This window comes from Setaria viridis, chromosome 5 (genome assembly GCF_005286985.2).
Source record: "Setaria viridis chromosome 5, Setaria_viridis_v4.0, whole genome shotgun sequence".
Lineage (NCBI taxonomy): Eukaryota > Viridiplantae > Streptophyta > Magnoliopsida > Poales > Poaceae > Setaria > Setaria viridis.
In genome coordinates this window covers 27,109,462-27,219,837 of record NC_048267.2, presented here as the reverse complement: position 1 = coordinate 27,219,837, position 110,376 = coordinate 27,109,462, and the positions used below count along the sequence as shown (strand labels likewise).

Sequence of the window (110,376 nt, the reverse complement as noted above, 5' to 3'; positions counted from 1 at the left end):
TATTCTTTTAACAAGGTGAAGAGACCAACAAGTCAGCATTAAGTTAGAATATCCTTAAGTTAGCATGTTGAATGTGCGGCTACTAACACAAGGTTTGGTATGCTTGTTATGCTGCTATTCTGAATTAATTTCATATTATAGAGTTCCTTGGGACAGCGTGCAGGGCATGAGGACTATCTGTTGTATATCAAATGAGAATTACAATGTCTATAGTGTGTACATTGGAAGCTCCAGATTTCCATAGTGGAAGCGTTGAGAAAAAGGTTTCTAACTTGTTTCATGTAATCTATACCAGGTTTGAGTTTGGGGGTAAAAACCATCTCTGAATGTTGGTGACTGAATGCCTGTTGGTGTGTTCTCACACCCAGATGTATTATCTCCTGTTGGTGTGTTCTGCATTTGTTTTTGCCATTTGACGTGTTCTATGCTGTTATGCAATTTCCCATGTCTCCCTCTCCACCAGGTGACATGTAAGATCTTCCATCCAAAAATATAGTTTTTTAGTTACTTAATCGTATCTAGCAGATAGAAAAACAAACTTAATTCTCTGCATTACAGGAACAGGTATTGAATTTCTTTTAATGGTAAAGATGTTCTAACTTAGCATGTTGTGGGGTGTATGTTTCTTTTAAAGGACAAGAAGAAGCATCACTTGGCTAGGGGAGTGGGAGGTCGCAGCAACCATTGAGATTAATAGGTGAGCTATGTTTCTTTTCTACATTTCCTTTCTTCTTTTCTTCTCTCTGCGATGTGTTGGTTGATGAGCTCATGAGCATATGTAAAAAGACATTGCTTGATGTGTTAGAGTAAGGTTGCAGATTTCAATAATACAGCTGTGGATGACGCTGTGTATTTTAAAACTTGCCAGAAACAGATCAACACATACCACGAACTCGCCACCCAGAAGATGTACTCTTTCAACTCCGAGCTTGGTGATCTAATCCTCTAGGTTGGTGTGCTTCTATTGCACCGTGCTTAGGTACATCTGCACTTTCTACCATTCCTGCTAGCAAATACTGTTGACCTTACTACTTGTTCTATTGCCAACAAGCAATTTGTTTCAGAAAGTGATTGAGGATGCTAGGTATTTGTTACCCCTCCTGACCTTACTACTTTCTCTTGCCAATGTGCTTTTGCCTGAATATTCTTTTCATAACAGTTCGCTTATCCTTTCAACATGAAAATTCAATATGAAGACTCCTAAACTGGAGGTATGCAGTAGAAGTGGGATATGTACTATTTTTTCTAATTGATATTTTCAACACGAAAAGGCACGATAGATCCTTCTGGCTGCTATGGAAGACTCCAACCTCTACCAAGGCCTTCCTCTCTCATGTGATCTGATTAGTCTGCAGGCAAGAGTTTGCAATCAAACAACTGGAAGCAAACAAATTTTAATCCTTTTCTATATGTTTCTTTTCTTTTAATTTGTATGATATGATGAAAAGTTTAATTCACAATTATTCTCTGAACCATGGAACATGTCACATGTGGTTGTATAGTCTATGTTCTAATTAGTCATGAGTTAAAATAGTTGCCTTTTAAAATTTTAATATACGCTAAAATAGATGCTCTCAAGAGACATACATGCAGGTTTTTGACTAATAAAAGGGCATTTATCGTTACAATGAATTCCTAATCTGATTGGAAAGCACATCAGCTCAGAATGCTTAGACCAGGTTTTGGGGTGTGTGAGTGTGTGTTTGGATCTCTGTATGACTCTATCTTCTCCTATTAATATAATGATATGCAGCTTTCCTGCGTGTTTGAAAAAAAAAGAATGCTTAGACCAACTGTGATAGTGTCATGAGACATACGTCACAAAAGCAAGGATTCACAGTGGTGTAACTGATGTCTCTTGCATTTGCTTCTCAGTTTTGCAATAAAAAACCATCATTACATTAAACATGGTGTATGCTCTACCGGGTAAATAATTCCCTTTTCCTTGCAGGTGAAGGTATAAAATTTTATGGTAGATGTCAGGTCCATCGACAGCCTTGATACATGTCCAAGTCATGAGCTTTCTCAAGACAATGATCTTAATGAAGCTTCACAAGCGCGACAGGATTTGGCAGAAGGTAGTCATTGTCTTTCAAAAGGAAGTTCTCACCAGTGGATGAAATGAGAAGCCATTGTTAGTCTTGTTGCTTGTGAGGTATGCCAGCCCTTCTGGATGTCGCAATTCATATTGTATTTAGGCTACGAAAGAATCTAAAGCTGTTTGATGGTGTAGTTGTTTTTCCTTTTCAAAATCTCACGTTGTGTCAATTCCTCTCCATTTTCAGTGCATTATTTTTCATTGCTTCTTATATGTGGTACTCATTTGCAGTTAGACAATTTGTACGTAGGAACACCAATAGAGCTTGTTGACTGGAAGGATTTCTATTTTATCTCATGATATAATGTAAATGCAGTCAGGATTCCGATCAGATGCTAAATGGTAAGTGATCCTGATCCCCTTTCTGCAGTATTTTGTGGTGCTCTGAATGCCTCAGAAGCATTTTGTTCTTTAATAAGGTACATGTGTTATTTTGGGCCAAGTTAGACTCTTCAAATTCTGAGTACCATAACTGAATATCCATTACAAATTGGTCTTTCTATTAGCACAATCGTTATCCTGAACTATTCTGAACCTTCCAAGAAATTTGATAGCAAAACTGGATCTGTAATGGTAAGTTGTTAGTATGGTATAGAAAAAATATACTTCGGGGTCTCCATTCAGTGACACTCGCGCAATTAACCTTTCTGTTGCAGGCTGCATCTTCTCTTCTTGAAGATACATTTGAAGCTCGTCTAACACATTATAATCGCTACAACAAATGGGAACAAAATACATTTGAATTATGAAATATAAACGTGCAAAGGGATACATGCATTTGTAGTTTCAGCTGACATCAGTTTCATGTGTTTATGGTAAATCGAAACGTTTATTGGTGTGGCATGAAGTTATTTATTCTTGGATAGGTGTGCTAATGTATGATTTTTTTCTCACAAGTAGCTAATTAGCTTCTTCTATTGTAAATGAAATGTCTAAAAATATGTTTGGTTGTTTTCGCACTATTATTGTCTTGCTGGATGTTTCGCATATTTGTAATATAAATATTTTGTAGCACGTAGCAACGCACAGGCATGATTCTAGTGTATTCCTATTTTCTTCACGCCGTATTGGCTTGCTGCTGGCCCCACCATCGCTCCCTGCCCCTCCCCCCCGCGTTCTATTCCCCCCTACTTTGTGAGCAGTACATACAACTAACTTGAAGGGGTATATACCTCTCACAAACGTATGTATTTCAGTAAAGAAAATGTATATATTAAAATTATACACATATTTCTAGATTATTCTAATATCTCCATAGAATTTCCACATCGATCAGTATGCCAAAATTATAAGATACCTTTATTAGCTAATGATTGCCCTTCAGATTGATTCACATGCATTAGCATTTATTTCTTGCACGCAAAATGTGCTTTGAAACAATTGTTGAACCATAAAAGTTTATGTCTCCTTTCAAACTAATTAGATTTTAAGTACATGTCAGTTATGAGATATATTGAATGACCAATGTTGTGCAAGCATTCAGACTACAATAAGCATATGCATGTTTGCATATAAATCCTATTACCATTTGCGAGCTACCTATTGTCATTTGTTACTCTAAATTTCTCATCCAAAAATGCATTATATTGTACGGAAACATTGCATATTTGTTTCAATAGTGGGCCTCATGCTATGCCTCAGGAGGACACACAATTTATGGGCCTGTATGGTATAGGCATATATCTATAACCCCCTTTTGTGGCTCACAAGGTAAACAATATGAACTGCCATTATATAACACAGCCATCACTTGATACAGATGGTCTAGTGACAGTGCAGATTGTGTTCTAGTTTGATTCATTCAAGAACAGATATCACTTGATACACTGTCCTAATATGTGAGTTCTAATGACAATGCAGATGGTGTTCTAGTTGGTCATTCCAGGATCCTCAAATACATTGGTAGTACTTGTTGTCCTTTTTTTTTAAGGGCAAACTGTAGGGGAGTTCCCAACAGCACTTCAGATTTCTATTGAAGTTAGAAAAGTCAGACGAGTTTCAGTTTGTTAGAGAGGCATACTTACAGAGGGGGAGTGAAAACTGATCGAAATCACTGCATGGAGAGGTGGGAGAGAACGGCGGTGGCGGCGAAGCTCGAGGAGAATATGGGAGGGAGGAGAGAACGGCGACGGCGGAGGAGCTCGAAGAGAAGATGGGAGGGAAAATAGAATTTGGTGGTGGCGGCGCAAGGAGAGCAGCGTCGGCGAGCGGTGAAGGGAGTGGTAGCGGCAAAGGGAGAGCAGCGTCGGCGAGCGGTGAAGGGAGCGGCAGCGGCGCAGGTCTGGGAGGCTAGAGGAGCAAGAAGCAAGGAGGGAGACGGGAGAGGCGAGCGAGCAGGGAGGAGAGACAGGGGGTAAAAGATAAGGCACGGGAAACAAGAATACGTATATGGAAAAGTATATGTGAAGCGTATGTGCGGAAACAAAAAAATCCAAGATTCCTTCCACTCTGACATATCTGGATCACCGTACGCCGACGGACGGTCTGGATAGTTACCGCTGAGAACGTGCAAACCAAAAAACTGGGTTAGGGGTGTTTGGATCCCCGGGCTAAATTTTAGCCCGTGTCACATCGAATGTTTGGACACTAATTAGGAGTATTAAATATAGGCTAATTACAAAACCAATTTCACAACCCCTATGCTAAATCGCGAGACAAATCTATTAAACCTAATTAGTCCATGATTTGATAATATGGTGCTACAGTAAACATTCGCTAATGATGGATTAATTAGGCTTAATGGATTCGTCTCGCGATTTAGCCTAGGGGTTCTGCAATTAATTTTGTAATTAGCTCATCTTTAGTCTTCCTAATTAGCATCCGAATATCCGAAATGACACGGACTAAAACTTTAGCTCCAGGATCCGAACACCGCTTTAGTGCCCAGGGTGCCCACTGAATCGCGACGTACAGGTAGCAGATCGAAGAGACGGTGCCCAAGCGACGATCACGCCGGAACCATGACATGAGCCGGCGCCCCTTCTCGTCACACGCCACCGGCGAAGCCTCGCATCACATCCGCGTTGTCTGCACCCCCGCCCCCGTCCCAGCGTCTCGCGCGCACTGCACCCAGGAATCCGTCCCGCGCCGCCGATGGCAATATAAATCCGACACCCAGCTGCCACGCTGGGACGAAATCGATCCGATCGGTGTCTGTCCGCGGCCGACGGGAGGTCTCCGTCACTCTCGTTCAGTGCTAGAGGAGAGCGAGCGCAAGCCAAGCAATGGGGATCGGCACAGGAACGGCCGCGCTCTTCGCCGCCGCCGTCGTGGTCGTGGTCGCCGTGCCGTCCTCGCCGGCGGCCGGATCGGCGGCGGCGGCGGAGGATCAGGGCGGGCGCCTGCCCTGCTTCCACGCGTGCTTCGACCAGTGCGTTCCGCGCGACGAGTTCTGGTTCTGCCAGTTCTCCTGCTACCACAGGTGCGCCGGCAGCTACGGGGCGGCGACGGTCCCGGGCCATCTAAGCTGCGAGCAGCCGTGCGCGCTCTCCCTGTGCGGCCAGCTCCGGCCGGGCAGCAAGATCATGGCCGCGTGCCGGGACACCTGCCGCAAGAGCTACGCGGTGGCGGCGTGCAGGAGCAGCGCGCGCGCCCGCGTGATGACCCCCCTTACCTGACACGAATAGATATCACATCGTGCATTGTACGCGAGGATATACGATCAGCAAGAGTAGAATGCACAGGACAAAGGGGCCGTATTTGTAATACTCTCAGTGGTGGAGGGCCTTTCCACATTCGAATTTTCTAACCACCGGATCGAATCTGAACGGCTCTGATGGAAACCCCCCTCTCCCATTCTTCTTCCCCCGACTCGTCGTCTCCAACCCCGGCAACCAGATCCTCGCCCCCACCGCCGCCTTCCACCTCCACCCCCGATTCCGACGTTGCTCCTCCTCTTGCATATTCTTTTACAAGTCCGGCCGAGCTCCCCCGCTGCCGCCGGCTCCCCGACTAGCTCCAGCGGCACGCCTCCGCCTCCGCCGCCGCCTACGGTCCCCACCGACGCTAACCCGTCGGATCCCTATGCCCCTGCCGCCTCCACTGCCCACCGGGGGTCTCCCACCGCCCAGCTCCGGCGACACCCTCGTCGCCTCCGCACCACCGCCATCTCTCCCGCCTCCACCGCCGGCCGGCGAGCCGCCCCGGAACTCCCTCTAGATCCGCATACACAGGTAACCCCCCCCCACCCCAAAACCCAGACCCTAAAGGTCGCCGGAGGAGCCCTCCGGTACTGAAGGAGAAGAAGAAGCAAATCAATGTGTCATTCTTCGATTGGTCAAAAAAATCGAGTGTGAGAGCTCCTCAAAAACACTCAAGTGTGATTTAGCTTTCCCTAGCACATATCATGTGAAAGTCGTCTCTCAGCTTTTATTCGGGCATTTCATATGATCGGAGATCACTTGGTTGATGATAGTAAATCCAGTGGCGACGGCATACTTTTATCAGCTTGCTACCATGATTTATTGGTTGGCACGCGCAACAACGCAAAGCAGGGGTGACGGGACATAGAGTTTTCATTACATGACATTTTCGCTTGAGAAGATGCCAACATTCATAGAAGTGGAGTAATTGATCGCGTCCGAGATCATCCATGCATAGACATCACCTTAACTCGCTCCAGCGTACCATGCATTTGCATGCATTTCTTTAAGTTCATTATAAAAAAATTAGAATCAATCTCGACGACATGGTCATGAGCAAATGGCATTATGGGGATTGAAAGATGCCAAGCTTGGTAGCGCATTCGCAGAGAGTGTACATTCGTGTTCCGTGATTTCGCAAATAGACTACTACTAGAACACGACAATTCCATACTATGAAATACTACGAAGAAGTCAGATGACTCTTGACTCATTGCTTAATGCAAAAGGTGGCAGCCGTTGTTCCACACGACATTACACACTACGAAGTAAGATGACTCTCAAGTCATTGGTCAATGCAAAAATAACCCTGCTATTCTCAAGTTTAGTAATGATGTGGCACTAGGAGGGAAATAACTGAATAAATCATTGTTCAAAATAGTTCATTATTTGATCCCGCTCTTCTTAAGCTAATTTAACATTGTGCTTTGAAAGATATGGATAGACTAAACATAGATCTAGTGGGGCATATGCCCCCATTTGATGGGATGATCAAAAGAGTCCTGCTAAATTAGCAAACTAGCCTTACCAATATTACCGGCGCGAATGTGTTACAACATGCCCACTTTCCGTTTGAAAAGCTCACCATCCATCCCTGGCTTCGAGTCTGGCGAGAACCGGGCTGGATGATCATTCGATCGTTTTTTTCTGAGTACTGAATGAAAGCTTCTGAAAATGATGGAGAAATCCACAATTCCACACCACACCTCACCGTACCTTACTTCTTCATCAGCGGAGAAACCAAACGCGCAGCGCATGCTAGCGGCGAAGCTGCCAGTGCCAATGAGCAAGAAGAGCATGAACCCGCGCCGATCTCACTCGCTCGATCGGCTCAGCTCACTCCGCTCGAGCCGATTCTGTCCCTGTTTCCGTGCACGTATCCAGCAGTCCAGCCGGCGAGCCGGGCGCCGCTGCCTCACGCGTCCGACGTGCACACAGACGCGTGCTTGTTTACAGCACCAGCGGCGGCGCTGTATATATAGAACCTGCAGGGACGCCATGCATCCCCGAGCTGCAGCATAGTTCAGCTCAGCTCACCTTAATTCGAAGGACAGGCAGAGGGACCAGGTAGATCGAGCGAGCGATCGATGGCGGCGGGCAAGGCGGTCGCCGTCGTCCTTGCCATGGCCGCGCTCCTCGCCGCCGCGGCGAGGGCGGCGGACGACGACGACGACCATCCGTGGAAGTGCTTCCGGTCGTGCACGAAGGCTTGCCACCACCACGACGCCGCTGCCGCCAACAAGGAATGCAACGTCTCCGCGGTCGTCTCCACCGTCTCCGGCGAGTGCAAGGGCGGGTGCCACGACGACGACTGCTTCGAGGACGTGCCGACCATGGGCTACCCGCAGTGCGTCTACACCGCCTGCCTCTCCTACCCGCGGCGTATGTGCACAACCAAGACCCATAAAAAAAAGACCTCCATCATGTCCTATGCCTTGCTCTGGAATCCTAATCGAGCGTCTAGCTCTGAATGAATCTCTGATCATGCGTTTGCTTCTTGTTACCATTCTACAGATAGAAGAGAGAAAAGGGCGTGCTTGAAGAAGTGCTGCGAGAAGTGCTTCCGCCACAGCCCGCCTGCGCCTGGTCCCTCTCCCATCCCGGAGCCGCCATCTCCGACTCCGCCTAGTCCCACCCCGGAGCCGCCATCTCCCACTCCGCCTGCGCCTGGTCCCACCCCGGAGCCGCCATCTCCGCCAAATTAAGCCGATAGCCGAAGCCACCTTGGATCATGCATGGGTGTGGCTTCCGGTCTATAGGCTCCAGGGTAGCAACTAGCAAAGGCTTGCCATATTTGGTGCAACGACGAAAGTTTATCATATATTCATATCTATTGCCCGGTTTCCCTGGTCCCTCTTTTTTTTAGCGACCGTGCCTTAGCACGTATTCGTTAAAAGGAAGAGAGAATTGTTACATCCTGGAGAATATAGTCATCGGAAGTGATGAGTCACTCGAGAAGTTTAAAAATCTAGGTTATTACACAACAACATGGTTGCGACCCGACAGAAGATCTAAAACTACGGCAATCGGTGCCATTAAGGAGAAGTGCGGTTGAGTCCAACCCGAGGCCTCCGCCATTATGTCTCTTACCAATGAATCAGCAGTCCTTTTGCACTAGTGGAAAAGTGAGCATTAGTTCCGGTTGGATAGCTTCACATATCTCGAATATCCAACTGGGACTAATTTTTTGAGACTAAAGATCCCCCTCTTTAGTCCCGGGTATTTCTCCCGGGACTAAAGGTGATCTTTAGTCCCGGTTGGTATTACCAACCGGGATAAAAGACTTCAAAAAAATAAAAAAACTAGGCCGCCCTTGTTGTGACTGCTCACGCCGCCTCAACCACCACCACCTCGAGCTCCAGCTCTACCACAAAGACAATCAAATCAAGAGCAAGAACCATCACACAGATTGAAGCAAAGAACATGCTCATCTCACATAACCATCACACAAGTAAAAACACACATCCAATCAATTTGCACAAGATTTGATTCAAAACACATGAGTTCAATCTGATTCACAACATGTGGATGATTCACCAACACAATCACAAATGAATCATTCACAAACAAAACATGCACTATTGTATCACTCACAAATGAAACATTCATTGGCTTCTTGTATCCACAAACGGGAGCTTCTCTCCCGCTGGCCATCGGCGCCATGCCAGGCCACGCGAGGTGGCAGCTCGCCAGCCATCTCTCCCACCCGCGCCACATCAGGCCATCTCGACCGCCTGCGCTGGGCCACGCAAGTTGGCGGCAACCGGCAGCTTGGGGCTGGGTCGGGGAGTTCCCGCGCGCCGATAGCGGCCGGCGGTCAGGCCCTGTGCGCCGGCGGCATCCAGTGGAGGGAAGAGAGAGGAGGAGGGGGAGGAGAGAGGAAGCGGTAGAGGGAGACTGGGAAAGAGAAGCCGGCTGATATGGTGGGGTGATAAGGATAAGGCCAAGAGTCCAGTGGGGGTGGGAAGATAAGGAATAACGGGTGCGGGGGAAATAAAAAAAGAGAGGATGTAGTCTCGGTTGGTGGTTTCAACCAGGATTAAAAGAGTTCCTTTAGTCTCGGATAGAGTCACCAACCGGGACTAAAGTAGATGTCACCCATTAGTCCCGGATGGTGGTTTCAACCGGGACTAGAAACTCCTCTTCTATCCCAATTGATGCCCCTAACCGGAACTAAAGACCCCTCCGGTGCTCCTAGTTGTTGTACCCGGCACTAATACCTCTTTAGTTCTAGGTTCAATTTCATCCGAGATTTTTGTGGAAGGATCCAAGGTCGTTTCTCGTTGGCACCAATTGAAAGTCTGAGCGTTATGTTCAAGCCATAAGGACCACGTCACCAGGACCACAAGTGAATCAAAGCTTTTTCTTGCTGTTTTGTCCAGCCTCTTCCTTTTCCTTGTCCACCAATTTCACCAATTTGCGAGTGAGTATTTTGAAGAGTTTGGTGTCACATGTTGCCAACCAATTTTTCCCCTACCCCCTCGTACTGGTAGTATTGCTCAGTTCTAGTATATGGTCACAAATGATGAGTATACACGTTAATTTTAACACCATTCTTTCCCATAGTTCACATGCAAAAAGAATCGACCGTATCTCATTGTGTGAGCGCGGACAAAATCTGTACCGGGCGCTCGAAATGTGTCTGAGGCAAGGCAACGAGGCTGGACATCTGTTTTTGCGAGGAAAGGTTGAGCTTCATCAATTTTCCACAGGGGTACAAACTGCTGCCACTACATGTGCAGTGACCTCCTGGCCAACGTCATTTGGGCCGAAAGGGATCGAGGCCCACGTTGGGCCTTTTCTAGCCTCTGAGGGCTAATTTGCTACAGGCTATTCACTCAGTTTGAGTGAAACCAACCAACAAAGAAAAACAACTAAGAAAAAAAAATGGCCTCAAATTCATATTTTCCCTTGGAACGGAAGAAAAGAAGGTAACAATGGCATTAATGTAACAAGTGTATTTCGAAATCAAGGAAGAAAAGGACAGACCCCTCTGGGCCGCCACCTGAGCCGGATTCAATGGATCAACAAACAAAACAACATGGAGAACATTCAGAGGAATCAGAACACATACTGCACAGAGAGAAAACAGAGTGAAGGCATAGCGGGAATCACAGTTCACAAAAGCACATCATCCGGTATACGTAATTTGACTGAGAAATTGAGAAGTGATAACGATGGAATAATTAGTGGGCTGACATAGAGAGTTAATTAATTAATGTATAAAACATGTGACGATGCTTTCGCATGTTCTTTTTCGCTTTTGTCCAGTGAACCGGCCCAAATAAACAAGCAATTAAAATTGTAAATTAGAACTCACGGAAATTCTAAAGCGTATTTAGCGGGTCCAAAGTTTTATCAATCCATGCGAAGTTTTAAAAATTGTGTTACGTTAGTTTGCGTGCCAGAACTCGAAGACATCTCCCCACTGGAAGTTTGGAACCCACATTTGAGAGGTTTGGAATTTTTCAATCCAGCTAGAGCTAGATATACAGACTCCCATTTGAAATTATAGGTCGTTTTAATTTTTCTAGATACGTAATTTTTTTATGCATCTAAATATATATTATATTTAGATACGTAGCAAAATCTATCTATATAGAAAAGCTAAAATATCCTACATTTTGGAACGGAGGGAGTGCACGGCGCATTTCAATGTTGAACCTTGATGGAAAGTTCGAACTAGCTACTGAAAACGACACGGAACTGAAGCAACTTCACACCTCACTTTTATTTGATGATGACTAGCTACTACGGTAAGCTAGTGATGATGAAACCATCCGAACGCACAAGGCATGCGAACCGCGAAGGTATAACCAGTGCCGCGAACAAGGAAAGCATGAACCCGCGCGGATCTCGCTGCGTCGAGCTCAGATCATCAGCTCATTCCGTTCGAACAGATTCGGTTCCTTGTTTCCGTGCACGCATCATCCCGCGAACCGAGCCGGCCGGGCGGCCACACGCTCTCAGCATGCGCGCACGGTGCGTCGCGCTGTCGCCGCTCTTACAGCACCAGCGGCAGTCTATATAGAAGCTGCAGGAACGCCATGCAATCCCATCGATCGATCGAGCTGCAGCAGCTAAGCTCATCTCACCCTTCGGACGACGACCAACCGAGAGACCAGAGCGAGCCAGCGATCGATGGCGGGGTACAGGGCGGTCGGCGTCCTCCTGGCCGCGGCCGCGCTCCTCGCCGCGGCGGCGTCGGGGGCGGCGGACGACGAGCACATGTACCACTTGAAGTGCTTCAAGTCGTGCACGAACAACTGCCACGGCGAGGAGGACGCCCTCGACGCCGGCGTCTCCGCCGGCAGGTGCAAGACCGGGTGCCTGCACGAGTGCTTCGAGGAGCTGCCGGCCCTCTGCTACCAGCAGTGCGTCGTCAAGACCTGCCTCTGCCTCCCACCCTGTACGTTGCATTGCACAGCCAAGGACCCAGCTTCAAACACGCTTACTGCAGTAAGCAGCAAATAAGAAATCTACTGCTCTGCTCACGTGCTGTTGCTTTTGCTACTCGTTATGCAGACAGCAAGGAGAAAGTGACGTGCATGAAGAAGTGCTGCGGGAAGTGCTTCCACCACGGTCCCAAGCCTGGACCTAGCCCGAAGCCGCCTGGTTCTAAGTCCAAGCCGTGCCCGTGCCCCCCGCCGGGCTCGAAACCGTGAACGCCAACAACTGATACGATGGATGCGCCAGCCAGAATAATAAAAAAAAAGCTCATGGAACCTGACGTCGAACGTACGCACGTGCTATCTATAAGTAGAGGTCCCATGGTATATGTGGTATGACTGTACGGATACGAATCAATTGCTGCCGCTAGTAAAGGATAAGAAATACTGCTACGTGTCTCCGATCCGTTGCTGTGAACTGGGCTCAATATGTTTCAAAAAAAACTGGGCTCAAATGCTTAATAGTATGGTTCTATAAACGAATGCACGATGTGCTCGAATTTGTCTTCCGATCCATATGGTGCACACACACACACAAATCAGGTATTCAAGTTTTACGCTCTTGGTCCCTGATGTACACAAATTGGTGCAAGTGCAAAAGGGCGTACTGCACACGGGAGCTCCTATATGGTTAATGGTTTCTGGTAGATGGTTAAGGGTAGTAATCGAAAATAAGATACAATGCTTAGGATTTGGTCCCCAGCAATCACGACGAGCCCTCCCATAGGGCAAAAGCCGGCCCACTCTAGGCAAATGATGATACAGTCAATCTATATATCTTTACCCCAAAGGTATCGTCGCAATATGTTCTTTTTTAAAGTTAAGGTTGGCTCTATTCATTCGCTTACAAATTCAGACTACACAATTTTCTAGATACAACTGGGATCAAAAATCTCTTCGAAGACATCCGATAAAATTGGAATAATACAGGGAAGACCGAATAAGCAAAGAAATCACCTGATTGAGCCAGCACATGAGCCACTTTGTTAGCACCGGATATTGAAGCGAAATTACATACCAGTAATTTAATATCAACTACCCCTCCATTTCAAATTATAAGTCATTCCAAGAATCTTGGAGAGTCAAAGTATCTCAAGTTTGATCAAAATTATAGAGAAAATTATAAAGATTTATGACATCAAATAGGTATACTATGAAAATATAATTGATGAAGAATCTAATGATACTTAGTTGACATCATAAATGTTATTATATTATCATATAAATTTGGTCAAACTTGAGATACTTTGACTCTCCCAGATTCTTGGAATGACTTATAATTTGGGATGGAGGGAGTACGATGGAACCCGTTGTAGTTCTATCTCTAGCAGGTACATATATATCTTTAGAATTAATGTCACACAATTAGATTGCAAGACCACACTATGGAACCTTCTTCGAGCGCAGGAACACTGCAAAATCTGGACACAGTTACGCATATGGTTCCAAAACAACACCTCAATGACCCAACTTGAAGAGGAGGCAAAAATCGCTGCATCGATGTTAATGCAAACCAAATCAGGTGGCCGTGGAGTACATTGCTTGACATGCTTTGGGGCTGCACACCTAGGTGGCTGACTCAGTTTCAGACAATATGCAGTAATCGTCTCCAAATAGGCAAGCACTTTCTTAAACGCTGCTGTCGAGTAACCTTTACCATCAGAATTCTTCACTTCATTCTTTAACCACTACTGCTTGTATCTCATTGCACCTGTTTATGAGATCAAAACAACCGTTTGTTTGTTGCTAGAATTTTTTTAATCTATGCATGGTGAGCTGAGCCGGGCGGCACGGCCTCACGCTTTCAGCATGCGCGCACGACGTGTCGCGCTGTCGCTCTTCACAGCACCGGCCGGCACGGCACCAGTATATATTGGACCCGCAGGAACCCCATGCAATCCCCACCCATCGATCAAGCTGCAGCACGCAGCTCAGCTTTAAACGACAGGCAGACCGAGAGACCAGATCGATGGCGGGCTACAGGGCGCTCGGCGTCCTCCTGGCCGCGGCCGCGCTCCTGGCCGCGGCAGCGAGGGCGGCGGACGACGACCACATGCACCAGTGGAGGTGCTTCAAGTCGTGCGCGAGGGACTGCCAGGAGGAGGACGCCGCCGAGGACGGCGCCCCCGGCGACGGCGGAGGCGTCTCCCGGCGGTGCAAGACCGGGTGCCTGCACGAGTGCTTCGAGGACCTGCCGGCCCTCTGCTACGAGCAGTGCGTCGTCAGCACCTGCCTCTGCCTCCCACCCTGTACGTGCACAACTAACAAGACCCACGCCATCCCCCCCAAACAATCTATCTGCTCATGTGTTGCTTTTGGCATCCGTTCTGCAGATAGCAAGGAGAAAGTGACGTGCATGAAGAACTGCTGCGACAAGTGCTTCCACCACGGCCCGCCTGCGCCCGGTCCCGGCCCGAAGCCGCCCAAGCCTGGGCCCCCGAACCCGCCAACTCCAGCACCACCGAAGCCGAGGCCGCCAACGCCACCAACGCCAACGCCGAAGCCACCCGCGCCCAAGGCGCCGCCGCCGCCGAAGAAGCCGCCGTGTCCCCCCGGCAGCGAAACCGTGAACGCCAACAACAACTACAACTGATAGGATGGATCCGCCACTGCCAGCAAGAATAACTCGCCGTGCTTGACGTATATACGTACATGCGTGCGATCAAGTAGAGGTCCCATGGTATACGTCGTCGTATAAATGTATACGCAGTGCGGAGTCCGAATTAATTGCTGCTGCTAGTAAGGATATAAGAAATGCTATACATGTGTCTCGTTGCTGGGCACAAACCATAACATCAAATGCCTAATAGTAGTTCTATAAATGGACGCATGATGTACTGAAATGTATCTTCTATGGTACACACAGCATATGTATACACATCAGCTAAGTTTTATGCTCTTGGTGTCTGTCTGTCTGACGTACACAAGTTGGTGCGACTGCAAAAGGACGTGTGTACACTGACACGCACGGCCGCTACGAGGTGCTCTCCACTTAAAATCTATTCGCAAATTTTCAAGGATAGCATGCGCTTAATGGATGTACTGGTTCTCCCTCGTCCATCTAAACAACTATGATATGAATCTAAGAATGTCAAAACGGCATATAATTTGGGACGGAGGAAGTATACGCCATCCATGCTAGTAATTTCAATTTGATCATCTAAACAAGGACCCATGGTGGTAAGGTTCTACTGTTTTAGGGTAAATACAGGGGATTGCCACGGGAGACAAGGAAGGAGGGTGTGGCAAGACTCAAGAAAGGTGAATAGTGACGGTTGCCTGAATCATGAAAGGAGACGAGGACAGGGTGGCGGCGTGACTACTCGCTATGTCAGGGCCAGGAAAGAAATTCGGGTGCTAGAGAGTGATGTCTAGAGGACTAGAGAACTTAGCATCCGTTTGTGCTCAAGTCCACATGGTTTAAGATGTTTTCAGTACAGAACAAATTCATGTCCCTCGTCGGTCTGCAATGACCCAATCTGGTGCTAAATGGTGCCTCTCTCCAGCTAGCATTTAAAATGTTGCGACGCGTATACCAACATACCATTATTTACTTCTTCTCACTAGCTAGATCAAATGTTTTTGTTCCTTCTGGAAGCGATGAACTCAAATGCTAAGAATTTCAGTTGGCCGGCTGGACTGCTGTCTCTGTCACGCAACCGCTTCACACAGTTCACACACTCCCGGACTCCCTGCAGGCCGCAACACTGCAGCCTCATGCATTCCGCACGCACGCAAATGGCGCTGCGTGTCCAACAGCACAAGAAAACTATACAGTTAGCTCTAGCTAGCTCATCAGGCCGGCGCAGTACATATGCGACCAGCAGCGCACCGACCCACGCACCCCATCTTTCCATCGAGCTTGACGTACGATCAGGGGCCAGCAATGGCGCGGTCCAAGAAGGCGGCCATGCTCGCCGGCCTCCTGGCCGTCGCCGCGCTCTGCTCCGCCGTGGGGTGGGAGGACCACGACCACCACATGTACCACAGGTGCTACAGGTCCTGCATGAGGAAGTGCGACGACGACTTTGACGACGACGACGATGACGCCTTCACGAATGGGATCCGCCCCCTCGCCGCCTCGTCCGTATCTGATGACGACCACGACGATCATCACGACGACGACGATGATCACCACGATCATGACCATGATGGCCACCACGATGATCACGGAGACAGCCACGACGACGATGACGACGACGACGGCGACTACGACGAGTGCAGCGTGGAGTGCACGCATGACTGCATCGACTACATTCCCGGCATCTGCTACCGCCACTGCGTCGCCCACTCCTGCTTCTACCTGCCACCGTGTACGTCCACCGCTTTGCCTACTTTTACCAGTCATGCACCCTGAATCAATCTTGACGAAGCCGTCGTTGGCTCTGTTAATGCATTCATTTCCCTGTGTGTTTCTATATCCATCTACACAGATAGCTACCGGAGAGCGTCTTGCCTCAGGGGATGTGGCTACAGATGCTACCGCCACGGCCACCACCATCATCACCACCACCACCATGACGACGACGACGACGACGACGACGATGACGACGACGACCACCACCACGATGGCCCGAAGCCGAGCCCTCCCAATCCCGGGCCGACGCCGAAACCGCCGATGCCAGGGCCAGCGCCGCCAAAGCCACCGGTGCAGGTGCTGAATCCGGGGATGCCACCCATGAATCATCCCCCCATGAAGGAGAAGCCGGCACCGCCCAATACACTGAATCTGGTACGGCCTAAGACGCCGAAGCCGGCACCGAGGACACCGAAGCCACGACCCATGCCACCGTCGCCGCCGCTCAAGCCACCAGCGCCCATGCCAGGACCGAGGACGCCGAAGCCACCAGCTAGGCCACCGTCGCCACCAGTGCCCATGCCAGCACCGGGGACGCCGAAGCCACCAGGGAATCCAGGACCGAGGGGATGAGAGCCGCCGCCGCGTACGATCGGGCCGCCCGACAGCCGCAATTGAAGGATAACTCACCCGTGATAGCATACGTACAAATGATTAAGTAGTGGTTTCAAATTAAATGCGATTACTGATGGATTGCTATGTTCGATAACAAGATGGGAGGATTATCCCGATTGGTAGACGTAGATTGGGCATAAATCTTACATAAGCCTAGTTCCGTGAGTCTTTGTCTGCAGGATGTACTGAAGATCATGTCATGTATCAGTGAACATTATTACATTGCATTGTTCACATTCAGCATAAGTTTGTGCCGGCAATATGGTGATGCACACTTTCTAGTGACTACTACTATCTTATTGATCTTTAATTTCACAAGTGGTGGAGATCAGAGTTCAGAGGTGCCAGAGTACATATATCATATCCTATTTGTGCAAGCAGCAGGGGTTTTGTAAAATGGGCAAAGATGCATTTAGGCGATTTTTCCTTTACAACTATACAAATGTATGAGTTTTTATCATGGTTTGGTCCATGTCTCGGTGTATCACTTGGCACTCGATGGTTTAGTTGCAAAAGATACAAGGAACAAAATGCGCAAGAATGATAAATTTTGTTCTAATTATCTTGCATTGCACCTCATTATTTTCTTTAAAAGAATATTTTGTTACACTTCATATTATATTGCAGAACCTATTTGAATTCTAAATCAGAGTTAAAATCAATTGTACAATGTTACTCCATCATAAGATTCAAATGTTTTAATCAATGGCTACTATATATTTGTTGCGCCTAGCTAGGCATCTAATCCAAGTGCAATTTCAGTTGGCATTTGGTGATGATCAGACATCACTAATGGCATGTTCAGTTGCATAGGGATTTACGGGGATTGGCGTGCAGAATATAGTTCAGTTCCTTGCCACTATCCTTCTCAAACTATATGATTATGTACATCAAACTGAACAAGCACTGAATTGAATTCTTTTCAATCGTTTGTTCTCCGGTACAATCGGCGCAGAAGTAAGATCAGCTGCGATAGCGAAACGATCTGTGTGACAAAACATCCCTAGAGCAATGAACACAAGAAAGTGCCACATGCTCAGAACGAATAAAGAGGCGCAACTAATAATTGATTAAAAAGCTTTCTTTGCAACATATTATTTTTTTTTTTAAAAAAGCCTCATACAAAAAGCAGTTCAAAATGAAAGCCACGGTCGAATATTAGAATATCGTCTACTCGATCACTCACCCCCTCCACAATGCAAAATAATTTTCAAAAAAACAGCAACCGGCAACGGGCATCCATCCAGACGCGCTCCTCTCATCGGCAGAAAAGAAAAACCCGTTGCACTGGATCGGGCGCCACCGCTCACACTTCCCACCCCTCCAACCGCTGCCGGCCCCGAACCAGGCAAAGGCGGCGGCAACGGGAGGCAACCGCACGCTACGCTAGCTGTTGGACAGACCAACACGCCACGCGCTGCTACTCCGGCCGTCCTGCGCGCGCACAAAACTCTAGCCCGCCGCCCCGCCCCCCCCCCCCCCCCCCCCCCCCCCCCCCCCCCCCCCCCCGCACGCGCCCGGCGTGACAGACGACGACAGAGCAGCGCCGGCCGGCCGGTGGCTTATAAGAGCGCGCTGCGCGCGAGCGTCTAGTTCCTCGGAGACGCAGAGCAGTTTGGACTTCGGAGCCAGTGAGAAGAACTGAGCGAGCGAGGCGCGCGGCGGCGGACAGGGATATGGCGGCTGCCCGGCTAGAGGTTGCTGCGGCGGCGGCGGTGCTGGTAGCGGCGGCGCTGCCACTGCTCGCGGCCGGCGCGTACGCGGACTGCTACGACTTCTGCTTCAAGGACTGCATCTCCAAGGACAAGTCCATGAGGGACTACTGCAGCTACGCCTGCGACAAGACCTGCGCGCCCGACGCCGCGCTCCGCCGCCGCCCCGTGGCCGCCGCCGACGTCGGCGGCCTCGCCATCGCGTGCCAGACCAACTGCGTCAGGGCGTCCTGCCACGGCGTCCGTGCAGGTACGGTAACAATCTAGCGCCTTGAGTTTTGAGCACGCGTTCACCGATCCGCTTGGGAGTTGAGTTCGAATTGGCGTGAGTTTTTCTGAGGTAACCGTGCCGTGCGTGTCTGTGGCATGGTGATCTGCAGAAGGCAAGGACATGGTGGACTGCTACGGGCAGTGCTACGACAGGTGCAACACCGGGAGCCTGCCGAGGCCTCTCCGCGCAGGCACAGGCGCTGTCCAGCCGGCGGCGATGCCCGACCAACCCTCCCACGAGAAGCAGGACGCCGTCGGGCCGGCGGCGTTGCCCGGCGCCCCCTTCCACGAGAAGCAGGACGGCGTCGGGCCGGCCGCGTTGCCCGACCAAGCCTTCCACGAGAAGCAGGACGGCGTCGGGCCGGCCGCGTTGCCCGACCACGCCTTCCACGAGAAGCAGGATGGCGTCGGGCCGGCAGCGTTGCCCGACCACCCCTTCCACGAGAAGCAGGACGGCGTCGGGCCGGCCGCGTTGCCCGACCACGCCTTCCACGAGAAGCAGGATGGCGTCGGGCCGGCAGCGTTGCCCGACCACCCCTTCCACGAGAAGCAGGACGGCGTCGGGCCGGCCGCGTTGCCCGACCACGCCTTCCACGAGAAGCAGGATGGCGTCGGGCCGGCAGCGTTGCCCGACCACCCCTTCCACGAGAAGCAGGACGCTGTCTGGCCCGCGGCGCTGCCTGATCACCCCTTCCACGAGAAGCAAGACGGCGTGGGGCCGGCGGCGCCCTTCCACGAGAAGCAGGAGGCCGTCCAGCCTACAGGGGAACCGGACCCGGACGACGCCAGCCATCAAGCATGGGGCAAAGTCCTCCCCTGATTGTCGTCGGCGAGCAACGCCGGCCGCTCCTCCGCCTACGCCGAATGCGGCACAAGTGTGCTCGTGCCGGCGCCGCCGTACGTTGATCTCAGTAGAGAAAATGTGATGTGCAATGCAGATGTATATGCCTGCTGAATAAAGTGGCGACTGATGAAGAGCTTGTTGATGTGAGTGTAAATTGATAAGTGATTGCCGTGTTCGAAAAACCGAGGAACGCAGAGCTGCGCTCTGCACGTGCTCAATATCTTGCAGAATGTGAATTTTTTTAATTCTTTGAAGAGCGATACGAGTGGTGATACGAATGGACACCAACTAACCCATCTCCTAGTTCACTTGTCTTCTAAATTCGAGCAAGAAAATGCAGAAAAATGATGTGTTATAAGTGACCACTTGCCTGCGAATATTGATTTTTCTCATATATATGTGACCACATGGTCTATCTGAGCCGTCCATCTTAAAATCAATGGTGAGATGAATCATGGGTAGGTGAGAGATTCATAGGTAGGTGAGAAATTCAACGGTTGGATGGATATCTTGTGAGAGAAATGAATGACTAAGATAACTTATGCGGCCACAAGTACATGTGGAATTTACTTTTCCCCTTGCTACGTGGTTTTGTTGTGTTGTACGAATCTGAAGAGCACACGGATCTGGAGATGCACGCGTAGTTTTCAGTAGTGAATGCAATACAAGATTGCCATATGTTTACAACTACAACCATCTCCCAGTACCAATCGGCGAAATCTACCTGACATCATTGACATCATTGAAACGTGTTTTAAGAAGCACATACTGCTAAAAAACGATTTTCAGGGACGGTTGAAATAGCATTTGCAGGGGCGGGCACGTCACCTGCTCCTAACTTTCGCAGCTACAAATAGTTGTTGCAGGAGCGGGGTAAAAGGTCCACCCCTGTAAAGCTATTTCTAGGGGCGAGGGAAGCCATCACCCGCTCCTGGTAACGGTGTCTTAAGGGGCGGGTGACGCCATCACCCGCTTCTGGAAATATCGTTCGCACTAAAAAATTTAACGATTGAAATTTGAATTTGTCGAAACTGTTTCATACCGGTTTATAAAACTTTTGGTTCCCGCTAATTTCACTCTAACAGTCTAGTGTGCGACTGAATTGAAGAAGCTATAGTGATCGACATAGAGTATATACATAAATTCAATTTAAGCGTACATAATAATAATAAGAAAATAAAACCATATATATATATAGATATATATTGCACATTGACAACATATTTTTCTGCCACTCATGGAGGCTAGCCTTAGCGGTACTCTTGATTCTCCCACTTACGGAGGTTAATGTATTTATCTTCTTGTGCTAATTCGTGTTTTGGGTGATAATAGGTACCCATCGGGTTTACCACTTCACGCAAAATGAAACGACATAAATCAGCATCTATATTTAGAAATTATTGCTCATGGAGACGCGAACTGTGTAGTCGAGGCCGCAATTAAAATCCATGAAAAAAAATTAAGCAAGTGTTAGATAGGCGGAAAAGAATGCAATGTATACACACACACATCCCTATATATATGAAAGGTTGCCCCTTACACGTTCGGGATCAGTTGTGTATCTCCTGAGCATCCTGATATGGTCGCACACGTAATACTCGCAGTGCACAGAACCAGATGGTTGCTTGTGGTACGGAAAGTTTGTGCGTACAACTATTTCTTTCGGTTTCTTGGGTTATGAATCCCTTCATTGGTAATGTAGTGCTGGTAAGCTTTGTTTTGAAAAAAACGAGAAGTTAGTTTATATGTAATCTTTGGAGGGTAGGGACAATTTGCACAATGTAAGTGTACATAATAAGAAATTCACTAACTTTTTTGTAGGATGAATATGAATTCTTTGTAGGTACTCTGGTCATAATCCAATGAGTCAAATACAGTCACAACTCCGTTCTTTTGCTTTATCTTAAACGTAATCCAGTGACCCCTAAAAAAATATTATATACGGTTTTTTCAGGCATGAAGGACCAAGTGTATATATTATAACAAATGGTAGAAATTTAGACTCACTGGAAGTTGTAGGGTGCCCATATGTAATGCCTATCTTACCACTTGAGCATCATATACACTATGTAGGCTGAAATCCTCCTCATAGCTTTTTTTAGGTTGTCGTACTCGTTTTGCCCTTTTGTCCTTCTTTGTCTTGTACTTAGCTAGCTTCTCATGGTTGTCTCCCTACTGGCTCGGGAAGTTGTGCCTAACTTCGCAAATAGCACAAGGATCAAGATATCCAGCCTTCTTGTTTACAACATACACGTCATTTTCTTGCATCCTGTACAATGTATCACAATTAATTAGTTATGCATAGTTTATGTGTAGTCCATAGCATATATACAAGATACTAGGATCGATGAAGCACTTACATGCACCACAATCTGACAAGCTGTAACTCTAGCTTTGAGAGGCGGAACACATCATGAATGTCTCGAAAATCGAAGAAGATTTTGTTGGAATCCTCATTGAATGGAGGTCCAAACACATCCTGTGAGTACTGTGCCCATATGGTTCTGAGCCCAAGTCTACATGCCCTCATGTACCAATTGTGCATCCTTTGCATTTCACCTGGAATCCTGACGATTGCCCAGTCGGATAGTAATGGTTTTCCATACTCAAATTTTCAAGGACAATCTGATAAATCTGGTATGTCATTGACTCCAACGACCAAGTTGTACTCTGTGTCAGTGCGGGCCTTCAAATATCCCGGTCGTCGGATGTCTTGCATCTTGTCTGTCATCTTGGCTGCCGTCTTGTCGGCCATCTTGGCTGCTTTGTTGCTCACGTGCCATCTTGCTACAATGTCTGATCCTTCCTTCTCGTAAGCTAGTATGACTCGAGGCACTAATTGCGGGTCCAGCTGTTGTTGTTGTGGCTCCTCTGGTGGGTCCACCTATTTTTGTTGTGGCTCCTCTAGCAGGTCCACATGTTATTGTTGTGGCTCCTCTGGCAGGTCCACCCATTGTTGTTGTGGTGATGCTTGAGCAGGTGGTGGATGGTCTTCCGGCCAGTCCACCGGCTCTGATGTTGCAGCCGGTGGTGTGGCTACCCGTTGTTCTTCTAATGCTCCAGCCATTGGTGTGACCACCTGTTGTTCTTCTAATGCTGCAACCGTTGGTGTGGCCACCCGTTGTTCTTCAAATGTTGCAGCCGGTGATGCTGGACCCGGTGGTGTTGAGTCCACTAGTGCATGCTCAGAAGGAATCGAAGATAGTATGATATCTTATTTATGCCACAGTATGGTATTGCTGACACTTTGTCTAAGGCAATGGACATCTTCCGCAATGGGAATGTCTATCTCATGATCATCATAGTTTGAATTAATTTTAAGTACTATTACGCATGCATAATAGCACGGGATAGGTTTTCCCTCAAACAAACCGCCAACTGGAATCGCAAGATCCTTGGCAACCCCCTTTATCCTGCCAGCTCTACCAACCGGAACGTGCAACAAGCAAAGAATACTGATGCATATAGAATCTATCGGATATGGTTGTGCTATCGTAGAGTCACCGCTGCTCGGAGCATAAACTGGTGTATTCGCTTGGCCCAATAGCGGATGTGACATCATGACCATCGACATCTGTATATTGGCCTCACCGTTTTGTTGCTGCTCCGCAAATGTTGCCCACAAAAAGTCCTTAAACCTAGTTTGTAGTGCTTTCTCTGCTGCCTCTCTTAGATCCTCCTTGTAACGGGAGTGACTCTACACTAGCCTTATCCCTCTCGAACCCATCCTTGATGCTCAACTTCGAGGAAACTCCTCTGACGTGGCCTCCATGCTCTTTCATCCCAAGGGCCAAACTGAGCACATCTTTATCCCTATTTGGTACAAACTCTCATTTCCTCTGACGCTCAAAAAGATCGTATATCTTTTCTGCCACCTGATTGGTTTTGGGTGTTGAAAACGTAGGTTTACCATCTACTATTGTAGGCTTCCTTGCTGCAAGCTACTGCTAGCCACGCTCATCCAAGCCTTCAAAAGGGTCAGGTTGCCCTGCGGCTATTGCTGCCTCCCTATTCTGCCACCACTTGTGGATCTTCCCTCGGTACCTACCCGGCCCAAGGTGAACTTTATGTATGTTGCTCAGTGCAAGTTCTCTATTACTTTGGCTTAGGGATAAAGCTTCCAGAGAGGTCTTTTGCCTTACGAACTCATCCCATTGGGCTGGTGTGATGCTCACATGTTCATTAAAGGGGGTTAGGCCCTTTTTGACATACTTGTCATTCAGTTCACCCCTCCATCGGTGAAAAACTTCACCAAGCTGCTTCCTGGCATAATGCTTTTACTTGCTTCCTGAGTTCTTCTGATCTAGGCAAAATAAATGTTTGTTTCAAAAGCTTCCACATCTCTTCTTTCCTCCCCTCAGGAACCAATAGCCAATCAGAGATCAAGGGATCCAAAATCTCCTTTGTTCTAATTATTGCTTCTATTGCGTTCCAAAACTTTGGATGCACCATCGGAGGATCTATGGGCTCTCCTGCTGGGCTGACAACATCGACTCTCCATTTGCCTTCAGGGTATTGGTTTCTTCTTCGCTCACCCCGTCTTTTTTTACTTTGACTTCAGAGGTTGTAGTTTTAGCTTCGGGAGCCGAGCTACCACTGTCTTCAAGTTCTTCTGGGGGGTGGGGGGTTGGCGGCAACGTTTACTTCTTCCGGTGGGAGCCATCTACACAAATCATAAGGTTAAGCAAATCAAAGTCATTGCACTTAGTACATGAAAATGTGCACTAAATATTGGGTGGCAATTATATTTGGCATTACCTCACTTGGATTGGATTGTAATCCAGATCAAAATCCACCGTTGAACGGCCTTCTCTCGGAGGCAAAGGGTGTGGATCTAGAGGATCTTGCCACACGCCCTCTACCCACGCCCCTGCTCCTATCTCCGTTCTGTCAATATCTTCGTCCCCAGATCCTACACCAATGTTTGCTTCACCCTCTCATGACGGCATCTAGGATGCAATTTGGTCCATTTCATTTTGGGAAGCATCACCTTCGTTCGATGCATCCATTTGGTGCATAAATGGTGAGGAATCCATTTACAAGTTCTACATATAAATTAAAAGATGATAAATATATAAAGAATTTCATATGGAGTTTGTATTTACTATTTCTCACGCAATATACAATTTACCATTTCAGAATTTGCCACACAATTCACATGCATGCATCCCTATTGAGAATTCAAATTTCAAAATTTAAAATTGAATTGACATTCACAATTTCACAATAAAAAAATTAAATTAAAAAATCACTATTTAACAATTTATCATTTTCACTAAGGGGCTGTTTGGATCCCCGGATTAAACTTTAGTCCATGTCACATCGAATGTTTAGATACTAATTAGGAGTATTAAATATAGACTATCTACAAAATCCATTGCACAGATGGAAGCTAAATGGCGAGAGGAATCTATTAAGCCTAATTAGTCCATGATTTGATAATGCACTGCTACAGTAACCATTTGCTAATGATGAATTAATTAGGCTTAATAGATTCGTCTCGCCATTTAGCCTCCATATGTGTAATTAGTTTTATAATTAACTCATATTTAGTCCTAATTAGCCTTCAAATATTCGATGTGACATGGACTAAACTTTAGTCCTAGTATCCAAACACCCTCTAAGTACAATTTCACAATGCACTAAGTTCAATTTCACAAATTCACTAAGTACAATTTCACAAATTCACTAAGTATAATTTCACAATTCACTAAGTGCAATTTCAAATTTTACCAATTTCATAATTTCACAATTCACAGGTCCACTAAGTACAAAATGAAAAAAAATAAAAAGAAAAGAAAATTAAAGAAAAGTGATTGTGTACTGGATGAAGTGTTGGAGTTGTTCCAAATTCACTCCAGGATATAGGCCGGGCTTCTGACGGCGCGGAGGCCCGTCGCCGGAGGCCCCTGTGCTTGGGGGGGGGCGGTGCGGGGGACTCCGGTACAGTATATACACCCTTGCTAGGGTTTCGTGGAGACTTGATTCTCTTGTAAGCCGCCATAGGCGTGTAACCCAAAACTCTTGAGATAGTGAGATTGTTGCTGGTTGGTGCCCGTGGTTTTTACCCTTCACATTGGAGGGATTTTCCACATTAAATCGTGTGTCTCCTCTGTGGCTTGATTCTTTACTTCATATTCCTATACGTCATTCGTAACATGAAGGCGGCGCACGCAGAGAAGAGGGCCCGACCGGCGGTGCGGAGAGGAGGGCCCGACCGGTGGCACGGAGAGAAGGGCCCGGCCGACGGTGGAGCGGTGCGAGGAGGGGAGGCACCGTGGGGAGCTAGGACGCCATGGTGGCAGTGCAGAGAGGAGGGCCCGGCCTCGGCCACGGTGATGGCCTGCGGAAGGGGACGGGAGGTGCTGCGCGGCCAGCGGAAGGGGACGCATCGCGATGGGAGGTGGCAGGCGCGGGGAAGAGAGGCCGCGGGGAGGGTGCCGCGGCGGTGCCCCGTGGAAGGGGACAGGAGGCGCTCGATGCGGGGAGGGGAGGCACCACGGCGGTGACTGGCGGAAGGGGACGCACCGTGATGGGAGGCTGCCGGCGCGGGGAGGAGAGGTTGCGGGGAGGGCGCGAAGGTGGCGGCCCGTGAAAGGAGGCACCGTGGGAGGAGGGGTGGAGGCGCGGCGTTGCAGCTCGGCGGTAGAGGCGCTGCAACGGCGGAGCGGGCAGGGGAGGGGAGGGGCGCCGGAGCGGGGAGGGAGGGCCAAGGAAATTTTGGCATCCTAACGGTGTCTCGCAGGCTTCTCCAAAAATTTAGCTAAGTCCCCGTGGGTGCCACCATACATGCTGCCATTTAGCAGGGGCGGGTGATGTCACCACCTGCCCTTGGAAACGATTTCCAGGTGCGGGTGACGCCATCACCCGCCCCTGGAAATATTTTCTCCATTTTTGTTTTCCTTCTAAAACGTATTTTGGAACTATTAAATGTATTAAATGCAAAAGTTGTCAACCGCAAAGTTTAATGTCTCGTTGAGCTCTACAATTTTGATATAAAGTTTGTATTAAAAAAATACTTCCACTACACACATTCACATGTACTCATACATTTAGTAGATGTATTTTTTTAATACAAACTTTTTCATTTCATCTCGGATGAGTACAAACTTTATCAAAATTGTAGAGCTCAACGAGACATTAAACTTTGCAGTTAACAACTTTTGCATTTGAGATCATTTAATAGCTCCAAAATACATTTTAGAACAAAAATAAAAAAGGAGAAATAATTTCTAGGTGTGGGTGATGGTGTCACCCGCCCCTGCTAACGCCACCCTTTATATGGTAGCATCCACGGGTACTTAGCCAAATTTTTGGAGAAGCCCGCGGGACGCCGTCCGGCTGCCAAAATTTCCCCGACGCCTCCCACCGCCTCTGCTCCAGCGCCGCTCCCCTCCCTCGCGAGCTCCGCCGCCGCAGCGCCTCCCTGCGATGCCTCCACCGCCATGCCGCAATGCCGCGCCTCCTCCCCTCCTCCCGCGGTGCCTCCTTCGCGCGGGCACGACGCCGCCACACCACCAAGCTTCCACCGCTGCCGCTGTAGCCACGCCGCCACAATTTCTGCCGCCGCAGAGGAGGACAAGGGAGGCAAGGCAAGCTGTTGACCTTCTCATCATCCTCTAGCTCCTTGACATCTATCGAGAACAAGCAAGTGAAGGTCATGTTGAGCTGCTGCCCATCGTCAATACCAAGCCGCAACCAGTTCGTGCCACTCCCCCTCGTTAACTGCCATAAGTGCGAAATCAGGGTGATTTGGTTCAAGAGCAATGGGGGCTACATCTTCTACAAGTGCCCCCAACAACATTAAAGTAAGATTGCAACCCTAACATCATGGAATCAACCGTGTTGGAACCATAGGGTTGACTTGCATTTGTGTTGTTGATGTAGGGAGATCCTAGAACATGTGACCAATACAGGTTTGAGCCTCAGTACTTGAACCATTTGAAGGAAAAAATTTCCCCATTTGGTGCCTCCAAACTATCAATTGGCGTGTACTGCTCCAGGAACAGCAGTAGCTCAGTCAAGTGCTGGATTTTAGCCTCCTCAGCTATCGGTAAGCAGCTCAGTCAAGTGCTGGATTTTAGCCTCCTCAGCTACCGGTAAGCACTGGTTTGTTGAATGAGATAAGTTAAATAAAGCTGGCAAATTATGATCTGAAGATGAAGATGTGTGAATTTAAGATCCAGTGTGGAGAAATGAAAGGGCATGTTAATGAACTGAAGTTGGAAGTGGGAGAGTTGAAGCATCTTCTAGGGAAGAAAAACAAGACTGTTGTGGCCAAGAAAAACAAAGCTGCTAGGGTGGATGCAATATGGCTGCCATTACTGCTATTGTAACCTTGGTTGTATATGTGTCATGCTTGGGATTTTTGCCTCAGGAGTAGCTCATGCTAAGTGAAGAAATGGATATAGTGTAGTAGTGCTATTTGTCAATGAATCTTGGTTCTATTTCTGTTGTGTGGAATTTGTTATTTGGTTATGTTGAGTTGTGATCTATGAACTTCATATGTAATGTGACATGTCTTATATGTTGTGTGGGATCTATCATTTGGTTGTGATTATATTGAGTTGTGACATGACTTATTTGTTGGTTTATATATGACAAGCTACGGTTTATATTTCTACCATAGTCACATTCATAGTCACATTCAGGAAGGCAGTAAAGCACTCTGCCAAGTGTTCTACTGAGGATGTCCATGGCGCATTCATGTATCAAGGATTGTACCTATTTTTAGGGGTGGGCCACGTCATTACCCACCCGTGGAAATAATTTTCGGGATCGGGTGATGCCGCCACCCGCCCCTGGAAATGGGGGCTATTTTCAGGGGCGGGTGATGGGATTACCCGCCCTTGCAAATCATGATTTCTAGGGGTGGGTCACCCCATCGTCCGCCCTTGAAAATCGCCCCCATTTTCAGGGGCGGGTCGTCCCGTGACCCGGCCTTACAAATGGTTCTCCGGCGGGTTGTATACTACAGTAACAACCCCGTTTTGTAGATGCGGGTGGCAATTTCACCCACCCCCTAGAAATCGTTTTTTACAGTGACATGGAGATCAACAGCAAAGTGAGAATAAATACTACTTGAAGATAGCTAGCATGACGTGGCCGTATGGCGTATCTAGCCCTTGTTTACTTCCCTCCAAACTCCCAACTTTGACACTATGCAAAAAGAAGATTCCCCATCACATCAAACTTGCGGTACATGCATGGAGTACTAAATGTAGACGAAATCAAAAACTAATTGCACAGTTTTGTTGTACTTTGCGAGACGAATCTTTTGAGCCTAATTAGTCAATATTTGGACAATAATTCACAAATACAAACGAAACGCTACAGTGTCGCATTTATGGCAAAATGTCAATTTTGCAACTTCCAACTTGGGAAGTAAACAAGGCCCTAGATCATTCATCTCGTTCACATGCTGTGTCATTCAACATTCCAACCATTCATTTTCTCAACCATCCATAAATCTCTTACCTACCCGACCGTTGATATGAAAATCTGTCACAAGGGCATGTGAGAAATCCGTGCCCAGCTTGTTCGAAGCACGGGCTAACTTTGTCAAACATATTTGAAATTCATGAACCATGTCTTAGTGTCCTAACATTAGAAACGGCAGTAGGTGGGAGCTCGCTCTATCAGGGTCAGTACATTACTGCTAGAGTTTTAAAATATGTACCTAGCTGCTCCCTCAGATTTGTGCACTGTCGTATTTGATGTGCTATAAACTATAAAGTGCTTCTTGCCTTGTATTTATAACTCTATATCAACCATGGTTTCGCATCAAATAAAACTAATTGGTTTACATCACTGGTTTGAACCACAATATAGGTATCGATGGCAGCAGGTGATACCTTCAGAGCAGTAGCTCGTAACCAGTATGAGTTTGGGCTGAGAGAACAGGTTCAGAGATTGTCATCGAAAATGATAAGAAGACAATGCCTCCAGCAGGTATGATTTTGTGGTTTGACAAGCATTATGAAAGTAATTTGTTGTCCCATAATGACTAAGGAGCTCCACTCTTATGTTTCATCTAATTTGAATTGTTTGATAGTTCTTTCGCAGGCAGTAAAATGAGAGAATCGTGAAGGATTTGATGTGGTTCTATATGTGATACCTAAGGAAGTACGGTCGTCGTTAGCGATTTCGAGTACCATATCTTTGGTTTTTTAATTGTTGGGGGCTGAAATTAACTATATTTCAGCATCAATTTTCAGGGCTTCATAAAGATTATGGTTTGATTGAAGAGTTGGTTTCTTGCAAAAAAAAAAACATAGCTAAAGCTCTTCCCGGTGCTCCTAATGTATGCTGCATTGCATTCAGTATGAAAAGTTTCCATTTGATAATGCATTATAAGGCCGTAGCAGTTTTATTGATGCACAGCTCTTAATCGCGCTCCCCCCGCCGCGGTCCCCACGACCAACCCTCACCGGCTTCCACTCCGGCACCGGTGACCACCGCACCGCAATCCCACAGCCCACGCTCATCCCCCTTTGTCCTCTCTCCTGATGATGCGCCCTTCTACCCCGGCGCTTCGGGAGGGAGAGGGAAGCAGGTAAGGTGGCTCGACGACTCCGACACCGAGTCCGCCTACGCCTCGCCGCCGCGGCCCTCCTACCTCGACATTCTGCTGCGGGCGCCCGCCTCGCCGGAACCGGTTCCCGCGTCACCCCCTGTGGCCGCGGCGCCGCGTCGTGCATCCGCGCCGGCACACGACCGTCTTGGACCGAGGAAAGGGGACCGCCATGGCCGCCGTCCATAGCGACGCCGCGGCCAGACGACCCTGGTCCACGGTCTACCGCTGCATCGGCCGGAGGACACCGCCGGGCGCGGACGGCTTCGCTCCGTGCTTGTCCAACCGGCCGCTACCCCGGCTGAGGACGGCTGGACAACGGCCGAGGGCAGGCGTACCCAGTCCAGGCGCCGCCGCCTGCAGCGACTTGCTCAACGACGGCTTGCAGCGGATGCGCGTCCTCCTTCACCACCCAAGCGCATCCCACAGGAGTTCGCGAGTCGCTGCCTGAACTGCTTGTCCTACAAGCACCTTGTCGCCAACTGTCGTCTGCCGACCAGATGTTTCCGCTGCCGCGGGTTCTGGCATCTAGCCAAGGACTGCAAGCGGCCGCGGAGTCCGATGAGCTCCGTCTCTTCCGGTGAGGGAGGTGGGCGCCGCTTGGTCCGCCCGCGCAACGTTTCTCCCCCGACCCCGCGTGGACACGAAGCCCACGGACGGACTCCGTCCCCGGTGACCTCTTCCGACGGTCACTCCGTTCGTGGCCGCTCCTCGACGCGCAGGGACGCACGCTTCCGTCAGGGAGCCGGCGCCCATTCTTCCGCAGGGTCGTGGTGTGCGGTGTGCCGCCGGCGCGACCGGATCGCAACCTGCCACGGCCGCCCTTAAGGGAGGGGCCGTCAGGTTCGCGGGACACCACCGCCCAGGACTCCCATGCATACTCCATCTTCTGCGACGACGACACGCCGCCCGGACACCCGGCGACTCGCCCTCTGCGTCCTTTCGCACGATGCGGAAATGGATGCGGCTGAAGGACGGCTTCGGCTATCCCTCCTAGCGGCGGTGCCGGGAGGCCAGCAGGAGGTTTCACTGGAAGGGTTACGCGCCGCCATCGTCGAGCTCCCAGATGCCGCGGATGACAACCTCACGATCCGCCATTTTCGACCAGAGAACTTCCTAGTGTCGTTCTCCTCGCAGCGCGCCAGAGATGCGGCGATGCGCGCCGGGAGTGTTCCGGTCGGCGATGTGCGGCTTTTCTTCCGGCCTTGGACTCGTCTCGTCAGAGCGGAGGCGCAAACACTACAGTTCAGAGTCACGCTGGAGTTAGAAGGCATTCCGGCGCATGCATGGAGCTTGCGCACGGCGAGGAAGCTGTTGTCGTCCTCCTGCTGGGTTGAACACATGGAGATGGCTGCGGAGGATGGTGCTGACATGTCCAAGATGAGAATCCAAGCATGGACGGACAATCCCAGTAGGATCCCCAGGAGGAAGAAGCTTGTCATTGCCGAGCACGAACAGCATGTCGTGTATGAGGATCCTGATATGCAGCGGATATTTGGGAACCTCCCTCCCTATCTCCGGCAGAAGAAAACGCTTGTTTACAACGTGCTCATCCATCTGCGCAGTGTAGCTGATTTCCGTTCGCGGTCGCCGTCGCCGGGACCGTCGCCGCCGTCCAGCGATGGCGACTCCGGCCACAACGGGAACCCGGACCGCGGTTATGGCGAGTCCAGGGGGGTGGGTCCTCGTCTCCACGGCTTCTTCACGCAGGAGGGGGTGGAGGACGGATGCAGCGGCGCGCCGGCCGCAGGTGCGTCCTCCGGTGTTCAGAGGACATGCCCAGCGCACCAGCAGTTGGGGCTTCTTCGCCGCCAACGACGTCGTCAGCTGCACCGGTGCACGCCCAACTCGTGCCTTCCTCTGCGGAGGGCACCGTGGCGTCGCCGGTGGCGGCGCAGCCGCGCCTATCCTCGCCGGCGCCTGCACCGACGTCCGTGCAAGAAATCGCGACGACGACCGGGTCAAAGTCTCCGGTTTCGAATTCGAAAACCGGGGCACCGTTCCAGCCCGTCAACCCCCTGACATGCCAGGTACAGGGCCATACCGCCGAAGACAGCGTGCCTGTCACCTCGGCCGAGCGGCGCACGCCACCGCTACAGCCTACGTCTGCAGGAGCGTGACGGGCGCGCCGCTTGCTACGACCGGAGCCTAAAGCTGCACCAGAGCTGTCCATCGGCGAGCAGTTGCCGGTTAGGTGCAGCCACGTCGACCGCGCGGTGGACCCGATGTGGGTAGAGTCAACGATTGCACCACGCCCGAGCCAGCCCCCCGCTCACCCGGGTGGCGCAAGTGCGCCATTGTAAGCTATCCGCACGTACCGACGCCGGCCAAGAACGCCAGCGAGCCGAACGTGAACGTGAACGCCACCGACAACGTTCAGCATCCTGCAGAGCTGTGGACACCAGTGCGCAGGCGCAGCCCGCCTGCGGTCGCGAGCACTGATGCACGACCCCGCTCCCGACGTGGCGCAAGCGAGGATGACGAACAGCCGCTGGCTACGGCGACATCACCTCCTTCGCCGGATGGCGCCAGCACCGCGGCGGCCAAGGCCAAGACGACGGCCTTTCTTAGCACCGTTCGCCTAGCCATTCAGGCGCCACTGGCGTCCATGCCACGACTGAACGATGCGCCATCCGAACCAGCTCAAGTGCCCAGGCGCAGCGGGAGGATTGCTAGCCAGCCACCCAGCGCGGTCCGGCCGTCCAAGAACGGGGAAATCCTTGCGATGAAGAAACTGGGGATTATATCCCGCGACGACGAAGCTCAACAGATCACGGCCCAACAATTTGACAAGTTCCTCACGTCTACGATGCAACCCTGTCACTTCGCGGCGCTCTGCGACATCTTTCCAGCCTCGAACGCGCTCTCGGATGCTGAGCTCTGGCTGATCACCAACCAGGCGGCCACCACGATGACAGTCTGCTGATGCGGGGCGACACCTTGTGATAGTTGTAAACTACCATGGACTCATGCAACTACAACATCCTAATCTGGAACGTGCGAGGGCTGAACGCGAGAAGCTGTAGGGATGCGTTGCGCACTGTGGTTAGCGACGTGTCCGTGTCCATTGTGTCCAAGAGACAAAACTCCATGTAGTTTCGCCGTTCCTGATAGGTGAAATGCTCGGGAGCATGTTCTCGAGCTTCGCCTACCTTCCGTCCACGGGCACGAGAGGGGGAATCGTAGTAGCTTGCAAAGGCCCGGACACTATCTGCACGCCGCGACGCACAGGACGGTTCTCTGTCACCGTCACCGTGGCCATGGGCGCCGGCGTCGAGCCATGGTGCTTAACGGTGGTCTATGGCCCACAACTGGACGCCGACAAGATGGAGTTCCTAGCAGAGCTCCGTGCGGTGCACGCATGTGTCCCGCCGGCATGGATGATCGCCGGCGACTTCAACCTCATCCTCGAGATGGCTGACAAGAACAACACCAATATAAACCGCAGGAACATGGGGCGATTCAGGAGGTTCGTTGATGAACTGCTCTTGAAGGACATCTACTTGCATGGCCGACGCTACACGTGGAGTAACGAGCGCTCGACTCCAACGATGGAGAAACTTGACCAGGTTCTAGTCACGGTTGATTGGGAGGAGAGGTTCCCTTTCTGTTTCCTCCAGCCGCTTTCATCAGGCATATCGGATCATTGTCCTTTGCTCTTGTCAACCAACGCGGCAACAAACGCTAAGCGCCGTTTTCACTTTGAAGCTTGGTGGCTAAAACTTCCTGGGTACATAGACGTGGTGTCGAGCGCCTGGACGTGCCCATCGACAATCTCAGATCCTTTCACCCAGCTAGATGTCAAACTCAAGAACACCGCGAGAGCGCTCCAGAGCTGGAGCCACCGCAATGTGGGGCAAATCAAGCACCAGCTCCTAGTGGCAGAGACCATCGTTCTCTGGCTGGACACTGCACAGGAGCACAGGCAGCTGTTGCAGGAAGAAGTGGCGCTTGGAAGGGAGTTGAAGTGCAAAGTGCTTGGACTTTCCTCCCTGGAACGCACGATAGCATAGCACGGCTCCGCTCGCGCATGATTTACCTGAAAGACGGCGATGCGAACACAAAGTTGTTCCATCTTCAATCCAGCCACCGCATGAAGAAGAAAATCATATCCAAGCTGGAATATGACGGGGGAATTGCTGTTACTCAGCAAGAGAAAGAACACGTCCTCTATAGTTACTTCAAAAGCATCATGGGAACGCCTCCCCTACGGTCTGAGGCAATTGATCTCTCAGCCTTGGATTTCCATCAAGCAGACCTAAAACATTTGGATGCACCTTTCTCGGAGGACGAAGTTTGGAGCACTATCAAATCTTTGCCGGGGGAAAAATCGCCGGGCGCTGACGGTTTCACTGCCGAGTTCTACAAATGAGTTCTACAAATCAGCGTGGCCGGTGATCAAGGAAGACGTCATGGCAGGGTTCAGCGCCTTCTAAAGGGGTTGCTGTGGACAATTACATCGCCTCAATGGTGCTCTAATCACACTGCTACCAAAAAGACCAGAAGCTTCAAAGCCGAGTGAGTACAGGCCTATCAGTTTAATCCACAGTTTTGCAAAACTGGTTGCCAAGCTTCTTGCCAACCGCCTAGCTCCACAACTGGACCTTCTGATTGCAGTAAACCAAAGTGCATTCATTAAGAAGCGATCTATTCATGATAATTTCAAATTTGTGGAGCAAGCGGCCAAAACTTTGCACAGAAAGAAGAAACCATCCTTGTTGCTAAAGCTGGACATATCTAAGGCATTTGATACTGTGGCTTGGCCCTTCTTGCTCAGCTGCTGCAGGTGATGGGCTTTGGTACTAAATGGCGTAATTGGATATCAGCTTTGGTGTCCACAGCTTCCACAAGAGTTTTACTTAATGGAACACCGGGAAAGCTGATTCAGAATGCAAGAGGTTTGAGGCAAGGGGATCCTCTCTCCCCTATGCTGTTCATCCTGCTCATGGAAGTGCTACACAGGCTATTCAGGGCTGCAGTCCAACAAGGAGTGCTAACTGCACCTGCTGATCAGGCCATGCAACACCAATGTTCACTGTATGCAGATGATGTGGTGTTATTTGCAGCCCCAAATGTGCAAGACATGGTGACCATAAGAGATACTCCACTTCTTTGGAAATGCTACTGGTTTGCACACAAACTTGCAGAAAAGTTTGATTGCCCCAATTGCCTGCTCTGAAGAACAGCTGCAGAGGGTCAGGCACATCCTGCCAGCTACTGTTTCTGAATTCCCAGTCTTGTACTTGGGACTACCATTAACTGTTGGCCACCTGAGGAAATCAGATTTCCAGCCCTTGGTTGACAAAGTCACTGCTGCCATTCCTACTTGGAGAGCTCCATTGATGAATCGTGCAGGAAGGCTCACCACTGTCAGAGTGACTTTAAGCTCTATCTGCACACACACCCTCATTTCCTTGAAGATCCCTGATTGGGTCCTAAAAGAAATTGACAAACGCAGGAAGGGATTTCTCTGGGAAGGTAAGCTGCAGGCAAAAGGGGGTAACTGTCTTGTAGCTTGGACCACAGCATGCAGGCCAACCATCTTTGGAGGGCTGGGTATTCCTGATCTTAGGCTTGCTTCCTTTGCTCTAAGGCTCAGGTGGTTATGGATGCAAAAGACAGATGCAAACCGGCCATGGAAACATATGCAATTGGATTTTGGAAAGGATCCAATACTTCAGCAAATGTTTCAAGCATCGATTGAGATACAATTGGGAGATGGGAACCTAGCCTTGTTCTGGAATGATAAATGGTATGGAGATTCCTCTCCTTGCATCATGGCACTTGATCTCTGCACCCTCATTAAGCCAGCCATCAGGAAGAAAAGAACCGTCGCCCAGGCTCTGTCTGAAAAACAGTGGATTGCTGATATTGCCGGATTTGCTACAGTACCAGCGCTAACCCAATATGTCAACCTGTGGCATGCACTCAGTGGCCTTCACTTAGCGACAGGAATTGAGGACAAGGTTTCTTGGAGATGGAATCCTTCTGGGGACTACACTGCCAGATCGGCTTACAAGGCATTCTTCCAAGGGGCAACCAAATTTGCTGCTTACAAAATCATTTGGAAAGCTTGGGCTCCACTGAAGATCAAATTCTTTATGTGGCTTGCCCTCAAAGACCGCCTGTGGACTTCAGAAAGGAGACACCGTCGAGGACTTCAAGATCATGATGCCTGTGCACTGTGCCAACAGGATTCAGAAACGTCGCAACACATTTTCACGCAGTGTCAGTTCACTCGGCAAGTCTGGCAAGCGGTCCTCTCTTCTCTGAACATTCAGAGCCAGCTTCCAGCGCCACAATTAGGCACCATCGACTGGTGGTTGCAGATGAGAAACGATCTGGATTCACTGAAGAAAAGAGGATTGGACTCGGCCTTCATGCTAATCTCTTGGAGCGTTTGGAAGGAGCATAATTCCAGAGTTTTCAACAGGGAGCCGGCTAAGTTGTATGGGCAGTTGGTCAAGGAGATTCATGAGCAGGCTCAATTGTGGTGCAATGCCGGCGCCAAGTACTTGGCCCTCCTTGGGTGGCTGGCTGTATGCCTGCAAGCTAGTTAATTCTGTTTCTTTTCTCTCCTTTCGGTTGGTGGTCGTGTGTTTATCCCAAAGTACAACCTTTACATAATTTCATCCGTGTGCGTGCAACCGGCAGGCCAGCGTTGTAACCGAACGTTCTATCATTCTTTCTTCTACTTAATACAAAGATACGCAGCTCTCATGCGTATTCTCGAAAAAAAGCTCTTATAAACATGCTGGCACTCTGAGCCTGATTGGTTCTCTACAAAAATTTGGGCATGCAAAAATTTGGCAAGCCAAAATTCGGGCAAAAAACTTGCCAATGTTTTGGTAACATACATGTGAGAGGTTGCCAAATTTTGGTAACAAACCAAATAGTGGCCAAAAAAATAGCTTGCCAAAACTTTGGCATGCCAAAATTTTGGCAGCCAACCAATCAGGCCCTCTATTCTTTTGTCATTTTATAGTTGGTGACTATCATGGTATCCATGTTGGCATGTTCTGCACTCTGCAGGAGATTTTGCTTGTTTTCGATGACACAACTGGCTTAAACATGTTGTAGCAAGTGAGAGGGTTTAATGATGTAATCACCATACCTGACAATTCAGTACTGAGATTTATAATCTTTATTTCAAGAGGATTAGTGGTGATGTTGTACTGCTTCCGCTCGTTACAGGATTCATCCTGACTAAGCTAGATGGCACTGGCACCGTGCGGGGTGGCTGCGTGATACACACATCTTTCTTGCAGTCTGCAACTTAAATAGGTGCATTAACTATCCGACCTGATTTTTTTTTTGCTTGATTGGGTGCAGGTTAGCATTGTACTCCCTCCGTCTCAAATTACTATTCGTTTTGGTTTTTCTAGATACATTAGTTTTGCTATGCACCTAGATATATACTATATCTAGATACGTAACAAAAGCTATGTACTTAGAAAAGCCAAAACGAATAGTAATTTGGGATGAAGGGAGTAGATGAACTTGGAATGCCGTGAAGTTTGATAGGGTTGGTATTGGGAGGAAGACCTTCAACCTTTTGACGCTGAGGCATTTGTAGAAGCCAGTTTCCCATGAAGTTAGATTCTGAAGAGAAAATTATGCCCATACTGAACAACATGGTTACAGTGAGATGATTTGCTGGGTGGGGTGGAGGTTTCAGATACTACTAATTCGGTAGCAAATAGTAATAAATAATTAACTAATGCGCCATGGCAACATAGGGTATCACTGGAACACATCTAAGCTTAAAGAAAAATGATCCAATATAAGTGTCGGTTGACATTCTACATACCAGAGGCCATTTTGACATCAGTACCCTTTTCCTTCTGGGTGTTAGCTTGAGTAAGTGCTCAGGGGTTTACAGCCTGCCACATACAGGAAACAGCATCATCAATTGGCAGAAAATTTCACATACATATGCACATACATCAGCAGTAGACTATAGTATCTCTAATCAGTAGCCAGTATTGTATAATTTTCCACAGCTGTCCCAGCTCCCAAACTAACTTAGCTTTTGACAGCTAGGAGAGAACACTTTTGGAAGGATATGCAAGATACATCACTGCATTTTTGTGACAGATGACAGATCAAGGCTGAGCTTGTTGTACTAGTATACACATCAAGGCTTTCAAGGAAAAAACACAACAAAAATGAGCCTAGCTTTAGCTGACAACAGAAGGGCCAGATAGCTTTAATGACTAGTCGACATAATACGATGATCCGGTACATCAAAGTCTAACATCGAATCATTCAATCTGAACGATGAGACACATCCATGGTACAATGTGGTGGCTCAGTCTGAGGCAAATTTCTAGACAACAATGTAATTATGTCAGACAAGGTAATCATACTTCACTCCCTGTTGGCTAACCCGCCAAGATCAGAAATTGCATCTTCAGAAATGTTGACCGCATCCTCAGTCTCATTGTCGTTAACATCATATTCACTACCAGAAGTATCTTCTTCATCGGATTCAGAAATATCACTGGTGTGAAGATCAGAAAAATGATTAGTTGCCAGATGGGGCAACAGGTCCTTCCCTTGATCCAATCCCCCCATTTTAAGCAATGAAGCTTCTCCATCATCACCACAAACAAGATCAGCTTTCTGGGATTGTGGGATTCCATAAAGTGCAACATGGCGATAATAAAGTTCAAGCTCCTTTTCAGATACTGCAATGAAACGCTGAACTGTCTCCAGCGACTGTTCATATTTTGATTTTTCAAGTGCCTGATGATTAAAACAAAAAAGGCAGATGTAAGGGCATCTAAAAGCTGTACGCAGATCTAGAATCAGCCTGACGGCACATTATCAAGACAAGAGGATTGCACAAAACATGAGCCGTGCATTAGATTACATGATCAGGGAACAGGGAGGTATGATGCTAACATAAATTTCAAATCAATAGTTTATTGTTATGTGCATATCTATTGTGTTATTAAACATAAAGGACACACAGAATTCTTGCATGTTGGTAGCATGCATAAGCATGCATCAATCTATCTAAAGAAACAACCAAACCTTTTAGTCCCAAGCAAGCTGGGTTTAGCAAGAGGGAAACGTAGCAAGAGTAAATAATAATTTGCCAGCTTCGAACGAGAGACCAATAGATAAGTATAAAAGGTAAAAGAAGTTTGCAGCAATATATCTTTAGAAACAAAATCATGGGGGTTTGCAGCATCCATAAACAAGATTCATTATTTCTATAGAAACAAAAGTAAACAAAAAAAACTATGCTAATTACCTTTTTCTTTGAAAGTGTATCAACTGGTGACATAACTTCTGGCTGAACATAGTTCTTCCCTCTGTAAAACACTATAGTGTCATCTCCAATGATGTTGACAGGGATACCACCACTAAGTCTAGCTATCTCATTTGCATATTCCTGGATTTGCCCTGGTTTGCAGGGCTTACATATAACCTTCACAGTTTCATGTTTCTTCCAGTGCAAATGCATGTTCAGGATTACGCCTCCAAAAACTCCTCGCCTTCCAACAGGGACATAATTTGACTTTCTCTGTGAAACCTTCTTCAAGTAAAACCTTTCCTCACAGCTAAGATCATCCAGTTTAGGCATTGGGCCTTGAGCTCTGGCAACCTCATACTTCTTTAGCTTTTCGATCAACATAGCTTCCTTTAATCTGGCCTGCAAGAGAAATAGCTCATTTCAATTTATTTTCTCTTACCATACCAAAGAAATAAAGGAAAAAAAAACCACATCGTGTCCACTAAACAATATAATTTCTTATTATGGTTCAAATGAATCAATTGAGCATTAAAGAATTTAATTATATCATAGAAACAGTAGCAGGTAAAACAACTGAACAGGCATCATTCTGTAAGAACTAAGAAAGTTGCTTTTAACAGTAAAACCAGAATGGCGATTCAGATGCTGCATAATAATTAGGAAGGTCATTTACTAATGTAACAAAATTGACTTCATCAAGTAATATGCGTGAAGAAATGGTTCAGCAAGACATGAGCCATGCAAACCAGGCAAAGCCACATAATATGGTACACTACCTTCTCAATCTTATATCTGAGCCTAGCTTCAGCAGTGGAGAATTTTTTTTTTATCTTCTTTCCCTTGGGCCTGATGCGTCGTGGATCATTTTTATTTGCCTCATTCCTTTTCTTCTTTACCCGCTTCCTCTGAACCTTCAAGCGTTTCTTTGTCAAATACCTTCTCTTTTTGGAAGGCTCCACCTCCTCAATCTGAAACTTAGGTCTGCCATCATCAGACAAAACTAGATTCACTGATCCATAGGTAGCCCATCTAACACCCCATGAATGCCCAAACAGGTAAAGGGGGCTGAAGCATTTGCTAGGGAAAAGAGCAGTAGATCTGTACCAAGCAGAAGGAAAATGTGAGTGGAACTAAACCAAATTGCCATGGATTAAAACGGGTGCTCAAAACCAGTATGATGCCCTTGCTAGACACTTAACATGTTAAGCATGCTTCGTATCTTGGATGAATAAACTTCAAATAGTAATTTGAGCGACTAGGTAGGTATGATTGATCAGTGAGATCCAGCGATACATAAGTTCCAAAACTCAGCAGAACAGACTTACTTGCTCCTTACAGAATAAACATAACAATAGCTTTGCGGTTTCATGTTGCAAAAATCAGTTGCACCCTCTACGTCTAAAAGGAAAAATAAGGTTGCGGCCTGTCTTTCCCAGGACAGTGGGAACAAACGATAAGGCATAATATGCTCATGTGGTGTTTCTCCTTCAGCAGATGCATATTGCATACAACTGAGGAATGAAAAGCAATAAGAATTGATAATAAAACGGTTTCATTACCTGAGAACTGGAGGGAAAGGTGAAATGTTTTGCCTCTGGGATATATTCTGGAGAGTAAACAACGCCAACTTTCTTAGATTTTGACGTGACAGGACACAGGTCGCCATAGCCTACAACTCCTTTGCCAAGAAATTTAGTTCTCCGGTGACATCTACTTCGTCCAATTAAGTTGACCTGCAAGACGAATGGCAACACTAATTCCTTTTATCCTCGATGTTAGAATCGAAGGGTCCAATTTTGCTTGAACAAAATTCAGAGATGCTCCAAGCCTTATGTTAGCTGCAGCATTTGGGAGGAAAGGAAACAGAAACTTCAATCATGACCTGAAGCAATTGGGATCCGGACATGACTGCAACATTGCATGTAATGATGCCCTGAACTAGCTTGCTAGGAAATGCAAAATTCTGCGCGTGCAATGAAAAAGAGCTCAGATGATTACAAAACAGCAGTGGCTCCATGAAACTAGTCAGGTACATTGGTACAAGACATCGCACCCTCTAACACAACTCACCGAGGAATTGCGTTTAACCGGAACCAAAACAATAGCAACCACAATGTGCTCAGTCTCTGACGATGAACTAGCCAGAGAAAGAATTTTGCGGTTGGGTGGTGCAAAGTTTTAAAATTGTGCGCTGATAATCAAGCAGGAATTTAGGGGAATTCATGAGCAACTGAAAGAACGGGTTAGAGGAGAACTTACATCAAGCGCACTGGGTCAAGCATTCCATCGAGCATGTGACAGGCCGCGCGCGCTCCGAGTCTGAGCCATGCCTGCACGCGGAGCTTGACCGGCTCGCACCGATCAGAGGGGAAGGTTCGCGCAGTAACAGACCAGTGCTGCGGCAGCGGACGACCGAGGTGACGGCGGCGCCGGACGATCGATGCTGGCGGCGGTGGGGCTGAGGGCAGATGAAAATAATGGAGCCGAACGAGCCGAGCCGCGGCCTCGCGCTGCACCTGGAATTGAGCGAGGGCCTGCAACGGGGAGCCGAGCGTAGCCCTCGTGACTCCTGAGACGCGCGTGGGAGCGTCGGATCCTGGACGCGTGGCGCGAATCCAAGACAGGGCTGCCACGGGACGCCGTTTTGCAGCCCTCCTGTACCAATTTTTTTTCTTTTCAAAATAGCGGTTTTGCTCTCCTAACTTCGTTCCATTTTTGTTCAAAATAGTGGTCTTTCTCTTCCAACTTTATCTTATTTTTTTTCAAAATACCGGTTTGCTCTCCTAACTTTTCTCTGATTCATCTCTCAACCTTCAAATTAGCCAATTTAGTTACTCGACTTTTATTCATGGGTCAAACTATATGTGACAATCCATGCTAGCACGAGACTAGCACGAAAATCATTTTTACCCTCGGTTTCTTCCCCTCAATTTCCGCTGACATCAACTCTGCTGAACTTGAAGGAATATTTCTTGCTGCGTCAACTCAACCGATGGTCTCTCCTTGGATATATACTCGTCTCTAGCGTAGGATAGCCTAAGTACGTATATATCTCAGCTAGCTCTAGCTGGTGTATATCACATAAATATATATGTGATCAAGGCTTCACGAAATTTTGTGGCCGTAGAAATCAACCATGGATGCGATCCATCCATCGGCCGTGACGTACGTGAATAAAACTTGGAATGAATTGAGGCGTTCACTTTTTTACTAGTACTCCTTTCTCCTTTGGAATGCTGCATGTATACGTGTTTAAGGTGAATCTTTTTTCTGCTGCTACAATGTACCCTAGCTACAAAGCTTACCCATTGAAAAATGAATATCCAGCAGCCAGAAAGTTGTGCGTGATGATACGAACAAGATTAAGAAGAACCCAACAGAACTATTCTTTTCTGACCCGATAGATCTTCGTAAGAGTGTTGATCATGAATTTTTGGAGACTGAGCGTCCAGATTAAAGTTTCGAAAAGTTGTGGCAAATCGTGACTTTGAAATTGAGAAGGGGAAAAGACAAGGGCAAACAAAACCTTTCATCTTAGCCTCGTGCTATCAGTACGAGGTCAAATTTGATCCAAAAGCGAAAGTTGACAGATTAGATTGGCTGATTTGAAATTGAGGATGAACTTATCCTCAAAGAAAAGTTGAGAGACCACGACCTCTATTTTACCTTTAGCGGCCGCTATCACTTTCCCCGGCCGAAAAATGGAAGGGCACGGCTCCAACGCGCGTGGGCAAAATACTGTCCGGCGTCTCCTCTCCCTTGCAAATGAGGCGGCGGCGGCGGGGATGGCTCTGTGGCTGCGCCCGGAGGGGAAGACGACCAAGTGACTAGTACGCTCTCTGTTCCCCACTCCTCTACCCTCCTCCAGCAGCTGCAGCCCCGCGGCAGCGGCCAGTGCAACCGGCGGCTGCGCCCGGAGGCGTCAGCGGCTACGACCGGCGGCTCCCCATTCGACTCCTTCTCTTCCCCAAGCCGCACCTCCAAGCTTCGATTCGGAAACACCATGTCACGGCCGGAGCAAGAGCAACAGACAGCAAGAGAGCAAGCTTCTCTTCTCTTGCTCCGACGGCTACTCACCTTTCTTCCTCACCAGATGCAAAGAATCATGCCTAGTGACTTCGCAATTAGTCCGTTTCTGTGCAGCTAAACAATCTGAGGACAAACGGAAATCTCAGGCTTATTCATCTTGAAGAATTTTAGAACCGTATCAATCCTGTTATGGCAGAGCTCTTTTATATTTGTGCCCAAGTGCAAAATCGCTAAACAGCTTAGGGCGTGCCCAAGAGCAACAGGCTTAGCCGGCTATTTTAAACACTGTGTTAGACTGTGTTGGTCAATTGCCCCGCTTATGTTAAAAATCTAACATACAATTTAAGGTTGACTATTAATTTCCTGTTTAGTATTGTTTTCAGGATGTAGCCAAGGTAGGTCTGTATCAGGTACAATATTGAATGTAGCCAAGGTAGGCTCCAGGATTTGACATTTAACACAAGGCTGCAAGGGCATGCGGACAAATCATCCGTGGCCTAGGAAAGATTGGCAAGGAAATATATTGAAGATGTCTCCGGGACAATGCACTGCTTTGGGTAGTGCTCCAAGTCCATTGTTGTCATCGACAGATGATTAGTGTGTTAACGCTATTACAATTTTATATGCCTTAAAGTGGCAATGACAATTTTTTAAAAGAATTTAGTATCTGTACAAACAAGACGGAGTCATGGGCTCATTCAGGAACAGCTCCGAGCTAGCTACCGATGTTACATATATGACCATTGAGAGAACAAAAAGAAGAAGAGAAATAGGCTAAGAGCTTTCGTTTGTGTGAAGGAGATGGACCGTATGATGGTGAGCGTCGCGGGGGGCGCCATGGGCTCACTCCTGCAAAAGGTGGGATCCTTGACGGCGGAGCAAGGCTCCCGGCTGATGGGCGTCCCAGCGGACATCGAGTGGCTGAAGCGTGAGCTGAGGAGCATGAAAGCCTTCCTAATGGGGCTTTCCGATATCGAGGATCCTGACGAGGTGGTGAAGTGCTGGAAGGAGGAGCTCAGGGAGCTGTCCTACGACATGGAGGACGCCATTGACATGTTCGTGCTCCGCGATGGACATGGGCGTGGGGCAGACCGGAGGTCATCTTCTTCCTCCTCCACCGTCGGCTTCATGGAGTTCTTCCAACGAGGAAAAGGTCTAGTAGGGTGCTTGAAGTCATATTACGCCATGGCCGGGAACATCCAGCAACTCCGAGGTCGCGTTTTGGAGGCAGAACAGCGGCGGAAGAGGTACCAGCTTAGTGAGCCAACCATGCACCATGCTGTTGATACGCGGGTAGTTGCTCTGTACAGGGAGGCGCTCAGCCTCGTCGGCGTTGATGGCCCCAGGGAAGCTATCATCAGTTGGCTCATGGGTGGTGACAACGTCTCGTCCCCTCCGCAAGATCGTAGGGTGGTCTCCATCGTGGGATTCGGAGGCATAGGCAAGACCACTCTCGCCAAGCAGATTTTTGACAAGATCAAAGGGCAGTTTGATTGTGCAGCCTTTGTGTCCGTCTCCCGGGAGCCTCGTATAAATTACATTTTCAAGCAAATACTTTTGCAGTTCCAGGCCCCCGATCGCTTAATCGTCGAGCTAGGACTGCTGGATCAACAAGGCGATCATCAACCATTCATTGACCTTCTCAGGCGGTACCTCCAAGGCAAAAGGTACATAATTATATTATGCCTCTTTTGCTATGCACACATCTTCTAATCAGTGGTGGAAAACATATATTTATGTAAACAGATTGTTCCAAAAAGTTACTACCTTCTAAGTTCTAACTGATAGGGAAAACATCGGGTCTCAACATAGCTGTTATCCTCACTTCACAGATCATCGACAATAACAAAACCCCAATCGACAAAATTGGGTTGTAAAGAGCATACCATTGCTTGGATCCAAATTACACAGAAACATTATCTTCAAATATGAGAAAAAATACGAAAGCAGTCTGATGCAACACGCACCACTGTTCCAACTTCGAGATTTAGCACCTACAAGTCGTCAGGATTAATGAAGACGAAAATTTACTAGCGATCCACGCAGACAGAGCATGCATAGTGGCAACCATTAATTTGGTCCAAACACAAATAGGGTTTTGCTCTGCACATAAAATAAGCATGACTAAGTCAGAAAACAAACTAATGACCATTCAAAATTTCATGTCGAAAGTATAGAATGCTAAATTTAGGAGAATGAGATAAGTGAAAATTACTAGGATGACATTTTTGCTAATAATCATGGTGTTTCCTTGTTTTTATTTTGCTCTTGTATAATTTAAATTTACACTTAGTGTCTTTAATTAGGAAATAGCTCTGTCATTTTAATTTTCTACTTGAATCAAATATTATTCAGTATAGTTTCACAAGTCCACCTTAACAGTTTTGTACAACGTCCATTTTTATCTCTAACTTATAATCAAATCTTATACGATCAGGTACATTGTTGTAGTAGACGACATATGGAAGAAACAAGCATGGGAAATTATTAATTGTGGGCTATTTAAGAATGGTTGTGGTGGCAGAATAATCACAACCACTCGTATATACAATGTAGCAAAATGGTGCACTTCTGGTGGTGGTTATGTTCATAGAATGGAACCTCTTCACTATGACGATTCCAGAAGGTTAATTCTTTTTTTTTCACAAAGGGTCTCGCCCGAATTTCATTACTATAACACCAATGAAATTATACAGTTTGGAACTTTTAATATCCGGAACTGGTAACCAGCGATAGATTCAGACAAAGCCATCAACAGAGAGGCGCACAGGACCTTCTGGCTGAGGCTTGCAGAAAGACTAGACCTTTACTAACAACCAAAGTAACATAAACCTAAACAGAAAATAAAGTCTTCTCATGTTCCACCAGTGGGCTGATTTGTTGAGCATTCTCGCTTCTACTGGAGCAGCACCACCCCATTATCGTCAGTCGGTGCTTCCTGCGCATGGAAGTGAAGCGTCGTTGTCTTCATTGCTTCCGCTCCAGCCTCCAGGTTCTGTTTGTCTTCTGGCTTCTAAAGATCTGCCCAAAATGAAATGAAAACAAATACTAAGCACACAATCTCGGTAGGATATTTTATATATTTTTTGTCAAAGCAAACTACATTTCTTGCTTTCCACAAGGCCAAACACATAGCTGAAAGGCCTACCATATGAATACTTTACTAGCCCATTCCCAGAATTGATCAAATGAATTTGGTCTACAGTAAACTCCTATGACCAAAGCAATCAAACTCCACACATATCTTGCTAGAGAACCATCAAAGAAGAGATGTTCCACAGTTTCATCCATATGGCAAAAACAACATTTTTTATCTCCCTGCCAATTTCTCTTCAGGAGGTTATCATTTGTTAATATGGCATTTTGCTGAATTAACCACATAAAGATCTTAATCTTTAGTAGTATTTTAGCTTCCCATAACTTTTTGTGAGGGGCCTCCACCTCATCACCGCATAGATGCGAGTACATCGACTTAACCGAGAATACTTCAGATTTTTCCCATTTCCATTTAGGGACATCTTTCCCACTCGAAAGGACACAAGATGTGAGCATATCTCTTAGTTGTCTAGTTGAATTTGAGTTCTTTCATCCAACCACCTTCTGAATGTTAATCTCCACCTTCTTACTGCCATATTGGCAACACTTTTTGCTTGTTCATTGCAAATGGCAAACAACTCTTGAAATTTGTCTTTAAGGAAGATTGGTCCACACCAAGGGTCCCTCCAAAAATCAGTGTCTAGCCCATTGCCAAATTTAACTATTCTTCCCTTCAAATATATATCTTTAACTTTTAATAAGGCATTCCATACAGGGGAATTAGTCGGTTTACTTTTTAATTGTGTTATCCCACCTTCAGTCATATACTTGTTCTTAACAATCTCTTGCCATAAGCCTTTCCCCATTTCAAGTTTCCACCACCATCTGCATAGGAGACTCGAGATCATTTTTCTTAGATCTTTTATACCCAGTCCACCTTTCCTTCCTGGTTTGGTGATCTTAGCCCATTTGACCAGATGATATTTTCTTTTCATCCCCCCCCCCCCGAAAAATCTTTTCCTAGTTTTATCCATTATTTTTAGTATTGTTTTTGGAAGGTACATGAACATGCAATAAATTGGAATACTGCTCAAGCAAGCATTTATCGGGATAACCCTCCCTCCAATGGACAATAAGTTGCCCTTCCATCCATCCAATCTTTCAACAATTTCTCATCTAGTGCAAGCCAATCAATTATGTGGGGTCTAGATCCAGAGGAACTCCCAAGTATTTAATTGGCCACGTGCCTGAGGCACAGTTAAGCATTTCAGCATATGCTAAAGTTTTTCGTTCATCCTGCGAGATCATTATAACTTCACTTTTATTGAAGTTAATTTTAAGACCTACCATCTTTTCATATATGTACAAAAGTAACTTCATATTTAGAATTATCTCTTCATTATCTTGCATACACAAAATCGTGTCATTTGCATATTGCAGGATTGTGATTCCATTATTAACATATTTTAGGACTAGACCTTTTATCAGCCCATTATCTTGTCCCTAATGAGTCATTTTGGCCAGTGTATCTGCTGCCAGGTTGAAGAGAAGGGGAGACAGAGGGTTCCCTTGTCTCACCCCTTTACCACTCTTAAAGTATCCCCAACTAAATCATTTGCTTTTACACTTAAGGTCCCGCTTGCTACAACCTCCTTGATCCATTTGCACTAGGTCTCACAGAAGAGCCTCTCTGTTTTAGGCAATCAAAAAGAAAATACCAGCTTATATTGTCATAAGCCTTTTCAAAGTCTTGTTTGAGAATTAATCCATCTTTTCTTTTGGTCTTTGTGTCATGCAAAATCTCATGTAGGCTCATAACCCCATCCATTATATTTCTTCCTTTTATAAAGGTTGTTTGGCATTTGTTAATGATCCTGCTTATGCAGTTCTCAAACCATAACATGAGGGTTTTGGTTATAATTTTGTAGCTTACGTTTAGTAAGCATATTGGTCTAAATTGTTGAATTCTGCTGGCCTCTTTTGTTTTCGAAATTAGGGTGATGACCCCTAGTTCAGCCTGCCAATGTCTAATTTGTGTTCCCCAAATTCTAGTAGCATATCTAACAAATCTTATTTTATGACTTCCCAGCCAAACTGATAGAATTCCACTAGCATGTCGTTAGGGCCAGGGGCTGTGTTTTTTTTATTCCATTGAGAAGACCATGCTCTTTAATTCCTCTTCAGTGAAAGGCCTAGTAAGAAATTCATTTTCTTCCACACTAGCTTTTTCATGTTGCCCCCATCATTCTGGGTTTAGTTTAAAGACTGGATTTTCGGAGGGTCCAAAGAGATCCTTATAGTAGTTAGTGGCGTGATTCAGTATTTCCTCGTCCCCTTCAATGTTTGAGCCATTATGTTCTAGATAGTAAACTGTATTTTTCCTCTTCTTGCGATTAACTACCTTATGGAAGAAATCCGTACTCTTGTCACCTTTTAGTAGCCAGTTCTCCTTCGATCTTTTATGCCAATACATTTCTTCTTCTTCTAGTAATCTGAGTAATTATGTCTGAGCAAACCTTCTTCTTCTTTCTTTTCTAGTTTTGTCAACTCACTTTGGAGGATGTGTTTATAGCGTCTGTTTTGCCCTTTCAGGTTTAAACCCCAGCCTTTTAGAAACTTTTTGACTCTGTTCAGTTTGATATACCATTTTTCAATAGCATTCTTAGCAGTCATTTTTTTTCCTGAAGGTTATTTCTGAGAAGGGTTTTTAACTCTGAAGTATGTCATCCTTGTATAGAACCAGTTTTTGGTAAGATCTTGAGAAAATGTGGTGGATCGCCACTAGCAATTCTCACGGTGTCTAGCATTTTGGTTGACAAGGGGGAACCAGATCAGTGGGAACAAGTCTGCAATTCAATTGGCATGGGAATTAGTCACGATGGTGATGTCAGTGCCATGAGGATGATACTGTCTCATAGCTATTTTGATCTTCCTCATCATCTGAGGGCTTGTCTTTTGTATTTGAGTATATTTCCTGAAGACCATGTCATTGAAAGGAAGTTGCTGGTATACAGATGGATCGCTGAAGGATTTGTTCACGCAGGTCTGGGTGAAAATATAACTAAAGTGGGAGAAAGTTATTTCCACGAGCTCATCAACAGAAACTTAATCAAACCGACAAACATAGAGTATGATGGTCGAGCAAGTGCATGTCAAGTTCATGACACCATTCTAGATTTTATTGTATCAAAATCTATTGAAGAGAATTATGTTACATTGCTCGGTCCTGAAGAACAGGGATTAGATAAGAAGATTCATCGCTTATCCATCCATAATTGTCAATTGGAGGAGGATATCATTAAACTGGAAGGACACAACCTGGCTCACGTGCGATCACTTAACATCTTTGACTATATGGAGCGAATTCCTTCCGGTTTGACAAATTTACGAGTGTTACACCTAGATGATTACTTTTATGATGCTAAGGATGATGAGGACATGGGGCAAGATTTAGATCAATTTATTGGAAATGTTACTGAGCATATTCATTTGAAGTATCTTGGCATCCGGAAATATTTCTACATACATAGGCTTCCAGAAGAATTTGGTAATCTGCGATACTTAGAGACACTAGACATAAGGTATGGACTCATTATTGAAGAATTGCCTGCTTCTATTAATAAGCTTCAATGTCTAGTTCGTCTATTCGTTCCATTTTTTACAACAATGCCATATGGTGGAATTGGTGAAATGAAGGCCCTGGAAGAACTGGAAACTATCAGTGTCACCGATCAGTCACTAGTATTCCTTAAAGAGCTTAGCCGGCTAACCAGGCTGAGGATACTGGGCCTGCACATTGTTACATCTCAGATGGATGATGATATGGCGCTTGCGTTGATGCCTTCTCTCAATAAACTAGGCAGATGGAGCCTTCGTTCTCTTTCTGTAGAAGCTTCCACAGAATTAAGGCATCGCGCAACAATCTCTTTGGAGCCTTGCTTATGGCAACGAGCACTACAAAATCTCCGGAAAATCAAGATCGACCGGGTTGCCGGGGTTCCAGCTTGGATGGGCTCACTAAACAACCTCGAGCAAATGAAGCTGGTAGTCTTAAAAGTGGACCAGCATCAACTGGACGTTCTTGGAGGCTTACGAAACTTGCTCCATCTAGATCTGAACATACATAAGTATCCTGATGAAATCCTTATCTTCAACGGCAGCAAAGGGTTCCAATCTTTGAGATATTTGCATATATATATGAACGTATCTATATGTAGTGAAGCTACAAGGAGGAGGGTCGTGATGTTTGAAGCTGGGTCCATGCCTCAGATCCAATATCTTAATCTTTTTTTGAATACATCGTGCAGAGATGGTCCTTGTTCGGAGAGGCACATAAGGATGTGCATGTTATCCGAATCTAAGTTTTCTAATTTTTATGATATGGGTATTGAGAACCTCTCCTCCCTTACCATAGTTGAAGTCGTGAATCACTGTTGTGTACCAATGGCAGCCGAGATTGGTGAGGCAACAATCAAGAAAGCTGTCAGCAAACTTCCAAGTTGCTCGAACGCTACATTAAGGGTGCGTACTTTGGTGCTGTTCGTTATTAGAGAAATCGATCAATTCTCATAATTAATTCTTCAATTCCGTAACTTATTGTTTCTTTGATATGCACCCAGTATGAGACTAGATTAACTTACTAAAACAGAAAAGCAAGTTTAGATCAATCAGATGAAGGGCTGCAACTTGAGGAGAAAGAAGAATGAAACACGAACAAGGGAAGGAACCTGTCAATACAGTTTGAAGTTCAAGTCCACCAGGTTCACTTTTCTTTTTTAGATAATGGATAAAATTATGGCTTCGGACATTCTCTTTCGAAGATATCAGACCATATTTATTACAAGAATGTAGCCTCATCTACAAACACCAGCACATGTAAGATACCAGAATGCACAAACACATCACTGAATGATGTATACAATAACTAGTTTTGTAAGATCGACTTCTAATGATTCTTTAACCAACCAGGGTAAGAGCAGAATGAGAGCTTAAGCCAATTCCAAAAATGAGAAGTTACTTCATCAGCTGGCTAATTGAAGCTATGCCTGTGAACTACTGGATAAACAAAATAACAATATCCACAACAAACACGGATTAGAAAAGATATGAGAACTTCCACGGAGACACCTTCAAGGAGGGCACGACACCGTCGCTGCTGACGTCGCCTGTCCCAAGTTTGGGCTCACACGGGACACGAGTGGTTCGCTAGCCGTGTGCGGCCGGTCGGAGTACGTGAGCGCTTGTTGTGAGGCACTGAGGCTAGCCTGCGCTGCCTCGGTGTAATTGCATCGACCTCCACTCGTAGCACCGCGTTGACAGCATCGTTCCCGACTCCCTGTCGAGGATACACGACACAGTCTCTGCATCCTCTCTTCATTTTCTGTTTCACATTGGTGTTGCCGTCCATGATGCTGCTGTTGGTTTGTGAGCTCCTGTGCTATCATGGCTGCTTATCAGAGTTCCTAACTTCCTTTGCCGAATCCCTAGCAGAAGGTCCGATCCTTTGGTGCACTACAAGGTATAGACAGACTCAACCTCTATATACTACTCCCTCCATCCTAAATTATAGGTGGTCAAAAGAATCTATAATTTGGAACGAAGGGAGCAGGTCCTATGCATAATTCTCATGCACTCATGCATATATCCTGTTAACTAACACTCCTGTGCAGGATGAACGTTCGGCATCGTAGTTGACGAACTGTAGGAATTCACTCCCACACAGTTTGGATTGGTGCAGCACTAACATTCAGGTTGGAATGGAACTCCAAAAACGCTGTGAAAATAGCATCATATTATCATTATGAGCGTCAATTTGGCACGTGCAGAACCCTCACATCAACAATACGACGCTTTTATGCACAAAAAGTGGAGATCAATCTCGACAAGCTTAGTGTGCTGATGTTGAACTATAAATTGGTTGAGCGATATACCACATTGACATTATCACAATATATAGAGACCATATTTTGGTTCGTTGTACAAGACAAGCTCTAGCAGGATTTATATTAGCCACACCTTTGGCAATAGCACATTGCTCAACTTCAGCGCTAGATCAGGATACTATATTCTTACGTTTAAAAGACCATGAGATGAGATTAGAGCAGAAAAAAGAACTCTATTGTAATGTTAAAAAAACGTAAGAGTTTTGCCGAATTTTTATTAGAAGAAAAGGAATAAAAACAAATTAAACCTGCTAATAACTGTGCGGAGCATGAGGTTTATGCATAAATAAACAAACCTGCTGAATGGCACATATATATTAGGCTGGGTAAATGTCAAATATTGAAGTACACCGACTATACTGCGAGAGTGAGTAGGATCATCGACAACCCAAAGAAGTACCATCGGCAGACAACTTAGAACAATAGTGTCAATGGGAGTGTTGCAGGTTTGCAAGAACTCGCACGGGCACGATCCGCTAACGTTAGCACAGGAAGAGACCACCACTTCCCACTCCTCCAACCGCCGCGCGCCGGCCGGCGCACGCCCAGAAGCCCCGAAACCAGGCAACGGCCGCCGGCAGCGCTTGTCATTGGACTAGACAGCACGCCTCCCCCTGCCGGCTGCCGCGCGCGCGCGCACAGAACGCGCCCGCTCGCTTGTGCGAGCACGCACGCGCTGCCTCCTCCCATGCGCCCGGCGTGACAGACGACACGGCTCGCTCAGCTCGCCGCCGGCTTATAAGAGCGCTCGCGCGCGCGTTGTAGAAGTAGAGCCTCGGACGCAAAGAAGTCTGGACTCTGGAGCCAGCAGTAGCAGTACGTGCAGATTGAGTGAGCGGGACGCGCGGCGGAAGACAGGGATAGATGGCTGCCCGGCTAGCAGTTGCTGCGGCCGCGGTGGCGGTGGCGGTGGCGGCGGCGGCGGCGCTGCCGCTGCTGGCGGCCGGCGCCGCGTCCGACGACTGCTTCGAGAACTGCTTCAAGCACTGCGTCGGCAACGACAAGTCCATGACCGATTACTGCAACTACGCCTGCGGCATGACGTGCGGCGGGCCCGACAACGGCGCGCTCCGCACCATAAACTGCCAGCTCGCCTGCGTCAGGGACTCCTGCCGCCGTCTCCGCGCAGGTAATCTAGATAGCGCCTGTGCACACACGTTTCAACGCAAGTTGGCATGAGTAGAGTAGTTACGCCATCGATCGGCAATAGTGGAGGTAACCGTAAGTTTCTGTGGCATGCATGGTTGTTCTGCAGATGGCAATAAGGGCATGGAGGCCTGCTACGGGCAGTGCTACGACGGCTGCGAGACCAAGGCCGGCCTGCCGAGGCCTCTCCGCGCCGGCGTCGGCGCTGTCGGGGCAGCGGTGCTGCCCTACCACCACTTCCACGAGATGCAGGACGCCGTCCAGCCAACGTCGGAGCCGGACCCTGACGACGCCAGCCGTCGAGCAAGGGGCCCCTTCCTCCCCTGATCGTTGTCATCGGAGGGCGGCGATGCCCCTCCACCTACGCCGAATGCCACAGTGACGACCACGATAACAAAAAAAATACCATTTTATCAGTATTTAGTTTGAGTTTGTCTGTAATTATTTTAAATTTATTTGGATTTTATCCAATGTATCCTATTTTGTGTTATAAATCTTGGTAATATTACCCATAAAGTTGGTCAAACCTACAGTTATTTGGCTTAAAACAAAACTAAAATTGCATTACATATCCGGCTTAGCACATTACCATTTATACTAATCACAATTTTCAAGTTGCCTTTGTTGGATATAATCCATGGGGGAGTTCGTCGACCTCTTTTCCCGTCCTTTCCAGAGAGCTACAGTACAGAGGGGCGGAAAGGAAGGCGAACCCGTTCCGGGGCCGATTCCGCCGCCTCCCCTCTTTCTCCGGCGACCGTTCGGGTGCCGGAGAAGAAGGGGAGCGGGGAATCGACCGCTGGTGTGCATACTAGCCTATGTAGGGTATAGATTTAGGTGTAGTTAGGTTTGCTCGCCGTCGTCGTGGACGGCGGAGCTAGGGTTCCGGGGGGGGCGGCGATGGAGAAGCTGCTCCGCCGGCGAATAAAGGTCTTCCCCGTCGTCGACGGCGGTTCAGGCGTCTTCCACGGGGAAGCTTTTGTGAGGTCAGTGCACCTCCCCTTTGGGTTTGCTGGGGATTTGATGTTGCTTCTTCCGTCCGATTTTGGTCAAGCGACTGAGGCGATGGCAAATCTTCCGCGGCTCTTGTTCCTTCTGCTGGCTGTCGCTGTCGGCGGCGTGGCGGAGTGGAGTTTCTGGGGCGTCCGAGTTCTCGGATGTTCTCTTTCTTCTCTGATCTTGGAGCTTGGATTGTTGTCTCCTTTCCTGCGTTTTTGGAGCTGCGCATGGGCGTTGCGGGGCAAGTGAAGGCGAGCGGAGATGCCAAATCGATGTGTGCGACAGCTGATCGCCTTTTACCGAGGATATCTTGCAGCTTACCAACGTTTGGAGTCCGACCTTCGTTTTGGATGGAAGAGGTGGGAGGTTCGTTGCTCCTGTGTGCGGCTCGGCGAGCGGATGGGAATCGACAGGTTGTTCCGAGGAAGAAGAAGTACAGTAGGGTCCTGTTTGTAATTTCCTGGTTACTCAGACTCCTTCGTGTAAAAGAAGGGTGTACTGTGCCGTTTCTTATCTAATGTATGTTACATCCTTTTCGCAAAAAGAAAAAAGGATATAATCCATGGGAACAAAGGGGGCGCATGGGTTTGCTACCACAAACGGACGATTTTTATTTATATTTTCAAAATCATTTTTTGGCAAAAACAAAGTCCTGATCTACGTTTTGCAAAAAAAAGCCCAAATCAACTCGCGAAACGTTCTGCAAAATTTTAAGTCAGCATTTATTTTTTGCAAATAAGAAAAAACCTCACAAATGGAAAGAGGTGGCCCAAACGACTTCCTTGGGCCGGAGTAAAACGGAAAGGAAACCAACAAAATATGGATTTAGGCCTATCGGGCTCCATGTCCATTTTCGGCCTAAGTTAGGCTATTGTGCAAGTTTAGAGATTCGTGTGCATCAAATACGGTGACACGTCAACATATGTCATGACATGGCAACGTAAATATAAAGTGAGAGAGGGAAGAGTTTCATCAGGATAAAACTGTGTATGCACTGTTTCAAAAAATATGAAACATGTTGAAACTTACATTGGGGGTTATAGAGTTTCATTTTCATCTAACTATATCCAATCACATGCCTCGCAATCAAATGGTATAGGCAGCCTATGAAAAAGGGTATTATTTCATTCATCAATTCAAACCTCTTTTGGTGACATGTCATTCTTGAAAACCGCGAGATGAAACTCCCTGCTGGGAATAGCCATATCGTACGAGAAAAAGATAGAGAAAAAGCCCATGGGCTTTAGAGCCTAACTACAAATGGCCCAGAAAAGAGCTCACAGGAAGTTTATAGGTAGTAAAAAGAGGGGATGCGATTATATGTCGCGACAGGCACACCAGGGGCGATGAATTTGCATTTGTCACCTTCTAGCTGGCGGCCCCCAACTAATTAGCGCACACAGGGATTAGTGGGCTGGCAGGTTTTTCAATGGGCCAGATCAAATAATTAGCGCGCCGTTGACTGTTTGCGCGCGTAGCACGCTCTCTTATTTTTTCGTTGACTGTTTCTCTTGTTGACCATTAAACTTATTTATTCGTTCACACATATATTGATACAGAATATTAAGATGCAAATAATCTGTTGTATTAATTTAAAAAACTACATAACTGGAAAACACTACAGCTTCTTTTGTGAGTCATTTGAAATACTCAGACAATAATATGGTAGATTAAAGTTCTGACATATTTGGAAACAATTGAACTGCAATTATATGTCCTTGTTCTCATGGTCTGAAGATGCAAACACTCAGATGTTCTCTTGTTCCTGTTGTAACAAGAAATAAAACTAATTCATGAGTTTGTCTTAAGATATAGTATTTACAAAAAATTTTAGATTCTAGAAACTTACATTATCCTTAAGGAATTTTCTGATAAACTCTAATTTTGTCTTGTTGAACTGGCTGGTACAAAGTTGATATAGAAATTTGGCACGCATTGCAATAACATCCTTCTATGTAACAGGAATAATATTTTGTAAATACAGTATGAATAGAACAATATCTATTCTATTTTGAACAAATTAACAGAGATGCAGAACAAATTAATGAAGATGCATAACAAATCTCTATGCTATTTCCAACAAACTAATAAAGTTGCTGATAAGTATGAAGTATATTAAATAAGTATATTGCACAAACAATTCTTGTTTTGCATAACATGAGCAACAATTTATAGATAGAAAAATGAATTTTTTTATATTAGAACAGATTGAGATTAAGTATCTATTCTATTTTGAACAAACTAACAGATATGCAGAACAAATTAATAAAGATGCAGAGCAAATTTCTATTATCTTTTGAATAAATTAATAAAGCTATAGACAAGTATGAAGTATATTGAAGAAACAATTCATGGTTCCTATTTTACAATTTAAAATAGAATCAATATAACAGTTTTTATTATACAATTAGATATTTCATATTATTGCAATACAATAGTTTAAAATGTTTGTATGAACATATCAGAGACACATTGCTCATTTCTTTAACAATCATAAATTAATTAGTCACAGGAAGCTTACATTTGAAAAGGATGTTATCCTATTACCATTGTAGGTTTGCATGAACTGTATCACAAAAAATCCTGAATCATATCTGTAAAATACAAGGAAACAAAATAATATTATTAGTTTGAAATAAAATTTCTATATGCTTGAATTAATATATTGTAACCAATGGTAATTGTGTAACCTAAACTTGTATTTTGAAACTGATATTTATTTTAGTTGAAATTCCATAACATTGTAACTCATGCAATTTGGGTAGTCAATGTTGAAAAATTTGCGAAAGTCATAAATAACAGAGTGGACAATTGGTTTGGCTATATCAGGATTGGGATTTGGGTCAAGAATATCAAAACTGTTATGCATGAAGTTGACAACAATTAGAAGCCACTGATTCTGGTTGAAACACGGAATGTGTACCTGGAATGGAAAATAAATTATGACCTCAAGGAAAATTTATACATTGTATGAATTATATTTAGTTCAGCAATTTGATTACCAGTCCAGCATTGTACAATGAAAACCTAATTGATTCAGGGAATCCACCTTGACGTGTTCAAAATTTAAAGATTTGGTCATAAGAATGTTCTGCAGCACAAACAATGAAAAATAGAATCAACAACAGTATATTTTAGTAAATAGTTTATTAATCATGTGACAAGAAAAAAGAACAATATTAGTATACTAACCACCGTGTTCTGCTCAAAATACTTCTGATAAATATGTCCCTCAAGATTAACTATCAGTTGTTGGTGGCATGAGAGCATTTTTGAGAAACAGTCCGTGACATGAAAATGGACCGAACCACCGGTCATCATTGAGAAAGACAACTTGTACTGATCTACCCAGTAATATCCATTCTGGAAAATCTTTTGGCTTCTACATAGAAAGAGATGAAATCAAAACATTGTATGATATAGTTATTGTGATATGTGAATAAAATGTTGCTGTAGAAGAAATCATCAGTTTGAATATCTTGTTTCCCTATTGATATTAGATCTTTAAATTGTTGAACACTTCAAGGTGGATTTCGAACATTATTTGGCCTACTTTGATCATTAGCTTCCTGACTAAGCATTTCAGCGCAATTATGGAAACCTTTTTGCAAACTGTCAAGTAGAGAATCATGTATTCCTTCTGCAGTGTCTTCCTGTTTGTCAGTTTCTTCAGAATCACCAAAGATATCAAAATTGGGAAAATCTGAGTATAGATTTGATAAGTCAACAGAAGGTGATGCTAAAAAACATTACACACGTTCATTCAGAGACAATCCATAGTACTTATTGTGCTTTGAATTTCTACATTCAGAAGGTCCAGTTCTATCTTGAGGATCTTTCAAAGGTAAAGCATCCTTAACCAATGATTCCTTGTTGGATAGTTTAAAAAGTTCTGAGAGTTTTGAATTGCTGCATTCAGAAGGGCTAATTGTATCTTGAGGATGTTTGAAGGGTAAAGTATCCTTAATCAATGATTCCTTCTTGCAAAATTTTGAAAGTTCTGATGCTTTGGAGTTGATTGAAATAACCAGCTCATTAAAGAAAGTTGTATCTTCACTTTTAAAGTTAGATTTTTCTTTTGACCCTAGTAAAGTGATGTTGACGCCAGATTTCGTCACGAGTGAAATCGGCGCCAGGAGAAGAGGAAATGGGAAAATACCATTGGAGATCGGTCGAATGGCGCTACAGTTCGAGATCGGTTGGTTGGCGCTACAGTCCAAGATCGGCCAATGCTACAGTACGGGATCGGCCGATGACTTCTGCCTCGCTTAACCCTTGGGGTTCGGATCGGACACGCCAGGTTCCCGATCGGTTACCTTTTGCCGATAAGCAATCGGCCGATTAGGAGGTTGGAATAATTGGGCCGGTATGGGCTTGGAAAGGAATAGAAGGATGAAGGGGAGATCAGCCCGTGAAGCGTATAATAACCAACCTAGTACGAATCGTACTTGTAAATATTCATTTTCTATTTTGAATTAGGGATAGAGTTCTAGTCAGTTAAGGAGTCATCTGTACGGGGCTATAAATAGCTACCTTTGTAAATCTGTAATCATGAACAACTCAATACAACAAACTACTTTTTCCTCGTACTTACTTTTCAAGCAGGCGACTTCGCCAATACTTTTCTCTTTTTCCACGAGTTCGTGCGGGTTGGCAGGGCTGCATCAACTTGATCTCCAGGCCAATTCTGTAAGTTCCTCTTATCGAGTAATATCTAAGCTTTAACTTCGGGCGCATCGTTGTCGTTTCGTTTAGATTTATTCACTAGTTATCAATATTTACTAGAATCATAGGTTTTGCCTGTTTTTTCTAGTTTTATCACCAGTTATCCAGCTAGGAATCGGCAATCTCGGCTTTCTTCATATTTTGCTGTTTAATTTAATTATTCTACGCATAGCCGATTAGACCTGTTTCTAGTTTTGCTACTGTAGTGTTGTACCGATTACTTTAATTAGTCGTCGTTCACGCTGCCTGATAGTCGGCTGCTCCATAGCCGATTTCTTTATTACGGCAAATCGGCCGATTCGCCGATAAGCTCTCTAGAGATCGGAAATTTAGCCGATCGCGACTTTTGGATCTGACACGTATTCTTCCTTGCCAATCAACAGGTCAGATTGGCTGGCACGCCGCGTGAACCGCACCAGGGCAATTACCCGAACAGGAGTTAAGCAGATTCTCCCGGGTCGTGTGTCGGATGCTGGGGATTCGGTTGACCGATTTCTAGTGCCAACACACTTTTGGCACGCCCAGTGGGACCAATACAACCGACGCCATGTCGAAAGCTGCTGAAATCTCCGAAGATAACGTCATCGAAGTGACGGAAGCAGATCTTAAGGACGACCAGAAGGAAGAGCTAGAGAAGCAGACATCACTCTACCGGAAAGCGTGCTTGCAGTCCTTCAGTCGCTCCAGAAGCGGGGAAACCATCAAAAAATCTCCGTTTCCAGCTCCCCGCCAGATCACGATCTCCGAGGACTCGGACAAGATGGCCGAGATGGTCCAACAGTCCGTTTATCACGCCTTCATCGATCAATCCCCGGTGCTCGCAAATACGGTGTACAATGCCGTAGTCAGCTCCTTCGCTACCGGGGTACCTCAAGGATACAAGGGACCGGCTTATACTCAGCCGATTCCACCAAACAAGGTTTATTTGAATTCGGTTTCTCAGCCGATCCAATTTCCTGTTGGGGGTTCAGGCGCTTCATCATCATCGGTTCCTATGGGGTATGGTGGCACACAACACTTTCAGCCACACCCCGTCTAGCTGTCCTCTGCGCCGTTCCCTCCAGTTAGCCCATCACCTTGGGGGACACCATCAGCTACGGCCGTTCAGGATCAATCGGCCGGTCAGGAAAGTCCCCAATTCCAAGCATCTTTCCAAGCAGCCAATCGACCAACCATTCCGCCGTACCAGCCTTTTGCACCAGAGATGAGCAAAACAGCAGAGCTCGTACTATATGATGAAACGAGTGGCTCATTCAAACAGCCGAACCTGAATACACAGCCGGCTTTCACTCAGATGTCACCTGCTTTCACTCAGATGCCACCTGCTTTCACTCAGCATCAGGCTATTCCACCTCCGGTATACCAGCACGTGCCAATACCTCAGCCGACGGTTCACCAGCAACAGTCGGATTGGTCGGCACGTATTGCAGAAGTGATTCAGGAACAATTCGGCTTAAAGCCGAAGGTACAAACTTACACCTATAGGACGCCATACCCGTCTACATATGATCTACTACCGTTTCCCCATCGGTATAAAGTTCCTGACTTCACCAAGTTCTCGGGGATGGATGACACTTCAACCGTGAAGCACGTGAATAGATTTATCATCCAGTGCGGAGAGGCAGCTGCGCAAGATGCTCTACGGGTGCGGGTATTCTCATCATCCTTGTCCGGGTCAGCCTTCCAGTGGTTCACTACATTACCGCCGAACTCGATTATAACATGGGCCGATTTGGAAAGACAGTTCCATAGATACTTCTACGCCGGGGTGCATGAGATGAAGCTGTCCGATTTAACCAGCCTCAAGCAGAGAAGCGACGAGCCGATATCCTCATACGTACAGAGGTTTCGGGAAATCAGGAATAAGTGCTACTCTTTGGCTCTAAACGACGCACAGCTGGCTGATATAGCCTATCAAGGTCTCCTGCCTCACATCAAAGAAAAATACGCCTTCCAGGAGTTCGAGAGCTTAAGCCAAATCGTCCACCGATTGTCTGGACAGGAAGTACGTTCTTTCAATCCACGGAGGAACTTCCAGAAGAAGGTGGCGTTCCTGGAAGATGTTGAAGCCGAAGAAGACGCCGAGGTCGGTCTTGCAGAGTGGGTCAAGGGAAAGAAGCCAATATCATGCCCGTTCGGCAAAAAGGAGCCAGAAACATTCGGCTTTGACACGACGAAGGCCGATAAAATCTTCGACCTTCTCCTCCAGGAAGGATAGATCAAGCTTTTGCCATATCATACAATACCTTCTGCCGAACAATTAAAAAAGATAAAATATTGCAAATGGCACAACGCTACGTCCCATGATACTAATGAGTGCAAAATCTTCAGGCAGCAGATACAGTCGGCCATTGAGCAGGGCAGACTTAAGTTTGAAATACCGACAAAATCGGTCAAGCCGATGAAGATCGACCAGCACCCCTTCCCCACCAACATGGTTGACACAGGGAAGAACTCGCTCCAAACAAAGGTGCTGACGTCCGAATCGGCTAAAAAGAGTGGTGCCGTAGACCCCAGAAATCAAGCGACGCCTGAAGACGTCAAGGGGAAGCGGCGGATGGAGGATGACGATGGCAAATCAAGCGAGCCACGCGTTACTTCCCAGTTCCTGCTCCAAAAATATCAGCGTCAACATGAACGCTCAAGATCCCGAGAAGACGCGATGCGGCGACACGAAGATCACTGGAGATGCCCGTTCTTCATTTACTGTTGGGAAAGAAACCTCAGGCTACCTTCGGCCGATAATTGCCCGGAATGCAACGGCCCATATCGGGGCAGTCGGCCGTTCAACAGGTCTCGCTCCAGAGACGGAAGACCAGAACCGATCAGCAGGAACTGGCGCGACCAAGACGACCGGCGCCCTCTCGTACGTGATCGGCTGGGGGGCAGAAGTGACCGATATGACCGGTCAGAAGACAGACGCCGTGACAGGCCGGGGGGGCAGGTTTGATCGACAAGACCAGCCAGAAAACAAGGCCAACGTTCACAGTCGGCTTGAGGAGATGGCCGACGCTCGGGTGACAGACGAAGACCCTTTAGGACGCGAGCCGGAGTGGGGACGCGCCAAGCCAAGGACCAAACCAGTAAACCCCAAGTGGTGTCCCGATGGATTGACCAAATCTCAAAAACGAAGGATCTAACGTCTCCGCCAGTGGGAACAGCAGGAAGAGGAACAACAGAGTACGACGGACAAGAGGGAAGGCAGGTCTCAGATGTGGCGCCCCAAAAGAAACGACAGAGGAGGCGACGAATCGGCGGGCGATGAATCGGCAGCCGACATCGGTATGGTGTTCATACTGCCGATGGAGTTTATGACCCTTGCCGACCGACAGGATATGGCGGCGATAGAAGAACAGATGTCACAATTGGCTTTGGAGCCAATGATAGCCACGTTCGAGAAGCCCGAAGATGACAAACGTCAACATCTGAAGGCGTTGTTCCTCAAGGGACATGTCAACGGCCGACCCCTCACTAGGTTGATGGTAGACGGAGGAGTCGCGGTCAACATCATGCCATATGCCGTGCTCTGGAAGCTTGGGAAGAGCGATGATGACTTGACCAAGACAGACATGATGCTCAAAGACTTCGAAGGCAACGTGTCCCCCGCTCGCGGCGCCCTCTGCGTCGACCTCACCATCGGCAGTAAGACCCTTCCCACTACCTTCTTTATTATTAACGGCAAGAGATCCTACAACATGCTACTCGGCCGGGACTGGATACACGCAAATTGCTGCATCCCATCGATGATGCATCAATGTCTTGTACAATGGGTCGGTGACAACATCGAGGTAGTCAACGCCGATTCCGCATACAGCATCTCGGCAGCCGACACGCAGCAGTGGAGTTGCGAAACCGTCAAGTGCATATCCGGCAGAGTGTGGGATACCGATTTCTTGAAGGTGTCCGATTTTGGCCTACAGCCGATCCGAGCAGTCGGCTCCGAAGACTCGGAATAAATGGATCAGTTCGCCCGAGAAGATGGGAAGCTAGGGCACGGGTTCACGTCGGCCGATTCATCAGAGATGATAAACTTAGGCGATGGTACCAAACCAAGGCCGACTTATACTAGGGCAAATTTAGACCTAGAATACAAGTGTAAACTGATCAATTTGTTAAGAGAATTTAAGGATTGTTTTGCTTGGGAGTATCATGAGATGCCTGGATTAGACCGTTCTATTGTTGAACATCGGTTACCCATAAAACCAGGATATCGGCCGTATCAACAGCCGGCACGACGGTGCAATCCTAAAATTCTGCCAGACATAAAAGCCGAAATAACTCGGCTAATCGAAGCAAAATTTATTCGGCAATGCCGTTATGCCGAGTGGATTTCCAACATTGTACCAGTATACAAGAAGAACGGAAAGTTACGTGTGTGCGTTGATTTCAGGAATCTTAATCAGGCCACACCGATGGACGGGTACCCTATGCCAACGGCCGATGTGCTGATAGACGCTGCCGTGGGACACAAGATTATTAGCTTCATGGACGGAAACGCTGGATACAATCAAATACTTATGGCCGAAGCGGATATACCCAAAACGGCCTTCAGATGCCCGGGCCACCTTGGTTTATTCGAGTGGGTGGTGATGACTTTTGGCTTGAAGAACACCGGCGCCACGTACCAGAGAGTCATGAACTACATATTTCACAAACTCATCGGCATTCTGGTAGAAATCTACATCGACGACGTCGTGGTCAAGTCTAAAGGACACGAAGAGCATCTGGCCGATTTACGAAGAGTTCTGGAGTGCACCAAGAAACATGGGCTAAAGATGAACCCCAATAAATGTGCCTTCGGCGTATCCGTCGGACAGTTCTTAGGATTCATGGTGCACGAGCGGGGAATAGAAATTAATCGGAAAACCATAGCAGCTATCAACAAAGTCGTGGCCCCGCAGAATAAACTGAATTGCAGTCTTTAATCGGCAAGGTGAATTTCATCAGAAGATTCATATCTAATCTATCTAGGCGGATTCAGGCGTTCACGCCACTATTGAAGTTGAAGCCTGACCAGGAGTTCATATGGGGGGAGGAGCAACGCAAAGCATTGGAAGATATCAAGCAGTACTTGGTTTCACCACCGGTATTGGTTCCTCCTCAAACTGGTAAGCCATTTAAATTATACTTATCAGCCGATGAAAAGGCTATTGGGTCGGCTCTAGTTCAGGAATTCGAAAGAACGGAACGAGTAATTTATTATGTCAGTAGAAGACTTCTGGATGCCGAAACAAGATATCCTCCAGTAGAGCGGTTGTGCCTGTGTCTTTACTTCTCATGCACCAAACTCAGGCACTATTTACTGACGGCAGAATGCGTGGTCGTATGCAAAGACGACGTAGTAAAATACATGCTGTCACTGCCGATCTTGAAAGGACGAATCGGCAAATGGATCTTAGCTTTGTCAGAGTTTGACCTGCGGTATGAATCGACAAAAGCAGTCAAGGGTCAAGTCATGGCTTATTTCGTAGCCCAACACTGCGGGCTAGAGATTACCTTCCTAGAACTGATACCTTGGACTTTATACTTCGATGGGTCGTCATGTGGGGTCAGATCAGGAATCGACATCGTCCTCATATCGCCTCGGGGGACAAGCTATGATTTTTCTCTGCCGATAGAAGCCACCGCCACTAACAATCAAGCAGAGTACCAGGCTGTATTGAAGGGATTACAACTACTAAGAGAAGTCAAGGCCGATTCTGTTGAAGTCTTCGGAGATTCCATGCTTATTGTGGATCAATTAACGGGGAGGTCCAAATGCAAGGACGACGTATTAAGAATTTATTACGAAGATTGCCTGCAACTCTTAAAAGAATTTAAATCGGCAGTAATCGAACACGTCCCAAGGGATCACAACGAGGATGCCAACAGGCTCACCCAGCACGCATCTAGATATCGGGCAATTCTAGGCGCTATGGCTCTGGAACTCGCGGCCGATGACTGGCGGAAAGAAATTGCCGACTACCTGAAAGATCCGTCTAAGAAGGTGGAACGACGGGTGCGTTTTCATGCTACTAAATACGTACTGCTTGAAGACGACTTATTCTACTGAACAATTGACGGCGTCCTGCTTAAATGTCTGGGAATGGAGGAGGCTAAGACTCTGATGGGAGAAATCCATGAAGGGGTGTGTGGAGCCTATCAATCGGCCCATAAGATGAAATGGATGATCAGGAATAATGGGTATTACTGGCCGACGATTCTCGAAGATTGCTTTAAATATTACAAGGGATGCAAAGATTGCCATAAATTTGGGAATGTCCAACGTGCGCCCGCATCGGCCATGAACCCCATTATCAAGCTGTGGCCGTTCAGAGGATGGGGAATAGACCTTATCGGCCAAATTTACCCCCCATCAAGCAAAGGGCACAAATTTATTCTAGTGGCCACCGATTACTTTACCAAATGGGTTGAAGCAATTCCGTTAAGAGCCGTGACATCGGCTACCATGGCCGACTTCGTAAGAGACCATATCGTCTACCAATTCGGTATTCCCCAGACTATTACAACCGATCAGGGAACAATGTTCACATCGGGGGAATTCAAAGAATTCACAACCGATATGGGGATCAAGTTGTTAAACTCCTCTCCGTATTACGCCCAGGCCAACGGCCAGGCCGAATCCTCCAACAAAGGGATAATTAAGTTAATCAAAAGGAAAATAGAGGAACAACCAAAGAAATGGCACCTATGTTTAACTGAAGCCCTATGGGCGTACAGGATGGCTTGTCATGGGGCGACCAAGTTATCCCCTTATCAATTGGTGTACGGTCACGACGCAGTACTACCGTGGGAATCAAGGGTGGGATCGAGGCGCATTTCGCTCCAGGACCAGTTAACGGTCGACGACTACTCATCACTCATGAAAAGGGAACTCGATGACTTGGCCGGCCAGCGGTTGAGAGCCTTGATAAGCATTGAAGAAAATAAGAAGAAAGTAGCCAGGTGGTACGATAAGAAGGTCAAAGTCAAACAATTCTCCCCTGGGGATTTGGTTTGGAAGTTAGTATTGCCGATTGGGTCGAAAGATCCTAAATTCGGAAAATGGTCCCCTACATGGGAAGGGCCATATAAAATCGGCAGATGTACTCCAGGAAATGCTTATATTTTGGAAACAATCGAAGGAGAAGAGTTTACTAGGGCTCTGAACGGAAGGTACTTGAAAAGATACTACCCTAGTATATGGGTCGGATCATAAAAGGATTGACCGCAACACAACGGCACACAGCCGATACAAAATGGTTCATCTAGGAAAAACATGTAATCGTCCAAATCGGCCGATTTGTTCATTCGGTACGGACGGTGGGTTACACGGCCGACAAGGTACAAGTCGCCCTTAGAACAAAAAATAATAATTAACCATTCTTCTTCTTACGCTCTCTCTCAGCCCGACCTAATTTTATCATGAGTCGGATGTACTCTTCGTCCATCTCTTTCATTGAAGCCTCACCATTCTTTTTCTTACGCTCTCTCTCAGTCCGACCTAACTCTATCATACGATGAATGTACTCTTCTTCTGTCTCTTTCATCGAAGCCTCCGCTTCAACTTGACCGGGGAGAGGGTGGCTCCGATCCATGGCCGAGCGCGAAGTTCCTGCCGCCGCATCTTCAAGGGCGACTCGCGGAGGGAGCGGATGGCTTCTGTCGGCTTGAGGTCGCCGGCGGGTGTTGCCGTCCAAAAAGTCCAAGACCCGACGGGCGTCAGCAGAGACATGTTCTTGAAGTTCATCATGATGAGCCCTGATTAAATCCTTATCCTCTGACGACAACGGATCATCAGAGTGCATGAGCTCGATGGCGCGTTCGAGCTCGGGGCTTAGACGCCGTGGCTGAAAGAAAGAAAGATTAAAAAGGTGGTCCTCCCCAAAAGAATTAAAAAGAGGAAAGAGAATCAAGGCCAGAGTTTCACCTGGTTGACAGAGGAAGAGGAAGACGACGAAGACATGACAGAAGGTCGCGCCGATGAGAATGGGTTGAGAAAATAAAGCCGAAGCCAAACTGGTACTCTCGGAAAGGGGAATCTAGGCCGGCATTTATAAGAGAAAGAGGCGTGGATATTTGGTAAGGGTGCGTCCCATCGGAAGTAAGAAGGGCAATAAATAAAAGAGGCGTCGCGAAGGACGGTCAAAGCAGTTATTAAAGGTTCGTACAAAATAGTCAGTGCTTTTACAGATTACCCAGAAGGGCATCGATAGCCGCAATCGCCCGGCGCCGGATCTGATCGGCAGAGTCCAAGACCCGTGGGTCATCATCCGCCGATCCGGGGACTTCTGACGCGCTACGGTGGAGCTTCAGGGCTTCATGGGCCAAATGCTGCGTCTCCTGTTTTAGATCGACAATGACAGAAGGGAGTTCTTGGAGCCTTTTCTCTTCGGCACTGATTGCCTTGGTCACCTGCTCCATCTCCTTGGCGAGCTCTGCCCGTCGGCGTTGGAGGCGGTCTATTTCGCCGACGATGCCTGGGCGGGAGTCCTCCAGAAAATGAATACGTTGGTGCACCTCTTGAGCCTGACGTTTGTACGCGTCCTCTTCTTCACGAGTCTTGGCCAACTTGGCGCGATCGGCCATGTGACGAAGAGCTCTGAAGACCGGGATCCTCATGGACTCGATGAATGCAGCCGGCGCCAAGGCCTCCTCCGCTTCCTCTGGCACTAGTCCGCTGACGTCACCGAAAAGCTGCCGAATCGGTGAGGCATCTTCTACTAATCGGCCGATGTCTCCTTGAAGAAGGGATCGGATGCTAGTAAGCTTGGCTCGGACGTCGTCAGGGATGGAGCTCAAGGCGACCTAGCGAGAAGTGACTTCTTCGTCGTCAGAGAGGGCGACCGCGAAAGAGAAGAGGCTGTTGTCAAGGGTGTCCTGTTCCTGGAAATAATAAAGAAGAAAAAATAAATCGGCTGACGGTGATAGCAAATCGGCTAAATAAAGCTGAAAGATGTCTTACCTCTTTGAATCGAATCTCTTCAAGTTGCATTCGGGAAGCCGTCGTCCCCGGCTCAGGGGCTGGTACCATAGGTTCATCAGAAGAGGAAGACTCCACGATGATCGGCGCTATGCTTGGACCAGCTTCCCGAGAGGGGACCAGTGGTTGAGAAGCGCTTGGCGTGCCGATGACCTATGTCAGAAGGTTGAGTAAGCATATTATTCAAATACTAAGGGAATCGGTGAAATAGTGTTGTACCTCAACGGATGGAAGCAGGGGCGCGTCGATGACCGATTGGGTTGCTGCCGATTGTTGTGTGTCCATGGGAGTACTCTGTGCAGTCTAAGATAAGAAGGATTAATATTGAAATGACAATCGGAAGGATTAAACATAAGTTTACCTGCACGGCCTCTAACAGCAGTGACACGGCGGCTACCCCAGCTTGTGCGATGACTTGAGTGTCGATCTCTCTGGTAGCTTGAGGGGGTGGTGCGGCCGAAGTCTCTGCCGATACGAGCATGGGAGGATCCACCGATTCTATGCGGGCTCGGACTTGGCGGCTGGTCTTCTTGGTGACTCTCTTCTGTGCTTGCTTCGATCGGTCAGCAATCACGTCCACGGATGGAGCATCATAGCCGACGAGAGGGTAGGCGGTGTATGGATGATGATCTTCTATTAGCCGACCACTCCGGCTGTGTGTTGGAGGGACACGATTCTCAGCCTGAAGAAATAGCAGAACATTAGTGTTCAATCACGTTGAAAAAAGAATAAAAATCGGCTAAGAGAAAATACCTCGGCGTTTGGGTCCATGTTGGTTGGGTCCAGGAGATTGCAGTACGCCGATGCGGAATTGCAGAAGAGGAATTGTTTCCATTCGGCCCACCAAAGTTTGAATGGCTGGACAGCGAAGGGGGCTACTATCCAGTTGTTCAGGTCAATAGTGATGGAATCCGGGATCCGGTCTCGTACCCGACTGTAGTCCAGACCTGTTGTGAGCCCATCTCTGAACTTGATTCGGCCAGCAAAATATACTTGAATCGGCAGCTGACCCATGCCGAGTTGGCGTGTTGCAGCAGAGGGATTGTAGAACTCGTACGTGGGGGCATCTTTCCCCGAAAAGAAGTTGGCTGGCAGGATTCCTGGCTTGATTAGCTCATCGGTGAGTTCTTCGTCGAATCGGCCAGTGGTCGAGTCGAAGCAGGTTGGGAGTTCAAAGATTGGGTCATCCCGCTGATAAGGAAACCAGACGGTTGCATCTTCATTAAAGCTGTTGTAAAAGCATCGGAAGTACTCGGCCACTTTTGTAGCAGAGTACAAGCAACCCGGGAAGGCCGACGCCGCTTCACCGAAAGATGTGCATCGGCGACGAGCAGTAGGATCTTCTACCGATTCAATGTTAGGGAACATCATGTGTTCCACCCTCTGCTGAGTGATCTTGCTCATATAAAGGTTCAGCCATAAATTGATGAACCACCAGGATCCGCCTGGATTTCCAATCGGCTCCCCCTTGGATAGTTTGATGCCGATTTGGTGGAGCATGTGGTACGCCGCCCCTAGTAAGTGTTTCCCAAGGGGAACAGGGGTTCCTGCCGATAGCGCTTCGGCTAAAGCCTGGGTGTTAGTTGATGGGCCGGCTGCTCTTCCGCAAAAGATATGTTTTTCTAACCACATCATTAAAAAGGCCGTGTGCTCCCTATTCTCAACAGACCCGGCTCTTTTGTTGCATCTGATGAATCCTTTCCACCCGCCGATTCCTCTTGTGTCCAGCCGATGTGACGTTGCGGCTAAGAGGCGGAAAGGTGTGTCCGGGGAGGAAATGTCAAGGCCGGTCAACAGAACCACATCGGCCAGTGTGGGAGTCATAGGTCCATGCCCAAACAAGAAAGCATTGAGGGCATCAGACCAAAAGTAAGAGGCCACTATCACCAATGGTTCATTTCGCTCCATCTGGGACAAAGACAGGTTGATGCATTGGCCGATTTTGAGCTCGTCCCATTGGACCCTCTTCGGTTCGGCTATCCGTTGGTACCATTCCCTCCAACCAGGGGTTTCATTCGGCCAAGACCTAAAAGTGCCCAACCAGTGATCTAGGTCCATGGTGGATTGTTTGAAGGGGATCCTGTGGGTTTCCAAATTGATGAGCTCGGTTGGATCTAGGTTCCCCATGGGTCCGAGACAGACAAGGCCGGGATTTCCCGTAAGATGGATAGTAATGCGATGTCTAACCGCCTAAAAAAGGAAAGGGGGCGCGAAAAGTAAGAAATAGATCTAAAGTAAATATATTGCCGATAGAGGAAGGATTCGGTAATGACCTCTGGGATGAAGTTCCTAGTAGTCGGCGTGACCGCCGGTGCAGCTGCGGAGGATGAGGCCGCTATGGGGATCGCCATTGGGATCTCCAATGAAGCTCCTTCTTCTAACGATGGAGCGACCGTTGTCGCCACTTCCGCTGGAGGCGCCATTTCTGGGGCATCGCGCGCTGGAGAGCTGCCTGAAGGGGCCGCCATTGGAGGGGAAAAGAAGAAGCAACAGGAAGATGGCGCTAAGAAGCTTCGGAGCTAAGGGAAAGTGCTGAGGGAAGAAGAAGGCGCGCGCGCTGAGGAAGAAGGACGTGAGCTCGAAAGGGAAGTGCGGGGTGAACTGCTATTTAAAGGGTGCTTGATGAAGGGTAAAAATGGAATTTTTACCGCGCCGGCGTTTCGAGTTTTTTGGGAGTAGTGGTTGTCGTGGGCGCCCATTTCGAAAAGATTGCAATCATCAGTTGGAAGACCGCGAAACGGAAGGATATTTTCATTGCGGCTGTTTCGGAGGGGAAGTTGAAAAGAATTTCGAAGTAAAAGACTATGTTTTACTCCGAAACTGGGGGGCATGTGTTGACGCCAGATTTCGTCACGAGTGAAATCAGCGCCAGGAGAAGAGGAAATGGGAAAATACCGTTGGAGATCAGTCGAATGGCGCTACAGTTCGAGATCGGTTGGTTGGCACTACAGTCCAAGATCGGCCAATGCTACAGTACGGGATCGGCCGATGACTTCTGCCTCGCTTAACCCTTGGGGTTCGGATCGAACACGCCAGGTTCCCGATCGGTTACCTTTTTCCGATAAGGAATCGGCCGATTAGGAGGTTGGAATAATTGGGCCGGTATGGGTTTGGAAAGGAATAGAAGGATGAAGGGGAGATCAGCCCGTGAAGCGTATAATAACCAACCTAGTACGAATCGTACTTGTAAATATTCGTTTTCTATTTTGAATTAGGGATAGAGTTCTAGTCAGTTAAGGAGTCATCTGTACGGGGCTATAAATAGCTACCTTTGTAAATCTGTAATCACGAACAACTCAATACAACAAACTACTTTTTCCTCGTACTTACTTTTCAAGCAGGCGACTTCGCCAATACTTTTCTCTTTTTCCATGAGTTCGTGCAGGTTGGCAGGGCTGCATCAACTTGATCTCCAGGCCAATTCTGTAAGTTCCGCTTATCGAGTAATATCTAAGCTTTAACTTCGGGCGCATCGCTGTCGTTTTGTTTAGATTTATTCACTAGTTATCGATATTTACTAGAATCATAGGTTTTACCTGTTTTTTCTAGTTTTATCACCAGTTATCCAGCTAGGAATCGGCAATCTCGGCTTTCTTCATATTTTGCTGTTTAATTTAATTATTCTACGCATAGCCGATTAGACTTGTTTCTAGTGTTGCTACTGTAGCGTTGTACCGATTACTTTAATTAGTCGTCATTCACGCTGCCTGATAGTCGGCTGCTCCATAGCCGATTTCTTTATTACGGCAAATCGGCCGATTCGCCGATAAGCTCTCTAGAGATCGGAAATTTAGCCGATCGCGACTTTTGGATCTGACACGTATTCTTCCTTGCCAATCAACAGGTCAGATTGGCTGGCACGCCGCGTGAACCGCACCAGGGCAATTACCCGAACAGGAGTTAAGCAGATTCTCCCGGGTCGTGTGTCGGACGCTGGGGATTCGGTTGACCGATTTCTAGCGCCAACAAGTGAGAACAAAAAAATGTAAAGAAACATGTTAAGAAGTAACCTTTTAATGCATAAAATCATCTTCATGCTGCTCATCTAAACACAAAGAAATAGCACGACTAATTGCAGGCTTGTTCTTGCCATGCATATAATCATCAACTACACCTATGACTTCTTCAAGATAATCTTAAAGAAAATGGATAAAGTCAATAGGAACATTCCCCGATGGAATGCCCAAGACTTTATAAACCATTGATTTAGAGAACTTGATAGATCTACCTTTAAATCGAAACTTAGCAACACCACCAACAATATAGGATAAGATCCACTCCAAAAAAGGAACAGAAACTTTGAAATCTGGAATATTCAATAATGAACCAAATCCACTGGCTCGAACAAATTCCCTCTAATCAAGATTCAAAGATGAAACAAAATTCTTAAAACGACTAGGAGAAAACCGCATTTTAATGCGACAGGAACATCCATCAGGTTGACTCATCTGAACATAAATACACATAATCAATAAAATAACATACATCAACAAACACAAAATAACAAAGTTGCAGGACATATCAATGAAAAGCAGAACAATTGTATTACTATTTCGAACAAAAGGACAAAGCAACAAAAGAAGTATATATGATATTTGGAACAAAGTAACTAAGATGGAGAACAACTGCAGAATAAGTCTACATCATATTTGGAACAAAGAATCAAAACTCAAGAACAAATTAATAAATGTAATTTGTAAAAACTAAACAAATCCAATAGTATGAAAAAGCATGGCAAAGTTCACTCGACAATTTTATAGAGATTTGTACACATTAAACAATAGATTCTCAACATCATGAAACATAAAAAAAAAATACTAACTCCACTATTCATCAAAAGCATTAAACAACAATGAAGGTGTTGTAATAAATACATTCTCAACATCATTAAACATGAAAGAATACTCACTCCACTATTCGTGCAAAGCATTAATCAACAATAGTAGTTTGTGGTATTAACATTTGTTGATAAAAATGAAAATAATATTACTCTATCTCAGAGTGTTTCTCTGACACAAACCTAACAAAATATCCAGAATATCAGCAATCACAGTTAACATACCACACCATGACGAGTTAATGACATCGATCAATAATCAGCAATGCGAAGAATTAATGAACAATCCACTAATCTACAGATCAGAAAACTATGAACCCTAACTGTCAAATGTAGCATAAACGAACACTACCAAATCAATCAATCGATTACCCAAACAACAAGCGATCATTGCATTCCCTAACAAATCGAATCATATTGCCATTCCAGAATCGTAAAAGGAACTCAAGCGAGAACGATACTAACAACTAAAAGGGGAAACAAATGGAACCGCCATTTGAGAATCGCAAAAACAAGACGAGATGGAAAGGAACTAGACAAACCTCCAATTCCGGCGACCACCAACCCCCTTCGACTTGCTGCCGGCACCGATTTGCCGACGAGTCGCCACCAAGTCGCCACAACAGTCGATCCCTCTGCTCAAAAACACTCGCTCACCAAGAAACCACCTATCAGGGATGCGGGACGCTGGAAGGCAACTGGACCGCCGCGACGCTATATGGGCCGAAAGCCCAAAACTGCCGTCGGAACTCCCACGCGAGGCGACAAACGCACGTTTGTCGCGTACGCGATGTACAGTTGGACTTTGACTTTTTGTCCGTCACGAGGAGTCACCGATTAAAAACCGAACTTCTAAACCGGCCGCTGGAGCTTTAAACCGAAGTAAACCACGTCGGATGCTCCTCTAGATAGCTAAACCGGTTAAACCGTGAGCGCTTGCACGTCGAACCAGAGAACCGGCCGCGCCAGCTCCGCTTGGGCGCTCCCACGGTTCACGTGGCAGGCAGCAGCTGGCCGAGGCGCCCTCGCAATCGCATCCAGCTCTGGCGCGGTCGTTTTTGCCGTGCACACCATCTTGTCGACGGCGTCTGCACTGCTGCGCTAATTACTGCACGCCCGACGGCAAAGCAACCCCGGCCCTGCTACCATGCTTGCAATGAAACAACATGGGCGGGCTGATCAGGCTGTGCACGCACAGGTGTGTGTTGGTGACACGACTACACGAGCATACACCCCCAAGTGAAATAAGCTGACACCAAGAAACTAAGAAATCTTTTTCAACATAATTCAAATAAAAACCTTTCTAAATGATTTCTCTTCTACTAACAGGAATTGTATTAATATAAGAGTAGGGATGCTTTACACTATGGTCATAAGAGTACGCTTTCTATATTAATATTTGTTCATGAAGAAAAAACCAAGCTACTCCTGATTGACCTTGCTTGGTGAATTTCTAAACAGATAGAAGGTATAGTTTATTCTGTCAGTACACATGTACGAGAACATAACAAAATCTCTTCACGAGAATGACGGGTACCGGATCATGTAATGCAATGTGTAAAACACTCCTTATCCTTATTTTCTTTTTTTAAGAACATGTGTCAAGGATGTCATGAATTTTTTTCATTGCAACGTATAATCCCATTGCAATGCACGAGAGGGGCGGATCCAGCGTAGGGGGTCAACCCCCCCCCCCCCCCCCCCCCCAACACACACACACACAACACACACAAATTTCTACCATAGACGAAGAGGAGGAGGAAGAAGAAGGGAAAGAGAGGAGGGAGGATGAGGAAGATGAAGCCCCCTTCTTTCACAACCTGGATCCGCCATTGCGCACAGGCATTATTTGCTAGTCAAAATTAAAAGAAAAGGACTTGGTAACACAATGTATTGCTATTGCCCCTTGATAGCAACCCTTAAATTAACCTAATAAATCAAACCATTTGTTACATTTTCGAGAACCGTACTAAAACGTCAACGTGCTACCATATCCATGTGCTCGTGCCAAAGAGGTCGTTACATGTACTAGTATTAGGCTAGTCCCAGTGCAGAGTTTCATAGGAGTTTCATGCACATTAATTGCCTGCCACGTCAGCTTTTGTGATGATGTGGCAAGAAATTGAAGAGGAGAGAGATAGTACCAGTTTCATCCAGATGAAACAAGGTATGCACCATTACCCAGGCACTCGAGCCCCTCGGTACGCGCACGACACCGCACTGGGGCGTCTTCGTTTCCTCCGCCGGATCCGGTGCGTCACCGAAGAAAATCCTCCGTCGGCGCGCTCCTGCCCGCGCCTCCCGCGCGCTCCCGCTCGTGCCAGCGCCTCTCGCCGTACCGACGATGGCAACTCGGGAGAAGAGGAAGCGGAAGGAGCCGCCGCCGCCATCACCAGCGCCGCCGTCGATTCCTTCTGGGCCGTCGCCGCCTCCTGCTGCTGGGCAGCCGCCGCCGATTCCTTTTGGGCCGCCGCCGCCGCGTGCTGCTGGGCAGCCGCTGCCTCCTGCTGCTGGGCAGCCGCCGCCTCCTCCAGGATTCACTCCCGGATTCAGAAATCCCTGGTAAGATCTCGTAGATCTCGTCTTGGCGCTGCAGTGACTGCATGTAGTTGATGATCTCGTCAAGCATCAGGGCCTTCCCCATGATCTGGTCCGCCGCACATTATATAATCGATTAATTAACCAACTCCCCCAGAGGGTTAGATTAATCAACTACTATTAGGCTGAACTGAAGATTTTAACAAATAAGAAGGATGAAGACTGACATTATATTATCACATCACAGGAATTAAAAAAGTGGCTTTTGTACAAAGATGTTCAGAACTTATAGAGCTAATTCACTTTCAGTGATAAAAGTGTACGACAGCCCAGCATCTTGTAGCTCTTCCAAATAGTAGATTGTACAACTTCAAATTATTAGGCTAAGTAATTCATAAGATATATAAATGTATAGGCTGGTTGCAAATAGCCAACGGAAACAACAATGGAGCATGATATCACTTACCCTTCTACTGTAGTCTCACGCTTGTGCTCTAGTAAGCCAGCATTGTTTACCTAGATGAAAAATTATCTAGCTATAGTTTTATTCAATCATTTGGTTAATCCAATTTAGATAAACTTTTACAGAATTAACATGAAAACTTAAAGTGGTAGGGAAAGAAGCAAAAGCTATAGTTTGGTTGAAACAGCACTACTCGCAAGGACATGGAGTGGTTTATCCATTAAAGTGAACTTTGTTGCAAATGATTTGAACCTCTCTCCGACAGAGCATATATTCAGCAAATGTCTGAGACAGTTCTCGGATGCTTCACCTGCCACATTTCGAACTTAGTGATGAACACTTGGAATGAGAAAATATCCTCTCTTGCTTCCATGTTAATTGGGATGTACTTCTGTTTTCCTCCTGCATTGTGATGCATCATATAGCTTGTTTGTTTTTCTCCTGCATTGTGATGCATCATTGTGCTATTCTGAAAGAACCATCTTGTCAATTAGTCTTATGGAAAAATTTAGTTGTCTAGCAAAGGAATGCTGACTTATATTTATTGGATTATCTGAAAATAAAAGAAGCATGTCTCTGATCCTTCATGTATTTATATTTCAGGGCAGGTTATGCAAATATGTTACAACAACCACCATTTGCTGCACCGGACCACAATTTCCATCTCGTTGGGCTTACTAATAACTTTGTACCAATTTCTCCGTCGCCGCCACCACCGGCACAAGAACAATCCACACCTCAAGTCTCCATTGACATTGATGGCGACTCCGGTGTCGAGACAAGTAGGACAGCAAAGAGAAGGCATTGGTCGCATGAAGAGGAAGTTCGATTGGTAATAGTCTCATTCTTACTGTTCTAATTGCTTGTTGTAGGCGAGTAGGACAGCAAAGAGAAGTTCCTTTTCATAATTAGTTCTGATTTCTTGTTGTAGGCGAGTGCGTGGCTGAACAATTCTAATGACCCAATAAGAGCGAATGACAAGAAATACAATAGTTTTTGGAATGATATCGCTGAAGAGTTCAACAAGAACACAGCACCAGGTCGTGAAAGGGACACAAATCAACTGAAGATTCATTGGTCACGCTTGAAGACAGTTATCGCTGACTTCAATGGATGTTGGACTAAGGTCAATAGAGTTCACAAAAGTGGGGCATCATCATGATGGATGAGGCACTTGCACTGTATACAGAACGATACAAGAAGCCTTTCACTTTGATCCATTGGTGGAGGACTCTCAAGAATGAACCTAAATGGTGTGCACATGTTGCCCAATTGGAGAAAGAAAAGAATGAATCACAACCTCCCATTGATATTGATGATGACATACAGACCGAGCGTCCAATTGGGAGAGATGCAGCCAAGGCAAGCGGAAGACGCAATAGCAAGCGCAAGACGGAAGAGGTGATTGAAGGATTTGCAATCTTAGGAGGTAATATAGACAAGATAGTTGCGGTTACTCAAGAGCGTGCGAAGATAACAGAGGCACATCTTGAAATCTCAAGGATGAGACTGAAGGCAGCACAAGAGGAAAAGGAAGCAAAAATGCTTCAAGTCTATGATTCATTGCTTCACCAAGACACTAGTTAGATGACAGAAGAATCAAAGGCTAGAAGAGAGAAGACACTGGCGATGATGGAGAAGAAACTTTTCAGTAACAATGAAGTGTGAAGTGTTTTTGTTCTTGATCAATATGTGACCAATGCTACTGTTCTGACTAATACTTGTGTATCCCTATTTTTTATTTTGTTATTGAGCAATCTGTTAATGTGGTGATTTATGCAGCAACCATGGGAGTCTTTAATCTGTGACCAATGCTGTTTTTAAACTGTGGTGATTTCTGAATATCAGTACCAATGTTGTTTTTATTCAGTGTGAATGAGTGCTGTTTATAGTGTGAATGCATGATTTATGTGAATGCTGAACTGATGGTTGTATGTGTGTATGCTAGTGTGAATGCTGAACTGATAGTGTGAATGCTGAACTGAAATGATAGGTATGAAACGACAGCTAGTGTGAATGCTGAACTGGACTGATAGGTATGAAACGGCAGCAGAGCTGCTACCTATATATGCAGCCCTGATGGTACACCAACGTAGTACATTTGTGCCACTTTATATATGGAGCAACAGGATGATTCTTTCTCTGCCGACCACTCTCCAGACCCAACAAGCAACCTCTCTGATGATTGGGATGACTTCCTCGCCGAGGAGGAAATTATTGATGATGTCATCGATGAGGTAACTCAATTCTTAAGTCAAGTTTAGAAGATCTCCAAGAAGCCGCATATGATCCTCGAAGTGGTCTGAGGAAGTACATCAGAAGGCCAAGGGAGCAGTACCATCAGCATTTGGTTGATGATTATTTCTCAGATAACCCTCTGTACCCAGCAAAATTTTTTCGACGGAGATTTCGTATGTCCAGGCCACTCTTTCTACGCATCGTTGATGAGTTAGGCAAGTGGTCCGATTATTTCACTACAAAGGTGGATGCTCTTAATCGTCAAGGCCTAACACCACTGCAGAAATGCACAGCGGCAATTCGTCAATAGGCTAATGGTAGTGCTGCATATCATCTAGATGAATATTTAAAACTTGGAGAAAGTACTGCATTAGAGGCGATGAAGATGTTTGTCCAAGGTGTTATCGAAATTTTTGGTGGACACTATTTGAGGCGCCCTACTGTGGAAGATGCTGAGCGTTTGCTTAAAATTGGTGAGAGTCGAGGTTTTCCTGGCATGTTCGGGAGTATTGACTGTATGCATTGGTATTGGGAAAAATGTCCCAATGCATGGAAGGGCCAATTCACTCGGGGCGATCAAAAAGTTCCAACCATAATACTTGAGGCTGTAGCTTCTCATGATCTTTGGATTTGGCATGCGTTCTTTGGAGTTGCTGGTTCTAATAATGATATCAATGTTCTAAACCAGTCGACTCTATTTATTGACGAGCTAAAGGGGCATGCTCCTCGGGTGCACTACATGGTCAACGGAAATCAGTATAACACCGGTTATTATCTTGCTGATGGAATATACCCTGAATGGGCTGTGTTTGTGAAGTCAATATCCTTGCCCATCACCGAGAAGGACAAGTTATTTGCACAGGAACAAGAATCCAAGAGAAAGGATATTGAACGAGCTTTCGGTGTCTTGCGACGTCGATTTTGCATTTTGAAGCGACCAACTCGTCTATATGATCGAGGAGAACTTGAGAAAGTTATCCGAGCGTGCATCATACTTCACAATATGATAGTCGAAGATGAAAAAACAGAAGAGAATATTGAAGAGAATCTTGATTTGAATGAAACTCCAAGTACAACGACTGTTGAAGCACCAGCATTCTCCCCTGAAGATTACGTCTCGTTTGACAGAATATACTAGAGAATGATGCTGATATTCGAGATACCTCAACCCATAAACAACTTAAGAAAGATTTGATTGAGTATATCTGGCGAAGGTCAAGGTTCCGCCCAAACATATCTTGAGTTCGGTTACAATATATGTAATTTATTTAATATATGTGATCCAATTTATCTCGTATGATATAAGTTATTTTTAAATACTTTTGGTTGATATTTAAATTTCACTATGTTGCTAGATCCTTCATGTGTAACATATTTCAAGTAACAAATACAAGTGGCTACATAATCACATGGAACACTTGATCACAACCGCATGCAACTAATAAATGCTGAGGACAGCCTATGAAACTGTGTATTGAAACTGTGCACTGGGACTCCCTGTTTCATTCATAAGAACATACCTCATGGGATGATGTGGCATCCTTGAAAACAGTGCAATGAAACCTTGCACTGGGACTAGCCTTATGCCGTTAGCACCATCGCATATATGTCAAATGCAAAGCCCGTGACGGTGTTACCACATGCATGCATGCATATACTTGTGCAAAACCCAAGACAAAACGCAAACTCTTGCGGTAAACAATCGCAGCGTTCGTGCTGTGCATCGTGCACCGACGTCACATGGGTACATGGACATTAATCCTTACTCCAAATAAACTGTGAGTAACAGTACGGCCACGCAAACTTGTATATATCGACGACGCACATGTAAAACACCAACCCCTTCCTTCGTTTTCCGGCCCATCCACCGGAAAGGGCGAGGCTGCTGACGGCCACCGAGCCAGAGGAAAGGAAGGCAACAAGGCATGAACCCGAGGATCGCGCCGCGTGCGCATGAAGTCAGAGCGAATCGCAGCATAGAAAACCAGGCGGACCGAACCCTGCACATGCGGAGCCGGCGCTTGTCAGTCGGTACTCCTACCACCTGCTCGCCCTGACCGATCACCGAATCATCAATCACCTAATAATCCATCACAATTTGTCATTTGTGTGCGTTCCGTGCCCAATCCTGCCTGCCGAATTTTCTTGATTCAGTTGCACAAACCAGGCTAGGGTAGCCAAGGAAGCTGGATTTGTCGTCGGGAGCCATCCAAGTACCTGCAGCTGCTGCTGCAGCGAGCTGCAGGAGGTGGTTCTATGCACGTCGGTGTTCGTGCCACCATGTACTCCGGCGCAAGACGTGGGTTAAGTCAAAGGGCGACGGCTATATTTAATTACACAGTATATCGTAACTAAATCTTTAATCAATACAGAGGTTTATATCGGAGACACAAGTATATAAAGTAGGTAGGTACATCACACGCTGAGCAGGTGAAAATTTTCTTTTTTAAAAAAAGGTCCATTTGATTTGATCTTGAGCTGGCCGTGGAAAGAATTCCAATTCCATCCAGCTCGCAGCGAGATGCCCGGACAGTGCGAGTTTCCAGGCCATCCTGCCTGCCGCCTGCGTGTGATTGTGAATCCTCCGGGGGCTTGGCTAGGATGTCAACCTTCCCCACACATCCCAATGCAGCTCTGCGCTGCGGCAGATGAATGTTGCCAACTCGCCATGACTTCGTCTAACACCCTGCAAAATTGGGTCTCCAGCTGACTTCTTCTTTTTTTTCCCTCCAGCTACTACTAGGAGTCTAGGACTGCAACTTTTTTCTCAGATTGCCTGCCTCAAGATTCTGCCGTGTTCAAACCAATTTTTGCAGCACTTTGTTGGAACCGACCGACTCGCTGTTCGCACATCATGTTTCTGCAGATTCATTTGCATGATCAAATTTCCAAGGTACTGAAAATGCCAGTTATTAGGGGCAAATAATTTGGAAGATGGGATGACAATTTCCGAAGCCTATATGTATAAATATAGCTTAATCCAACTGTGTACAGATTACAACCCTGCCGTCACTCTTTTGAGTCCTCGATCTTCTCTATATTATAGCCATTCATTCACAACGGAGAATTTGTAGCGGAACCAAATCAATCAGCAGAAGAAGAAAAGAAAAGGAAGAATAAAAGGAACGTATACAAAATCAATCGAAAAATCAAGGAAATGGAAACGAAAGATTAATCATTCAGCGACACTTCCTTTTTACCACAACGAATAATTAACAATGTACTGTATGACCGATCACAAGATACGGAAAAAAGAATTCCCGGAAAGAATCAAGTTTTTCACGGCGTCCACCCGGCCGCCGGCGGGGGCGGGGACGAGTAGTCGTACACCGGCAGCTTGGGCAGCTCCCGTGGTGGCGGCGGGGGTGACGGGTACCGCTCCTCGGGCGACACCTCCGAGTACGGCGGGGAGGAAGGCGGTGGCGGCGACGAGTAGTCGTACTTGGGGACGCTGGCCGGTGGTGGCGGCGGCGAGAGGTACCGGTCCTCCGGCGACACCTCGTAGTAGGGCGGCGGTGGCGGATCGTGGTGGACTGGAGGTGGCGGTGGTGGCGACTCGTGGTGGGCTGGAGGTGGTGGCGAGAGGTAGCGGTCCTCCGGTGATACCTCGTAGTATGGCGGCGGTGGGACCTCGGTGTAGGCTGGAGGCGGCGGTGGCGAGAGGTACCGGTCCTCCGGTGACACCTCGTAGTAGGGTGGCGGCGGTGAGGAGTAGTAGACTGGAGATGGCGGTGGAGGGGAAGGAGGTGGCGGTGATGGCGATGGTGGTGGAGGGGATGGTGGCGGGGGAGAAGGAGGAGGAGGTGATGGTGATGGAGGTGGAGGAGACGGCGGAGGAGGTGAAGGTGGTGGTGGAGAAGGGGAAGGTGGCGGGGGAGATGGTGGAGGAGGCGATGGCGGGGGAGGCGATGGTGATGGCGGCGGAGGCGACGGTGGAGGAGGAGACGGCGGCGGCGGAGGTGGCGACGGTGGCACGAACTTCTTGCACCTGAACGCGTCGCAGTTGACGTGGTGGTTCTTGAAGAAGCTGCATTGCTCCGGCGACCTCTGGTCGGGGCGGTCGGGGATGCAGTTCCGGCGGTCGACGACGTGATCGACGTGCCGGCAGACGGGCGGCTCGCCGGTGATGAAGTTGTACGAGTAGGTGAAGTTCTGGAGGCGCGGCAGGTGGCAGATCCCCTCCGGCACGTCCCCGACGAGGCGGTTGTGGCCGAGGTCGAGCTGCTCGACGCTCCGGAGCCCGGCGAGCTCGCCGGGGATGGCGCCCATGAGCTTGTTGAAGCTGAGGTCGAGCACGGTGAGCCCCTTGAGCGCGCCGATCTCCGGCGGGATGCATGACTTGAGCCCGGTGTTCATGAGGATGATCTGGTCGAGCGTGCCGGACATGTTGGCGACGGACGCCGGCAGGCACCCGCCGAAGTCGTTGTTGGCGAGCACGAGCACGGACGCCGGCGAGTTACCGACGTTGTCGGGGATCCGGAAGCGGAATCGGTTGGAGTTGAGGAAGATGGCGTCGAGCTGGCGGTCGAAGAGCTCTGGCGGCACGGGGCCCTCGAAGTCGTTGTAGCGGAGGTCGAGATACCTGAGCCCCGGCATCCGGAGCACGACGTCGGGGAACGGCCCCACGAGGCGGTTGTTGCTGAGGTCGAGCTCGTGGAGCGCGCAGAGCTTGTCGAAGGATCGGGGCACGAGGCCGCAGAAGCGGTTGGAGTTGAGGTGAAGCACGGCGAGGTCGGTCAGCAGGCCGAGCTCCTCGGGGAGGTGGCCGGCGAGGTCGGCGTGGTTGAGGTCGACGGAGGCGACGACGGTGAGGTGCGGGTCGGTGGGGGACGGCGCGCAGAAGATGCCGGCGTAGGCGCACACGTCGGGCCCGTGCCAGGTTCCCGTCACGTTGTGCGGGTCGGAGAGGATGGCGCGCCGCCACGCCTGGAGCGCGACGTACGCGTCGCGGAGGCGCGGGTTCGGGAAGGAGTAGGACGGGTCGACGGCGGCCACGTCGTCGTGGCCATGGTCGCCGCCGGAGCTGTACTGGAGGAGCTGGCGGCGCCGGATGCGGGCGGCGTCGGACGCGCTGAGGCCGCGGCTGACGAACGCCGCCGAGGCGGAGGCGAGGAGGTGCGGCGCGATGAGGAGGAAGAGGAGGAGGAGCGGGAGGGTCTTGGGCGGTGGCGTCATTGCGGCGCGCGCATCGGCCGCCGTGGCGCGGGAGATCGTTGGCAGAGGGGTGGCGCTGGGTGCTGAGGCGGGGTGGATTGGGAAGACCGGAGGGGGAAGGCGGGGGATGATATCGCGGCGCGGGGGAGGCGCGCGGGAATAGAATATTCTTTTTTTTGGGGGGGGGGGGGGGGGGGGGGGGGGGGTAGGGTGACGGACGGCTGGGATGGAGAGCTGGGTGGTTGCGTGTCCGCGTGATGATGGGTGGGCAACGTTCGAACGGGAATAGTTGGCTTCCATGACGAGCGAGCACCCGGGATTGCAGGGGGTGGACTGACTGGATCGAGTTGGATGATTTGAACGAATGATTGATTGGGCGAGTGCTTTTGCACCGTTTGGGATGAACCAAGGTCCACATGGAGGGCAAATCTTTGTGCCAGCAAGTGACAATAGTATTTAGTCTTGCAAACGCGTTACACGGGCATTCATTCTTAGGTAAAATGGTGTCATTGTACAGGTTGGCTGCATCATTTCACGCTTAAATTTGCACTGCCGTTTCTTTCTTTCTCTTTTGTTTGAAGTTTTTTTTATCGGTACAATTTGTTAAGAGCAAGTATATTAATATTAGTATCGTCTAATAGACGATCTCATACATTAACATGTAATTTTGAGAAACTCAACAAACAAGTCGTTCAATGCATGGGGAAGCCGGCAGATACATGGGAAAGGAATGGATTAGTTTGCTGGAGCTTGTCATTCTCTCAAGCCACCCAACACAAAGCTGGCCGCGAGCGATCGACGAGTGGTGAGGGGCCCGTCGTGGCAACGTGCAGGCATCTATCAGGTGACTCGCCTGTCCGGTTTTGGTCTCCGGCGCTCGCCTGTCTACGCGCTCCGTAGTGGGAATCCACCTCTCCCATCTCCCCGGTTCATTTCTCTTCCGGTCTCAAATACAATTCCCGAAATTAATCAGCCATTTGACTTAAGTGATTATAGGTAACAACCAATTCGACGCGTTGCTTGAGCCCATTGCTGAGCCTGTCCCGCCTTGAAACACGGGAATCCGACTGTCCGAGGCGCTTGCATTTTGCATACACAGCCAGCCTGTCCCTTGACCGCAGACCGCTACCCCTGAGCTTAATACTGACGCATCAGCAATTTTCGTGGCTCTGGCTTTGGCTGTGTGTCTAGCTGCTGGGTGCTGGCCGCGCTAGACACCCGTCCACGTGGATTTGTTATTTCCTAATCGCCGCCTCCCAAACAGAAAAAAAACCCCAGAAATGTTGTCGATTGATGACCATGCAAGCAGCCAGACGGTAGCGCGTGTCTGCTGTTGCCGCTGATGATTGATGATCAGGGAGGGAATAACAACAAGGATTGCGATGAGTTGGTTCCTCGGGGCTGCATGTGAGTGGGGCCCCGGGCCGACCCGACCGCCGCCTAACGAAGCCAAAACCAACCACGGCCCTGCTTGTCTCCGGCGACCAATCACGGCCGGCGCAAACATTCCCCGCGTCCCAGGTCCCAGGTGTTCCTGTTCCATTGCTATTCCCGCGCGTATCTAGCTAGCCGAGAGTAGAAACCCAACGTTTTGTGGCAACCGCGCATGTGTGTCTGTCACTGACAGCGCCATCCAATGCTCCTGCCTCGTTTGCCTCGCTCACACCACGTACTTCAGACAGGTATGAGGCGTGCCATGTGCGAAATGCGTTTTCCTCTCTCACAACGGTGAGGCCGCCCTGCGCTCTGCACTCATCTTCGTCACCGATGCCGCTCTAGGGATTCGATTCTGAATCAGCAGGGCAGGCAACGTTGCGTTTGCAGCTAATCGCCTGCTCCTGACGCCCATTTTGGATCAACGACATCACCTGCTCCTCAGACATACACCAGAGGCCGTTGCACTCTTCCGCGTAGCCTATGTTGCTTCTCGTGCCAGCTCAGACCTGATCTACTGCAGTATGATTTGTTTATTTTGTCTCTTTGGATGGATGGTGCAAGAAAAAGACAGAACTGAACACAAAGAAAAACAAGTCTGCAATGTTTGACCCGCCGGCTAGATGAGCCATCCAGCAGCAATGGCTGCCACGTGATGAAGATAGATGTTGCTTTCTCATGTTCACCTGGTAATGGAATAACGTTGCCGTTGTTGTTCGCTTCTGCAAAGCTGGATATCACTTTCATCGAGATGCAAACTCGAAAACTAGCGTTAATAGGAGTACTTAGTACCAGGGGCGAAGCTAGTATCAAAATGGAGGTGGTGCACAACTCAAGCAACATACAAATTTTTCCTTCAGATATACGGTGAAAATTAGTCAAGTTATTACAAAAGTTTTGATTCACCCTGGTGCCTGTGCAGTGTGCACCATGGTGACATAACGTGGCGTCACCCCTGCCCAGTACTGTCCACCGTCATGGTCTATGCATGAAAGCTGTGAGTTGCAGGCCTGGCTTCAACATTAGAGGCAGCCTCTCCTCCTGTCCAAGTCAAAGCACCGGTTTCATCTGCAGGTTCAAGTAGCAGGCTGGCGAGGATGGCTGACATGGATCCAAATGAAAAAGATTAGACATCATCATCATCCGGTCAGTCAGCCCTCAGCCAACACTCGCACAAACTTGGGTTCGACACACAACGTTTGGGAGTGTAAACGGTACAGGAGATAGGAGAAATCCTTGCAATGTTCCGCCGTCCGGCGGCAAAACAAATGGTACGTACTGGCAGACTACGAGCAGTTGCTGGCTCCAACCAATCTAATCATTCATACGTCCTCTAACCATCGACCGTTTCTGGCTTTCCAATCCAAAGTACTTGTCGGCGACAAATAATGTTCTTCTCTCTGTTCTTTTTTTCTTTGCAGGAAGCTAACTTTTCATCTGTCAAATTTAAGCTAATGGGCCTACATTCTGCGTTCTGTGTTTTGTGCCAGCTTTTCGTTCGTGTTACATAGTGGGCTTCAGAAGTCTGGATGCAGATGGGCCTTTTTGGTCGCGGGCCGAGTAACACACGTCTGATTTGTTTTTTGCAACATTTTTTACTGCTCACAACAGCACAACTATACATGAATCTTTCCTATAAAAATATAACTAAAGGAAAGGAGCACAACTCTTCTGCTATGAATTAACAGAAAACGCTAGGTGTATTATTTGCAAGATACATCTAAACAAAGAAACCGATGGTGTCTGCATGTGTTATCAATACCCACTAACCAGTAGACTTTCATATCCAGTCATACAAATTGTCAAGCAGCCACTTGATTCGTCACTGAGCAATACTGTCCGTAGACACAGGAGGACCTGGATGTATGCTTTAGAAACTGAGCTGCCACTTCTATTGGTGGGAACTCGGAAGCCTACCAGTTTCTCTATGATGGCCTGCTGGGAGATCGGGCATCAGGAGAGCAAATTCTTTTGTAGTTTTCAACAAGTCTTTGGAAACCGCAGAACATTGCAAGTCTTTGTATTCCTAAAGAAACATATGAACGACCACCTCTTGGGGTAAACACCATTTGAAAACACCTAACTCTTTGTACCGTGTGAGGTTAAACACCTGAACAGAAGAACCAAACCAGTCAGAAGATGAATCGGTCAAAATTCACAGAAATATTTTATTCCAACGAACAGAACCGTGGGTGAGAGAAAGCAACAACATGTTGTACTAAAGCCAATTTCTCAACTCCTAGTAAATTGTTTCGGATCAAAATTAGTTCCATGTCAAAATAGCAGACCAAGTTAAAGCTGGACCTTCTTTACTCTAACAAATGATATAATTCAACCACTAAACATATGCACATTATTAATAGCATGGGTGCATAACGACCAAAATAAGCAAGCTTTTAAATTCCTCAACGGACAACTATGCTTAAATGGAGATAATATGACATTTCAGTATCATCTATGAATATTGCATTACACTTGGGCACTTGAACAAGAGGTGCAGGTGGGGCGGGCTGTGGACAGCCGCAACCCACTTGCTTTAGCCGCAAACTTTTCTTAACGATTAACGCGATTGTGGGTGCCGCTAACCCGCAAGCAGTTTGCTGCAACAGTTTGTGGCTCTCATGGCTAAGTCCACAAAGACCGCTAAAGACCCAAGGCAACCGTTCCATCCTGGCAGCCCCATTGAGTGGCGACGCACGTCTCTCTGTTTCCCACATCAATAATAGTTGCATGGACGAATTGCATGCCTGAATTTCAATGGTGGCTAAAATAGTCAAACCAAATCTCCAAGGAAAGGGATTGCCAATCAAATCTCCATCGGATTGATGAAGGAGCTCACCTGGACATAAACTGGATAAGAAAGCCATGCATATAACATGGAGGGGAGCAGGCAGGAAGCCAGGCTTCCTGAGCCAAGCTGATTGGATGGCAAGAGAGGAAGCGTTTGGCCGACAGAAAGAGGCATGTAGAAAATATCACGGATGGAAGAGGCACCTGCTAGATCAAGACTAGAGACTAGAGAGGGAAGTGGGTGATTGCAGGTCAGCAACTTGTTTCTGGACTTAGCAGGCGTTGAACTTTTTAGACCGCATCAGATTTGCCTCTGAGCCACATCTGCCACGAAAGCAAATTTTGCAGGGCGGGCTGGTGGGTCTCATTAGCAACCCACCCCACCTAATACCAAATTTATGTATGTGCCATTTTTCAGATCCAGAAAATGCCGTACCAGAAATGATGCACTGCAACATCTTTTTCTCTGCTTGACTTAAGCCTATTAGCATTGTAAATTTTAACAAACAAGTTGATCACCAGTGGCATGTGTGTCAGTGTCACAGTGGTAAATATAGAACCCTAATTCTGAGATCTGGAGCTTATCCGAATATCAAACCAGGAATGCATGGCCGCAGTTGTTTCCAATGTTCTTTTTAGCTGAGTCCCCAGTGGTCATGTCAGCTTTGTAGCCTTAAACCCGAAAAGCTTATCTCAGTACATGAATGTCACTGTCATGCTAGTGAAAAAGAAATAGTAAACCTGAGCGCATAACATTATCCAACCCCAACTCATTACACTTGGAACAGTTACTCATGCTCTCTAGTTGGCGCAGTCTGGTCTAAAGCAGCATTGCGCTTTATGAACAGAACAGTATTAACAATTGAACCTTAATTGGCATGAGTTGCCGATGTGTAGAAACTAGACAGGATGGGCAAAAGGCTAGAAGCTAAATTTCCAAAGTCACCTATCCGGATCATATTCAGGGGAAGAACACTTGGCATAAGGCTAGAAGCTACTTTTACCCCAAAGTGCAGCCTAGTTGCACCACTCAGTGAAAGACCAACCGCTGTAACTAAGGAAAATTAAATGAAAATGCCATTTAAACTGAGCTTCAGCACATCTACGCATTGATGAAGATTATTATTTTCATCATAAATCAACAGAGTAAGAAGCAAAATGAACATTTAGCAGCGAAAAACTTGATTGTACATCATATATTCCACAATGGGAATAGCAAGATGCTGCAACCAGTGATTGAACAAGTTGATCCAAACGAGAAAATTAGGTCCCTATAGCGTGTTGCCGCTTCCAACTAAACTATCCTCCACACAGATGACAAGTGGATCATGAGACAATAGGTTACCAGAACTGGAATTGATGTGGGATGTAACATTGGCCAACCAAATTTAAACAACATGAAACATAAGAGTCATGAACCACCAGTACATCCATAAGAACTCCATAACTTGCCTATGTAATTAGCCAAGTAAACAAGCAACCTCCAATGAGCTTGTCTGAGCATACACTTATTATGTCTCTCTACTTGAACTTTGTCATTTTCTTCCCTATAAGCCCCCATCAATGGACAACACAGCATAACAATACCAGAAATCTTTTCAGATGTGCAAATTACACTAGTGACACAATATGTCATGGTGCTAAAGCCACTACATTATTATACTGACATACCATTAAGGTTCGTAATGGCTAGTAGTTCAAATATTTGAACACAACTAAGTGGCAACATTAAGATTATTAGAAACTTGGCGATGTAAACTTGTACAAAATGCTGATGAAGTTCAGTGCTTCAGATGTGTTAACAACTAAATCACTGTAAAATTCTTGCCAGTACCAGACTCTCGTCCAAACAAAAATCAGTAAGAGACTAACTAAATAAGGCAAAAAATTGAGTGGAAACCATATGTACAAAGGAACTAAGCACAGGAAATAAAAAGACATTTGGTAGGATTGAATTGCTTACTTGCACGAAGCCGTGATATTGGGATTTCTTTCAACTCCCGCCGAATGCATAGGTATTCACCAAGGAGAGCCATGATTGCCAAACCAGTGATATTGACAACCCACCATGTAACTGAAGCTGGCCAACCACCATATACAATACAAATGAAGAGATGGATTATGTAGAGGGTCGCTGCAAAGTCCAGGCACTTCTTGGCTCTCTCAATCACATAAAGCATGAATCCAGCACTGCTCAAGCAAGGCATGGAAGCAAGATTAACAATAAATAAATTCTTGTAACAAAAAAAGAAGAGAAGAAGGCGGAGTTACATAACTGAAAAAGAATGAATAGGATCAATCTGCAAAGCTAAAAGTAAGATCAAGGTGGTTTACTTTGTCCTTTATATTGTTTTTTGGTTTACAAGATCTTTCATAATAATTGTAGTATTGAAAAATTAGCCTAATGGAAGCATGGAAGCAAGATTAGCGATAAACGATTCCTGTTAAAAATGGACGAAGAGTAAGGGGTGCATTTTGCATAGGGCCTGATTGTTCCCATTAATAAAAAAAATGAACAAATATGTAATATGCTGGTGAAATGCATCTCCGTTATTAAAAATATGGCTCAAGAATAAGTAATTGGTGAGAAGAGAAAGGTGTCACTCTCAAGCATAATAGAGCACCTGTTTCATATGGCAGCCACTATACAATGGAAGATAAATGATACATTTGGGCCTGCAAGTCAGATACTTCAGAGCTCTTGCGCTTAACTAGTGCCCCAAGAAATGTCTAGAAATTTCTGCAAATTAGCACTTCCAAGTTGCTGTGCCTGCCCTAAACGCACAGATCTGGAAACACGCCCATAGCTCTCGCAACCGGAAGCAATTTACCCGCAAAAGCACACTGCATTCTAAGTCTTGCCAGAAGAACCCAATTCCAATCTCAGATCAAGCAAGAGGAAGGGGAGAAGGGGCAGGGATATGCGGCGTACCCTGCGACGGCGGCGAGGAGGAACGAGGCGATGGCGCACCACCCGGTCGGGGTGCGCGGTGTGAGGGTGGCGAAGTCGAAGAAGTAGAGGAGGGTGAGCCGCGGGACGCGGGTGCCGACGAGGAGCGACATGGAGAGGCCGAGGGCCAGGTAGTAGAGGCACTGCAGGCACACGATCTGCGACACGATCAGCCACGGGTCCCACACAATCGCGCCGTAGAACATCTTCGCTCCCCGTCCCCGGCTAATCTCACCGGAGGGAAGGAGGAAGGGAGGTGGCTTCTTCTCTCCCCGTCCCCAGCTTTTCTCACCGGAGGGAAGGAGGAAGGGATGCGGCTTCTTCTCTCCCCGTCCCCGGCTAATCTCGCCGGGGGGGAGGAGATTCTTGTCTCGCCGTCCCCGGCTTTTCTCGCCGGAGGGAAGGAGCTTCTTCTCTCCCCGTCCCCGGCCCAGCTCACCGGAGCGAAGGAGGAAGGGATGCGGCTTCTTCTCTCCCCGTCTCCGGCCCCGCTCACCGGAGGGAAGGAGGAAGGTAGGCGGCGGCGGGCGGTGGTTGGGCGCGGATCTCTTTTGGCGGACTCGGGTGGTCTGGGCCTCGGGGCTCGGGTGGAGGGGGAAGATGTGTTAGGTTCCCTTTGTTTGATTGGCCCCCTGCACTGCTGTGTCTCTGCTGGATCGAGAATACAAGATCGGATGGCCATGGTTTGTTCGGTGGCCTACGTGGCTTAACTAACGGGCGAGCAGGGAATGCACCAGCTCTCATACTCCTCGCGGCACGCCTCGCTGGACTGCTCCTCGCCGCCTCACGCGCAGGCACAGCCCCGCTGGAGAGGCAGGGGATAGGCAGAAGGGAAGAAAATTCTGTGGAGACCGGGTCAACTTATTCAGCCGGCTTATCAGCCACCAAACAGTATTTTTCTTTCACAACAAATCAGCCGTTTCAGCTTTTCACCTAACTTATAAGCTGAAACGAACAGGCCGCGGATGCAAACCACGCTTCCTGCGTACCCGACGCTGATGTGCGCCACGTGGGCGTCCGAGGGATCCAAGGATGTAGCTCCAGGTCACGGACTCGGCTCCAGACGCAGACGCGGCTCCAGGTCACGGACGTGGCTCGGTTGGGCGAGCGTGACGAGCGAACGCCACCCCCGAGTTCGTGGCGGCCTGGCTCCTTGCCGCCACACGCCGCCTCTGCGGCCGATTAAGATCTTCTTCCAGAACCTCACGGGGGGAAGCGACTCCGACGACGAAGACGGGGAAGCGGCTGCGCGGCAGAGCGCTCTCGAGCTGCTCTGCAACGAGCGTGACGCCGCGGTCTGCCTCGACCTAGGCCTTCTCCACTTCTCGCCGTCACCATGCCGCTTGCCGGCGTCTTCGCCCGGCTCACCAACCTAACCCTGGATAGCGTCGGCCGGTTCCACGGGCCGTGCAGCCTCGGCGACGCCATTTCCTCGCCGCGGTGCCCATGCCTGTTGCAAATGCTCGCCGTCCGTTGTGCCTGGGGCCTGGAGGATCTCACCATCCAATCTGAGTCTCTCCTGCAAGTGGAGCTGAGGAAACTGCGTGGCCTGCAGCGGCTCCCGTGGTGGCGCCGGCACTGAAGGAGTTGGCTGTGGTGTACTGCATCCTTGGCGATGAGAACCAACCGGTTGCCAACATCTCAGCCTCTCAGCTGGTGCATCAGAGAATACGTACTTTAAATTTCTAAGTTAACTATCAGGATATCAGAATTATCCAAGTTATTTCTAGCATTGCATGTATCAAACATACTTGCTCACATGAAAAAGCAGTGAAGTACAATATACACAGAGCTATATCCCGATTTCAATTTTGATGTCTTCGGGTGAGCAGGCCTTACCCTTAGCAATCAGTACAGCATACTTGCTCACGAACTTCTACGCTTACCGGTAATGCGAGCCTGACATCGTTGCCGTCCTGCATCCAGAGCTCCATGGGCCCGGCGAGCTGGAGTTCGTGTGAGGCAAACCGTCGAACATGCCTTGTGCATTCAGTCGGGGAGGCGCGAGATGAAGCCGAAGATGTCGGGGAGGCGGCGGGGGGGTAGATGGAGAAGGCGGCGGCGGGCAAGTCCGTCTCCTAGGATCACGCCATCACGGTGGCGAGGCGACGGGTGCAGATGGAGGAGGCAGCGGCTCGCGTCTGCTCATCACGCTCGCCCAACGCACTGCCGAGCCGAGTCCGTGACCTGGAGCCGCGTCCGCTTCTGGAGCCGCGTCCCTTGGATCCCTCGGACGCCCACGTGGCGCACATCAGCGTCGGATATGCAGGGAGCGTGGTTTGCATGCGGTCTCCACAGAATTTTCTTCCGGCAGAAGACGACGCCGTCGAGTTGAGGGCAAAAGCCTGCCTGGTGCTCGCTTGCGGAGGATAGGATTTTTTTTTTGAGAGGGGATAGCAAATCTTTAAAGAACGAAATCTGGTAGGTATTTACTCATCTGGTTGATCCACGTTATGATGTCGCGAGAGCCGTCGTTTCCAGTCACCCGTAAAACCTCAGCCATCCCATATAAAACTAATGGCCACGATGTTTCTGGAGTGTTCCAGAGATCTTGCTGACCTTCGTTAATGCTCCACGCGACATCGGTAAATACGATAATGCTGGGACTCTTACGTCCGACGCGCTTGGAGGTCAGGTGACCCTCTCCTGTCCACACATTTTTATCCTTACTTTTTGTGGTAGCTGGATGACAGGCTATTTGTTTTCGTTTATCACTCCAGTTGTGCTTCGATAGGATCTCGCTCGTATCGAGTGGCTCTCCAAAGTAAGCAGCAGCATTTCGGCGGGTGCTCCGGTGAACGGGGCAGCAGTGTCGGGTGGCGCTCCAGCGAGCGGACATCAACGCTTCGGCGGCTACTTCGGCAAGCAAAGCAGCGGCGTAAGGTGAAGCTCCGGTGAGCGAGCGAACAGCGGCGTACGATAGCGCTCCGGTACACGGCTGCAATAGGGGTGGAGCAGGAAGGAAGGGCGGAGGTGATGTTTCAGATGGAGACGAGCCGCGCCGATCGCCGGAGGAGCTGCTCCGCCGGCAATTGGCTTGGCTGCCTGAGGAGCTCCACAGGGAAGGGTGCTGAGCGTCACTCCCTCGCGGCCAGGGGTGAGCCGCCGCCATCCTCCTCCTCCACCACCGTTTCCTAGCGTCAGATCTTGCTGTGCATTGCTTCTCCTACCAGGGTTTGTTGCATGTTGCAAGCGTATGTTTCAAATATTTCAGTAGAATGTTGCAAGTGTTTTACGTGAATGTTGCAAAATAGGTCTAGATGTTGCATATGTTTCACACACACGTTGCAAGTGTTTTATCAGAATGTTTGCATTCTCAATGAGAGATTTGAATGTTCCGTGCAACGCGAAACAGATGTTGCGGCGGATTTTTTTCCTCATCATCAACAGATGGCTAATAAAAAATTTTCAACATATTTTTTACGTTGAAAACAATGATTTTCTATGTTGCAAACGTTTATTTTTTATGTTGCAGATGTTATTTTTTGATGTTGTGATGGATCAACAGAACGTCTGATGCAAAGTTTTTCCATTAAACATCCGGACGCTAGCAACGCGTTGGTAAAAAACAGGGCTCCATTTCCTCCCATCGGGCCACATCAGGGCACGTACTTGCGAGCTGTCTGCGAGCCAACACTTTTGCAAAAAAGACCTTCTCTCGCCCAGGCGACGAGCCTCGCGAGACAACGGCGACGTCCCGTGCTCCGAGGCGGGAAGAGACGGTTCAGCAGCGTTGTACGGCCCTCGTCTCCATTGACCACACGCGGATCCCGCGCGGACAGCAATTTGGGCGCGCGTGGGATTTTTTCGCGCCAAATCCATCTCCTCCTCCTCTCCCCGCGTCGTTGTTTTCCCCGCGCATCGAGCAAGCTCTGCCAGGAGCATCTCCGCCGCCGCCGATTCGACCTCCGCCGCTGTCGACTCAAGCTCCGCAGGCGCCAAATCGACCTCCCGCGCGGACAATAGCTGATCCCCCCCCTCGCGCCATGGCCGCGCCGCCATGGCTGGCAGGGCTGCGGCCTCCTCGTCGTCGGGGTCGGAGTCCAAGTCAGGGAGCGACGACGAGGATGCGGAGCGGGAGCGGGAGCTGGAGCACGCACTAGCCGACGTGCCCTTCGGAGAGCTGCAGCGCGCGAGGGCTGACGAGTTGCTCGCCTTGCGGACTGCCTCTGCGGCCAAAGCAGCCGCAGATAAGAAGGCTCACGATGCCCAGCTGCTGGAGATGGAGATAAGCACGAAAATGCGGCCACCAAAACTCAGGGAGGTGATCCAGGTAATCTAAATTATTTAATCCCAAGGGGAACCTAAATTATCATTCTGATAATGAATGATCACTTGATCAAGATCATCACTTTACCTTGTTGATGGGTCTAGTGATAGCAGAGCCTGTAATAAGATTAACAATTTCAGGTCCAGACCAGTTCTTGCTCCAATTTTTTTCACAACCAGGTAGTAAAGATTTACAATATTCAGGTCCAGAAGCATACGGTTCATGGTATTAACAAGTTAACTGCATTTTCAGTAAGGAAAATAGGATAAACATGCTAATTTATGACTAACTAAAAGATACAAACAAATTGAGATGCAGGACATGCCATCCATTTCAAATATGAACAACCAGTCTGCAGAGTCTCTAGACTATGCATCAACATGTATTTTACAACTAGAAATATGCATCAGCATGTATTTTACAACTAGCATAAAGTGTTGTGCCCTTATCTCTTGAATGCCCTTCATCTGCATGCAGTACTGATTTATGTTTGCTTTTTTACTTGTATTAGATTATGGAGATGAGTTCCTATTAGCATTGAGATGAGATGAGCAGCTACACAGGTTTATTGTTGATATCTGAGATAAGGTGGTCAAGCTGTTAAACATATATGATTATGGTTCTTGTTCATGAATCATAAGATGCCTGTCATTGTGCATATGAGATGCCTGTCATTGTGCATCCTGTCATGAGATGCTTCGAAGGGAAAATTTAGATGGCTCTAATCTATGAAAAATTGAATGGCAGTTGCACTAATCATATAGTAACATATTACTTGGTGATCTTATTTTTAGTGAACTGAACACTTGCTGTGGTCTTGGCGTTGTACTAATCAGATAGTAACATATTACTTGCCCATCAGTGTGAACCTGTGCTTAAGGTGTGAAATCTGTAACTTAGGTGTGAACCCAACATATTGCTTGAGGTGTGATATCTGTAACTTAGGTGTAAACCCAACATATTGCTTGAGGTGTGATATCCGTAACTTAGGTGTGAACCTGTGCTTCAGGTGTGAAATGTGTAACATATTCCAGTATAAATACATGGCCATCGGTGCCACTGTACATAGATGCTTCTTTTCTCCACATTTCTATCAATGTCAATCGAATCCACTGCGAAGAACTGGAACCTGAAGCCCTATCCGGTGATGAAGCACCTGATGAAGCCATCGAAGATGATGATGAGGGCCTGTCCGCTAAACATGAAGCCATCGAAGAAGATTTTGATCCAGCGGAGATATACACGCTTGAAGATTTCATTGCTGGGGACGCAAGATTAGAAGAATTTTGGAGGAAAATCAGCAACCAGATTAAGGCTAAGTTTCAAGGGGAATCATCTGAACCACCTCGCCGTCGCCGTCGCCATCGCCAAAGTGGGTTGAGAAGGTACATACCACGTAATCGAGAAGCTGGTCACGACGATCTTGTTGCAAATTATTTCTCTGCAAATCCTATCTACACCGACGAAATGTTCCGTAGGAGATTCCGGATGTCGAAACCATTATTCCTCCGAATTGTGTCAGAGCTCAGTAATTGGGATCCCTTTTTCACCCGAAGAGTGGATGCAACTGGTAGAGATGGACACTCACCCCTTCAAAAGTGTACTGCAGCTATTCGAATGCTAGCATATGGCTCACCAGCTGACCAACTTGATGAGGTATTGAAGATTGCAGCGAGCACATCTTTATTGTGCTTAGAAAAATTTACCCAAGGAGTGATAGAGTGCTTTGGTGTGGAGTACATGCGCCCTCCAAGAAGTGATGAACTTGAAAAAATTCTACAAGATAATGAGTCCCGTGGTTTTCCGGGTATGATAGGAAGCATTGACTGTATGCACTGGACGTGGAAGAATTGTCCTAAAGGTTGGGCCGGCATGTTTACTCGTGGTGACAAACGTGTTCCTACTATGATCCTTGAAGCAGTTGCATCACGAGATCTTCGCATATGGCATGTATTTTTTGGTACTGCTGGAGCCTACAATGATATCAATGTGCTAAGTAAGTCACCGTTATTCATTGAGGGGATAAAAGGAGAAGCCCCTAGAGTACAATATATTGTAAATGGAACGCAATATGACACAGGATACTATCTTGCTGACAGGATTTATCCAGAGTGGGCTGCCTTCGTGAAGACATTATCAAAACTTTATACGGAGAAGTATAAATTATATGCACAACATCAAGAAGGGGTAAGGAAGGATGTCGACTGCGTATTTAGTGTCTTGCAATCTCGTTTTGATATTGTTAAACGTCCGGCATGGTTATGCGATCGCCGCCGTGTCCCCCTCGCCTTGCCCAGCTTCCTCCAGCACGCTCCGGTTGTTGTGGATCTTCGATGCCCGCACGCACAGCCGCCGCGCCGCGCTCGCCGCTCTCCCCTATCGGGCCCCCCGCTGCCCGCCGCAAGGCTCGTGCTGCCGAGTAAGACGGCGGTGAACTCATCTCGTCGCGCGATTCTAGGAAAGCCGCTTCCCGAGACTCGATGACGTCGATGCCGTGCGTCAGCACGAAGCGGCCGCGACGGCGGCCGCTTCGTGCGGCTGAAGTCGCAGGATCTGCACGCTGGCACACGCGGCTTGAACTCACCGGTACACGCGACTCCAGTTCGCTTGTGCCGCGGCCAGCAGCCACTTCGCGCAGCTGGAACTCGCGAGTGAAGCGCGCCAAGATTTCACTCGCGACAAGATCAGGCCGTCCACTTCGAGGCCATCAACCAGCCGACGACGCCCATGAAGAACCCGGTCTGGCTCGCGCCGGCACCGGAATTATTGTCAACGTGGAGTAGCAGGAGGCCGCCAGCACGTAGCTAGCAAGGATGGTCATTGCCTAGATAAATTTGGTGCGACGAGGTATGCCAATGCCCTTACTTCCCTTAGCATGTTCGATGTGTTTGACTGCTCCGTGAATGCTGGTTAAGGAAGTTTACATATTGCCTTGTCAAGGAAATCAATTAGTAGTGAACAATCTGTAGTAATTTGATTCAGTAACAACTATTTTGTATGTGTGCTAAAAGCCTGAAACCCAAGTAATGCCGAAGATTATTTCATTCTATCTTAACCGTAGGGTCCAAAACCGCTAGCTCACCAACCTCCTCTATTCCACACAGAGCATTGACAACTAATTCATGGACCAATCTAGCACAAATATGTAGTGCTAATGTTGGTACCAATTTAATTCCTTCCTGATTTTAATAGAAATTTGAAACATAAGAATAGATGCACCTAGATTTTCTCTAGTACTTTCAACATCTTCCAGTTGATTACAATTTTTAAATTTTATTGCTCTTATGATGGACTGAACCACTGAGGATAGAGAAACTGCACACTGACCTGTTAACTATCTGCGGAAGCATCAGACAAATGTACTCAAACTTCAGAAATGGTTCAACTCAGTTTCCGTATACATTTAAATACTAGATAACAAGGTGGTTCCTGGGGGCGGACCTAGAGTAAATATTGCGGGAAGGCACACCTTAAGAGAAAACAGGTTATCAAAAACTTTAGCATGATGAAAATTTGCTGACACGTTTAGCATCCAAAATTTGAGTGAGAGCATGTGCCCTCACTCACCTCAATGTATTCTTAATTTCTATTAGCCAAGTTTCCTTCCCAATCTACTTCCTGCAAATTGTTCTTCCTCACGCCACGCAACGTTACCTTCAATCTGTTATGTACCATGAGTTCAAACCTCCATTACGCACTGAGTCTTCCATGCAAGGTAGTTCTTGAAGTTAGTTTTCTGAATTTCCAAGTCTCGGATAATGCTAATAGTGGTAATCTGACAGGAGCCATTTGAGCACCAAAAACACAATTGAGCTGGCCATTCAACGACATTAGCACCAATTCAAAACATCGACGATGAAGCAGTTTTTTTACCAATGTTTGCAGCAACATTTCTGGAGTATACACAACAATAACCATTTGATTGATGCATGTGTCTGTGGATTGCTTCCTAAATATTTTGGCATATTCTTTGCAGATTCACTTTTTGGTTCCAGTTATATCACTTGGATCACTGCGAGACACATCACAGCTCGACTTTCGACCAAGCATCATAGTTCCATTTTACAAAGCAACTAGGGAGGCTGGGAAAAAAAGCACCCCATTTTACAAAGCGAAAGATCTTCCTATGATGGTTCACTCCAAAGGGGCGCGCTGCCTGTTTTCTAGTTGCTTCCGAACGCATCACCACGCGTTTTTTTCCCACTTTTCGGCCCACGGGCCTCGCCGAGCCCAGCACCAAAGCCCACACGGGGACCTAAGCACCCACCTCGCTCCACTCGCCCCAAGACAGGCCAAGCCCCAGACGCACTCGCTTCCTCTCCCCACCGTCTTCCCCCAAAACCCTACGCCGCTCAACCATGCTCCTCCGGCGACCGCTCCAAACCCTCACCCTCCCCCTCCTCCGCCGCCACCTCACCGCCGCCGCCGCCGCCGCCGAGGCGGTCGTCTCCCCGGCTGACCACCACGGCGCCGACCCGCTCTCCCCGCCGTACGACTACCTCCCGGGCCACCCGCGGCCGAACCCCAAGCACGACGAGGTGATCCTCGCCGTGCCGCGCGCCTCCTCGGGCCGCCACGTCTCTGCCAAGGAGCGCAAGGCCGGGCGCGTCCCCTCCATCGTCTTCGAGCAGGAGAACGGCCAGGAGGGTGGCAATAAGCGCCTCATCTCCGTGCAGTCCAAGCAGATCCGCAAGCTCGTCGACCACCTCGGCCGCTCCTTCTTCCTCTCCAGGCTGTTCAGGCTCCAGGTTTGGTCTCAGCACGCCGGGCAGGGAGAACTCGTCGAGAGCGTCCGCGTCCTGCCGCGAAAGGTGGGTGTCTCTTCTGTTGTATTGGTTGTAATTGTTAATCTCCGATTTCTGCTGTTTTTTAGTTGAGCTTGAACAACTGAGATGCCCCGCTTGAAATGTGCTGTTCGTGACCCTCCGGCATTTTGTAGAAGATTATATCCTTAGGAAACAGGGATAGGTGTTTTGGATTGAAATAGTTATGTTGCTGTTTTAGAATTGCTCCATTTCTAGGTGAACATGTAGGTTTATCTATGACGATGGTGTTAACTTGTTGAGGAATGAGGAAAGCAAGATTGATTGGTGGCTTTAGAAGGGTACATACGAATAAATGTGAAATGGTATTGCAGTTGAAATAGCTTGTTATTCTTCAATCAACACTGGTTCAGATTTATCTGAGCATAAAAACTCTGTTACATTAGCTTAAGGTACAAGATGATGATGCCCCTTGGTTGAATCTTGTTCCTGTGGTTATGCTTTTTAGGTTAACTGCTCTGTTACATTGGTTTCAGATACAAGATGATGATGCCCCTTGGTTGAATCTTGTTCATGTGGTTGTGCTTTTTATGTTAACTTTGATCTAGTTGTGGAAAACATGAAATTGACCAATAAACTAGGAGTGAGGTAAAGCTGAAGCAATCAGAAATCTAGGTTTAGTTTCTGTACTGCAATGTACTAGGACCTTTACCTCAGGTGAGTGCACCAGTTTCATTACCATCCCTGAGGATTCAGGAATTGTCTGATCTGGTGTCCATATTCAACTGGCAATTCTTGCAGTCAGTTCTGCATGTGCATTTTCTTATGGAAGAGGATTCATTTTAATTTACAACTGCAGATTCAGCTGTTCCTTTTCTTTTGTTTGGGCTATTCCTGACTTCCTCAGTATTGATTTTGAATTATTTAATTACCTATTTGGCCTTATACTAGATGATGGCTACTAGCATGTATTTCACAGTATAGAACTTTTTCAATGGATGCTCAAGAGCAGATGACATAGTACAATAAGTATGTCGACTGTTGAACAATAATATGAATATGTATGTTCATTACCTTCTATGTATACTAATAGAATTTACCATGATGGCTAATGCGGGATCTTGTTTGAACATATTCAGGTACACCTGCACGCTGGCACTGATGAACCTCTGACTGTCACATTCATGAGAGCCCCTTCTTCTGCGCTTCTCAAAATAGATGTTCCTCTGATGTTCATTGGAGAGGATGCCTCACCAGGTCTCAGGAAAGGTATGTAGCACATTTTGATGATCCATCACTTTAACACTAAACTAAATGTCCATTCATTTTTGTATGAATCTGTAGTTCTGTATACACTGAATTTTTCATTTCAAAAACTCTGCCCAGAATGTTTAAACATTACCTGCATCATGTTCATACCGCTTTAGCTAGAATTCCTGCATCATTATCTAAGTCTGCAATTCCCTCTTTTGGCATAAACTTTGGGTGAGTTATGTATTCATATCTATCTTGTTTATAAGATTAAAATCTGTTTATAATAATCCAGACTAATGTGTTTATATTGAAAATTCCAGGAGCTTATTTCAACACCATAAAAAGAACAGTCAAGTATCTCTGCCCCGCTGACATTGTACCACCATACATTGAAGTGGATCTGAGCGAGTTGGATGTAGGACAAAAACTGCTGATGCGTGACCTGAAAGTTCACCCCTCGTTGAAGCTGCTTCAGTCACCGGATCAGCCCATCTGTAGCATTATAGGATCGAGGGCTCCTGAACAGAAGAAGGGAAAATAACTTGTTCCACTGTATGCACTACTTTGAGCAATAATGTTCTTTTTTTTGTTTTTCTTGCTCGAGTTATTCGGGTCTTAATTCTCCTACTCGTAGGATGAATTGTGGCCACATACCATCATTTTACCTCAAGAAGGAATGTTTCGAGCAGCCACAGGCTACAGCTAGAAGCACTTGCAGAGTATTGCCCTAATATTTTGTAGTGTTCCACAGAAACTTCCAGTGCGGCAAGCTTTGTTGAAAATGAAACTCCTAATGGAGTCATGATTGTTTGAAATCTGATTTAGCGTTACATGATCTATCATTCTACCTAGCATAGTTACGTTTGTAAGAATGATCAAGAAAAGATGATCTTGTCTTTCGCCATTGTGTCATTGTTAAGTTACGACTCTTGCTGAGTTGGCTGAGTTCTGTATGTGTGATTACCCACCAGTTAAGAGGTCCTGAACTATGAAGCATATTCAGTTTTTGCTGTTAAGCTTCAGAAGTTGAATAAACAATGGCCACAACCATCAGTCATGAGCGGACGTCACATACCTCACAGGAGAGAGGTGCCAAAGAAGGTAGGAGACCAGTGAAGAAGGCGATGGTGTCATGGTGTGCACGGGAGAAACTGTCTACATTCTGCAAACATAGTTTGGTTAAGTTCTAAATGATCGGAGTGGTATTTTGTTAAGAACAGTCAAAATAGACGGTACTCCGGAACTGTCAATCACCTAACAACCTGAGTTACAAAAAATCTTAAAATCAAAGCTCTGGGTCAGTATACTATGGAGGCATGGACCGTGAAACATCATCTGACACTACCAGACATCAAACTAATAAGGTGCAGAGAAAAATACATCCCAACTCTCGCGTCTGCACACGCCAAACAAGACATCAAACCTGAGAGCAACCTTGGCTCTCCTGTCACCTGCAATGACATCTGATCACTACTAATAGGGTAATGGAATACAAAGAGCTAAACCATGGAACGACAGTAACATGACGATCAATTCAGCAATATTGAATGCGGTCCCAATGGAGCTGCAGTAAATTACATGCTAAAATTACTACAATGAAAGTTCTAAGTTTATCCACGTAGACAGAGGCCACCAGGAAACTGCTGCAAGGTGTTTGTGATTGATGCCGATGTACTCACTGTGATGTTAACGATTGCATGCTTGCATATGAATACAAACCTCCAGCTAACAATCAGATGTGCAATCAGATATGGCTTGGAATCAATTGAGGAAACAAGTTAAGCAACAGAACATTTATTGATATTATAGTTCATTTCCTTTAGAAATACATGCCGAAAACATAGGTTCAGATACATGAGTAACAGAAGCGTCGAAACATTCGACAGCCACTGAAAATGAGGTCCAAACAACCAAACTCAAGTTCAGACTTCAGACACACACGCACACGCCCATCTCCGATCAAGATAATAATATGACCAGAGGTACAGTCATTCTTCGGACTCCTCCAAAAAATTCGAGGATCCAAGTACGCAAAACAAAGAACTCAATAGGTGAGGTAAATCATCAGTGCCGCACCAAACAAAATCTCCAGGCAACAACTCCGCAAACATGATCACATCCATGGCTGCAACTTATTAACCTCGGACAGCACTTCAGATACGACCATATCAAGTTGCTGCTGGTGTTCACTCAACGGATCAGTTGGAAAATAGGACCATTGTCCAAGGGTGAGCTGCTTGGAGGTGCAGGATGGTATTCTTCCATCTCATCTTCCATGAAATTCTCCCTGCACTCTGAGCTGCAAAAGGCTTTGTCACCCCTGCAATTGAAACACAGGATGCCAAACATCAATCAACAATCAGAAGAATCACAGGTCTATTGAGCAAACAAAAAACACCCATAACAGTGGTTCCTTTACTACACTTGATCACTTACTGATAGATGTAGATGTCTTTCCCTTCTTTGAGCTTCTCACTGCAAAATCTACAGAAGCTCATGGCACCCTCTTTCGCAAGAGGAGACATGTTCTCCTCATCCTTACTCTCAGCAGGCATCAGGTGCTCAACTTGAAGCTCAAAAACACGATCTCCAAAAATGTGGGTAGTTTTAGGGTTAGGGCCACGGGAGACAACACAGGTGTAGTCCTCTGAATTGACAATGTCATCAAGGGACATGATACTACCCTCGAGTCCATCAGACATATTATCATTCTTCTGCTCAACCTCCCCAGCTTGAACAGGAGCAGTGGAGCTGTTCTTGAGGGATGGATTATCAGTAATCCTCATTTCAGATCCAAGAAGGACCTTCCTACTGCCCAGGGGAGTGGGATTCTCATCAGCGAGGGAATCCACAAGTCCAAGCCCAACCCTGTCACCAAGCAAGATCTTCTGGTTCTGGCAGGCATCAAGGGAAGATGATCTGGGTGATTTGGTACCAAGGCCTGTGAAGAACTTGAGGTCTAAAGGCGATGTTGGACTGCGGACCACATCCAATTCGCTCAAACTGGTGCTCAGTTTGATAAGAATGTCAGGGACCTTGAAGAATCCCATCTTTTGCGCAATCGACTCAGGGGAAGCTTGCAGGGCCGAGGAGTCAGTTGCCATTTGGTCGCCTCTAGCTTGCTTCGCACTGCAGTTTTGGGGTGTTAATAACTTAGTTATCTGGCAACCTTTTTTTTTAACACTAACAACTTAACAAAGTCTGATTCCTACCACTACCACTATCAGTTTCAACTACAGAAATTTTACAGGAGCACTATCAGTTTCAACTACAGCAATTTTACAGGAGCACTATCAGTTTCAGAACATCACGGGGCCAGGAGAAATGGCATCAGCTGGATCATTTTTTTTCTTATGGAAAAACCAATCCAAAAGCAATAGGAATTAGTAGCTATGCAATCAGAACTAAAAGGGGTTTAATGAATTCGATTGCAGTACAGCATGTTTTTTCTTTAATGGATTGCTTCGCTTGTAAGCAATACATATTCATCAGCGAATAAAGCATCAGGAGAGGAGTAACAGGCAATCCAGATGGGCGCATCATCACTCAGAGAATCCAAACAAAACGAAAGGGCAAAGCCAGGCCTTAGTGATTAATCAATCATCATCACCTCAGATTCTCAGTCTCACCTTTGTCTCACCAGCAGTTCTCTCGCCTCGCAGAGTTGTTTCCTCACGGCAGCCTCCTCATCAATCAAGTACTGAAACAGCACGAACAAATCGAATCAAATTAGCACGATTTCTAATCCCTTATAGAAAAACAGCGGTGATTAACCCCTCCGGAAAAAAAAATCTAGAACCCAAAAAATCCAGAAAAAATGATCGAGCGGAAACCCACGAGAGGATAAACAAAATCGAGGAACTAGAAGCAGATTGAAAACCCCTCGCCCTCGCGAAAACGCGTCCGAACCAGTTCTCCCCGGAGGGGAATGCAGGTCCGAGAATCCCGAACCCGAACGAGGGCGGGCGAAACCGCGAGGAATCGAACGAGAGGCGACTCACCGTCCGTCTCTCTCCCTGGTCTCCTCCGCCTGCAGGGCGCAGCACCGGGGTCCGGGCGGGGTGGGTGTGGTGGGGAGGAGGGAAGACTTGGAGGTCCCGGAAAGATGAGGAAGAAATAGAGGTGAGCCCGGGGGGGGGGGGGGGGGGGGGGGGGGGGGGGGGGGGGGGGGCGAGAGAGAGAGAGAGAAAGGTTTATGTGATGTGAGAACTTTAGGCTCTACTAGCAGTTGATGGACCCTAGTACTCCACAGCACTAGTTGGTGGCCCCCCTTTTCCACTTTCTCTCTCTACTTTCTCTTTCTAGGGGCCGGGCGGGCCTGCTCCCGCTGTACTTCACTCTGAGCAACAACCCATTGTTTTTTTTCTAGAGAGAGAGAGAGGAGAAATATTCTCCTTTAGATGGGGAATGATGGAGATGTCATATGCAGAAGCAGGACAAGTGGCCGTTGATTGAGATGATGGCTTGTAGCCTTGTAGGGGGGATTCATTGCCCCCCTTTTTCTAGAATGTTGTATTTTTATTTTGTTGGAAGGCAAGGGGGAAAGGTGTAAATAGTAAAGTGGAATTATAAAGGTGCTTGGAGCTTGGGATCATGATGTCATGCGTGTGTCTTGATGTGGAGATTTGATTTGTCATGTTCCTGGTCAACCAGACGAGAGAGAAAGAGAGAGAGTCTCGTCGTTAAGAAAAAGAGGAGAGAGAGAGTCATCGGTAAGGAAAAGGAGAGATAGAGGAGGAGAGAAAAAGTATGCTGTGCACTTAGGGATGGATTCCGACGCATGGAATCGAATTCGGATAACTCTATTTACTATTTACCGTATTTTAACATCATTTGTAGCTAGTATTTAGTAATATAAATAAGTTTTAGATGGCTTTATTGGTACTTTATTTTGTACGGATACGAATAATGTCGGATACTTCACATTTTTATCGAATACGAATGCAACCAGATAGAGAAAAACTGAAAATCAAATCCGAATACATCCATTTGACATCCACGTTAAAAATGAATACGAATACGGACATTCGTATTGATATTTTTAGCGGATATGAATTTGGATGATTTGGATTTCCAGATATCCATATCCATCCCGATATGCACTATGCTAGAGTCCGTGACTTTTTGGGTGTTTGCTATGCTAGAGTCTGTGACTTTTTGGGTGTTTGTGAGAGTGAGGGAGAGAGAAGAATTTTTAATCCGTGAGGTGAAATTTTGATCTTTTTGAATTGATGTTGGGGTCTCTGTCAGGAATAGTGTTTCCTCCCAGTCCACTTGCCAGTCAAATCTCGTCCACTTCCCGCTTGAAAGTTGAAAACAGCTTCTCCAGGATAATTTTGTTTAAAAACAGACAGATCTGATCTCAAAAGAAAGAGCAGGAGATTGTGTTAGTGGAGTCCGGGGACGTCTAGGGGGTGTTTGGATCCTCGGCTAAACTCTAATCTCAATCACATCGAATATTTAGATACTAATTAGGAGTATTAAACATAGACTATTTACAAAACCCATTACACAGATGGAGGCTAAACAGTGAGATGAATCTATTAAGCTTAATTAATCCATGATTTGACAATGTGCTGCTACATTAACCATTTGCTAATGATGGATTAATTAGGTTTAATAGATTCGTCTCGCCGTTTAGCCTCCATCTGTGTAATTAGTTTTATAATTAACTCATATGTAGTCCTCCTAATTATCCTCCGAATATTCGATGTGACACGGACTAAACTTTAGCTCAGGATCCAAACATCCCCTATTCGGTCATTATCTTGTGAAATAAAACAAATAGCTCACGGATTTATTATTTCTTTTTGTCAATGATACAACGGGGAAAAGAATCCAGCCGCTGCTACATGCTTTTGCTTGGTATAACTCCATATTTTTCCAACCGAAGCGTGCGCTCGAATGAAATACACCTATACGTAAAATAATAATACAAGGCCCGAATTTATGAATTCCTACATGGGGAGTAACCGAATTCTTTTCGTCTATAAAGCTTTTCTTGCAAAAGTTATCCATCTAAAGTTCATTTAGTGGCACCTTTAATTGGCGCCTTAAAACGGCTTAATCATCGACCAGACTTTAAGGTTTTTTCCGCGCGAGAGTGGTGTGCTACCAATCTTTTCAAAAAGACCTTTTGAAATTACCGGTCGTTCAAGGCCCAAGCGACAGTCAAAACGCTGGAAGACCGATCGAATAGCACCGGTGAGGCTGGTAAAAAGGTATCCTATGCTATGCTATGCTCAAAGTTTTTCAAAGCATGCATCACTGGTAGCAGGAGCACGTACCAAAATGATGCTGGTGGTGGATTCACTTGCCACGAAAATCTATGAAGATTTAGTCAAATGGTAAACATTTATGCCTGGTTAGTGGTTGTGCGCCTTGATGCCTCCCTGCTCCGTGGCCGGGGTACGAATTCAGAGTCACGCCTGTGTTTATTGCGACGGAGGCAGCTCGGCATTTACTTTGGAGTCACGAGATTCCGTTAATTCCCAGTTTACTACCCCAACTGCTGATAGTATGCCTGTCGGTATGCCTAACTAATAGGCAGGAGTTCACCACGCACCAATCACTTCAACCCAAAAGCGCAGACTTCTTTAAAGAATTGCATATGTGAAAATTGAAAATTGAAGTGAGCTATAATAATTTATTTAATCGCGTCCATCAGGATTTGAACTTAAGAACTCTTATTCCGATAGCCCAATAGCGTATTGAGTTGCCTGTATCAATCAATTCAATCTAGAAACTTAAGAACTCTTATTCCGATAGCCCAATAGCGTATTGAGTTGCCTGTATCAATCAATTCAACCTAGAAACTTAAGGTTACGGAGGAAAGGTGGTCAACTCACTTATATTTTCAACAGTGACAAGCTTCACTAGCTAGTGATGTACTATACGTTGCACGAATCGGTGTGCCGTGTACGCGTACACATGTCCCCGGCTGCGTTGGTATTGTTATTGGTATATCGGTATCGTGTCTCGGGAAAGCGGCGTGGCCCCTTTCCCCTTTTGGGGAGGTGAGTGGAGAGGACGGGAAGCGCTGCAGTGCGTTCCAATCCAGGAAGGCATATACGCCTCCGGCCTCCTTTGCCAACCCCAAAACCAGCCTCTGATTCGGGTTAGCTTGCAAGGTTATTTAGCGCTCCGTCAAGGCAAGTCATTAGCGCCGCTAACTTTGATTAGAGGCATCTCCTATTTCCTTCCGCTTGTGAATCATCGTGCCAGGCAAGGCCGATCTCGTCTCATGTCGTGTAGAGCATGTATACCGTTACTAGGAAAACGTTTTTACTATCGGTTGGGAGCTCTGGAAATGCTTTTACTACTGGTTGGGAACTCTCTTTAGTACCGTAATGGTAATTTCGGTATTAAAGGGAGACTTTTAGTATTGGTTGAAATAACCAATAATATATTACCGGTTGGGGAGACTAACCGGTACTAAATACCTGCCACGCCACACACAGCGCTGGCCTAATTACCCGTTAGATCCGGTACTGTACCAACCGGTACTAAAGGGCGGTTGGTACTAAAGGGTCTCACCGGACCCTCCTGGTGAACTAGCCGTTAGATCCGATACCGTACGGACCAAAATGTAACCGGTACTGAGCCTCGGTATGAATGCATGAATGCATATGTTTCCTAGTAGTAACAAAAACAAAGCAACGAGGAAGCCGTCAATCAAACATGTTTGCTTGCTTAATTTTCTGGCGGGATTTTATGCCACCCCACAGTTCATCGGAATATATGGTGTATCTTTTCCTCCAAGGGGAATGGTGGATTCACAATCTTGTGCGGACAAAGCAAATCGAAGCAACGATAATAACATATAATTAAAGTCGGAGGGGGCTGATGGAGTGACTCGGTGTAGATAGTCCTCTCCTCTGGCAGCATCCCATAAAAGCAAAGCCAAAAAGAAAAGCTGCAGCTGTACTCCTCTTGCGACGGTGGTCTGCAGCGCTTTTCCTCTGTTTTGTTAGAGTTCCCTTCTCCTCCCCTGCCTTTTCTTTTCTTTCCTGCACTGACCCGTGACGATCGGCTTGCTTGATTAAGCTGGTGGTTGTTGCCTCTGATCGCGTGCCGGTAGTTCGCGTGTTCGCGTCTGTCGGCGTGCGCACACTGCTGTAGTTGTTACGATAATACTTGTCTCAAGGAGCACTTCACGCGCGCCACTGGTAGCTAGCGGTAGGTGTACAATACAGATCGTACCCCACGCCGACGATGGGTTCATTTGTAGGTACCGTAGAAGCGATAAGCAGACGGATGGCAACACTCAAGCGGTGTGAAAGATTTCTACCTAGATTAAGATTATCCGACTCAATAAGTGCTTATAAATTATCTCTTAATCGATTTCAAGATCCGACGACTTGATATCTCGGCGTAGCTTGGTCATGCTCTCAGGATGGGTTTCGGAAAAGACAATCCCTCGGAAAGAAAAAGAAGGAATATAAAGTGAATGACAATTGGGTATTGTACGTGTGGTACAGACAAACGGTGTGATAGAGCGAGACGCAGGGCCCTGTCCACTAGCGAACGGTGATGTGCCCCTGTACGGGCGGCTATACATGTATGACCAAGACGGGTGTAGTGTACCATGATGTATGTGGACACAGCGCTACACACCCACCCACCCCAGCCTGCCAGCCAATCCACGCCACGCTACGGTCAAACCGGAACGGGCGGTGCAGCCGAGAGCAGACGCGATGACGCCCCGCGCGCCCGAGCAGAGCACCACACGCCGCTGCTGCTGGAATGGATTTACTGCGTACGCTGCCGTCCCGTCGCTTCCAGCCACCGACCTCACGTGTTTCGGGTGCGACGCAGCTGCTCGGTGCGGTGCGCCCGATCGTCAAAAGTTGCTACCCAGCGACCCGCCGCTAGTGCTGAATCCGGTTCCGATTGCCGGTTCTCTCCCAGCCTGAAAACTTGGCCTTTCTACACGCATGAGATCCGGAAGCTTCCCCTTTACTATTTTACGCGCGCAAGAAAACGTCTTTCACATCACCGACGGGAAAAGGGGCGTGGGGGG

At 47.2% G+C, this 110,376-nt stretch overlaps 15 protein-coding genes and 2 pseudogenes across 16 annotated transcripts; 13 read left to right on the top strand and 4 right to left on the bottom strand.

Annotated features, from left to right (window-relative positions):
- The first annotated feature begins 5,020 nt into the window (after positions 1–5,020).
- LOC140222980 (uncharacterized) lies at positions 5,021–5,880 on the top strand. Its single transcript, XM_072294219.1, has one exon. It carries the CDS (start codon positions 5,323–5,325, stop codon positions 5,713–5,715), a length of 393 nt encoding a protein of 130 aa, XP_072150320.1. The 5' UTR covers positions 5,021–5,322; the 3' UTR covers positions 5,716–5,880.
- A 1,879-nt stretch (positions 5,881–7,759) lies between these two features.
- On the top strand, positions 7,760–8,689 carry LOC117858922 (uncharacterized). The gene is made up of 2 exons (XM_034742079.2): positions 7,760–8,121; positions 8,254–8,689. Exons 1-2 carry the CDS (start codon positions 7,827–7,829, stop codon positions 8,442–8,444), a joined length of 486 nt encoding a protein of 161 aa, XP_034597970.1. The 5' UTR covers positions 7,760–7,826; the 3' UTR covers positions 8,445–8,689.
- A 3,101-nt stretch (positions 8,690–11,790) lies between these two features.
- Positions 11,791–12,671, top strand: LOC140220056 (uncharacterized). The gene is made up of 2 exons (XM_034741409.2): positions 11,791–12,148; positions 12,265–12,671. The coding sequence occupies exons 1-2, from the start codon at positions 11,881–11,883 to the stop codon at positions 12,402–12,404; spliced, it is 408 nt and encodes a 135-aa protein (XP_034597300.1). The 5' UTR covers positions 11,791–11,880; the 3' UTR covers positions 12,405–12,671.
- A 1,429-nt stretch (positions 12,672–14,100) lies between these two features.
- LOC117858351 (uncharacterized) lies at positions 14,101–15,086 on the top strand. The gene is made up of 2 exons (XM_034741407.2): positions 14,101–14,437; positions 14,522–15,086. Exons 1-2 carry the CDS (start codon positions 14,158–14,160, stop codon positions 14,779–14,781), a joined length of 540 nt encoding a protein of 179 aa, XP_034597298.1. The 5' UTR covers positions 14,101–14,157; the 3' UTR covers positions 14,782–15,086.
- A 903-nt stretch (positions 15,087–15,989) lies between these two features.
- On the top strand, positions 15,990–17,406 carry LOC117855882 (uncharacterized). The gene is made up of 2 exons (XM_034738280.2): positions 15,990–16,501; positions 16,622–17,406. Exons 1-2 carry the CDS (start codon positions 16,003–16,005, stop codon positions 17,116–17,118), a joined length of 996 nt encoding a protein of 331 aa, XP_034594171.1. The 5' UTR covers positions 15,990–16,002; the 3' UTR covers positions 17,119–17,406.
- Positions 17,407–18,688: 1,282 nt separating this feature from the next.
- Positions 18,689–20,206, top strand: LOC117855883 (uncharacterized). The gene is made up of 2 exons (XM_034738281.2): positions 18,689–19,122; positions 19,253–20,206. Exons 1-2 carry the CDS (start codon positions 18,837–18,839, stop codon positions 19,960–19,962), a joined length of 996 nt encoding a protein of 331 aa, XP_034594172.1. The 5' UTR covers positions 18,689–18,836; the 3' UTR covers positions 19,963–20,206.
- Positions 20,207–33,819: 13,613 nt separating this feature from the next.
- Positions 33,820–36,832, top strand: LOC140222862 (uncharacterized). The gene is made up of 3 exons (XM_072293987.1): positions 33,820–34,533; positions 35,707–36,579; positions 36,698–36,832. Exons 1-3 carry the CDS (start codon positions 33,820–33,822, stop codon positions 36,830–36,832), a joined length of 1,722 nt encoding a protein of 573 aa, XP_072150088.1.
- Positions 36,833–38,211: 1,379 nt separating this feature from the next.
- Positions 38,212–42,595, bottom strand: LOC117855110 (uncharacterized). Of its 2 annotated transcripts, none has more exons than XM_034737389.2 (6): positions 42,084–42,595; positions 41,384–41,557; positions 40,601–40,805; positions 39,822–40,223; positions 38,929–39,307; positions 38,212–38,442 (listed from the first exon to the last, which is right to left on the bottom strand). In XM_034737389.2, exons 2-5 carry the CDS (start codon positions 41,488–41,490, stop codon positions 38,930–38,932), a joined length of 1,092 nt encoding a protein of 363 aa, XP_034593280.1. In that variant the 5' UTR covers positions 41,491–41,557; positions 42,084–42,595; the 3' UTR covers positions 38,212–38,442; position 38,929. The 2 variants fall into 2 exon arrangements, with proteins under 2 accessions (XP_034593280.1, XP_034593278.1); XM_034737387.2 differs by having other exon boundaries at positions 40,601–40,922; positions 42,084–42,375.
- Positions 42,596–44,674: 2,079 nt separating this feature from the next.
- LOC117856371 (disease resistance protein RGA5) lies at positions 44,675–51,250 on the top strand. The gene is made up of 4 exons (XM_072293986.1): positions 44,675–45,520; positions 46,291–46,479; positions 49,577–51,092; positions 51,197–51,250. Exons 1-4 carry the CDS (start codon positions 44,691–44,693, stop codon positions 51,248–51,250), a joined length of 2,589 nt encoding a protein of 862 aa, XP_072150087.1. The 5' UTR covers positions 44,675–44,690.
- Positions 51,251–53,595: 2,345 nt separating this feature from the next.
- On the top strand, positions 53,596–54,509 carry LOC117858254 (uncharacterized). The gene is made up of 2 exons (XM_034741290.2): positions 53,596–53,960; positions 54,087–54,509. Exons 1-2 carry the CDS (start codon positions 53,696–53,698, stop codon positions 54,302–54,304), a joined length of 483 nt encoding a protein of 160 aa, XP_034597181.1. The 5' UTR covers positions 53,596–53,695; the 3' UTR covers positions 54,305–54,509.
- A 368-nt stretch (positions 54,510–54,877) lies between these two features.
- On the top strand, positions 54,878–78,169 carry LOC140222861 (uncharacterized; annotated as a pseudogene).
- A 745-nt stretch (positions 78,170–78,914) lies between these two features.
- Positions 78,915–79,981, top strand: LOC117856370 (protein ALP1-like; annotated as a pseudogene).
- A 1,698-nt stretch (positions 79,982–81,679) lies between these two features.
- Positions 81,680–83,982, bottom strand: LOC117857924 (leucine-rich repeat extensin-like protein 4). Its single transcript, XM_034740847.2, has one exon. It carries the CDS (start codon positions 83,912–83,914, stop codon positions 82,019–82,021), a length of 1,896 nt encoding a protein of 631 aa, XP_034596738.1. The 5' UTR covers positions 83,915–83,982; the 3' UTR covers positions 81,680–82,018.
- A 3,003-nt stretch (positions 83,983–86,985) lies between these two features.
- LOC117857925 (uncharacterized) lies at positions 86,986–91,695 on the bottom strand. The gene is made up of 3 exons (XM_034740848.2): positions 91,050–91,695; positions 90,081–90,307; positions 86,986–87,437 (listed from the first exon to the last, which is right to left on the bottom strand). The coding sequence occupies exons 1-3, from the start codon at positions 91,271–91,273 to the stop codon at positions 87,430–87,432; spliced, it is 459 nt and encodes a 152-aa protein (XP_034596739.1). The 5' UTR covers positions 91,274–91,695; the 3' UTR covers positions 86,986–87,429.
- A 5,044-nt stretch (positions 91,696–96,739) lies between these two features.
- LOC117856369 (uncharacterized) lies at positions 96,740–97,821 on the top strand. Its single transcript, XM_034738750.2, has one exon. It carries the CDS (start codon positions 96,805–96,807, stop codon positions 97,819–97,821), a length of 1,017 nt encoding a protein of 338 aa, XP_034594641.2. The 5' UTR covers positions 96,740–96,804.
- A 1,813-nt stretch (positions 97,822–99,634) lies between these two features.
- On the top strand, positions 99,635–102,184 carry LOC117857610 (uncharacterized). The gene is made up of 3 exons (XM_034740366.2): positions 99,635–100,148; positions 101,240–101,369; positions 101,675–102,184. Exons 1-3 carry the CDS (start codon positions 99,696–99,698, stop codon positions 101,893–101,895), a joined length of 804 nt encoding a protein of 267 aa, XP_034596257.1. The 5' UTR covers positions 99,635–99,695; the 3' UTR covers positions 101,896–102,184.
- A 948-nt stretch (positions 102,185–103,132) lies between these two features.
- On the bottom strand, positions 103,133–105,481 carry LOC117857611 (FCS-Like Zinc finger 10). Its single transcript, XM_034740367.2, has 4 exons — positions 105,356–105,481; positions 104,984–105,054; positions 103,791–104,483; positions 103,133–103,674 (listed from the first exon to the last, which is right to left on the bottom strand). Exons 3-4 carry the CDS (start codon positions 104,456–104,458, stop codon positions 103,545–103,547), a joined length of 798 nt encoding a protein of 265 aa, XP_034596258.1. The 5' UTR covers positions 104,459–104,483; positions 104,984–105,054; positions 105,356–105,481; the 3' UTR covers positions 103,133–103,544.
- Between the last annotated feature and the right edge of the window lie 4,895 nt (positions 105,482–110,376).

Coding starts and splice junctions, on each gene's coding strand:
- LOC117858922 (XM_034742079.2), top strand. CDS start 7,827: ATGGCGGCGGGCAAGGCGGTCGCCGTCGTCCTTGCCATGGCCGCGCTC. Junction 8,122..8,253: donor CTGCCTCTCCTACCCGCGGC/GTATGTGCACAA, acceptor ACCATTCTACAG/ATAGAAGAGAGAAAAGGGCG.
- LOC117855883 (XM_034738281.2), top strand. CDS start 18,837: ATGGCGGCTGCCCGGCTAGAGGTTGCTGCGGCGGCGGCGGTGCTGGTA. Junction 19,123..19,252: donor CTGCCACGGCGTCCGTGCAG/GTACGGTAACAA, acceptor GGTGATCTGCAG/AAGGCAAGGACATGGTGGAC.
- LOC140222980 (XM_072294219.1), top strand. CDS start 5,323: ATGGGGATCGGCACAGGAACGGCCGCGCTCTTCGCCGCCGCCGTCGTG.
- LOC140220056 (XM_034741409.2), top strand. CDS start 11,881: ATGGCGGGGTACAGGGCGGTCGGCGTCCTCCTGGCCGCGGCCGCGCTC. Junction 12,149..12,264: donor CTGCCTCTGCCTCCCACCCT/GTACGTTGCATT, acceptor CTCGTTATGCAG/ACAGCAAGGAGAAAGTGACG.
- LOC117858254 (XM_034741290.2), top strand. CDS start 53,696: ATGGCTGCCCGGCTAGCAGTTGCTGCGGCCGCGGTGGCGGTGGCGGTG. Junction 53,961..54,086: donor CTGCCGCCGTCTCCGCGCAG/GTAATCTAGATA, acceptor GTTGTTCTGCAG/ATGGCAATAAGGGCATGGAG.
- LOC117857611 (XM_034740367.2), bottom strand. CDS start 104,458: ATGGCAACTGACTCCTCGGCCCTGCAAGCTTCCCCTGAGTCGATTGCG. Junction 103,675..103,790: donor AAAGACATCTACATCTATCA/GTAAGTGATCAA, acceptor TTTCAATTGCAG/GGGTGACAAAGCCTTTTGCA.
- LOC117855882 (XM_034738280.2), top strand. CDS start 16,003: ATGCGACCAGCAGCGCACCGACCCACGCACCCCATCTTTCCATCGAGC. Junction 16,502..16,621: donor CTGCTTCTACCTGCCACCGT/GTACGTCCACCG, acceptor CCATCTACACAG/ATAGCTACCGGAGAGCGTCT.
- LOC117856371 (XM_072293986.1), top strand. CDS start 44,691: ATGGGCTCACTCCTGCAAAAGGTGGGATCCTTGACGGCGGAGCAAGGC. Junction 46,480..49,576: donor CACTATGACGATTCCAGAAG/GTTAATTCTTTT, acceptor TTTTTCCTGAAG/GTTATTTCTGAGAAGGGTTT. Junction 51,093..51,196: donor ATTTGCATATATATATGAAC/GTATCTATATGT, acceptor TACATCGTGCAG/AGATGGTCCTTGTTCGGAGA.
- LOC117858351 (XM_034741407.2), top strand. CDS start 14,158: ATGGCGGGCTACAGGGCGCTCGGCGTCCTCCTGGCCGCGGCCGCGCTC. Junction 14,438..14,521: donor CTGCCTCTGCCTCCCACCCT/GTACGTGCACAA, acceptor TCCGTTCTGCAG/ATAGCAAGGAGAAAGTGACG.
- LOC117856369 (XM_034738750.2), top strand. CDS start 96,805: ATGTTCCGTAGGAGATTCCGGATGTCGAAACCATTATTCCTCCGAATT.
- LOC117857925 (XM_034740848.2), bottom strand. CDS start 91,273: ATGTTCTACGGCGCGATTGTGTGGGACCCGTGGCTGATCGTGTCGCAG. Junction 90,308..91,049: donor CTCCTCGCCGCCGTCGCAGG/GTACGCCGCATA, acceptor TTGCTTGAGCAG/TGCTGGATTCATGCTTTATG.
- LOC117857610 (XM_034740366.2), top strand. CDS start 99,696: ATGCTCCTCCGGCGACCGCTCCAAACCCTCACCCTCCCCCTCCTCCGC. Junction 100,149..101,239: donor TCCGCGTCCTGCCGCGAAAG/GTGGGTGTCTCT, acceptor GAACATATTCAG/GTACACCTGCACGCTGGCAC. Junction 101,370..101,674: donor CTCACCAGGTCTCAGGAAAG/GTATGTAGCACA, acceptor TGAAAATTCCAG/GAGCTTATTTCAACACCATA.
- LOC117855110 (XM_034737387.2), bottom strand. CDS start 41,490: ATGGCGACCTGTGTCCTGTCACGTCAAAATCTAAGAAAGTTGGCGTTG. Junction 40,923..41,383: donor CCTTTCCCTCCAGTTCTCAG/GTAATGAAACCG, acceptor TGCTTGGTACAG/ATCTACTGCTCTTTTCCCTA. Junction 40,224..40,600: donor TCAGATATAAGATTGAGAAG/GTAGTGTACCAT, acceptor TTTCTCTTGCAG/GCCAGATTAAAGGAAGCTAT.
- LOC140222862 (XM_072293987.1), top strand. CDS start 33,820: ATGGGCGCCGGCGTCGAGCCATGGTGCTTAACGGTGGTCTATGGCCCA. Junction 34,534..35,706: donor GAAGGGAGTTGAAGTGCAAA/GTGCTTGGACTT, acceptor ACAAACTTGCAG/AAAAGTTTGATTGCCCCAAT. Junction 36,580..36,697: donor CTGCCAGATCGGCTTACAAG/GCATTCTTCCAA, acceptor TGTGGACTTCAG/AAAGGAGACACCGTCGAGGA.
- LOC117857924 (XM_034740847.2), bottom strand. CDS start 83,914: ATGACGCCACCGCCCAAGACCCTCCCGCTCCTCCTCCTCTTCCTCCTC.